The sequence below is a fragment of the Pleuronectes platessa genome, chromosome 14 (genome assembly GCF_947347685.1).
Source record: "Pleuronectes platessa chromosome 14, fPlePla1.1, whole genome shotgun sequence".
Taxonomy (NCBI): Eukaryota; Metazoa; Chordata; class Actinopteri; order Pleuronectiformes; family Pleuronectidae; genus Pleuronectes; species Pleuronectes platessa.
Genome location: NC_070639.1, coordinates 8,968,060 through 9,079,646, shown reverse-complemented (window position 1 = coordinate 9,079,646; position 111,587 = coordinate 8,968,060). Strand labels below are relative to the sequence as shown.

Below are 111,587 nucleotides of genomic sequence, written 5' to 3'. Positions count from 1 at the left end.
TAAAAAATATATATATATACACTACCAATCAAAAGTTTGGACACACCTTCCCATTCAATGGTTTTTCTTTATTTTTCTTCCTATCTACATTGCAGATTAATATTAAGACATGACTATGAAAGAACACATGGAAGTATGTGGTAAACAAAAAAGTGTTAAACAAACCAGAATATGTATTATATTTAGATTCTTCAAAGCAGCCACCTTTTGCTTTGATGACAGCTTTGCACACTCTTGGCCTTCTTTCAATCAGTTTCATGAGGTAGTCACCTGGAATGGTTTTCAATTAATAGGTTTGCCTAGTGAAGAGTTAATTTGTGGAATTCCTTGCCTTCTTAATGTGTTTGAGACCATCAGTTGTGTTGTGCAGAGGCAGGGCTGGTGTACAGCTCCATACAGTGAATAGGCCTATTCGACTACAGTTCTTATCTATGGCAAGAACCACTCAACTAAGTAAAGAGAAACGACAGTCCATCCTTACTTTAATACAGGAAGGGTAGTTAATCCAGAAAATGTTGCGAAAACCATCTAACGCTTTGATGAAATAGGCTCTCATGAGGACCGCCCCAGGACAGGAAGACCAAGAGATACTTCTGCTGCCGAGGATAAGTTCATGATTTTTGGTTCCAACCGCCATTTCTTAGTAAGACGCACAAAAGGTGAGCGGATGGTCTCTACATGTGTGGTTCCCACCGTGAAGCATGGATGAGGAGGTGTGATGGTCTGTGGGTGCTTTGCTGGTGATACTGTTGGTGATTTATTCAAAATTCAAGGCATACTTAACCAGCATGCCTACCACAGCATTCTGCAGCGACATGCCGTCCCATCTGGTTTGCGCTTAGTGGAAACACTATTAGTATTTCAACAGGACAATGACCCCAAACCCACCTCCAGGCTATGTAAGGGCTATTTGACCAAGAAGCAGAGTCATGGATTGCTGCGTCAGATGACCTGGCCTCCACAACCACCCGACCTAAACCCAAATGACATGGTCTGGGAGGAGTGGGACCGCAGAGCGAAGGCAAAGCAGCCAACAAGTGCTCAGCACCTCTGGGAACACTTCAAGACTGTTGGAAATCCATTCCAGGTGACTACCTCATGAAGCTGATTGAAAGAAGGCCAAGAGTGTGCAAAGCTGTCATCGAAGCAAAAGGTGGCTACTTTGAAGAATCTAAAATATAAAACATATTCTAGTTTGTTGAGCATTTTTACAAGTTTACCACATGATTCTATATGTGTTCCTTCATAGTTTGAATGAGAAGGTGTGTTCAAACTTTTGACTGGTACTGTAGAGAGAGAGAGAGAGAGAGAGAGAGAGAGAGAGAGAGAGAGAGAGAGAGAGAGAGAGAGAGAGAGAGAGAGAGAGAGAGAGAGAGAGAGAGAGAGAGAGAGAGAGAGAGAGAGAGAGAGAGAGAGAGGGGAAATAAACTTTTACGGCAGTACATAGTGCAAACAAGGTGGCGAACACGTGGAAGTATGAATAGTATGAATGGTGAAATGATAGGATAAAAATACACATGAATATGTCCATAATATACACCTTTCACTAAAGACCGAAAACATTTGTAGAGAAACTTAGAGTTGCACAGAATGATTGCACAAGGACGTATATTGTGATTGTGCATTATGTAGAGGACATATTGAAATAAACATATACATGCATATCTGTATATTGCTTTTTATCGGTACATAGACAGGTGTGGTTTAAAATATATATGTTTAAAATGGTAGTGTTATATATGGTGTGTTCACCATAAGAGGCGTACATTTGGGATAATACAATTGGAACGTGTTTTACAAATTGCGCCACAGCCCGTGTGAGCTAGTTAGCTGCGGAGCTAGCGTGAAGTTGAAAACGCCGGGGTCCGTCCCTCAACCTGCCCGTTACCAAAACAAAAGCAGCCGTGGGGAGGAAGCGGGGATTGTCGTTGCTGGTCCCCGAAGGATGATTCTACATTTCGAGCTCTTCCGCTTCGGTCGACACGCGTCACAACATGACTTAGTACCAAGAAACTGCGTTGAAACGTCCACATTTACGTTTTCACTAAATTAACTGAATAGCGGCTTTCACCTTCCAGGAGCTATGAGCATGGTTTCCGGTAAGAACTTTCAAAATAAAACAGTTACATCTGGATTAACTGCACAGAACCAGGATCCAAAACTGCAAATGTAGTTTTACATCATTTAACTCGTGTCTATATCCGTCAGACATTTGAACCAGTGAGGTACAATATCAGCTACAACAGGAATCTCCACAAGAATATAGAGTAGCAAGCGAAAAAGTATGGATCGTCAATCCATCAAAGCCAAAACCTGGATTTAAACTGTATATATTTGCACATATCGTTAGTGTCATATATATGGCATAAATATATATTAAAAAATATATATATATATATACACTACCAATCAAAAGTTTGGACACACCTTCCCATTCAATGGTTTTTCTTTATTTTTCTTCCTATCTACATTGCAGATTAATATTAAGACATGACTATGAAAGAACACATGGAAGTATGTGGTAAACAAAAAAGTGTTAAACAAACCAGAATATGTATTATATTTAGATTCTTCAAAGCAGCCACCTTTTGCTTTGATGACAGCTTTGCACACTCTTGGCCTTCTTTCAATCAGTTTCATGAGGTAGTCACCTGGAATGGTTTTCAATTAATAGGTTTACCTAGTGAAGAGTTAATTTGTGGAATTCCTTGCCTTCTTAATGTGTTTGAGACCATCAGTTGTGTTGTGCAGAGGCAGGGCTGGTGTACAGCTCTATACAGTGAATAGGCCTATTCGACTACAGTTCTTATCTATGGCAAGAACCACTCAACTAAGTAAAGAGAAACGACAGTCCATCCTTACTTTAATACAGGAAGGGTAGTTAATCCAGAAAATGTTGCGAAAACCATCTAACGCTTTGATGAAATAGGCTCTCATGAGGACCGCCCCAGGACAGGAAGACCAAGAGATACTTCTGCTGCCGAGGATCAGTTCATGATTTTTGGTTCCAACCGCCATTTCTTAGTAAGACGCACAAAAGGTGAGCGGATGGTCTCTACATGTGTGGTTCCCACCGTGAAGCATGGATGAGGAGGTGTGATGGTCTGGGGGTGCTTTGCTGGTGATACTGTTGGTGATTTATTCAAAATTCAAGGCATACTTAACCAGCATGCCTACCACAGCATTCTGCAGCGACATGCCGTCCCATCTGGTTTGCGCTTAGTGGAAACACTATTAGTATTTCAACAGGACAATGACCCCAAACCCACCTCCAGGCTATGTAAGGGCTATTTGACCAAGAAGCAGAGTCATGGATTGCTGCGTCAGATGACCTGGCCTCCACAACCACCCGACCTAAACCCAAATGACATGGTCTGGGAGGAGTGGGACCGCAGAGCGAAGGCAAAGCAGCCAACAAGTGCTCAGCACCTCTGGGAACACTTCAAGACTGTTGGAAATCCATTCCAGGTGACTACCTCATGAAGCTGATTGAAAGAAGGCCAAGAGTGTGCAAAGCTGTCATCAAAGCAAAAGGTGGCTACTTTGAAGAATCTAAAATATAAAACATATTCTAGTTTGTTGAGCATTTTTACATGTTTACCACATGATTCTATATGTGTTCCTTCATAGTTTGAATGAGAAGGTGTGTTCAAACTTTTGACTGGTACTGTATATATATATAGAGAGAGAGAGAGAGAGAGAGAGAGGGGAAATAAACTTTTACGGCAGTACATAGTGCAAACAAGGTGGCGAACACGTGGAAGTATGAATAGTATGAATGGTGAAATGATAGGATAAAAATACACATGAATATGTCCATAATATACACCTTTCACTAAAAATGGTAGTGTTATATATGGTGTGTTCACCATAAGAGGCGTACATTTGGGATAATACAATTGGAACGTGTTTTACAAATTGCTTGATTATTTTTGTTCTTTATTTCAAGTAACACAGATAAAACTTGAGGGTAGACTTTATACCCTAAACTGCTCTTACTTTAAACACACCCGACAATTATTTTTTTAATAACTGATAGAATGTTCAGTTTATTACAGAAATTAAATGCTCATCATTATTCCCCGAAGACCAAGTTAACATATTGAAAGCTACTTATTTTATCTTATCATATACCTGCTGAGAAAAACTGTCCCATGGTTGAAACCTGTCTGGTTCTTTTCTTCTGCCCAGGGGCTGCAGCCGCTCCTCCTTCAACAAGTAGAAAGCACGTCATCTAGTGGCCTTATCTTCAGCTGCATTCACCTAGATGTTATCTGTATGCACCATCATGGGTAACCACCTATCCAACTACTCCATGAAATAATTAGATTAACCTACTCAAACCAAGAATCAACTTCACATTCAATGTTAATATTTCTTGAGTTTAAAGGTGAGTCGTAGAGGTCACTTCGGATAATGAATGAGGAGGGGTAATGGTATAGTAAAAAAAAAAAAAGGAAATTCTTATCCTGCTCGCACCCAATTACGTATTTGAATCAAACAACTCTGATGATTCATACTAGCAGCTGTGTGGGAACAGTATCATCAAGCTAAATAATGGTCCGTGGTTCAGTCAGGACCTTGAAAACAGCAGCTGACCAAACTTAACTCAGCGTCCATACAGAGACAGCTTTTGAGCTTTTGATCATATCACATCAATCTCACAATCCCATGAAGTGTCTCTAAACACAACTTCTTCAACCAACTTAATCCTTGGCAATACAAATTTTAGTTGTAAAGCTTAACAAATACATGAACACAACAAATCAGTTTTCTTAAAAAAATTAATAAATATGCAAAAAAGTTGTGTTGTCACAATTTATTTCTCGAACAGCAAATATAGTTTGATGCAATGCCATACAATAGTAGTCATTCATTGTTTAAAAATAATTTATTAATGACACAGGCCTGTTTATAGCAGCAGTGATTACCGTGATATTTAAGTTTAATAAGCTCACTGATTTAAAATACAATCACACAGGAACCTGGTGCAGCCAGATGACTGATCTGTTTCTGTAGGCTGACATGAGGCAGAGGGAGGGATATTCTCAGAAAGGTGTTGCTTTAAAGTAGTCCTCGATTGGAATGAGTTTAACGCCCCCGACCCAGTTCTGCAGCCACACCTGGATCATTTCCAGCTTCATGAAGAACCACTTGTGTTCCACTGGCCACTTTGCCATGTCTGGATGTCTATAATAAAACAAACAGCATTACATGATCACACTGCACAATGCTCATGTATACAGGACTGTCTCAGAAAATTAGAATATTGTGATAAAGTTCTTTATTTTCTGTAATGCAATTAAAAAAACAAAAATGTCATGCATTCTGGATTCATTACAAATCAACTGAAATATTGCAAGCCTTTTATTCTTTTAATATTGCTGATTATGGCTTACAGCTTAAGAAAACTCAAAAATCCTATCTCAAAAAATTAGAATATTTCCTCAGACCAAGTAAAAAAAAGATTTATGACAGCAAAACAAAATCAAACATTTGAAAATGTCCATTAATGCACTCAGTACTTGGTTGGGTATCCTTTTGCACGGATTACTGCATCAATGCGGCGTGGCATGGAGGCAATCAGCCTGTGGCATTGCTTAGGGTTTATGGATGCCCAGGATGCTTCAACAGCGGCCTTTAGCTCATTTGCATTGTTGGGTCTGGTGTCTTTCAGCTTATTCTTCATAATACCCCACAAATTCTCTATGGGGTTCAGGTCAGGGGAATTGGCAGGCCAATCGAGGACAGTAATGCCATTGTCAGTACACCAGTTACTGGTGGTTTTGGCACTGTGGGCAGGTGCCAGATCATGCTGGAAAATGAAATCCTCATCTCCATAGAGCTTTTCAGCAGACGGAAGCATGTAGTGCTCGAAAATCTCTTGGTACACAGCTGCATTTACTCTGGACTTGATGAAACACAGTGGACCAACACCAGCAGCTGACATGGCTCCCCAAACCATCACTGACTGTGGGAACTTCACACTGGATTTCAAGCAACTTGGATTTTGCTCCTCTCCAGCCTTTCTCCAGACTCTGGCGCCTTGACTTCCAAATGAAATACAACACTTGCTTTCGTCTGAAAAGAGGACTTTGGACCACTCTGCAACTGTCCAGTGCTTCTTTTCCATAGCCCAAGTCAGACGCTTCTTCCGTTGTCTTGAGTTCAGAAGTGGCTTGACCATGGGAATACGCCTATTGTAGCCCATTTCCCGGACACGTCTGTGAACAGTGGCTTTTGATACCTGGACTCCAGCTTCAGTCCACTGTCTTTGAAGCTCCCCCAAATTCTGGAAGCGACCCTTCTTCACAATGCTGTTAAGGCTGCGGTCATCTCTCTTGGTTGTGCAGCGTTTCCTGCCACATTTCCCCCTTCCAACAGACTTTTTGTGGATGTGCTTTGAAACTGCACTCTGTGAACAGCTTGCTCTTTGAGAAATTTCTTTTTGTGTCTTACCCTCCTGATGGAGGGTGTCAATGATGGTCCTCTGGACAGCAGTCAGATCAGCAGTCTTCCCCATACTTGTGATTTAGTTTACTGAACCAAGCTGAGTGTTTTTCAAGGCTCAGGAAACCCTTGCAGGTGTTTCGAGTTAATTAGACGATTCAAGTGATTAGTTGAATACCCTACTAGTATACTTTTTCATGATATTCTAATATTTAGAGATAGGATATTTGAGTTTTCTTAAGCTGTAAGCCATAATCAGCAATATTAAAAGAATAAAAGGCTTGCAATATTTCAGTTGATTTGTAATGAATCCAGAATGCATGACATTTTTGTTTTTTTTAAATTGCATTACAGAAAATAAAGAACTTTATCACAATATTCTAATTTTCTGAGACAGTCCTGTATATAGCTGCTTTTAGTCATGCACCGAACTCCAAACATTTTCCTGAACTTTTCCAGAGGGGCTGTATGAGAGAACGCAAATGTCCAAGTCAGTTGATCTGGACATTTTCCAAAAGTTTTCGAGTTTTCGAGCAGGTAGATTTGTCGATGATATTTCTAGCAAGTGACGGAAGCAAAACTGAAAAAAAACACAAGAACACAAATATCTCAGGATGAAAAAGAGGTGCCTTACACATTCAAGACTTTGACGAAGATGTCCACTCAGACAGACAATGAGACTCCAGAGCTTTGGGTGATAAGGGCTGACGCCGGTGCCAATGTGATGTAATCAAGAAGACGTGCTTTCCGCAGCTGAAATTTTACATCCACGTCCTGCCTACAGCTGCTCTACTCCACCCCTCGGCTAAATGTTGCAGATCATCAGGACACACTCGGTAAATGTCCACTGCTATGCGGATGACACCCAGTTATATTTGTCAATAAAACCTGAACAAAGTAATCAATTAACTAAACTTCGAACATGTCTCAAGGACATAAAAACCTGGATGACCCGCAATTTTCTCTTATTAAACTCAGACAAAACAGGTGTTATAATACTTGGCCCCAAACACCTTAGAGATGCATTATCTAATGATATAGCTGCGCTAGACGACATTGCCCTTGCTTCCAATGAAACAGTCAGGAACTTGGGAGTGATCTTCGATCCTGATTTATCCTTTAATAGTCACTTAAAACAAATTTCTAGGACCGCTTTTTTCCACTTGCGTAATATTTCAAAAATTAGACATGTCCTTTCCCAAAAAGATGCAGAAAAAATAGTCCACGCCTTTGTTACATCGAGACTGGACTATTGTAATTCATTATTATCTGGCTCCAGCAGTAAGTCGTTAAAGACTCTACAGCTTGTCCAAAATGCCGCAGCACGTGTCCTGACGAGAACAAAGAGAAGAGAGCACATTTCTCCAATATGAGCATCGCTACACTGGCTTCCAGTTAAATCTAGAATAGAATTTAAAATTCTCCTCCTCACCTTCAAGGCCCTTAATAATATAGCGCCTTTTTACCTTAAAGAGCTGTTAGTACCTTATAAACCCGCTAGAGCACTCCGCTCCCAGAATTTAAGCCTACTTGTCGTCCCTAAATTCTCTAAAAGTAGAGTAGGAGCCAGAGCTTTTAGCCATCAAGCCCCTCGGCTGTGGAATAATCTACCACTTTCAGTTCGGGAGGCAGTCACCATCTTTTCATTTAAAAGTAGGCTCAAAACCTTCCTTTTTGATAAAGCTTATAGTTAGAGCTAATTAGTGCGCCAGAACGTTACTTGTTCTATTTTATGACACATGACACACGGAGCTTCTCTTTCCAGCTTCTCCTTCCTCTTTCCATCCCTATCCCCCTTCCCCAGAATCCCTTTGCTTTATCACCCGCAGATCCAGGGCCTCTGTGGCCGCACCATGGATTGCGGTTTGTGGATCGCGCACCGGGGGTCGCGGTGTTGGATCCAGTGTGGCGGATTCTGAGTCATGTGGGCTGATTGTGGTGCTGGTGGCGGACCCTGTGTCGCGTTGGCATTGGGCACGGGCGGTGGACCAGGACCGCGGTGGTGGCTTGTGATGGGTCCTGGTGGGCGGCGGTGGACGGTGACTGAGGACTGGAGTGGCGTCTGGTCTGGATGGTGGATCGTGGTCTAGATGGTTGCTGAGCATGGACTGTGCTTGCAGCGGGACTGCTTGGCATGTCATGTTGGGGTTGTCCTTCGGGATGTCTACCCTCATCAAATGCTGTTAGAGACTTTGATTATTGATGATGTTCTCCTGCACGTGGCATCTATTGCACTTCTGTCCGTCCTGGGAGAGGGATCCCTCACATGTGGCTCTCTCTGAGGTTTCTACATATTTTTACCCTGTTAAAAGGGTTTTTAGTAGTTTTTCCTTACTCTTGCTGAGGGTTAAGGACAGAGGATGTCACACCCTGTTAAAGCCCTATGAGATGAATTGTAATTTGTGAATATGGGCTATACAAATAAAATTTGATTGATTGATTGATTGATTGATTGATTGATTTTCCTGTTGTTGAGAATGTATCTGACCCACACAATCTCCTGCTGCGTTCTTCATATGTGAAAGATAAACTCTGGAAAATGCCATGAAAATTAGGACTTTGTCATGTATGCCTGAAAAGGGCTTCTGTTTTTATATTACCTTGAGAACATTGCCTCCTTTGCAACCGCAAGCTCCTCTGGCAGCACATCCACCATCTTGCCTGTCAGTGTGAGTCGAGCACATCTTGGATCCTCTGGGTCATACACCATTTGCCTTTAGGTATAAAAGACGTTACTGTTACCGTTGTAACAACCCCCACACACATACACAGTGTTTTCCAGTAATAACTCAACAAATGACAAGACCAACCAGGGAAAGTGTGAAACTGTCCTGGGGGCCCCACAAGCCTTAATGCACAATCGTGAGGCTGTGTGTGAAGATGAAAACTATTTTAAGTTAGTGTGGTTTGTGCTCCATTACACATTCCGCAAATCATACGTGTATTATCATTACCACACAACAAAGCTTGCACCAAATTAGTTCAGCAAAGAAAAACTGAACATGCTTCATGCAGTGTTGGAATAGCTGCTGACAGGTTAACTAGGGCCCAGCAGTTAATTTGTCCTTCCTCTTATGAAATGAATATTTTCATGAGCTCAATGAAGCACATTAAATGTCGAGGTTTACCTGCAGAACTCCCCCTCTGCCTCTGAGAAGGTGAGAGAAGCATACGGGTTACTTCTCAGGTCTATCACAGTGTTGTCCATTGGAGTCATGTAGAAGTAGATAACTCCTGAGCTGTTGTCCCCTGGTCCATCGCTAACTGAGAAGATGTTCCCAAAGGGGAGACCTTTAATCTGTGCAAAACACAAGAACAGGTTGTTAACAAAAACTTTTTTTTCAGAGCAAAGTCGGCAATGAAGTTGTTGAGAGGATCCCTGTAGTGTTTCTATGTTAATAACTAAACATAAGCAGGGGAGTATGCAGGGATTCTTTGCTGAAGTCAAATTAGAAATACTATCATGTAAAAACCCATTGCTAAAAGTAAAAGTCCTGCCTTCCAGATTTTATTTCAGCAAAAGTATCATCAGCAAAATGCTCTTAATATAGCAAATGTACAAAGTACTAATTTGGCACAGAGTCCCAAATCATATTCACAAGATATTAATGTGTGAAAACAAGTCATATCATGAGCATACATTTTATAACTTATATTACAGTATCAACCCCAGAGGACCTCTACATGATCGTTATCACCCTTGTTATTGCAGTACAGAACAGTACAGAGTACATCATAGTTCTGCAAAGTAATCAATTTCCTAAACTTCCAGCATGTCTCAAGGACATAAAAAACTGGATGATCCGCAATTTTCTCTTTTTAAACTCAGATAAAACAGAGTTATACTACTTGGCCCTAAACACCTTAGAGATACATTATCTAAGGATATAGCTGCGCTAGACGACATTGCCCTTACTTCCAATGAAACAGTCAGGAACTTGGGAGTGATCTTCGATCCTGATTTGTTCTTTGATTCACACTCAAGACAAATTTCTAGGACGACCTTTTTCCACTTGCGTAATATCTCAAAAATCAGACATGTCCTTTCGCGAACAGATGCAGAAAAACTAGTCCTCGCGTTTGTTACATCCAGACTGGATTATTGTTATTCCTTATTATCAGGCTCCAGCAGTAAGTCGTTAAAGATTCTACAGCTTGTCCAAAATGCTGCAGCACGTGTCCTGACGAGAACCGGGAACATAGACCACATTTCTCCAGCATTAGCATCGCTACACTGGCTTCCGGTTAAATCTAGAATAGAATTTAAAATTCTCCTCTTCACTTTCAAGGCCCTTAATAATATGGCATCATTTTACCTTAAAGACCCTTTAGTACCTTATCAACCAACTAGAGCACTCCGCTCTCAGAATTCATGCTTACTTGTTGTCCCTAAAGTCGCTAAAAGTAGAGTAGGAGCCAGAGCTTTCAGCCATCAAGCCCCTCTCCTGTGGAATAATCTCTCACTTTCAGTTCGGGAAGCAGACACCATCTGTACGTTTAAGAGTTTTTGATAAAGCTTATAGTTAGAGCTGGTCCAGGCTTGTCTTAGACTTGCTCTTAGTTATGCCGTTATAGGTCTAGAAGGTCGGGGGACACATGACACACGGAGCTTCTCTTTCCAGCTTCTCCTTCCTCTTCTCAAATCAGTAACACATCAAAGTAATTCATATCTCATCAATACATGTTACTGACTTGACCCCTTCCCCGGAGTCCCTTTGCCTTATCGCCGCAGATCCAGGGCCGTAGCTGTGGCCACATCATAGCAAATTCTGTATTGTGCTGGCTGATCGTAATAATAATGGCAGATCCTTTATCGTATTGATAATGGTGATGGACAACGACCGAGGTGACAGCTGATGATGGATCCTAATTGGCAGAAGTGGGGATGACTGTGGACTACGGTGGCATCCGATCTTGATGGTGGATCATGATCTTGCTGGCTGCTGACCATAGACTATGATTGCAGCAGGACTGCTTGGTACACTTGACATCTATTGCGTTTCTGTCCGTCCTGGGAGAGGGATCCCTCACACGTGGCTCTCTCGGAGGTTTCTACGTTCTTTTTACCCTGTTAAAAAGGGTTTTTAGTAGTTTTTCCTTACTCTTGTTGAGGGTTAAGGACAGAGGATGTCACACCATCTTAAAGCCCTATGAGACAAATTGGGATTTGTGAATATGGGCTATACAAATACAATTTGATTGATTGATTGATTGATTGATTGATTGATTGATTGATCATGCCTGGGGGGGGTGGGGGGCTATTGTGTGTACTTGTACTTATGTAATTGTGAGGACCATATTGGTCTTTTTTTCAAAGGCTTGTTTGAGGGTTACGACTTGGTTGTAAGGATCGGATTAGGGCTAAGCATTCAGTAGTGACGGTTCAGGTTAGGGCAGGGGTCTGCAACCCGATGAGTGGGTGTGTTTGTGGGTGGGTGTGTGTTCTCAGATAGCGGACACACAGGCCCCGCCCCCTTGTCCCCACTCGCTCGCTCAGAAACACCCCGTGAGATTAGAGCTCGTTCACGTGAAGCTGCTTCTTATCAGTGGGAACAGTGAAAACACTCAGTTTATCTAGATCAGAGCAGAAGCTGCAGTTGGTTTGTACTGAGATTCAGTTTCTCTGTCCGCCTCCAGTCTGACCTGCTCTCACTTTTTTTTAAATATATTTCGTCAACTAAAATATGAGTCACAGGTTGATCACTGTACGTGGCTGAGGGAAAAAACAGAAGAAATGACAGCACACTGAAACGGACTTAAGTAATAATTTAATACAAACTGGCCTTTTTTTATGTTTACTCTGTTTAAACTAATAGGCTGCAGCTGTAGTTTTATTTATTTCAGAGGGCTACTTCTTATTTTATACATTTCCCACAAATATGTGGAGGACTCATACAGGCCTGCTTAGTTCTGTGTTTAATTTATTTCAAAGTATTTTTTTGTATTTTCTTCTCCTCTTCATAAAAGTTTGGTGTTCTCCGTTGTTGTAACAGGTAAAATAGCAATAAAATGTCAACAGTTTTCTTTATTGTCGTTCTGTAATTTCATAAACGTAACAAACACACATATATAATAATATATATATAGATATATAGATATATAGATATATATAAAACGTTATAAGCTATGTTATCAAATATGTTAGGCGGCTCCAGACAAATTTTATTTAGGGGGGAAAATTGCTCTTTTGATTGTAAAGGTTGCCGACCCCTGGGTTAGGGTAAGGGGTGAGGGAAAGAATTATGCCAATTAGTGTCCTCACTAAGAGAAAAGTACGACTGTGTGTGATTGTTGTTACCTTGTCCTGTGTAGAGATGGTGGACACATGTCCCCAGTCACTGTAGTGTGCTATGTATCGGGCGGTCCGGGCGGTCTCCTGGTGCGGTGGCGGCGGAGGAGCAGCGCCGCTGGCGGAACTCTTCACCTTCTCCAGCCGGTATGAAAACAGGCGGGAGGACAGCTGCGCCACTTCGTCCCCCTCGGGCGTCACCAGCTCCCCGGGGCTCTCGACGCCGTCTCGGAGGACAGTGGAGGTCGGGTACGCCTGCTTCCATAGCCCCGCTCCGTCCACCAGCAGCGCCGGGGCCACCTCCTCCGACAGGTCCGCGTCCTCCGGCACATCGTTAGAGGAGAAGACCCAGGACACGGCGCTCCTCAGGGTGTAGCTCTGACCCGGACTCAGCGCAGTGGCGAGGAGCGCCAGGAGAAAGAAAGGGGCCATAGTCTTCATAGCATAGAGCTCGGGGGGAATGGCAGCGCGACCCCCGCTCACGCTTATGTTTACAAAACTCACGTGGACGCGCTTGCGCAACACGAGGACATATCAGGACAGAGAGGCTGCCTACAGTGACCCTTACCGGCCAACCAGGGAAATGCATCATAACAACAACATAGACCAGGGGTCGGCAACCTTTACTATCAGAAGAGCCATTTTGCCCCCTCCTCCCCTAAATAAAATTTGTCTGAAGCCGCCAAACATATTTGATAACATAACGTTTTATATATATAGATATATATAGATATATATTATTATATATGTGTGTTTGTCGCATTTATGAAATTACAGAACGACAATAAAGAAAACTGTTGACATTTTATTGCTATTATTACCTGTTACAACAATGGAGAACACCAAACTCTTATGATGAGAAGAAAATACACTGGTATAGGCCTACTTTGAAATAAATTAAACACAGAACTATGCAGGCCTGTATGAGTCCTCCCCATATTTGTGGGAAATGTATAAAATAAGAAGTAGCCCTCTGAAATAAATAAAGCTACAGCTGCAGCCTAATAGCTTAAAAAGGGTAAACATAAAAAAGGCCAGTTTGTATTAAATTATTACTAAAGTCCGTTTCAGTGTGCTGTCATTTCTTCAGTTTTTTCCCTCAGCCACGTACAGTGATCAACCTGTGACTCATATTTTAGTTGACGAAATATAAAACAAAAAGTGAGAGCAGGTCAGACTGGAGGCGGACACAGAAACTGAATCTCAGTACAAACCAACTGCAGCTTCTGCTCTGATCTAGATAAACTGAGTGTTTTCACTGTTTCCACTGATAAGAAGCGGCTTGACGTGAACGAGCTCAAATCTCACGGGGTGTTTCTGAGCGAGCTAATGGGGACAAGGGGGCGGGGCTTGTGTGTCCGCTATCTGATCACACACACAAACCAACAAACACACACACTCGCCCGCTCCTGGTATTTCATGACGGCCTGATATGATGATGATTTAAAAAATGAACATGAACTTGAACGTGACGTTCACTCACGTTCATCATATGAAAGCTGATACGTTAATTTAACCGTTGACACATATGCGCGACGTGCACAACACTGTACTGGGATCCACTGCATAGGGGCTGAAGGGCTGCATGTGGCTCCGGAGCCGCGGGTTGCCGACCCCTGACATAGACACAAGGAAGTCAGGTTTAACATTGACAGCACACGTAAAGCATTATAAGTGCACATATAGATTATACAAAACAGAAATGTGCATGGTACATTAAATATGATGTATGATGAATATATATTAAATAATAGAGAGAGAGAGAGAGAGAGAGAGAGAGAGCGAGAGAGAGAGAGAAAGAGAGAGAATAACGAAACAAGTAGTGATATTTTTACAATTTTTTCTTTATGAAAAAACATGTACAAAGGAATCAGGTATAGCATTGAAAGCACATGTTAAGCACAGTAAGTGTGCAAATGTATCCACATTTGAACTCACTGTATCTGGGGTTTTATGAAGATTACTCAAAACCCATCCTCGATGATCGGGGTGCAGCAAGGCACAGAGTGAAAATATGGCCTGCAGGTGATGCTGTACAGCAAATATGTGTGCAAATGGATTTCCTTTTATATATCTGTTCATAACTGCGTAATTTATCACACATGGACAAGCTGGGACAACAGTTATTAACAAAACAGAGATTGTTGTGGTTGGTTATCAGCAGGTGGGGAAACACACTGCCCTCTACTGGCTCTCTGTTGGAGCATTTCAGTCCTGTTGCAAGGAATCATGGCGTCTGGTTTGACAGCAATATAAGTTTTGAGCAGCACATCGATTTAGAAATGTATCAGATTTTAATGTTTAAATACACAGAGATCATTTAATTGCTTTTGTCTCATCCCAACTGGATTATTGCTTCCGCCATCTTTACTTCGGTGAGACAAACATCTATTGAGCAATACAGACTGCTGCTGCCAGGCTCTGCACGGCCCTAGTTCCCAGCTTTATCTGATCTTTTAGTTTGCACTAGAATGAAATATGCAAACCTCAGGCAGAGGTGTTTTGTCTATTTTATATCACTGATACCTCATCTGTTTTATTATGCTGCCTTTGAAAATTACTTTGTAATGTGGATTTAGAAAAGGATACTATAACCAAATTATTATTATTACCATCAGCCGTTATTCCACTCACTGACATTGTCCAAAACCTTTTTACTGCCTCATCTCAACCAGCTAAAAGGTCATTTCTGATCATTTACTAAAGCAGTATATGATGTGCATATTGTACTGGGCTACTGTGACTATGTCGTTGTACATAAAGGGACTCCACAAGTGACATTAAATGTGTTGTTTATTTAACATACAGTGTCAACAGCTGTATGATGAATCAGCTAAAACAGGATTCGGAAATACCCCTCATTTTAAAGTGGTTGTGGTGCAGAGGGATCATAGTGAACTTTTCAACATGGACTCTATCTTTCAACATCAACAATTAACAATTAAATACAATTCAAACACAACAGCCTCACAACATAAATTATCACAGTTTCCGCATCATTCTAACAGTCACACCAAACATTCAGCTCATTAACCTTAATAAAGGTGGTATTTGTCTGCAGGGCAGCTCAACTTCATGTTGTCATATTCTCTATATTTGTCTCTTTTCCTTCTTAGTCCATGGTCTTGTCACTCCAGGCCATTGACTTTCTCTTGGCCAGTTCCATCCAGGACGGCTTTCCACTGTCCGACATGGACTGCAACTCTGACGACTGTGTGGGGGACGATGAAGGCGAAGAAGATGCAGGGTTTTTCCGGAGCCATTTGTCCTCACTGGGCCTGTCCGGGACTTTGGTGGGGATCGACTCTACACAACAAACAAACATAACTTGTGTCACATTGCTGTAATGCGAGATACTGACTTTCTATAGGTATCATTATGATGATTATACTGTATGTTAAAGCACCTGTAGGTTTTACCCCTGGTCTTCCTTCTGGTTTTGTGTCTGTGCTCAGAGGCGTTGCATTGGCAGAGACAGGGGATTCATCGGATGACTGCACTTCCGATTGAGCTTTCTTCAATTCCACCTGAGAAGAGCTGAGAGTTAGAACATCTACTCAGGATAAAATATTGGTCCAGGATCCAGGTAGTTAAAGGATGAATCTCTGAATCTGAATAATATTCACTTCTGCCAAGGAGGATTGGTTTTCCTTTGTTGTTTGTTTATTTGCACAATTGTGGAGAGGTGAGACATAACATAACAAAGACCCCATTCATTTTTGGCCCAGGAATTATTTTTCTTAGACTTAACATGATAGGTTTTTTTTTTTTCAAATTTGTGATGATTTCCCAGAGAATTAGTCATAGATCTTAATGAATTAAATCTGTCACGTTTAGGGAACTGAGTGTCTGCAATTCGATGATGATCAAATAATAATCAGGTTCTAGTGAATTTAAATGTGGTTTCATGAGGGGACTGTTTGTCCTTGGCGGAGGCGAGTGCCAATCTTTTTATATTTACATTATATATCACATACCTGTTCAGCAGTTATGAATATGGGCATATTTAATATATTTAATTCAATCCCACATTTACCTCCCTGCAGCTGTAAATACTCATCTGTGTTGTCACAAACAAAAACACCTTTATACTCTTGTTTGAGAAATGTTTGCTAAAAACAACTGTTTTCTGAAGTTTTAAGAAAACCTCCTTGACATATTCACCAATTTGCCAGAGAATAATAAATGGATCTTGATTTTAAAAAAATCAGGCATGTTTAGGGGACTGATGAGTGTTTGCAATTTGGTGAAGCTTGATTGAATTTCAGGGGACTGTTAGGCCTCGGCATTGGTGCGTGCTCTACTGACTGTCATTCTCGTTGTGATCAGTTTTTAAAGATTTACAGGTTCAGCAGGAGGGAAGGCTTGAGACTGAGACAGGGCAAGGAAAAGGTGAGGATTTGTTACAAAGAAAGAAAAATGTAGTGTATTACTAGAATTGTACTTTATGTCGTTTTCACAGTTTCAAAGTTACCCACCTCCTTCGCTCCAGCTGGTGTGACCCACTCTGACGTTTTTTCCAGAAAAGCAGCCCTCTTGCTCACTGACCCGCCCAGAACTGCTCGTCTTCCTATGGGAGAGGGACCCTCTTTTTCCTGCACGTTGGCGTCTCGCTCCCCTTTTCCCAGGGCAGACACTGGGGGAAGAGGGGCTGTGATCGATGTGGTGGTGGAAACTGAAGCTGTGGGTTTGAGCGGGTTGGTGGGCTGGACACCTCGATTAGTCCAAGCAGGTGGCTGGGAGGTGGCTGGCTGGCTTGAGGAAGATTGTGCAAGAGAGTGGGTGGCGCTCCCCTTCAGTGCAAACTGAGACGAGGTGTCTGCTTGTGTAGAAGAACGTAGTGGAAACTGTGGGGTCCATGGCTTGGTCTGTACAGGTGGATGAGACAAACACTGAGAGGCAGACTGAGTTATACTTGGGTGTGACTGGGATTCATTGGTTTGTTTGGATGTTTGTGCTTCTTTAGGAGTTTCTGACAGACCAGTAGCTACCGTTGTGGGGTTCTGTTGCACTGACACAAGTGATGGTTTGACAGCTTGTGCTTGACTTGTACTTTGCACCGTTGCTGTTTTCACTGTATAACTGGATGGCAGATTTGCAGCCTGCGATGGTGTTGAACCCTGCTGCACTTCAGCAATCTGTGTCTCCGTTTGAGTCGTCGGCTGCACTTGTGCTTGCGGTCGAGCCACAGTCTGCGCGCCTGTAAAGTCTCTGGGAAACCTGCTCGTGAAGAGATGCTGCAGTGTTCTGGTCTTTTCCATTGCGAGGCTCATCCAGGACAATTCAGATGATGCTGGTGCGGGGGCAAACTGGGGCTCCTGAGGCACAGAGGGGGCAGTCCCTACTTCCCCGGCGTCGGAGGAGGTTGCTCGGACCTCTGCAGACGTGATGGAAGAATTGCCCGTTGATGGTATGGTATTCTTGAGTGGAAGGGTGGAGCCAGAGGCGGTTGGACCTGTGGAGGTGATGCAAATCTGTTAGACACTCTTGACAGCACTGTTAAAGCTAGCCTGGGTGGCGCGTTAATGAGTGCAAAGGTCTTTTGTGATCAGTTAGAATCGCATCTCTCTGGAGAGATAATTTACGCTGTGGGACCTATCTCCTTTCAAAGGTGCAGCACTGCAGAGTGAATCAATAATTAACTGTACACGAGACTGAAAAAAATGGCTAGCGGTTGTGAATTTAAACCATGGCTTGTTGCACAATATGGAGTAAACAAATATACGTTTTTTGTTGTTGTCATTACCTGAAGCTCTCAAGCCAAAGCCAGAACCCCAAAGTCCCCTATTAAAATGCATTTAAATTCACTAGATCTGGATTTTCATTTGGATCTGCACCAAATGTCACACACTCTGGATCCGTCACCCTGTTCTGGATTGATACCAAAATTGTATGGATTCTTTCCTGAACCACATGGCATCCTTCCACTCAGTTTCTTTTAAATAAATGACATAGTTTGGATGAAAACCTAGTCTACGTCCAAAGGTAGCAGTTTAACAACTTCTCAAAAAGCTCACCTGACACTCTGATGTCTCCAGAGGTGGATGGGGTACAGGGGATGAGCGGCTTTTTAGACACGTAGCCGGCATTATCACTCGTCTCCTGTCTGTTTTGTTTGTCACACTGGTCCTCACTGACTGGCGGCTTAGAGAAATGGTTAGGGGTCGGATCAGCTCGAACTCTCATCGACTGAGACGTTGAGCGTAGTTTCACACCAAATGCTGTCTTCCCTTCTTCCTCCTGGACCTCCTCCTGTGCTTCCATTGCTTCCTCCACCACCTCCTGGCTGCTCTCCACCTCCTCCTTTGCTGAAGTGTCTGCGGCTGCATTTTTAGACGCAGATGCCACTGGTTCTGTCTTTTTGAGGCTGTCCATCTTATCCCATGTAATCCCTGAGCCTTTGCGTAGAGATCCCTCTTGCTTTAGGCGTCCCACAACTCTGTCTTTAAGTTCCTCCTTTTCCCTTAAGCCTGCGACACGTTTCTCCTCTGTCCCCCCTTTGCTCTTGTGCCTGGCTTCGGCTTGAATCAGCACTCCCACAAAACTATTCGACCGGGGTCTCTCCCTATCTTGTTTCTTGGCAGAGGTGATGGAGAAATGAAAGGAGCCAGATCCTGGGGCAGATCTCTTTATTCCTCTTATGCTCTCTGTCTCATCTTTAACCTGCTGTTGAATGGTGGATCCCCTGGAGGCCAGTGCTGAGCTGGAGGTAGAGGACATCTGGCCCGAGGTCTCTTCAGTCACTCCAATCTTTTTAAGAGTATTCTTCTTGTCGTGGAAAATTACATGTTTCTCAGAATCCCCCTGTCCTTTGGTTTTGAGTTCTGACTCTATAAAGGATGAATGTGGACGTTCAGCGGACGCAACCTCCACTGATCTTTGAGGCTTAGGTCGAAGAACCTGTGAGGAGATAGAGGGTAGACTCATATGAGGAGCATGATCCATTTGGGAAGAAGACAAACCGGATGTTTTGGGGGCTTCTTCTAAAGTTATTGGTGCAACCTCTGGGGATTTGGTGGGAAGGTGCTGAGCTATGGTCGTAGTGTCTGTTTCTCTTTGTTCTGTTTCTAGCGACACCTTGTCTGGAGCACAAAGCCGCTGCTCCTCTTCTTCCACATACTCAGGGTGGTCAATGTTGTTCAGGGCCTGTGACGGAAGCCTAAAATCAGTCTGCTTAAAAAAAAACAAAGACAGAGAGGTCATGAAAGTGAATGAGGTGTGCTGTGTGTTGTTTGACGAACAGTACGAATCACTCACTGTTGCGAGTCTCTGCTTGGTGCTGGCCCGTTGGTTTCTGGGCTTGACGGACATCCGGTGGCGCGCAGCAGAGGTATCCAGGCAGGGGGTGAACTGAGCAGGAGAACTGAAGTCCAACGGACTGTCAATGATGGGGGAAATGGATGGGACAGCAGGAGGTAGAGGATGGGATGGAAACTGGGGCGCAAAGTTGGTCAGTGCAGGTTTGGAGATAGGTGAGAGAGGACGAAGGGATGGCTTGGATATGGTCTGAGAAGAAATTAATAAAATATTATTCATCATATTCATTTCCTTATACACCTAAACGTAGCTCAGGGGTCCGCAACCTTTACTCTCAAAAGAGCCATTTTGCCCCCTCTTCCCCTAAATAAAATTTGTCTGGAGCTGCCAAACATATTTGATAACATAGCTTATACAGTTTTATATATATAGATATATATAGATATAGATTATTATATATGTGTGTTTGTTGCATTTATGACAATAAGGAAAACTGTTGACATTTTATTGCTATTTTTACCTGTTACAACAATGGAGAACAAACTCTTATGATGAGGAGAAGAAAATACACTGGCATAGGCCTACTTTGAAATAAATTAAACACAGAACTATGCAGGCCTGTATAAGTCCTCCCCATTTTTGTGGGAAATGTATAACATAAGAAGTAGCCCTCTGAAATAAATAAAGCTACAGCTGCAGCCTAATAGCTTAAACAGAGTAAACATAAAAAAGGCCAGTTTGTATTAAACTATTACTTAAATCCGTTTCAGTGTGCTGTCATTTCTTCTGTTTTTCCCTCACCCACGTACAGTGATCAACCTGTGACTCATATTTTAGTTAACGAATATATAAAAAAAAAAAAGTGAGAGCAGGTCAGACTGGAGGCGGACAGAGAAACTGAAGCTCAGTACAAACCAACTGCAGCTTCTGATCTGATCTAGAAGCTGCAGCGCTGATCTCTGAGCAGCTGTGACCAGATAAACTGGGTGTTTTCACTGTTTCCACTGATAAGAAGCAGCTTCAAGTGAACAAGCTCTAATCTCACGGGGTGTTTCTGAGCGAGCGAGTGGGGACAATGGGGTGAGGCCTCTGATAGCACACACAAACCCATAAACACACACACTCGCCCGCTCCTGGTATTTCATGACGGCCTGATATGATGATGATTTAAAAATTGAACATGAACTTGAACGTGACGTTCATTCACGTTCATCATATGAAAGCTGATTCGTTAAGTTCACCGTTGAAACATATGCGCGACGTGCACAACACTGTACTGGGATCCACTGCATAGGGGCTGAAGGGCCGCATGTGGCTCCGGAGCCGCGGGTTGACGACCCCTGACATAGCCTGACTCTGTCCTACCTGCTCATTCTATAGTTTTCAATTCGTCAAGTAATCCCATGAAAAGAAACGAAAAAAGGATGAGCTATCTCTGTGGCTCAGACCACCACTGTTTCCACATATTCCTGAGCTAGAATATACATATGAGCACACACAAACATGAAGAAGTCCTGAAGTTCAAATGCACTGCCTCTAAACTGATGAGCACATATTGTTGGTGCTAACTTTTCTGATCTTCTCCTCTTGTTCCTGCTCAACTTAAAGCTGTGGCTCCAGAGGACAGTGTGAAAGAGTTTAATAAATGTACTGAGACTATATAATGAGTATGACTCACAGAGCTTCATTTAAACATAAACTCTTATACTTGTACTGATTAACCACATAGATAACTAGAGAGATGAATTATTACCTTGGAGACCCCTCCCTGTGATGTAACATCCCGTCCTGAAACGTCACATGAGCTGTCATCCTCTGAGCGGTCCTCTGGACGTCTGACTGGCACAACCAAGGGGGGTGGCCCCAAATGCATCTTCTGCTGCTGAAGCTTGATCTATGATACCAGAGAACCTAGTGTTTAAACAAATACAACTACATTTGTAAAGGCCCAAGTGAGAGTTTATACCTGCAGAGCTTTTATCTTGCTGTGAACGTTCTCCTGGGATAAGACCCTGGCTGGTTCAGTGTCTGTCAGAACCTCCTCAGCCAGAAAGATGCTGTCATGGGAGAACGCCCGGGATCCCATCATTCCCTGGGAGCATCTGAGGTAGCAAAACAGAAATAGTTTAAAAGATTAGATGAGAAATTTGGACAGGACATTGGCCTATAGGGGACATTTATTCAAGGATTTACTATCATATAGGCACTCACACCAAATCCTCCTCTGATCCTAGTCCCTGTTCTGCAGCGATGTCACTGGACGACTGACTGAGTTTGGTGTTTCCCTCTCCATCTGTTCTCTTGTTCCTGCCGAAGAGACGAGTTCTCAGGGACTTGAGTTTAGACTTTTTCCGTCCTGTCAGAGATTGAGATGAAGGAGATCCAGGTCACAGCAGCTCTCTCTCTCTCTCTTTCACTCATACACACACGCACACAGTCGTGTCTCCATGACTACATTGACTATTATTGATTTCCTGGAGACTTACTCTAACCTTAACCATAGCTATTACTTCCTTAACCCTTACCCTGACCTTAACCTTAACCCAAACCTAAACTTAACTTAAACCTAACCTTACGTTATGGGGACTTGATTTTTGTCCCCATAATAAAGAAATGTCCCCACAACATGAGTAACACCTATACCACACACACACTAGCATAATTTACATACTGTTGTCTAAATGATCTTTTCTAATTGTAACATCAGGCGTACATCAGCTTGTGCTGAAGATTATTATCTATCACTGACGATAGCCGTGGCGTGTGCGAGTCACATGTTTCCGTGTTATGCTGACAAAGTCCTTTACTTTGATAGCTTGCTTTTGTCATCGAGTTGCTTCTCTCCCCACCATAATTCTCTCATGCAAAACGTCACGACAGATAATCTCACCTGGAATGTCTTCAGTGCCTTCTTCTAAATCTCCAGAGGAAGCCTCCATTGGTCTGAGCTCTGAAGAAAAGTTCACAGGAAAGTGTAAAAAGAAAGGTACTGATAAGAAGCAACTATAGGTATAGAGTTTTTAAAGGTTGGGCCTCCAATGTGGCGTGAGCTCTGTTCTCTATGGAGCTTGCATATGCACTTGATGCAGTCGTGTGATTGCCAGAGGATGTGACAATGGACTTTAGGTTCAAAGGTTTATTGGTGTTATCAGGAACAGAACAAACCTTCACTGTAGCTCAGTGGGGTGTGGTAAAGAAACTCTCTCCCCGAGCAACAAAATACAAACAAAGACACTTTAACAAGAGCATAGTACATGGTAGAAAAGTGCAGCCTCATGAAGTAAACCCACTATGCAGGTTCCAAGCAGGAGGATTTCTGGTACGGCAAAGCTGAGTGCAGCCTGGATAGCTCTGAAAAAAGCTAAAGCTCAAATTTTTCATCTCAGCCAGCTTCACTCTTGCCTGACAAACATCCGGATTGGGTAGTAATGTTAATGGATGCAAGGATCATTGCAGAGAGTGTGTTTGCTCTGTTTTACAGACTTGCCTTCCCCCGGTGATACTGTTCTGTTAGAGATTTGCACACACCAGGTTCTATGTTTCATGCACTTCTCCCTGTGTATCCTAGAAACTGCATGGTGTCAACAAAGCTTTATCCTTTACAGCACGGCTGCGTGATAAGACCAGATGTGTCTGCACTTCACTGCACTTCTCATATCACTCAACAGGCTCAGGTACAACCTCTAAGGATATAGGCACATAAACGCAGCTCGACAATCTGAAAGTTGCCTGTGGTGTCTTACATAAGGTTTGAACCTCTCGCCCTACAAATGAATTTCTACTCGTCAGTGGAATTACCACCACAGGGAATGAAAAAGTGTTCATGCATCAGGCCAGAGTTTTTGCCATCCGGTGAGCCAAGCTATAGCCCAAGCCGAAATGAGGATAATCTCATGGATTATTGACATTGCAGAGAGATCCTTGTAAGATTTCACAGCACCATAATCTACAACAGCTTAATCACAAACTTCTCTTGCCGCGTATTCCACTGCACAACATTCACCGGACATGCACAGGAAAAGTAGCTCTGATTCACAATGTGAAAACCTTTATAACACACACACACACACACACACACACACACACACACACACACACACACACACACACACACACACACACACACACACACACACACACACACACACACACACACACACACACACACACACACACACACACACACACACACCTTGCAGTACAACAATGCATTAATTTACCCAGCGTTCAGCAGCAGCAGCTCTGCTCCCCTTCCTCCCGTTTGTCCTCCACTCTGCTTTGAGTTGTCCCGTGTCGGCTGTGTCCCTGTCCTAATGTTTAAACCTCAGGCTTGCGTCATGCACATCTGCGGATGGAGGGAGATGCAGAGGGAAGGGAGCGAGGGAAGTGGAAGAAGAAAGAAAGAACAGGCAGGGAGGGGAGAGAGAGCAACAGAGAGAGAGAACGAGAGAGAAGGTCACTTTATGACAGGGTGAGCAAATGCACAAAGAGAAAAGAGGACAGGAGAGAAAGAGTGAGTGAGTGAGCAAGAGAGAGAGAGAGAGAGAGAGAGAGAGAGAGAGAGAGAGAGAGAGAGAGATACTCTATTACATTAGTGGCACACTGTGGCCCTTTGCGCTAAGCTCCTTATGAAACACTAACCTGATTTTAGGCCCAGAAATGAGAGTAGAGGGAAAAAATAAAGCTCCGGTTGGAAAGAGGACGAGGATACAGGAATTACAGCCCATAGAACTGTTTACACATTGAACCCCTCTAGGATCGTGTGTGGTGTATACACTTGCATTTATATCTTTATGAGGACCATTAAGAGCATTGATCTCACCAGGGGAAGATATTTTGTCCGGTCCTTGATTTTTCAGAGAGCTTAAAAGGGTGAAGACTTGGATTATGGATTAGGGCTAAAATTATGTTTAGGATAGCGTTAGGGTCAGGGTAAGGCATTTAGTTGTGATGGCCAAGGTTAGGTTATGGGTTAGGCATTTAGTTGTGATGGTCAAAGTTAGGTTATGGGTTAGGCATTTAGTTGTGATGGTCAAGGTTAAGTTAAGGGTTAGGCATTTAGTTGTGATGGTTAAGGTTAGAGTAAGGGTTAGGGTTAAGCATTTAGCTGTGATGGTTAGGGTTAGGATTAGGGTTAACAGTTATCTTGATTCCTCCCCCTGCCTCGTCCAATCAGCAGTTGAACTGGCAGCCAAAGACGAAGGAATGGCCAACACACATCAGTCAATAGCTCTCCATCCCCATACAGATGTCCCCTACTATCACACTGGATAGTATTTAGAGATGAGAGTATAGAGGCCACTGGGCTACCGTCAGTGAGAGCGAGGGAGAGCAGCAGAAAAAATAAACCAGCAGAACATAAACCCAGCCACTGACATCTGGATTACATGCAACAAACCACAAGCAGCATGTCAACAGTGACATAAGAGTCTGGGATGTGCTGTATTTTTAATTCCAATTCCATTCATGGATTTGTTGTCGATAATCTACACATACAGGACAATATGCATATCTTATTTAAAATGGGTTTACAGTGTGCAAATACTGACATAGCACTGACTGCCACTTGTAATGCAGTCTTTGTCCCTTTCCCTCAAGTAAAACAGAAACAGTTGTGATGGTCTCTGATTCATATGACGGGATTATATTTTTTTCCCTCTCAGAGGCCAGATGGGGCCTGTGCATATCGAGATTAAGGCCGGTGGATAATCCGATCGCAGCACTGTTTGAACTCAGGAGCGTACCCATTCATACCAACAATTGATTCCCATGAATATTAAAGGAGGGTATTTTCACTATGTTTATTTTAGTTCAATTCTCGTTAAATTCATATTAAGAGACACAAAAATCTCTGCTACCACAGCATACTGATGGTTCACATACATTTATTTATATTACATTGCATTATAGATAGTATATTCTGGCATTAACAAAATGGTGTTCATTGTTTGGGCCTTTCATGAACACCAGATGATATGTAAACTGAGGACTGCGTATTTTAAAGTTGTGTGTCTATAGCCAGCAGAAACTATCTGTGTAAAGGTGGAACGGAATAAAAACTACCAAATGCATTTCCTGCTGAAAATGCAATGTGAATACTGAGTTGATTTGCTGAATCAAGCTGAGAGTGCTGAATGTGCAGGAAAGCAAAGCAGAAGACAGCTGAATGAGTTTAGTTTACTATGTAAACTTCCTTGAGATAATGTATGCTGTGATTTGTCACACAAATCAAATTCAATTTAATTGAATTAGTTGAATTTCTTTGCTGAAAAAAACCAACAAGATGAAGTGGAATAGTGGTACAGTAAAAACTGTTGATTGCACCTAAAGAAGACTTCAACTGAAGATCTGTTGAAATGCAAAATCGACAATTGGAAGACAAAGTCTGAATGGAATTCTAGAAGCATATGTGTGTTTGTGTGTATGCGGTAGAAGCTGTATCATATCAATGGGTTGTCCCCACAGAAATAGTGAAAAAGAAGGGTGTTTAATCAACTGATCAGATGTACTTGTGTGTGTCTGACAGAGGAGAATCCCTGCAGAAATAATCAAGACTAAATTCTGTTTAATGAGACAGTTTCCCATTGTTTTTAATAAAAAAATATGAAGTTCTTCAATACATTGCTCTGAATTTATTTGTTTTTAATCATTAGCTGAAGAAACTGAGAAACAAGAAACATGTTGATGAAAAATCTGAAAGGCAATGTGTGTGTGTTCCTGTACTTACATCTTTGTGAAGACTATTTAATCATAGACTTACAGAGTGAAGACATTTTTGGAAAGTGAGGACATTTTGACCAGCATTCACTTTTCAATGGACTGTTTAATAGTTAAGACTTGGTTTTAGGGTTAGAATTAGGTTTGAGTTGGGGTTTGGTTAGGGTTAGGCATTTAGCTTGGACAGTCAGGTAAGGGCACAAAGTATGAAGAGGATTAGTTGAAATTATTTTTTAATTAAAGTGGAAATAATCGTTTCTCACACAAAAATAAGTACAAACTCAATATCTACTAACTACTAAAATAACCAATTAGAAGTAGAAACGTGAGACTATACTAGCTAAGTTACTACTTCTGCAGGACTTATTTTATCGTCACATGTACTTTAAAATAACTGAATATGTAAGTCTCAGGAAAAGTTCAAAGATTTTGAAAAACACAGAGACGTTACGATGTCATACAAGCACTTTTAATAAATTAAAAAAAAAACTATTTAGAAACATTTCCACCAGGTGGCGGTATGACACCCTCAAAAAGACGCCTCAAAAGTGATGAAGACGAATCCAGAGAAGATATATAAAATACTCCATCACATAGTTGATCGATAGTTAATACGTATCAGCGCCGAGATGCGCAATGTAAGATGATCCTGATCACTATAGTTTACATGAAGGCAAAAATCCAGCAGTAGAGCAGATGAGTATGTGTGTGCATTAAAGGCAGGAAAGTGGATGAAGTCCCTTGAGATAGAATAACAGTAAGTCCAGCTTGAGGAATATCATAGTGTTTTAGTGTGTTGGGTGTGAAAAATGTCGACAGTGGTCTCATGGCACTGTCTGAGGTCATAGTCACAATATCCAATAGAGAAGCGGCCCTGTGGGACGTAATGCAAGAACATAGTTTACCACCAGATGACAATGTTCCATGACAATTAAAGGATTGATTACTAGGAAGTGTGGAAACTCACCTTAGGTCTCTTGAAGTAATCCAATCCTCTTCCTATCTTTATGATCCAACCATTGTCAAACCTGTAAAAACTAAATTATATCTAGATTCCGGTCCACGAAATACATTCACAGTGAGGCAAAATACACTCCTGATCAAAATCTTAAGACCAGTTAAAAAATTGCATGAATTTGCATTTTGCACTGTTGGATCTTAGGAAGGTTCTAAGTAGAGCTTCAAAATGCAAAAAGAAGAAATGGGAACAAGAGCCCAAAAGTTGTGAGCAGGCAATTTATTGAAAACAACAATTTAACTCAAATAGGCTGTTCATCAGCTGATCAAAGGTTTAAGACCACAGCCTTTAAACGGCTAAATCTGTGCAAAAATTTGGATTCCATGTCATTTCCTGTCAAGTAATCACACTGTGAAGATCTCTTGATGGCAAAGGCAAAAAAGCTCACCGTCTTTGAACGTGGTAGGATTGTTGAACTGCATAAACAAGGCCTCTCACAACGTGCCATCGCTGCTGAGGTTGGACGTAGTAAGACAGCCATTTTGCATTTCTTAAAAGATCCTCAGGGTTATGGAACAAAAAAATCAAGTGGTAGACCCAAAAAAATCTCACTGGCGCTGAGCCGGAGGATCCGAATGGCTGTCCGTCAAGACACGGGACGATCCTCATCCCAAATTAAGGCCATTACTGGTGCTGACTGCAGCCCAATAACCATCAGACGGCATCTGCGAAGGAAGGGCTTCAAAAACAAGAAACGTCTTCAAAGGCCACGTCTCCTTCAACGCCACAAAATTGCCCGTTTAGACTTTGCAAGGGAGCACCAAACATGGGACATTCAAAGGTGGAAGAAAGTTTTATTCTCTGACGAGAAAAAATTTAACCTTGATAGTCCTGATGGCTTCCAACGTTACTGGCATGACAAGGAGATGCCACCTGAGATGTTTTCTACGCGGCACAGTGGAGGGGGCGCCATCATGATCTGGGGTGCTTTTTCCTTCAATGGAACAATGGAGCTCCAGGTTGTGCAGGGGCGTCAAACAGCAGCTGGCTATGTGGAGATGTTGCAGCGGGCATCCCTCATGACTGAGGGCCCTCGTCTGTGTGGTAACGACTGGGTTTTTCAGCAGGACAACGCTCCAATTCACAATGCCCGTCTGACCAAGACTTTTTTCCAGGAGAATAACATCACTCTTTTGGACCATCCTGCGTGTTCCCCTGATCTTAATCCAATTGAGGACATTTGGGGATGGATGGCAAGGGAAGTTTACAAAAATAGACTTCAGTTCCAGACAGTGGCGCAACATTCGCACTAGCCTTTTGGAAACACTTGCATCAAGCATGCCAAAACGAATTTTTGAAGTGATCAACAATAATGGTGGAGCTACTCATTAATGAGTCAGTTTTTGACACTTTAATTTCTGTTTTAGGAGGTTTTGGTTTTTTTTTTAGCTGTGGTCTTAAACTTTTGATCAGCTGATGAACAGCCTACTTCAGTTAAATTGTTGTTTTCAATAAATTGCCTGCTCACAACTTTTGGGCTCTTGTTCCCATTTCTTCTTTTTGCATTTTAAAACTCTACTTAGAACCTTCCTAAGATTCAACAGTGCAAAATGCAAATTCATGCAATTTTTTAACTGGTCTTAAGATTTTGATCAGGAGTGTAGGAAGGCTGATGTGTGATATGCTGTACCTGATCTCCCTGTCGTGGATGGTGGAGGAGTACTGCACATCCAGATCCATCCCGTGAGTGCTGAGACTCTCTTTGAGCTCAGCCAAAGCTCTTGTCTGTTGGCTGCTGTCCTGCTGCAGGAGCAAGCGAAGACAACAAACATCATATTACGACCAGCAGAGAATGCAAAGGATGCTGTGGGCTAGTATATATATAAATAACCTACTTCATCCTGTGAGGTGAGGAGATGGATCCTCTTCACCTTGCACGGCGCTTTGAGCAGCATCTCGCAGAACCGAACAAAGTTGTAGAGCTGTGGTGAAGAGAGGGGATGAAAGGCATTTTGGATATGAGATACTGTACAAGGGTAAGTTCATGTCTGAACACAGCTTGAATACCATGACTGTTTGCAGCTGATTGTCTTTAACAGAACTTTCTCACTTTGAAAAAATTATGAGAACTGGCTTCAGGTTATGAATTAGCTGGTCTGATTGATGCTTTTCTTAAAAGTGGTTAACTCATATTAATGAGTCATAACTACTTACGTACCTGGTGGGTGTGTCTTATGTATGGGTCCTCCACCCAGACCTCCGTCAGTGAACTGCTGATGTACGGCTTGAACAGAACCTCGTAGCTATGACCTGTAGCATCCTCCAGTATTTTATTCTGCTCATGGTACTTCCCGTCTGACAGGACAGAGGGAAACAAAATCAAAGTTAGAGCCATGTGTTTGTATATTCATATATGTGTGTATGTATAGGTATATGTTTGAATGTAAGTTTGAATGTATGTATAGATGGATTAGTGAACAGATGAATGGATTGATTAATGGATGGATGGATGGATGAGTGGATGGACAAGTAGATAGATGAATGGACGAATAGACGGATAGATGAGTTCATGAATACATGGATGGATGAATAGACGAATAGATGAGTGGATGACATCTACCTTCTTTCATCTGGCTGACCAGAGCTTTGATCTGCTCGGCTCGGGCCATGTAGCCTTGTGTCTTCTCTCTGTAGTGTCCTCTCTTGGAATCATCCTTCACAGCTGCTGACAGAGGAAACAAGAAGAAACAGTGATGGCCCCTGTCTCCGGGTTCTCACTAATGTACCTGTGGGATCCAGACAACAGACAGAGACCTTTCAACACGTCGATCAGCAGCTGGATTCCCTCCTGGTAGCAGACCAGGGACTCCGGGAGGCGGCCGCTGTGGTCCAGCTCCACCGCCCGTTTCAGGACGGACACGGCGGCGTTCTCCATCCCTGTCACGTGGTTCTGTGTCATGGTTGAGTCGCCTGTTGTTCTTCGACTTGATTTTATAAAACGGACAATGTCGTCATGATTAAAAGTTGTTGAGAAACTCGCTCAGAGAAGCGCGACTGCTTCCTGATGGCTGAGAGGGAGCACCGCCAAAATAGGTCCGGGTGAAACATAACACTGCAAGGTTGTATGAGCAATATAAGTCAATCAAACTTTATTTATATTTCACCTTTCAAATAAATCGATTCATAGTCTTTACAGGAGATTTTGAAAACATGGGTTGTTGTCAACTGAAAATGATTCACACCTTTGGATTAAGTGGATAGCAAATATTAAAAATAAAATAACCTGGTTCAACAGACATTGTTTTAGATACAAATAAATTCAATAAGAAGTGAAATATATTTTTCCCAAAAAGATTTTAATAGTTTATTGTTTCTCGGTTTAAAATATCATATAAAGTGGGCTGGGAACCTTGTTCAAGTAACCCTTGTAACGTCGGCGGATTTACACAGTAGCTCTTCGACACTTCCGGTTGTGCCGGTCATGGAGGATAAATCCAACGTGAACAAATTGAATCACTGCTATTTTCCAGCTCTTGGATAAATACTTAGAGAGTAGTTCATATATGTGATGTGAATATAGTCACAGTTGTGTGTTCGTTCATTTAGTGTTGAGTTTAGTTGGGTGTTTTTGTGTTTGTGGCGTCGGGGGGGCTGTAACCTTGATGCAGCTGGAGAAGAAGTAACCGTCCTGAAGAAAACATGGCAGGTGTTTGTCGTGGTTTGAGCTCCTTGTCAACACAGGTGAGAACCTCACTGCTACCACAGCCACATACTGGCCCAATCAAATCACGTTTTCGCTGGGTTTTATAAACCAGTACAGACATACCTCACACAAGATCAGGATCGTCTCATTACAGTATTATTCACAGAAACCATTAAAGGTCCAGTGTGTTAGATTTAGGTGAAAGGGATCTAATGGTGAACATTTAATCAAAAGACAAGAACAAACTATTCCTGGGGTATGTCTATTCTCTGCAGAATTAATCAAACTTAGTCCTATGTAATGATTTTTAAATGAACCCAGCAATACTGTCCTGCAGTTTTTATTATCATATTGTTAAGTGGTCCAAATGAACAAGTCATTGTATTTGTGTTCTTTACTATTAGTGAGCAAAGCTGCCTTCAGCCTCTGTGATTAACTGTGTGTTTTTGACCTGTCACTGTTTTTGTGTGTTTACAGATCCTGACACAAGCTGCACTTTCACCCCGCCCCTGGTTTGTGTCTACACGCAGCAAGTTTTACAAATCAAGGATCCCAAAAGAGGTAATAATCATTTTATATCCAAACGACAAAAAATGGGGCTCGATAACCTGCTTATTCTGCCAACCACACTCAGCTTTCCCTCCACACTCTGTGAGGAAGACACACACAAACCCATCGACTGTCTCTCACTGTCAGATTGACCATCAGCATGCAAGGCCGGATTCGGCAAGAACTCTGTAGATACCAATTAGCTGTGTGCGTTCACAAAACAATCATACAGTTCTCGACTGCAGGTGTGTTATCTCTCACCCCATCCCTGACCAATCAGCTCCAAAAGTTAAACATCTGGAGATTCACTCCCAAATACTCCACATTTAGTCAAAATCCATCCCTTCTTTGTTTAGTTATTTTATTTGCGCACACATACACATGAACACACACTGCAGCGTAGCACAGCATTTATGAGAACCATAGTGACTGCTTCTTTCTTCACTTCTAAACAATGAAATGACTTATTCTGTGATTATTCTATGTCGTCAGTATTCAGCTTCTCTGTGTTTGTTTGCAGCTCTTTGCAGAGAGGTCGAAAGAACATGAGAAATATGGAGGAGATCCAGAGCAACCTCATAAACTGCACATAGTGACTCGAATCAAAAGTGTGATGCGGAGACCATACTGGGAGAAAGAGATGGTGAAAGATCTGGGGCTTGAAAAGGTAAGTTAGACTTTTATCCAATTTCAGTTTGCCTCCTCTGCTTTAATGTTGAGTGACAACTAAAGCCCATCCTGTTATGATCCCACCAGTAGCGATGCCATGAGCACTTTGTAGTTTTTGCAATTTAATCAAAACCACCTCTAGCGAGCCATGCTCAAGACAGGTAATTGAGATTAGAAAACTGATCCACTATAGAGGCACCAAGTATTGTGTATGTATATAATTCTATTGAAAATGTAATCCTTTGATTTATTTACTTGTTCACACCTTGTTCTCTCTTTGCTTTGCGTTTAGGCACACGTCCCAGTGATACACAAAAATACTCCTGCAGTTAACAACCGACTTAAATTTGTAAAGCACCTGGTGAGGTAAGGTTATTGTGCCAAAAGGGGGTGAAACAGTTGTTTTGAATTAGGAATTTTAAAGCTGTTTTCAGACGTGCACCTAACTCTGGACATTTCCCGGAGTTTTTCCTGCCCCCGAGTAAAATTGTATGATAAATGTTCAAGTGAGCAAATGTGTGTCTTTAGTCTCTGAACATCATCAAGGATTGCAGTAAAAAAAAATTCGGATAACTTGAGTTTCACATGAAGATTTATTTATCCATTTGAGGTACTTGTTTGGTCGTTGAAGGAACACAGGAATTGCGACTGTTTGGATAATTTCCTTCCTTTCTGTCATTTGTTTCCTGGTTCATTCAGAGTCCAGCCTCTGAAGACGCCCTATGGACTCCCTGCTGAACAGGACATGGCCGAGACTTTCATTAACAGCAAGGGAGAGCTGATTGTCCGTCGCCTCCTCCAACCTGTAGAACCCAAGGCCATTGAATCCTAGCCTTACTCTCACTAAGTGAATAATTCAGTTGTACATAAATATCATGTAAAGATGTGTCTCCATGTGTACCAGTTCAGATTCTACTTCAGGAAGGTAGCTGACTATGGGTCTGCATAATGAAGCAGGAACAACAGGATTATAAAATGGACTGATCAATTTTGCTGTGTAAAATCTGTCTGTGTTGCAGGTTTGAACGGGTTCCTGATTTACTCAGTAAAGTTATTGGTTTGTTTAATCTACTCATCAGTCTATGTCAGTTTGAATAGCACCATATTAATCACACATTTCCATGACAGTTTAGAAACAGAGGGTTGCTCATTTTCTATATAAAACACACTTTATACGAGCTAGAATTAAAGACCTTTAAAAAGGAAATACATGTATCTTTTTGACTTTGGTGTTTTTCTGTGTCACCTTCTCCACAATGGTTCTATTAACTTTCTTACCAGTTTAAGCTGTTTCACTTGTAAAGGTGTTCGCACATATTTCATATTACAAGATACAATATCACACAATCCATGTAATCGCTGTAGTTTCTAATCCTCCAGAGGAGTGCGAGAGGCTGGAGCTGCTCCCAGCTGACATTGGATAGGAAGCAGGGTGCACCCTGGGTAATCACAGCTGATGTGTGGAGACTGTTCCCTCAACATGACTTTCCAGAAAATAAATAGTCTGTTAGGCCCATAGTACCACTGGAACATTCTAATGCCACTGTTCATTATATGTATGACTCGTCTCAATTGTTGTATATTTTAATGTGGAGGAACATTGATCATGTGTTACCGCAGGCAGCTCCATTGCATCATGTTTACTAACAAACTAAACATTTATTGACCGTGTTTAACTTCTTAACACTAAGAATTATTCACCTCTGCCAAGAAGGTGTGGGAAATAAGGTGCAGCTTGGATTTGAGGTGACTGTTTGGCTTTGTTGGAAGTAGAGACACTACTGACTAGTGTCTTTTTTTCTCGATGTGAGAAGCTCCTCCATTTTACTTGAGCATTGCAGTGTAGCACAGTGTCCTGCCACTCAATATACAGTACGAGCTAAAAACCAGGGATCAGGATTCAAGACCCGCCTGAAGCTGACATCTCCAGGCTGTTTTTGACAGATCACCTGCTGCCCTGCTCTACCTGATGAGGCAGGACAACTTATATATCTATGTCGTTCTCATTAGTGTCCTCACAGTTTAATTAACTACAATCCAAACAGGTCTGAATGTGCAAGGTCATTGGTATCATCCACACCACTTGAGCTCTTTATATTTGTCTCAAGGCTTGTTTCAAGGTGTATGAGAAGCAAACCTCAATTAGTTAAGGACACTCCTCTGATTTCACACAAGCATTTGTGACGAGCATTTCGGTCGTCTCCAGAATCAGAGTCGTTACTTCAGCCTCTGATGGTTTTCTTCTCCACTTTCGTTATCTTTGAGCCTACAGGCTTGCGTAGGTCAGTCACCTGTGAAGACCAGCATCATTTACCCCTGAACCAGCGTGGAGAAATGCGCTCCCTCGGCCACAGGGATGAGCTAGCCCCACGCCACTACGCTGCCATGGGTGGAATCAGGACACCAGCGGACACATGAGCTGGATCAGGCTGTCGTGTTGGCACAATATCTAATACTATGTAAATTTAAAAACAAAAATGAACCATAACCATTTAAAATTAAATATATATTTTTTTAATTTTAGTATTTAATTAATTTAAATGGACATAGTGTAACATATTTTGCAATTAATAGGTGAATTCCTGCCTATTTTAAGACTTCAGTATATTGCCGGCAAGAGGATGAGGAAAAGTGGGATTCAAACCCACAACCTTCTTGTTGGAGAACGATCACTCTAACAACTAGGCCATACCACCTTCTGATTTCTGTGAGGAACTAAGCGTTATAAGATGAAAACCAAATTATCGTGCGCGTGTGTGTCCGTGTCATTCTATGCTGCTTTTGATTTGCAGTTTTGTACTAACAGGAGAAAACGTCCTTCAAAGTCGTACACAACACAATATGGATGATGGGTACACAGTTGTAGTGATGGTGGATACTTGTGTATTCCAAACACATGAGCTGTTAAAAGACCTACCTCGTACATAACTAACCATCAAGTAGATAAACTACAGGTCTATGAGAAGAATTTAGATAAACCATTACTATTCGAAGAAGAGAATTTCCTTCTCAATCAGAGAAACTGTCTCTGTTTACACCTTAATCATAATGTAGCTTAAAAACCCAAAGCAAAGAATTAAATCATTTCAACATGCATCAGTAGAGATTCAATTATCTGAAATAGTTTTTAATAAAACATGCACTTGTCAAAGTGTAGGTGTGCTATGTCTTGAATAACAGCTTCGGATTCCTATCACTTGTCTGTGCATATGTACTAACTTTCTGGAGGCCAAGTGTGAATTATGAAATGTGAGAATGGATTTACAAAAAAGAACTGAACGGGATGCATGACAGTTTGCGTGTGTATGTTGGGGGGCGCCAATTTGAAATCTCACGTAGGCCGCCAACATTGCCAGCCCTGCTTGGGTGACATGTGCTGTACCTTCATTCCTAATAACACTGACCCTGATGGTTCTTTCACTAACGCTCTGTCGTAATTGCTTGCAACTTCTGTCATATGAACTAAAAGGTTACGCCAGTGTAGGTGATATTGGATCCTGCTGGGATTCCATGTTTGGTAAGTGGAAGTCCTTGTTTATCACCACGGCCATCGGGTTACTTCTTATCACCATGTTAATGTTCTACATTGCATCTTTGTGAATTTCTTGGCCTGATGTTTATTGTTTATTTATTTATATATGTATGTACACTGTTGTGATCATTTTATGATCAAAGAGAGGAATAACAAATCTTACCAATATACCACGCTATATATTATCTCTGCTTATGCATACTCTTTCTGCTTGTGAAAATGTTAAGATGACATTAGAGCCACGAATCTGTCTCCCACCACCAAGAGGCCTTCAGCATGTCTGTCTTATCTCCTGGGATCTAATATTCAGACACATATAGATATCAACACACATATTAGTTCTCACAAAAGTCAATGCATAGTTCTCACACAAACTCCCAACCAGGGTTCAGCTCTTCATACGCACACATTTTTTCAGTGTATCTGCATAGAAAGCATACGTCTTCAACTGTTACTTTGTCATTCCCTCTGCAGAATGCTCATCGCACACTGTAGGATTGTCTGATCTTTCTTGCAAGGAATAAAATCCTCTTAAAAGACTATTACATCTCTTTATCTCAGAAGTCTCACCAGGTCAAATATCCATCGCAGTACCTAACACGGCCAAGGACCAATACAAATTCACAGGCGCAGAGAATTCCTTTTACACTTTATTAACTCTGGATTGGTTGAGACTCTTGCTACAAGGAAGTGTCAGGTGTGAAAATGTAATCTGCTGCTGGAAGATAATCTTGGCACTCACATGACTAACTCATTAATGGTTTCTGTTCTAACATGAGACACACAGAGCCAAGAAAACACATGAAATAAACAGGAGAAAAACTAAATGAGCACACTTGTTATTCAAGAGAAAACTTTCTGAATTTTAAAGTAAAGACAAAATCAACAGCAACACAGTGAGAGACATGTGATAGATGACTAGAGCCATGGCTCAGTGAAACATCTATAATCTAATGTGTGCTGTTTTTCGTGAAATGCATGTTCATTGGAGTCCAAATGTTTCACTTGTCTTGTGTTAATTCATCCTGGCAAAGCACGGTAGAAATGGCTGTTTACATTAAGTTTATCATGACAATAAGCAGGTCAAATTTCAGCACATTATAGGCATTAAACCACACAAGCTCAAGGAGGGATCCAAGTTTAAATGGTTGGAATTGAAAGCAGGCTGTTTGCTTGACATTTCTTTTTTAAGATGTAGCCCCGAGAGGAAACCAGATGAGCATCAGCGTATTTCAGTCGTCTCCAGAATCAGAATCAGAGTCGTTACTTCGGCCTCTGATGGTTTTCTTCTCCACTTTCGTTATCTTTGAGCCCGATTTCTTCCCTGCTGTGGGGGCATCCATCAGGTTACCACTGGGAGGGGAGAAAGAAACATTAGAGCAGAGTCACATTGTAAGCTATGAAGGCCTAAATAGACAAAGGAGGGAGTCTGTGTCTCACCTGTAGTTAATAACACCTGAGCAGCCAAGCCTCCACTCAAGCATCTCTGTGGAAAACTCATCTGTGTTTCCCAGGTCAGTGAATCCAACCACGTAGTCCTTTGTTTTTCCATCTATCACCAAAGCCAGAGTGGGAATGACCTTGATGCGCAGCCTCTCCGTCAGAAATGGGGCCTTTTCTACATTCAGTTTGATAAATTTGGTCTCAACGTGCTTCTTTGCCAAGATGGCCAGATGTTTGTCGAAGATCTTACATCTACATGTGACGGAGAGAAACCACAGACAGGTTCAGCAGCTTGATGACAACAACATACTGCCGCTACTGACATTCAAAACCAAAACTAAAGTTGTAGGAGAAGATCTAACATGTCATTATGTTAACATTTACTGATAATATTACTACGGTTTAATAACTTACCTGAAGGTGGAACTTTTGTAGAAGTGGCAGACGGCATTCTTGCTTTCCTTCACCTCGCCGAAAAAGTCCTTCTCACTTGAGATTTCTCTGTACTCCCCATGGCCTTTAGACAACCACTCCTTAAAAAAACAATAACTAAGGTCAGTAACAGAGCAAGAGATCTCAAATAGCAGTTCAAATAATACATGAGAATTGAGCTCTAATCTTTTCAGATACAAGATTATCCAACCACTCTTACAGATAACAATGATACAATTCACTGTATCAGAGTTAAGTGACAACATCCACATACCTGCTTCTGTTTCTGGGCTTTTTTGAGTGCCTCCAATCGCCGTTCCTTCAGTTTGTCCAATTCATCTTCATCCATTTCACTCAGTTTGTTCAACTGGGCATCCACCTGCTCCTCCATCAGTTTGGCCGACTGCTCCAACACCGCTGATAAGATATCCATCTGTTGGTTGGCCATGGTTGCCTGCTCAGTATAAAACCTTCACTGAAACTGCATGAATAAAGAGCAGATATTAGCTTATCTGTGTCTGTGGTTCTACTCTACTACCGACAACTGCCCCCAAACAGTGTGACCACGCAGGCAGCCTTTGAACTGTTTCGCATCACTGCATTTTGATAATTGATTTATTGTTTCAGCCAAACATAAAAAATGTAATTTCCTAGGTTAAGCTTTCTGTCATATTTTGTGACTCTCAAAGTGAGGTTGTTCTCATTGATTTAAATCTATTTTCCAGCTCCACAGTAAGCTTTTCCCCAATATACCAAATAAAAGCATCCAAGGTCATTATAACACTTCAAAGTCTGTTTCATTGTTGTTGTTGACATTGCTACTATCATATGCGGGAGTTCCTTGTTGAAATATCATTTTAAGAGTGGATTTACTAGCCACTGCTAAAGAACGTTCTCCACCAACAAGCGATTCTAGATGAGGCTCTTGACTTGCGATAAGATAATCTTTTATTAGTCCCACAATTGGGAAATTTGCAATATTACAGCAGCGAGAGTCAAAAATAGTTATCAGTAAGAAATAAGTAACATGCAATATTTAAGTGCAAGACAAAAATGAATGGAATAAAGACTAGTATACAGAATATGCGCAGTGTGGGGGAAATGTACAGTGAATGGATTGCACAGGAACCATTGCTTTGCTCCGACAGAATGAATATTGTACAGTTTAAAAGTGTAGCCTCTGTGAATTATGCAGCTACTTTTCATTGTTGTCAAGAGGCTACTTGACAACAATAGCAAGTAGCCTCTTTGTGCAGCGCACACGCACACACACGAACGCACGCACGTCAGGACGCCTATGCTGTACAGTCAAAGGATCGGGGGCCGAAATGACCCTCAGCAGAGAGAAACCCTGAAAGATGAAGCCCGAGCAGCGTCTGTCAGGTGGAGACAAAACCCCGGTAACGGGACACGCCTCGTTTCTGCCCCGGTTGTTCGCTGCGTTTCCCCGGGTACTTGTTACAGCTGTTTCTTTACTGAATAATTCTCACTTGACTTGACTTCCCGTGTAGCTCGTAAACACACGTCCCCAGACTGATATGCGTTGCCGGGTAAAAAGACTGGCAAGTAGAAAACAGCATGAACATAACACGCTGCGTATTCTTCTATTAGCATGCTACGCTAGTTAGCCACTGTCATCGCCGCAAGTCTAGAAGTGGCCGCAGGCGCGATGGGAAACTGCTCTCACTCGGTGTGTGAGACAGTGAGTCGGTGACAATCTGTGGCGTCATGGTGGATACAAATGTTAACCATGGTCAAGTTGTCTTCGAACGATAATTACCTGGAGATATGATGGATGGGATGGGAGGTTGGTGCGCGAGGTGCAAACAATCCTACCGGAAGTGACGTCGCGGGAGGCCCGGTTTGTGGGTAATAAGTCTTACCTACATCCGGGTACGACGTATTGGTAAGTGCACGATCTATGTTTTGTTATTACTGAAGATATTTATGAAAATGTTGTTTTACTTTGGAGGAATGTGTCTCATGGAAAATAAAGTATGATAAATTATGAATCTTATTATAATGGAGAGATTCCATATATATGGAATTTGTACATTTATAATAAATGTCCATTTACAGGTAAGAAATCATGCTTCCCTGCCTTTCACAGTTAATTCAGACAATACATTTTTTCAATTCAGCACTCTCGAAATTTATCCCCCTAGCGATAATGTTTTTTTTAAAGCACTTCTTTCTACTCCAACTTTTTTGTCACAAATATGTAAATTTTCTGTGAATATAAGTTGTTTAATCATGTGAAAAATAAAGTTAAAATATTAAAAGTAAACTCGTAAGTTCAGGAGTGTATCGAGGGATTTGGGGGGCCCCAGAAAAAAAGGGACCTGGGGGGCCCTACATCGGATCAAATCTCCCAAGAAACACACAATATTAAACCAGATGATTCCAATATTGAAATAATTATCTTATCTAAATTATGAACAAAGTGAGTACATTCTGTGCATTCACATATATAATAGTAAAGTCGTTAAGGTTAAAGTGCAAACCCCCACAACAATTCAGTACAAAAGGTCCATTGTGTAAGATGTAGGTGAAATGGATCTATTGACAGAAATTTAATATAAAATGTTTGGAAGGGGAGAATGAGGTGGGGGGTATTCAGCTGCACCATGCAACCTTACCACTTTGTCACTACTTTAAACATCTAGTTGGTTTTCTGAAACCCTTTTTTTATTTGTTTAAATCCTCTACACGTCCCGATAGACATCAATAAATACTCTTGTAAATTATATTAAAAGTTTTAAAAGAGCGCAATCTAAATACTGCCTTTGTATTTGGCTTTATAAGATTAGATTAGATGCATTTATTAGTCCCAAACACATGCACAGACATTCACAGGCACACTCATGCAGGTACGGAAATGTAACCTCTGCTTTTGACCCATCTGGTGCAGGACACACAGAGCAGTGAGCAGCCATGTACGGCGCACAGGGAGCAGATGTTGGGGGAGTAAGGTGCCTTGCTCAGGGGCACTAGACAGGGTAGGGAGAATCCTCTTGGATTTTTGGACAGATCAATCCAGTTTCGTCCTTTTGTTGTTTCTCCGTGGAGTCGAACCAGAGACCTTTTCTGCCCATAGTCCAAGTTTCTGCCACTAGTTTTTACCAATTTCTTTAATGTGTCCAGGTTACCTGGGAGGTGATTTAAACTTGTGGAAACTTAAACTTAAGTATGGTAAATCTGATTTTGTAGAATAGGGATACCTGCAGCCATCACTGACTTTTTTCTTTGTTGTATGTCTTGTATGTGTAAATGGAAAAAACTGAATAAACACTAGTTTAAAAAAAAACTTAAGTATGGACAGTTCTTGTCTTGTAGTTTTCGTTGCTTCTGTCCGACAAGTCTGGCTAGGTGCTTTTGTAAACCTTCTGAACACTTTCTACTTAAACACATAATAAGCTCTTGGACATCCTAGTTTGTTGAATGCTTCAAAAACTGACCAGGACAAATTCTTTATTACAGAGTTTACAGTTTATTAGCAAGATTTAGAAAAACTTACAAACAGGTTCACAGCTTAAGGTCGTCAGGCACAATCCAGTTCGGAGAAGACAAGACTGGCCGAGTTGAACTCCTGGCCATTCCCTTCTGGAAAGATATGACAGGTGAAGAGAAGCAACTTCTTGAAAATGAGCGAGTGGACACTTGCACATTATGAATTACATTCATTTCAACTAGTTAAAAAAAAAGAAACATGACAGCTTGATTTGGTTTGCATATAGGGAGACGGCTTTAAACGAACTTATGCAACCATACACATGGTGTCTTCTGTGGTGAGATCACAAGGCCAGCCGACCACATCCGCTGATTACCTCTGATCACCATCATCGCCGTGATAACAGTTCAATTTAAAGAAATACAATGATGTAGCCACACATTTTCTCCAGCAATGTGACGTTACAGAAGATCCCACCTCCAGCTCCCATGCAATTCCAGCATTATTTTGATATTCAGATTTATGAAACTAGTGAAAACAGATTGAAAAAACTAGATTTACTCCCAAGTACAAAGCGAATATGAAACTTTACATTATCTCGAAGGGACATCTTACTAGTTAGTGAAAAAAAGAGATGCATAGGCTACTTATTGATTGCCATAACCCTAGTCCTCCGGAATCAGAGTGCTACTGAGAATCAACAGTTAACCTCACGTGAAGTGCTTTGGCCAGCTTCTGATTTCCAGGTTGGAACACGTACAAACGAATAAAGAGTGAGAAGATTTACAATTTAAAGACAGTTACTAAGAATTCACTACATGTAAACAATACAAGAGGTAAGCCCTCTACATACATCTTTTCTTTTAAAACTTTAAACAAAGATCTTTCAAAAAAACATTATTTACATTTTATAATAAACAGGTTTTGGCACTTTTTGCAACAAACAAGAAAGAGAAAAACATACTACTGCTTGTACCAGAGTCTATTTTTAGTTTTTTAAAACACAGCAGTCGTGGATATTTCACAGTTCGGTGTTGATCGCATCGAACACCAAAGAAACATAAATGAAATATAGGAAAATGTTGATATCTGAGCAGTGCTACAAGTAAAAAATTGCTAAACATGATGATAATGTCAGTATTTTAAACCTGGACTCAAAATGATTCTGAGGGACACAATTTATTCCTTTAGAGAAATAGGGGAATTCGACTGCTGTATCAGATGGAAACGACTTACATCGGAAATAGGAATTTAAAATGTTACCAGCTCTCGTTTGAACTGAGTGTGTAGGAAATATTGAAGAACTGCCAGCAGAAATCTTACCATAAAATGTCTCATGCCTATGGAACTGATTGTTGGGGATAGAGAGCTTTCATCGGAAAACAAGGAATTTTCAAAAACTGCTACAATTAGCACTGTTCTGGGTTTTCATTTCTTCAATAAGAACATTACCAGTCCTTCAGATTGTGTAACATGTCTCTTTTAGAGCAACAAAACAATGTACTGTACATACGTTCATTAAATACTGTCATGGGTCTCATACTTTGTGTTTGTGAGGCCATTACATGGCAGATGTGGCAGTGGCGTCACAATTGAGGAGGTGTCAAAATCTGTGCTGCAGATGTCTTCGTCAAATGTCTTCGTCAAAGTAGCGAGACCAGATGTGGTGAAGGTAACACAGTGAAATCAGATTCCCCTCGTTCTTCATGCCATCTTCAGGGTGCTACCGTAGGCCTGTTGCACAACCACCTGCACGTTGTCCAGGATAAAGTCAAAAGCCATACACCAGACGGACTCCACCGACTGCTGCATGAGTCTGCAAAGAACAGATCAACATGCAACATTAAGAATCAGAATCAGAGCTCTGTTTGTCTCTCTAAATGTGGGTTGCTCATGTTGTTCGCTTCATACTTGACACGTGTGGTAAGGGCCCAAAGAAGTGCAGTGTGGAATTCTGTGCGATTTCGAGTGATAAAGAATGGAGGACGAGCAGCGGGTGTAGGAATGGAGAATGTTAGCTCACCTTTTCATATATTTCATAACCAAATCCAGCATCTCCAGATCTTTGTCCTCGATCAGATCAGTGCAGTATTTCACCACCTGCAGGATGTCCTCCTCCATGGGTTCTAAGAAACAAGAAGTAGCGATTAGTTCTGCAACACCACAACCAACATGTGTTGGCACTGCTACAGAGGTGCCCTCGTCCGTCTACCTGTTATGGAGGTGACCCATTCCCGTAGGAGGGTTTTAATATCCGTCAGGTCACAGGCTCCAGCCAATGCAGGAGAAGGACGAGGGATGAATTTGGTCAGAGACTCTGGGATGTCTGGTTTTGAGGGGGATGCCGAGGGAACATTTTCAGTCTGGGAGGAGAAAACCGATGTGAGCGGGAGAGATAAGTTAAGTTACGAGCTAGAGGAAACAAGACCTTAATCTTCATGTGTGAAACCATATATAGACTCACCTTTACCATGTTTGATCCCCGTGATGTGGTAAGAGGTGGCAGGGTTTTAGCAGGGCTGTTTGTTGTGTGACGCCTCTTCGTAGGAGAAGGTCCTTTTTTAACCGGACTCGCTGCATTCTTTCTCTTGTAGCGTCGCTTCATGCGACCGACGCCGGTCCCTGCTCCGGACTGTTTGAGCTGCATCAGTGGGTTCTTCTGCTCTACTACAGAGAAACAAAGAGGACGAAAATGAGGTGTATATGCATTATGATGAAGTAGAAGACATTCCTGGACCCCTAAATCACCTGGGCACTTACACATTTTTGTCTGAGGTTGGACAGTTATGCGGTTATAGGCAGACTTCAGTTCATCCTGAAGCTCTTTGGGAAGGGCAGCGAAAACATCTGGATCAACCTGCAGCCAGAGATTCAAGAGATTACTTGAAGCAGAGAGTGGAGGTTGGCTACATCAGTGAGTAAAGCACTCAGTAATGTGGAGGTGGGAGGCCTTTTGTTTGGTTCCCATATAGCGAAAACACGACAGCCCCCCTCACAGCGGCCATGCTCCAGACTCTTGTGACAACTGCCTTCCTACCTGTGAGAAGTGTGGTAGTTCCAGTACAATTCCCGGAGTGTCGGGCTGGTTTGGAATCTGCAGAACCAAGGTTCCGAAGGGTGGAGCGTTCAGTGCAGGTCCAGAGGCAGGAGGACGAGGAGGTGAGGTCGGACATGTCTTCAGAGAGGCTGACTGAGGAGGAGGAGGAGGAGGAGCAGGCATCTGTGGACTCGGTGAACGATGATTGTTTGGTCTCCTGTCCCGATGACCCCACGACTGCTCCACTTGCTCCCTCAGGTCTGCAGGCAGGGCCTCCAACACAGAACGGTCCACCTTGGAAGTCATAAAGACACAGACTGCTGAAACTGTATCACTGATAAACTGAGTCAGATATATGCGCCAAGCCCTTACCTGTGAAGGGGAGGGGATTTCGATACTGAAGTTGAGACGTGCTCGAGGATTCTTCGGAGTTCGTGCCTGCTGGTCTTTGCTTGTCCCTGGGACCGGCTCAGGAGGAGACAAAGGATGTGTAGTGGGGTCAGATGATGAGGCTGCTGTCTGAGTCTTTTCCTGATGCGTGCCGTTCTCTGCAGCACCTACAACCCGAGACGAACCTCTGTTGTGGGTTTTGGCACTTCCTTGACCGAGCAACAGCTCTTTGATGGAGCGTGTCCCCTGGCATGTGGAGTCCTGAGGGCCAGAGTGATGTCCCTCAAGGAGCTGGACCTGGATGCCGACTCCTCTCAGGTCCTGAACCTGCAGCTTCATGGCGTGGAACAGCTTCATGACTGCAGTGGCGATCAGCTGACCACTGTCGGTGCATTGAGGGAGCATCACAGTCCTGGCAGCAGGAAACAGATCAAAATCAACAGGATAATAGAATAAACAATAAAAGGAGGATGTTATCAATCCTTTATAACATACAGGGTTTGACCGCCTCTTACCTGGCCAGGTTATCACAGATGCCATGACCCCCATATTTAGCCGACTCCAGCGGAGCTCCAACCTTGCGAACCATGACCTTGAGCGTAACTCTGCGACCCCGCAGCCCTGCTTCTTGTAAACGTCTTTGAACCTCCATGGACAAGTTATTCAGGAAACTCTCCGCCTCATCAATCTGGTGAGAGGGAAGAACCAGAGAGTTACAGAGAGACAGGTAGGAAAGGAAGGATAATAAAAATAGAAGAAGAGAAGGCTCAGGAGGGAACTTGAAGGTCTAACCCTTGTAAAGCGAATGTTGTAGTTCATCTCCGCCGAGACAGACTTTCTTTCCTTTTCATAGCGGACGGGCCGATCATCCAGGCCTCTGCTGAAACGGAACAGAGTCTGTCCGGTCCGGGGTCCAAACTTCTTCTGCAGCTGAGACAGAGACAGCTGCTGGAGGTCCCCACATGACCTCACAGACATAGCAGCCAACTTCCTGCCCATAACAGGCCCAACACCTGGAGAGACGAAGCTACATTAACCCTGTGGTCACATGTTTAACAGACAAAAGCAAATAGGCTGTAGATTGATGGATATGACCAGCAGGTGGTGCTGTTATACCTGGTAAGCTGGTTACTGGCAGGTCCCTGATAAAATCATCCACTTCTTCAGACTTTAAGAAGTACTGCCCGTCCGGCTTGGCCCTTCGCGTCGCCAGCCGAGCCAACAGGATGTTGGAGCCTGAACAGATGAGAGTTCAGTTTAGAATTTTTTAAATCACACTGTTTTGGTCTTTTTTTTACCAGTATAAAGATGAACTCACCCATGCCCACTGAGGCGCAGCACCCTGACTTCTCCTTGATGTCTGCTCGAATAGCTTCAGCAAGATCATCCGCGTTGATGCCCAACTCAGTCAGCAGAGCAGAGCCGTCTATCAACACCTCATCGCAGCTCAGAGCCTCAATGTCATGGGTGTAACTGCCAAGAACAAACGAGTGAGGAGGGTAGCGCTGAGAGAAGTGAGCGACAAACAGATGAGGGAGTTGCTCTTACCTAGCCAGAGTCTCATACATGCTGAGAGCCACCTCTTTATAAGCCTCAAAATCATACGGGACGGACTGGAGCGAGGGGCACAACTTTTTTGCTTTGCCGAAAAACATCCCGTTCTTCACGCCCGCCTGTCTGTGAGAGGAAACAGATTTACATTTAGCTCAGTCAGGGATTGAAGCAAAACAAATTAACTCATGTTGATTATTAGTAATTTCTTCATTAAACATATGTGTAGCATATCAAATGGAAATATGCCTTCAGTGTATTTTGAATCAATCAACAAATGGAGATCTTCCTGCTTAGTCGTAAACCTGTATCTGTGCTATGAGGCACATGCGAGTGTGAGTTGAAATCTTACCTAGCCTCATAACTACAAGATGCAATCTCTGCCATTGACATAACAGCAGGGTCCAGGTCCACTCCGTTGACATGTGACTCAGGACTCTGTTGTGATGGAGTGCTCGGTAGATCCTCATCACTTCTCTCTGTGAGAGATACATTTTATCCAGCAGGTTATAATACAGTATAACATGTGCAGGAAAATGCAGGAAATACACTGAGCCAGGGCTGTGATAATCAAAGTGGTGTTTCTTCAGGACAAACAGGTGGAGCGTGACAGTCTCACCTGTTGGAGGAAGAGTGTGTTTCCTCTGGTAGTACTGCTGCTCCAGCTGAGGGTTGGCCCCTGGTCTAAGGGGCACTCTGGCCTGTCCACGGTTACTGGTCACAGCGACAGGCTTTCCTGCAAGAAAGACACCAAATCAACCAGGGGAGCTCACTTTATCTGTGACACTGTTCTTTGTAGCATGAGCCTATGTTATTTATAAACAGGTCAACCTTTAACCAGAGAGAGGTACCTTTGAGGTCCGGTCGATGTCGGATCCCCACAGACACAAAGAAACAATCCATGTCCACGTGAAGGATACAAGATTTAACATTTGTGGCTGCTGATGTACCTGAAACACACACATACCAGATCATCATTGGACTTTTCCAAATCATAAAAAAACTTTTCCAGCATCTAGAGGTGCCAAATGTATCCCAAATAATCCGGATGGACAGAAATAAGGCATCAAGAGTCATGAGTGGTTATCTTATTGATTAACACTATAAACATTACAAATATTTGAGATGGTGAAGTGCAAGTGTAAAGAGTACTGGTCTCTGTATATGTGATAATGAGAGACAACAGGTCTACATAGTCGTCCTCAACAGGAAAAATCTGCCTGCTTTTTACATCGAGGAAAATAAGTGACCCTTCCTTTCTCACCTTGACTGTCTGAAGAGCGCAGTGCCACACATTTCCTTAGTCGCTCTTTCCCTGGAAAGGAGGCGCCCCCTGCTGCTTTCCGTTTGCTGTGCAGGTCATTGACATACTCAGAGAAGCCGGTCCTCCACGTGGAGATCTGGTGTAAACGTGAGTGAGAGTAGAACTCGGAGATCAAATCATTCGTCTTTGTCTGCAGCTGAGCTGAAGACTTGCCCGCCGACGAGGATGATGATGGCGGCTTGTCAGTGATGGTTGTATTGAACGATGTAGGATCTGATGAAAAGGCAGTGTGGTGACTTCCGTTCAGTCGAACATGGGAATGTGAAAGAGATTGCGATGCGGAGGATAGATGAGTCTTTTCAGGGGGTGAATCCACCTGGAGGGATGGCTGAAGCTGTTTTGGGATTAGGTGGCTTTCGGTGGCTTTGATAGCCTCCTGGTAGGAGGGTGGCGGTGGTTTATGTCTCTGCTCGTTGGCTGCTTGAGAGCCGGACTCCTCCAAACAGACAGGCCACTGGTCAGATTGCTTCGGAGGACTGTGGGGAAACTCATACGGGTCGGGTATGGCCTGACACTGCACCGGACGATTCTGAGGTTTAATATCCGGACTCTGGACTCTGTAGTCAGGCAGTTCCTCGTCGACAGAGGGGTCGTCTGAAACAGGAGACAGGTCCTCTGGTTTTAAGGCACCATTAACATGATGAACGTGTCCATTGGTCAGGGGCACTTGCTTTACCGCCTGTGGGTAAAGATCTTTGCCACACTGTTGCATTTTGTTCATTTTGGAATGGCTCATTATCACGTCAGCTGAGGTCTGCAAGGATCCATTTCTGTGAGACAAAGAGGTGATGAGTCGATGTTAACATTTAATGTGGAAACCATTTCCTTTCAAATGAACAAAATACTCACACTTTTAATTCCACTTCCTTGCAGCCGCTCTGGCAGGTGTTGCTCTGAGGTTGCTGTTGGCCGGCTCTCTGATTGCTGAGACGACGGTGAGGTGTCTGAAGAGGAGACTGTGGGGGCTTTGTGCTGCTTGGGTTTAACATTGAGTGGGCGGGTAAAGGGTCTCTGTGACTGGGGTCTATATTGAGGTGACTGGAAGCTAAGTGACTTGGCTGGGGGCTCATGACGAAAGCTGCAGAGCTGCGCTGGAGGGACTGAGGTTGGCTGTGGCTGGGTGTTGGGTTGGCTTCATTCTGGTGGCTGGATGACGGGTGGTCATGTTTGGGCGCAGAGTGTTGTACGCTGTGCTGCTGCAGGTGGAGCTTCGGTTTGACGCTGGGCTGCAGCGGCCCGTTGCTCGGTCCTGCGATCTCGGAGATCTGGCGCAGCGGCATGCCAGGGAAGAGCGGCCCTTTGTGTTTGGTGTACAGCTGGTACTGCAGGTATGGCAGGAGATGCCCAGCCTTCACACTGTTTTAAACAAAAGATTAAATAAATACAGAGATTTTTAATCATCCATCTGATATTCAATATTGATAAACAGGCAAACAGCACATTGAAGTCAGTGGTTGAACATGTCTTCTTCTACATACTCAGTTAATCTACAGCCGTGATCGGCAACTGCAGTTTGTCTCTCTGTCTCTCAGATCAACTTGATAAATCGATTTTTTTATTTCAAAAGGTCACTTTTGCCATTTCAGAGAGACAGCTTCCACCAGAACCACAGACCAACCCAATAGCCCCTTCAAAACAGGTTTAGAACAGCCAGTGCACTTGTGTTGTAAAATATAAGTAATCATATGTGAAGCCATGAAATAAATACATATAATAAATACCTGTCTGTGATCCACTGCGGTCTGATGATCTTCTCCCCTTTGAGCTCCTGGATTTTACTGTTGGGCAAGTTGGTGGCGATGATGTGTGTGATCTTGGAGCGCGAGTAGTAGACGTGGAACTGGCCTCCGTGCAGCATCATCAGTCTCCGCAGCTCATCCGCACTTGGATCTGCTCGCAAAATAACAAGAAACAAAACAGTAAGAGGAGAAGAGAAGCGAGAAAAAGATAATGCAGCTCACAAATACAGCCATTAGCTTAGAATTTAGGCCCACACACCTGAAGCATCTCAAACCCCATTTTCTTGTCAGGCTTTGCCACTTTCTCATTTCAAAGTGTCATGGTGCATCAACAACCAAGAAAAACAGCAATTTCATCACGGTCACTCCTCAGATCAGCTCGTCCCGGCTCCTGAGTCTTGACGTCTTCCATTTGTATAATTAGTCCGGTGTGTGCTGCGCATGTCAACTGACGCACCTCAAAAGGACGTGCGCTTGTGTATTCCATATTCTGATATCAGACACTCCTCCGGGACAGTCATGGCAAACATGAAGACACACAAACTTGAGTCATGTAAAGTTATGTATGTAGCAAAGGGTTACCTGTGTAGCCATTGACATAAATGGCCACTCCGCTGAAGATGTTGGAGCATATGCCTTGCTTCTGTTTTTCCCTGGGGGCGTCAAGCTTAAACTGCTCTTCCAGCTTGGAGACCTTGGCCGCCATGTAGCCGCCCTGCACACGAGAAGGAGAGCGGTGAGAGAAGGTCAATCTCAGTCATATTATTCGCACCTGCCTGTGCAGAGGCCCAGCGCTCTAACCGTCACATATGGAATTTAAGCACATCCAACCTTTGAATAAGGTATTGATGATTGTTGCTGGGGTGAGAAGACATGATTGACAGCTGAGAACGACAGGACCTCTCCACTACCCCGCGATCAATGTCGTGCAGACTCCGGCTCCAAATGCGCATATCCTTCATTTCTCAATACGTTGCCCATCTTGTACATAAAGCTAATGGTTGGATGTGTGTGTGTGGATTCAAAATAACAGAGGCAGGTTGAGTAATAAAGTAAGGTGATTAAAATCCAGGTGCAGTAAGCTCTAATATAAATACCGTTTATACTCACTGCATATCTCTTTTATCTCATACAGAGGTCATTTTCTGTCCATTGCTGGTGATGATGAACTGAGGGACACTCACCATTTCAGCCCAACCACTGTCATCACTGGCTTTGGCTTTCTTCTTAATCCATACATCTCGACTCATACTGAGTTACCTGAACACACAGGAGGAGCCAAGTGAGCAAAACTGAATCATACAAGACAGATCATCAGAATACACCCAGTGCTTCATTAACTAAGCAGGTTATTATGAATGTTATGATAAAAACAAAGAACTGAACATTCATCCTAACATGATCCTGGAGTCAGTCAGTAGTTAGAGACTGCAGGACCAAAACCTTCTGTGATCTCATTAGCCTGGCTTTAGATCAGGTATGGTTTATTAACATTAACTGTCTGTTAATATGATTATGATTTCATCCCCTTCTATTTAATGTTGGTTCTATTTAATGAATCTATATTTTAATATTCTTATTACAGCTTTTCAAATCTCGTGAATGGCATTTAATTGTCAGCATATTTAATTGTTTTACCTTATTCTTGGCTGATCAGTCAATATTAAAAAATGGCCCTTTGAACTGTATGTAAAGGACACTTGGATGACACCACAGGAGCAGTATGGAGGTATTTTATGTTTACTACCCATAGGTATTTTACGTGTGAAGAATCGCTCACCATTTACTTATATTCTTTTTGATTTGGCTGCAACATAGGTTTACCCCGGAAACTCCCAAAGTGTTTTGTGGACTCAAACACTTCACCCACCCCTCCAACTGCATAGTGGTGAGTAGATAATGAGTGAATTGTATGATAGGGCTGAGTGATAAAACAATAACAATAATTAAAATATCGCAATACATACTAAGCAACTTCGTCTATATCAATAAAGCAGAAGTTGTTCTTTGTTTGCCACAACCTTCCCTCATGTGCATCAACTTCAATAAAATCATTGGTTTGACATGTATCGTGATAATTATCGATATCGAACACTCTTGGACATATTGTCAGACAACATGAAGCTTGTGATGTTGCCTTGCAGGGAGGGGGGGGGGGGGGGTGTTAAGTGTCCAAGGGCATGTACGGGCAGCTCCTCCGCCACTGACAGCTCTGCACTGTTACACCACAGCCCCATGTGGCACTTTTTGTCTCCTCACATCTCACCGTGCTAACATTAGCTCGGCTGGTTAACCATGCGCGGCTGTGCGCCACGATACGACGGTAACATCGACACTGTTTCATATCTGCAGGAAAAAGAAAAAAGGAAAAACACACGAGTCCCAGTGTGTTTGACGCTGCAGCCAAACGAGCCGCACAACAATGGACCGGGCGGAGAGACATTGGAACTTCGGCGCCTCCTTGTTCCTTCCCATTTGTAAACAAACAAACTGTCCGTTGGTAAACACTTGTTGTTTATGTATCTACCTTTGTTCCTGTCACAGCGGGTTGTTGTCCACACTTCTCTCTGCAGATACGAGTCCACACAGCCGTCGTGCGCGCTCCGATCAGACGAGGAAAGAGCCACGAGCGAAGCCGAAAGGAAACAAAAAGAAGAAGGAGCGGGATCCTCCGGCCGCTTCGCTCCGCTGCTCCGCTGCTCCGGCTCGACCTGCTCCACCGATCCGCCTCAGACGACCTGAAATCCCCTCACTCTGTCACGCTGCCTCGCCATGTCTGCTCCTCAACATTTTCTCTCCCCCTCCCTGTCCTCTCCATTTCCACCGCCTCATCTGTTCCCCCCACAGCTCCCACACGTCAAGCACAGGGAGGAGGAGACGGCGGGCTTCCGGAGGAGATTTTCAAAATAAAACGTTAAACGCATATGCCGTTTATGAATAGGACATAAATATAGTCAAAAATTTAAACAAATCTATAATAATAATATGTTCAACAGTGAAAGATGTATTTCATGTACTATCTTATAGTTTATTTTATTGCCTTCTTGTGTAGGCAATCATTTCCTCTATTTCTAGGAGTTCTATTATTGCTGTGAATTTCCCCGGCGTGGGATTAAAAACATTATTTTATGTTGTCTAATCTAATTTCATACATGCTGATGGGCACTGTTATAATTTTAAGTAAAACTCAATCATACTTAAGTTAAGCTGCCACATATATGTAATTTTGTTCTTGTTAGCATTTTTTGTTTAATATGGTGATCAATCAAAAAGATTAATATTTGTGTTATGCATCGATTTCATCACACATCTGTTTAATTTCAGTCGCATTTTATTTTCAAAATCCCCCCGCTTCCTTCCAGTTTTCTCAGATCTCTGAACCGTGAGCTTGACGTGTCCCCGGCTTGTGGTTTTGAACTCGTGTTGTAATTCCTGCACTGTGCAGGTGACTAAGTCCATCGTGTCCTGGAGGCTCCGCACACTTTCTATAAAGCCCCCCAGCCTGTGACACCTCGCAGCGGGTCAGTGGCGCACAGGTGAGTCGCTGGTGTGGAGCAGGCTTGGTTAACATCACTCTCTGTGCACCTGTCAGAACAACGTGGGGTCTAAAAGATCAGCCACTGTGTCTGTGTTCAGACAGCGGATCAGAAAAAGGCTCCGTCCTTTATTTATTTATTTACGTGTGTCTGGCTCCGAGCTGCTTGTCCTCACACGGCCCCGGCGCACAGGCAGCTAAAGGCCGTGACGCAGAGACACGTGCCGGATGAACGAGCCAGCGACGCAGGCTGTGAACTGATGACGCTCCAGGACGATCCGACTCTTTCTGATAGGTCCAACCCGAAAGCTCTCATTCTTATACAAAGATCCTGCTCTTCAGACAGACTGGGACTGAGGAGGACTTTTGACTATAGACTGTACATAAAGATGGAGGCCATGACAGCTCCTCAAAAGTGAAGCCAAAATAACATGACTGGGAAGCCGACTGGTGGCTGGCTGCAGTATTGGTCATAAAACCCACCTCCTCAAGTCTTCCCCATCTGCATGCTGAAGTGTCCTGAGGCAAGATGCTGAACCCGAATGGCCTCTCATAAGAAAAAAGGAAAAAGTGCTGCCCAAAGATGTATGAATGTGTGTGAAAGGCATAATTGTACTGTAAAGTGCTTTGAGTGATCATCAAGATAAGAAAACTGTTATATAAACACAGACCATTTACCATTAGTGCTGTTGAAGATTTGAAGAGTTGTTGGTGTTCCACCTATAGGTGATATAATATGACAGCTCCCTAAAAGTGAAGCCAAATTGTCTCCATTGCCTCTTGGTGGCTGACTGCAGTATAGTTCAGAAGTCCCATCTCCTCCAGGTAAGTGGATGGGACATGGATCCAACTGGGAAAATGAAGTAATGCAGCTGAATATTTAAAGTGTGTAAAATAGATCAAGGACACCCTGTAGACGTAGGTGATATTTCACCGATAGGTGTCACTACAGAAACAAAATGTGTATTTATTCCATAAACTGGATATAAAAATTGATAACATGACAGTGACAGTCAAAGTGTTTTGATCCCCTCCTGGGGATTTAAAAAAGCTTATTTATAATAAGTTATTCATGCCTATTAAAGCGGGTTAAGATGTCATAATTGACAGCTGAGACCGAATTGAATTGACCCAGTGGGTGTATCGGTGGGACCTTGATGAAGGGGCTCTATTCCCTGATAGCTACTGTGCAGACTCCTGCTCCAACTACCAAGAGTTTGCAGCGTATCCGAGATATTTTGGCTTCATTTCTGGATAGTGGGAGAAACTGGAGACTTGTTGTCCATCTTTATATACAGTCTATGACACCGACTAGGTTAACTGGGAGCTTGTGATCATCCCTCTTTTAAAAGGCACTTTAAAAATAACCTGAGCCATAAGGTGCGGCTCCCTTCACCGATCCATACATCCCATCCCCACTGTGGACACGGTGGTCCCCTCCAACAGCCTCACACTGTGACGATAATTCTCCTGTAGCCTGCAGTCTGAAAAAAAACCACATTAAAATCCACAGTCACGACTGCTGAGCATTTCCATGTTAGGCAGCTGCTCGATGAATGGATTCGATTATAATGCAGTGAAATAAGGTCACTGAGCCAGCAGCAGAAAATCACAGAGAAATGGCACAACCTCAGTTCAGAGTGTCCTTATCTGTGTAGTGGGGTTTGTCTGATTTGACACAAGATCTACTATCTGCTTTATGGAACCAATCAAGTCAGCAAGGGATGGATTTATTAATTTAAATTAATCAACTAATTAAGTCAAGTTAAGGACAACAGAGCAAATAAATAATTATCCAGGGAAATAAAAACGAATTTAATCTGGTTCTGGATTAGTATGAAAAATGAATTTCATAAAATCAAAGAAAACCACGACGCTATTGACCCGAAGCTTGTTTTGTCCTTAACTGCCTCCTCATTGGTGGTTCACTGTTGCTATGGTACCAGACATCAGATGCTGAAGCTGCATGTGCGACTTCTGTGGTGGTGCAGGAGGAAGTAGAATTACAGAGATGGTGTGTGTGTGTGTGTGTGTGTGTGTGTGTGTGTATATGTGTGTGTGTGTGTGTGTGTGTGTGTGTGTGTGTGTGAGAACTCTGCACAACTGGACCGCTTAATTAGTCTGAATCACACACTCGCACCTATTAAGTGCGTATGTGAGAGAGCGAGATGGAGAAAGAGAGAAAACCTATATCCTATAGACTTCTCTTCCTTTCCGAGACAAAAGGATCCTAATATAAATGCATGAATGCCAGTAGTTATGATCACTATCGGGACATTTTACAATAATGACAGAGTGAGAAAAATAAGCTTCTTAAAAAACATGTATGAGTTTCTTGTTTCAAACCTCGGGGAGAAAAGCTGTGCTCGCTGGAGGACACAGGATTATTTAGTTTTTATGGGCATTCCTGTTTCTTTAGTTTTTATTGGAAATTATGCCAACATCACAAAAAAAAGTATCTGTACTTGATCTGGGTTGCCAGTTTATTAGGTACTCCTTTAAACCAATGGAGCCCAAAAGCAGACTCCATTGGTTTTAGCTAGGATTTTCTTTTATCAAAGCAATAACGGTGCCTTGATCGCCACCTGGTGGTTGGCTTCATTTCTGGCTAGTGGGAGGAAGTTGCGTCATCCATGTTAATGTGCAGCCTATGGTTGAGACTGGAAAGCTGATAACTCTACGGTGACCCTCAGGGTTAAAACACTTTTCTTGAATGGTTCAAAGGATTTTAAACAATGAATGAAATGAATGCCTATCACACTAAGTTAAACTTGTTCCAGTTGCTTCTGATGATTTTGAATATTTTGACCCACAGATGACCTGGTAATCATCACTTTGTTATTGACGCTGTTTCCTGTTTCCTTCATGCGAAAATTCACTTTTTCTCAAAATCATAGGTCTGTGCTGCTTCAAATGAGATGCACTATCATAGAAGATGGAATAATACTCCTTCACTAGACCAACAAATTAAACTTGAAGCCTGGAAGAACTCGACAGCTTCGTTTTTCATTCAAATACACAACCACGCACTCAGGAAAGAGACAAATAAGATTTGTAACTTTTAAAAGTCTGTAACTTAACTCACCAACATTTTATTCTCATGTATTTTCTCTTCTTTTTCTAAAAACTGACATCCATCAAATATTGCACAGTAAAAACACGTTAAAGTGAAAAAGTTTTTTACAATTAAGAGTCTTTTACACCTTCATTAGTAAAAAAGATGCCGACAAGTGTTTTTCTTGGAAAAAGTGGTGAATGATTGATCGTTTTTTAAACGTATTTTCCTGTCTTGGCCCCAGAGAAACAAACGACTCATTCCAAAGGTTGAGAAAAGGCTTCGAATGTGAGTTCTTAAAGATCCGAGAAGAGTTTGGCAAATGAATAGAGACTTTAAATCCACAGCGCAGGCACCTCGTCAGAATAATCCAGTGATTTTGCACCTCAAGCAGGCTTTTTCACACAATAAGGCCCAGACGGTGAGCGTCACAACATCCTATGAGGATGACAAATGTCAGGCTCCATGAGATTTTAATCCAACTCCATTTCACACGGTGCAGCAGGCGTGTCAGTGTTGTCCTGTCAGCTGCACAGCGGAGATCCATAGAGTTGTGTCTTCTGCGGTAAATGAAGCCTGGAGATCCAGCGAGCAGGTGAAAGTAAAATCCCTCTTCTTTTAGTTAAGTTTGGCACTGATGCGAATCCACTGAAGAGCCTGTCTGGTGAACTGGACCGTGTGAGCAATGCTACTGTGAAGAGTCAACGGCCCCGATAAAGTATTCAAGTAATTGAAGAACTCTGTAATGAGAAAAGGAAAACAAAATCTTAAATCAGTGGCTTAATTCAATAAATATCCATATTACTGTTATTGTGTTTTGTTTGTAAATGTGTGAGACAACGATATATCTCAAGGGGTTGATTCCATTAAAATGCATTTCTAACAATTATATGAAAAAAATTTTTTTTACCCAGGGTTATGTATCTCTGAAAATGTACCTTTATTCTCCTTTGCGAGGTTGTCGGCCACCTCCCAGTACTCGTAGCTGTACAGCACACTGTTGGTGATGGTAAGATGGTTTGCTGCCATCTGGTGGATACGCTGGGGAATGCTTATGAAGGAGGAGGGGGAGGTGCTGCCCCCATGTGAACTTCGTGCAAGGTGTTTGGCGTTGGGTGAGAGTGGCGGAGGGGCTCCTTCTGCACCCCTGGGGAGTGGAGACACAGGAGCAAGAGAGTGATGGTGATCAATGAGGGTTCAGTGGCTTGGAATGGAAATAAATGGATTCAACAGAGAGGCTGTGATAAAAATGTATTATCCACCTACTTCCCAGAGTCATTCCAGCAGGGTGGCGTAGAAGGCACTTTGGGAGAACTCTGTAACGGCACCATAAACGTTATACAGATGCTTACACTCCGTGTAAAATTGTAAATCAGGCTTTTTTTCCGATATACCTTGAAATAGTCGAGCAGCACTTTGGAGTATTTCAGAGCGTGGTCCTTCTTTAACCGAAACATCTGCCAGTACAGTAGGGCAAGGCATCGGAAACTGTGGACACACAAGCGAAGGTCAAACAAACTCAAATCTGACGCTAAACTGCGGGCTCTTCAGCGTGATGATGGATGTGGCATAAACACAGGCGATGACACACGCACCACAGAACCGCCAGCTGTTTGTCTTCCTGTCTCGCCCCAGGGCCAGAGTGGCTCTTCAGCCTCATTGCGTACCTTAAAAAACAGCCAACAGAGAATGTTAACTACGCTGCTGCCGGTCATGGAAACGGATGTGTCTGTTTTCTTGTTGAATTGACGTTGGACTCACCTGATGAGCTCCACTGTCTCCGAGTACATGGTATATGGAGATTTAGCCTCCAGCGGTCCTTCCTCCATGGCTTTCCCACACTCCATGAAGGAGAGGGCAGCGTCCACGTAGTTCACAGCTTTCCCCAGCTTGTCCACCTGAAACCGAAAGAAAAATGATGTAAAGCTGGAGTTAATATTAAAGAGGAAATTTAGGCGTAGCAAATTTTAAATGTGATTTTTTGCCTAGGTTTTGTGTACGACTGTGTCACTGAGTAACATACAGAGTGCTTATTTTACAAAAGGTTCAAGTCCCCATCAATAATCTACTTTTGCGATTATTTTTTCTAGGCTATATAAGAAAAAACAAGGCATCTTGAACGTGCATATTTTTACTCTTTAGCTGTTTCCCCGCTGCTTCCGCTTTTGTGCTAAGATAGGCTCAAGGTATACACGTCCTGGACTGATCTCTCTACTGATCTCTCTGACCCCTCTCTGACTTAGGTTAGGGTTAGGTCGAAATGATGTTGTTATCGAACCGTTATGACAATGAAACGACTTTAAGATTAAGAGTTCCACCACAAATTTTATCATAAAAAACTAGAAATAAAATAAAATATTTGGTTTTCTTTTCTCAGCAAATAGTTGTATTCCCAATATATTTTTCTATGCTGTCGATAATGTAGAAGGTGAAGTTCTCACCATTGCGTCGGCTCGATGCTTCATCCTTTTCGCTTCGTGTAAGTAGTACTCAGCGTGGTGTGGACTAGGAAGATGAAGAACACAGAAAGTAAGATACAGTCAGAGTGTTTTATGTTTTCAGTAAATCTATTAGTCTGCTGGGTCTTGATCAGACAAACCACAGACGAGGTGAGCTGTGCAGTTCTGCACTACGCGGAGTGCATGTCATTGCTCACCTTTCATATTTATTCACGGCCCCCTGGTGTCCTGCAGGGCCCCAGCACTCAGACGGGGGCTGGGTCTGTCTGGAAACTTTAACACATTCCACCTCCATCTTGGGCTGAGGACAAATGTGTAGTGTAAATTAGGTTATGCATCAATAGAGCTGGGGCGATGTCAATAAGCAGCTGATTTGTTTTTACCTTCACCGCAGAATCTCTGGTCTTGTCTCTGTTCTTGTGGCTGTGATGCTGCTCTGAAGTCCTGGCTTTGGGAGGAGGTTTGCTGGACTCTGGGCTGTTGGACAGTGGAGACAGGGGAGACAGCGGCCTCTTGCTGTCTAAGTACTCCTCGCAGAACCTTTGAGTACACACACACGCAAGCATATTTGCATTGACTGCTGACAGGACAGGGGCACTTCAGGGACCAATCTGATTTCAGCTGGAGCCAGTGCACCCATGGGTAGAATGCAAAGGTGTGTGTGGTGTTTTCTTACCCATTGTGTGTGGTCTCGGTCACAATGTTGCGCCCAGCTGTGTGAGCCGAGGGCTTGGTGCGATCCGATAGGTCTCCTCCGGCGTGGGGAAGACTCCTCTTGCCTTCTCTGTGTGACACACCGTTCTCCAGCTGGACGCACACAAACGCACAAAGAAAAAAACATTTCTATAATCATCGCTTTCTGTTACAATTTTAAAAAGAAAAAAAACTATTCCTGAGGCCGGCCTGATCCAGATCCGCACCAAAATGTAACAAGTGCTTCCTTGGGTCATGCCCCACCTCCACACAAAATGTCATTGAAATTGGTTGAGTCGGTTTTGCGTAATCCTACTAACAAACAATTAGAGTAACCCAGACAGAAAAAAAAAAATTCCTAATTGGCGGAGGTTAGCATAAAATGCACGTTGTCTACCTTGCGTTTCCTTTTGCTGTCTTTTGTCACAGTCTCAGGTGTGTACAGGTGTTTCATGGTGTCTCTATGTTTGTCCTTGGCTGACGAGAAGGAGGAGGGAGAGGAAGAGGGTTTTTTAACGGCTGGGCCACTCGTGCTGTCCGGGACCCGTTTGAGAAGACAGAGGTCGATCTGCACCACCAGGTTTCTGAGCCCTCGCTGGGAAGAACCCACAGACTTGTCTCCTCGCCCAAACGGGACTAGGGTGTAGAGTTTTTGTCTGGCCTCGCCCTGCTGCCCTTCGCTTGGGTGAGCAGTGGCGCCTCTGGGGGGCGCTGCTTTGGGCCTGTTGGCGTCGGGTCTGCCCGCGCCTGGTTGCCCTCTCTTGGCGAGTCTCTTGTGGGAGGTGGAGTCAGCTTGAACTTTGGTGATCGGATGTTCGGATTCAGAATCTGAACGCGAGGAAGACGATGAGGAGGACCGTCGATGGGGAGTCGGGCAACGTGACGGAGGAGGTGAAAGGTCCTCTTGTAACTCTCTCTCCTCCTCAGCTCTCACACCCTTTTTCGTCGCCCCTTGGCGGTTCGAGTTGTCCTTCAGTCGGCATTGCTTTGCATCAGTAGGCGGTTTCTGTCTGACCTGCGGTGTTTGCCATTCACGTCGATGTTGCTGCTCCTTCCTCCTGTTTTCCCCTTTTGCTGTCTCCTCTCTCCTCCTCTGCCTTTCTATCACTCCCTCCTCCTCTTCCTCCTCCTCTTCTTCTGCTGAACTCTGGATCCAGGGACGTCTCAGCAGCTGCTCCTCCGCCAGCCTCCTGTCTTCCTTTCTCTCCCCTCTTCCTTTCTGTTTTTCCCGATGTCTGTCCTCTGTCCTCTCGTGTTTTCTCCCCTCTGTTTGTGTTGGATGATCTCGCCTGTGATCCACCTCCTGTTCTTTGGCCTGGTATATTTTCCTTGACGCTTTTGTGTGATTCACTTGCACAGGTGTCGGCACTGTGGCCTCCCACGGCTTGGCCCTTGGTTTCAGGCTCGGACCAGCCCTCGAGTTCGACCCACTGGCAGAATTAGCAGCAGCTTTAGAGGTAGATTGCGACTGAGAGCAGTGGCCAGCCTTGGTTTCACGACTAGCAGGAGCTAAGTGCTTTGCTCTGGTGGGGTTAAGTTGTGAGGCACGTTGAAACGGAGGCCTGGGCTTGTGGCTGGACCCGCTGCCCTGGATTTGCTCAAAATGTGAAGTGTGTTTGGCTTTGGGAGTCTCTGAGATCGGTGTAGAATCAGGATGAACCTTAGACTTGGGTCTAGATTTCTGGCTGTGATTCAGGTCAGAGTTTAAAACTGTGACAGAGGCCTTCAATTTGCTCGGCTCTTGGTCGTGCGTTGGTCGGGTCCTGGGCCTGTGCTGGTGAGTCGCCTGAGGGTGAGAACCGTTCGTGGGCTTGTTCTTGGTGTTAGGCAACGGGGGGATCCACGACCTAACTTTTGTCCTGGTGGGATTGGTCGTTTGGACAGTTTGTGTCTGAATCTCAGGGAGGTGACGGAGCCTTGAAGGAGACGGTAAGCTGGGACTTGGGCTCCTTGGAGGATGTGTAGGAAGGGGGCTCGGGCTGCGGCTGCCCCTCAGGCTCCCACACGGACTGGGGCATACACTTAAAGCTGGACTGGGGATGGAGCTGAGCCTCGGGCTGGGGCTGGGGCAAGTGCTGGTGAAGGGGCTGGGGCTCGGACCGTAGCTGTAACCAGGGCTGGGAAGAGGGGTGTTGTTGTGGCTGTAATTGAACTGTGGGCTGGGAATAGGACTTTGACTGGGGCTGTATTCCTGATTGCTGTCCCAGGACCTGGCTGGGGATGGGGCACGCTGGGTGTGGGGAGAGGGCAAGCGTCTCCTAGCGCTCTGGGACGGATCCTGTTCAGTGCTGTCAGATTTTTTGTGGGACTTCTTCAGCCATTTGTCCAACTGCCACTGGGCCGCAGCGGGGTGATCAGTCTAAAGAAAGCACAGAAACAGGGAGAGAGATTAAAAATATAAATCATGAACTACATACATTTCAAATGAAATCTATAGTGATACAACAATATGGAAATAAATACCACATTAAAATGTTCTATTTCTTATTATATTACTTTATTATTAAAGATTATGGCATGGATCTGGATCAGGGGGAAAGATCCAGGAATAATTTGTCTTTAACATTTGGAGATCGGGCGTTAAAGAAAAAACGTAAGATTTTCTTACGTTTCTCAACAAAAATCTGGATGTAGTGGATTTAAATGTGGTTCAAATGATTTCTAGTAAAAAAGAAAAAAGCAAGTAATTATACGACTTTATTCTCAAAATAGTTTTATCGCCTTTAATAGGCCCTAATACTCTGTTGTACTGTCATAAAGATCTGACTGCATTTTAAATACAAGAAAGTACAATGTGCGTCTCTGTACCAGGTAATAGGTGGTTAGCACTCAGTGATAGTAACTTTGTAACTTAAGCCCTTAAATATGCATTGAGGTATGTCTGTCTTTTACTTTGGGAGTAAATGTACTTTGTTATTTCGCCCCTGCACACGTCTTTCTGTGCACTAATGTAGAGATGAAGTGCGAGCAGAGAAAAGCGTTGTGTTTAACCACATGAGGACTGACACATATTTCAAACAAGTGTGCACACACTCCAAAGTTTGCACATTCCAACGGAGCCATGAATCAAACATGTACCACATTTACTGCACCTCACAGACTCAGCTGCTGTTAAAACCAACCAAACTCCAAATAACAAATTGGTATGAGGTAATGAGGTAATTATTTAATAAAATAAGTCGAACTGATGTTAAAACCTCAGCGTGTGACAGTCTGCAGTAGCTCCACATTCCCCCGTTCAATAATGTAAAATGACTCACCTCATGTTTGCTTAACAACTGGCTTGGTGGCCGCAACAATGAGACGAACACGAGAGAAAGCAGGAGTCAGAGACTCAAATACATAAATAAAAAAACAAAGGGGTTACTCACGACTTCAGAGCAAACTTCTTCCTCCCTCTCTCCTTTCCCTCTCCCTCTCTCTCTCCCTCCTCTCTCTCTCTCTCTCTCTCCCTCCTCTCTCTCTCCCTTCTCTCTCTTTCTCTCTCTCTCTCTCTCTCTTGGCTGACCAAGAGCTAAATTAAACCTTTACTCCTCAAGTCAAACAGTTACCCCCCCACCCCCACCCTCCTCTTCGGCCCACCTCCACATCCCTCGCCCTCTTTCCAGGGAAGACACTGCATCTCTTGTGCCGTCTCGCTTTCCCTTCCTCCCTCCCTCTTTTTTTTTTCTGTCCCTCCCTCTTTCTCTCACTACCTGGAAGTCTGGATTTGCTGCTTCCACTTCTCCAACCCCCAATCTCTTCTCCGGGAGACACTCAAATGCTCCATGTAAATTAAAAACACATGGCGTGCACCCACCCACCCCCACCACAGACACACACCCACACCCTCCCTCAAAAACACACACACACTCAACTGCCCCGCTCTCTCTGGATCGGCCCAATGTCGAGCAGGTTTGGTCATACAGTCTGCTATGTCGTGTACAGGGCCTTCCATTCATAAAAGAGAATAAGGTTTGCCCCCTTCATTCCAACGCAGAGTGCAGGTCTCACACCAACCCCCACAATGCCCCTCACCTCCACAAGCCCTTCATACCCAGCCTGCTCTACACCTCTAAATCGCACGTTCAATATTTGTCTGAGATAGTGAAATGCAAGTCGCACACATTCCCTCGCGAGTTGTTGCTCTGTGAGGGAGGTTTTCGGTGGCGGCATGAACCCGAGTCCTGACGACTTCCACCTCCCGAGGGGCTCAGCCTGTTGACATGACACCCAGGCACTAATTTCCAAAGCTACCCCTGCCACTCGACCCCACATCCTCGTCCTCCCCCCCTCCTGTCCAACTCGCACGCATTCCTCAGTCCTCCGTCCCTCCCCACACCTGCAGTCAACTGCCTTGTGGCCACCGCTCCCTGCGGAGAATTCCCCTCGGAGGCACACAAACACAGACGAGAGAGGCACGGACGGAGGAGATGAGAGAGCAGAAGTCCAGACCCAGGCTCGGTTACCTCCTTGCTGTTGCACGGCGGCTGCACGTCGGCCGGCGAGGCAGGATCTGGCTGAACGTCCGGGCTCGGGCTGCGGGAACGAGGGCTGCTGCTGCCCGACCCGACGGTGGAGTCTGAGCCCGAGGAGTCCGAGCTGGAATGTCTCACCCGCCTGCCATGTGTGTGCGCTCGCTGTGCTGACAGGCTGTCAGTCAACACACACACAAACATCAAGAAGGGGGTCAGCATAGGTACACAGATGAGAGCAGCAACACACCCAAAGGGCGGAGAAATTGTGTTATTTTTTAATGGCACGCACGGTTCAACTTGTGTTAACAGACAGACACTCAAAAATGAACCTGCACATGAAATTTGGTAATCGAGTACCTGTGTCTGTCCCAGGGTGCTGACTCGTGAGTGGCCTTTAGAGGGAAAAAACAAGAAGCAGAAACGTCAACATCCACAGCAGCAGCAGCCCGGTGAAAAGCTTAGTACACTCGCCATACTTGTTACCTGTTGCGCTTTATTTCTTTATGTAATTAGCGGCAAAAAAGGACAACTATCAAAGTGCCGCCTTATGGGCGTGTGAGACCAGAAAAACAGGAGCTGCCAAACACTCCAGTATTTGTTTGGTTGCACAACACAATGCAGATCAGCTGATGTCACAACTACCAATACAGGTTTATCATTTGAAAATTAATTTGAAGTAACTCACCCTCTGAGTGTCATCATCGTCACTGCTCAGCTTAAGGTCATCAGCGAGCATGCTGTAAACAAACATTGCAATTGTAATTTTTTGGGAAACTATTTTTAATGTGGATCGATCATAGAAATAATAGAATAGAAGAAGTGATAGAGCAATATAAACTAAATTAAATAATCAAATCAAGTAAGCCATTGTCTAAAAATCTAAGATTAATGCTTCTGTGGGGTTTTGAAAATGTGATGGGTCAAATCTATTCACGTGATCCACTGTTTAATATGTGGGACATGATTTATCTGTACCTCTGATAAAGTTGAAATAAACTTTACACTTAAACTTTATATTTCAGAAAAAAAAAGTGTTTGCAAAACCATGAACAATTTTGTAGGTAATATGTTAAAGTAATAGTTTAAGTTCATGCAACAAAACCTTCTTGGATAATAATGAAATTTTAGTAAAACGTCTATATCTTGTATGAAATAAGATTATTAAATCTTTACAAGTATTGTTTTGTTTTTTGCTGTTTTATTATATATACTGTATATATCTATAGATTGTATATTTATATATATATATATTTATATAACTTGAAATATTTTAGAGCTCAAAATACTCACTTTGGAAAACAATACTTTTTCCAAAGGTTTTGTAAATGTTATCTGTCACTAAGCGTCTGCATTACATATCAGAGGCTGTGAGATCATTGGAGACATGCTTACACTACTGAACATGTGTTTCAAATTAAAAGGAGGACGTAAAGAGTTAACACACAGAAGCACATCGCTCTCCACTGACAGCTTCCAAGACTGTTAACTGGCCTTTGACCTGACTTATGTTACACAGGCTAAAACAAACACAAAGTTAGCCGACAAAGTTAGCCGTATGTTGACTTCCCTTCATTCTCCCTTTCTTTCATTCGTGCATTTCCTAAATTAATTTCAGAAAACTTGGTTAGAAGAATACAACTGGTTAAGCGAGTGATTCCAGTTATTGTCTGTGTGCGTTCCACAGTTGGGGTTCAGGTACGATGACCTTTTAGTGGATCGTGTTTCCTTGAGCATCACTTACGATTTGTGAGGTGCCACATGAGGGTGACGGGTCAATCGCTGCTGAACATCCCCCCGACCTGACAGAGAGAGAAATGTTAAACATTCAATAGAGAACCAGTTGTAAATCACTGCTGCTATCAGAGGTGAAAGTCTATCAATCAGTGGAGACTTACTTTGCCTTGGCTGTGTAGTCGATTGTTTCACGTCCTTGGAACAGAGAGAGAACAGAAAATGGTAAACATACAATATGTAACTTTGGCCACTAGGAGTCTCTCGACCAAAAATAAAACACAGAAGCTCTATTTCCATGACTTCCTGAAACACAGAGGGATCATGGGAGTTGTTGTTCACACCATTGCCAGATGAAAATCTACCTGGTGCCAATAATTTTCATGGATGAGATAATGTCAAAAAATCAAAATCAATGCAGCAAAGGAAAAAATATTTAATTCCACACCTTCTTCTCTTTTGTCAAAACCTGGCGCCTGCATTACCCACAGTGCAACTCACTGACAGTTTGATTGGAGATTCAGGCGCTTCATGCTAGTGGTAGCTAATGTAGCCTTTAGCCGGTAACAGACATGAGGAGGGGGCTACACAGGTCTGGTTACATTTATTATCTCTACCCCCCCCCCCCCCCCCCCCCACACACACACATTTGTTATCTTAAGACCCAACTGATGCTGACTCCCATGACATCACTTAAGGCAATTTATCATGGAGGCACAAAAGGATTCATTAAAACAAACACACACACACACATACCTTTGGGTTGTAGAGGATTTGTTGGGCCTGGTCACCCCCTAAGGCTTGCTGGGACGTCCACGACTGAGTCATGTCCTGCGCAATAGAAACGGGGTCAAAGGTGAATTGTGCGATGTCACTGTGAGTGATGATCTTCACATAAACAAACCCCAGGCTTCCTAAATCTGTCATCGGAGCTTTCTTTATTCCCCTTTGATTCTCTTCCATTTACACACACATACAGTGCAGAGAGTGCAAGGCATCTGAAAGCTGACTCTTGTTATCAGCACAGTTCCTCCCCACGGGGGGGGGTGTCTCGAGGGGAATGGGGGTCAGGCTCTGTACAGTAACAGTTCATGGTTGGAGTGGGAGTGTGTACCTAGCAGAGATGTTGGGATTCCTGTGTGGTTTTGCTTTGATTGATCACTATAGCTGTATCGTCCTCGAGGCATTTCAAGTATCTTCTTTATTTCTTATCTATTTGATCTGTTTAGGATTCACAGCTCTTCCTTTGTGGGCCTGTGATCCCTCTGTGTGCAATCTGGGTCTGTCTGTGCACATGTGTACACATCCACATGTCATTGCTCCCCCTGAGGGACTACGGACGGGTCTGTGATGATTACACATATACATCTGAACTGTCAGGAATATTTACACCACTTCTTATTTGTCCACTACACACCACAGGACAGGAAACCAGCCTAAGTGAGACCTCTCTGTTTCCACAGTACATGGTGTGATTATTATCTCTGTTGATTAGATTGCCCTGAGCCACACTCAGACAAACCCTGTGGTTGCTGTCTGATTTTGAACCAGTCGTTCAGTTCAGTATTTTAACCTGATCTGGCTCCTCAGCTACATCAGTGTGGAAGCATGGGGGCCCTGTGTAATGTAAAGTATATATGGTAATAATTCTACAGGGAGCACAGAGTGAAAGTCAAGGTTTTGATTTAGATTAAGATATAGATATAGATTTAGATTTAGGTTAAGGTTAAGGTTAAGGTTAAAGTTAATGTTTATTTTTATATTTAAGTTAAGGTTTAATTTAGGGTCGTTATTTAAGTTTGGGTTAAGGTTTAGTGTTAGGTTTAGGTTAAGGTTATGGCTAAGGTTATGGTTATAAGTGAGGAATAGTTATGGTTAGGTTTAGAGTCAATCCCTAGGAAATTAATGTAAGTCAATATAAGTCCTCTGACGTAATGGAGACGTTACCATGTATGTGTGTGTGAACAGCCACCAGCCAGTTAGCATAGCTTAGCATAAAGGCTGGAGTCTTGGGGGAGAAGTAGCGTGGCTGAAAGTAACAAAATCTGCCTAAAACCTTTGGCAGATGAAACAAGCTTTGCTCTTTCCAGTCTTTATGCTATGATGAGATAACTGGCTGCTGGTTGTAGTTTCATATTTAGACCACCATACAGAATGATCAATCTTTTGGCATTCAACAGACCAAAAGTTAATCTATTTATCTTGAATTAGAGTATAAGACATTCATGAGCGGACACATTTTGATCAACCTGGCAAGCGACTCTCAACCTTTTCTTCTCCTCTTCTCCTCCCTCTCTCTACATTGTGCCCCCGGGGAGACAAGTGTTTCCTCTCTCTGCTCATCCTTTCACTTCGTTAACTCCCCTCCCTCAATCAAAGAGGACGCAGCGGCAGCCCTCACCCGTCACCCCCCCCCCTCTCCTCCAACAACAACAAGGTTCCCAGGTGGAGCCCTATGTGTTGCTATCTGCCTCCTTCCCCTCACCCCATGTTCTGTATCCCTGTTCATCTGCTGCGCTCCTCTTCTCGGTCCCACACTGGGGACCGAACTTCCACTACACCGCATGACACCTGACACAACATGAAAACAAAGACCCCTGGGATGCTCCGGATGAGCTGACATTAGTCAATTAACTGATTAGTTGGTTGATAGAGAATGAATCTGGCACTATTATTCTAATCATTCAGTGCATCTGAACATTATCTATACCGCTTTGAGGGTCACACGGAACTGGATTCAACCAAGCTGGTATTTGGTGAGATGTAGTGTTCCCCCTGGACAGGTTGTCAGGGATAAACATTCACACTTACAGTCAGTTCAGTGTCTCCAATAACCTAACCCTGATCTGTATGATTTTGGACTGTGGGAGGAAGCTGGAACTCCCCCGAGAAATCCATGCTAACAAGCAAAGCTGGGATTCAAACCAGTACACTTCTTGCTACCAGTGCTAACTGGTTCACCATTTGATTGATTACTTTCATGGAACATTATTAAACATTCTCTCAATCCATCTTTTCATGTGTGAATATTTGCTGTTTTCCTAATTTAATTTAAGTTTGGGACTTCTGTCATGTTTACACTATATTCTGACCTCAAAGCAATGACGTGAATCTATAACGACAATAATGAGTCAAACCCTGCATAATAAATTACACAATTGATTTGTGACTAAAACACATTCGACTATAATGCATTTAAATGACATGAATGCATTAAGTAAGGGCTGAAGCTCATTATTGCAAAGGTCCAATGCCACTGGGATACCTGCAGATCATACTCGAGTAATTTCCTTACCTCCAGAATATCTTTGGCACAGCTGTTGTGTTGGCTTCCTGTTACCTGTGAAAAGCAGAAGAATGGAGGTGATGGTAAATGAAGACAAAGTCACAGGAAGTTAGGACTGACGGTTAATCAGAGGAGCTTTGTTACACCTCAGAGCAACAGATTAGTTCATTCATCAACTGGAGAAGCACCTGCAAAAAAAAAGATACCTGGCAGCACAAAGCAAGTTAGACGTCTACATTACAGCCAAGTGGGTACAGTGTCTTTCTCCTACACAGCAAATACAGTTAATATGCAAATTTACACTCACATGTATGGAAACACAAAATAATTATTTTCTTTCACGTTTGCATCGCAAGGACACACACACGTACACATTATGAAAATTACCTTCCGAACAGTGCTTCCCGCCTTTTTGCTGTACATTTCACACACACCCTTTACTGTAAACCCCCCCACACACACTCACACACACACAGACACACACAGTAATTGTGAAAGTTGAGAGGACATCGATGACTCATATCTTAGAAATCACAGCTGCAGATGATCAGATGGATGCTGATACTATTGCGAGCAACTTTTCTGTTTCCTGTCCACGTTAGGCAACCCCCCCCCCCCCCCCCCCCCCTCTCTCTCTCTCTCTCTCTCTCACTTTCTGTTGCCCTCCCCCGTGTTTCTCTCAGTTTCGCAACCCAGCTCACAATTCAAATTCACTATGTTGGCATGAAAGCCCAGACTCGTTGTGCTTGAGCATTAATTCAGGAGATAAGATTTAGCTTCTTATGCCCCTTTCTCGCCTTTTGCTGCCATCTGGGCAACATTGGAATGCACAGTAGAAAGATTATGTGTGGTGCATCGTCCATGCATGTGTTGTGTGTGTGTGTGTGTGTGTGTGTGTGTGTGTGTGTGTGTGTGTGTGTGTGTGTGTGAAAACGTCATTTCTTGCACACATGACTCACTAAGGTCAGTGTCTGAGTGGCTGGACTTTAAGCTTGCGGATGGAAAACACTGAGGGAAAAAAAGTAGCAGCCATGATGCCTGTAGGCGCTGAATGAAAAACATAAACACAGACGGACAGTATTTCAGCTCCCGGTGGTGCTAAACTCTGAAGCTACTTCACTCTTACAGGCCCATTAGTTAAGAGCATTATCATGTGAGATGTGTTTCATACCCACTAGCATCACGGCTCTGGTGCAATACCCAGATGAGGGAAATCCCCCAGGGCCAATCAAACCGCAACCCATCATAACAGCTACAACAAGCTGCATGCGAGCCAGCTCCACTATAACCACCTGTTGCATTCTTAAAGTACGTGCATTTACTGAAGTTATGCTCGTCTTTCAGGTTATATTTGGCACGTCCATATGCTTTTGGATATTTTCAACATTTATACAGTCATATAGGACAAACAAGACGACTGTTTTGGGTGCTTTCCCTCCTTCAGTCCATCCATTCTCTCAGTTTCCATTAAGTAAATCTGACAGTCTTTTGCATATTGTCCTTGAGGCTATTTTTGCCTCAGATTTACAATCATTTCACCCACTTTTCTTGTCTGATATTATTCCTTTCCAATCCCTATATGCACATTTCTTTGCAGCAAGGGTCCACCTCACCACCATCTGTGTTGGGGGCTTTAAATGAAAATCTGAAAAAGCTGCAAACTGCATCTTTGTGAAGGTAAGAGCAGAACATGCAGAGATATTTATTCCACGGGATGGTTACACCTGAAGCTACTTCTTGCACAAACTGTTGACTTCACACAGAAAAAATACGACTAAGAGATCAAACTACCGTCACTGATCACAGCTCCTTCCACTCCATGCTCCCTCTCACCTGAGAATACGCGCATCGGAGCAGAAAACAGACGATGGAAAGTTTCTCTCTGCCGCCGAGGACAGTCGGCATGGTTCCTGGATGGTCAGTGCTCTCCTCCGGCGTCCATGCCACTGAGGACCCGCGTCTTGAGGTGCAGTGGATGCGGACGTCTGGCCCTGACACTCCGGGCTCTTCACTCGTGGATCCTGCCCGCAGCTGCTGGAGAGTCTCCCCCCTCTGAGTGCGTGTGTCACCGGGGGGAGACAGAGAGTGATGTAGGCGGGTCTGTAACGTCAGGGATGATACACGCGCGCGCACACACACGGAGATCAGTCATGGAGATCACGACTCAGAGCGATGCTGTGACTGTGCGATGGTGTATTTTCAAATGCGCAGTTTGGATGTTAAATGTGGCGGAGACACCCCAGTCAGTAAAAGTCATGCTTTCCAACCGACAGGGGCGTAGCTGGGAATTATATGGACCTGGGTGAATTGTTTGCTTTTGCCATCAGGGCGCAACAAGCTGTAGAGACACATATTCTATTGATATTTAAAAGCCTGTTTATCCATCAAGAAGAAGAACAGGCTATGCCTCATGTGACCCGGGTTCGATTTTACGACACGCGGCCCCTTGCTGCATGTCTTCCCCCACTCCCTCTCTGGTCCCCTTAACAGCCAGCTCTCTACCCCATCCAAAATGAAGCCAGAAAAAGCCTCAAAAATATAAATAAATAAAAAAAGAGTCAACAACAGTGAACATTCATCAAAGCTGTTTTCAGACACGCCTTGAAATCCGTACATTTTCCTGAAAGTTTCTGGAGGAGCTTGAAATTGTCAAATGTACCGTCAAGATATTCTGTGTTGCCTAGACACCAGAGACCGAACGTCATCAGACTGCACATTGTATTATCAATCAATCACGTATTATCAATTGTTTTATCTCATCTTAATTTTCTGTAACCTTTCAGATCACATGCACCCATTTTTTATGTAAAAATATTTAACAGTTAAATTCATATTCACAAAATCATTAGAATAAAAAAGATAAAATAAAGGTCGTCAATACAATGAATCAATAATCCATTATTCTGTTCCCCCACAGCAGCTATACTTTGTTCAGCCAACAATTTAAACTTTAAAATTGTAAACAAAGGTTAACAAGCATTTTGTTCCTTTTAGGAAAGTTTTAAACTAATTATTGCTTTTATACGACACTGTTTGACATCAAATATGGAGGCAAGGGAAAAATATATGCCTGGAAAACATTTGGACATGTAGGTTCAGTTTTAAGTCAGCCAAGAAATCTCAATTTGCTCCTGAGGACAAAATAAAAGATTAAAAAGCTCCTGAACAAGCAGGTAAGCGGAGCCTGTTGATTTGATTTTATTGACACTAGATTTCTTAATTTATTGAAGTATTTACAGAGACTATACAGTTATAATGAAGCAATGTCTAAGATAACACATCTCAGTGACTGAATGTACTGTACATTGTATCTCAGAGACAAAATTACGTTTGATGGCTCCTAATACAAACAAAACCACTTGCTGTCGACACCCACTTCACTTACGGAAATGTAGCCTATATCTGATTATCTCTCCTCCCTCTATCTTGGCATTGAGTGCGTTTTCGAGTCCATCCATCATATTGCTTCTGCACTCTGGCCTGTGGAGTGACTCTGGGTTTCCTGGAGTTTGCCTGGTCAGAATAAAATATTCACTGTCTCAGAGAGCTTGAGAGGAAGAGATGGACACATGAAGTTTGGGCACCGATAAGTCAGGGGACTGTGAGGGGGGATGAAAGTCTATGGATTCTGAGATGTGTTTGTAGAAGCCATCTTTGTTTCATCCTCAGCTTATTTCTTTTTACAAAGGGTGCAAAGATTGCTTCCAGAAATTGCTTTTATTGTTTTGGATTAATGTTCCCCAACTACCTGTGAACAGTTGCCCTTGCCACTGGTGCGTCCACCCTAATGCTGAACATGATCGACATCATCCCTTTTATTTGAAGAGGTGATCTTTGACACATTTTTCTGCAAATGTTTTTTCCACAAACTTGCCTTTTGTTTAACGTTCCACAGCACTTATTTCTATCGGCTTGTTTCGATATTCCCTTGTAAACTTCTTACAAAAAATGTTGTGGTGATGACGCAGGCAAGTTTTTGCCTCTCCTCCATGAAGGTCATATTTGTGCAGTATAGTAAACCAGAGTGTGCCGATTTTTTTCCTGACAGTATTCTGCAGTCGAACAGAGGATTCGATTTACCTTTCTATTAATCCCACATGCAGTTCTCCTGAAAAGTTTGTTAGTTTTGCTCTTCCAGACCTCCACCATAACTGGTGACTCCCATCTATTAATGACATTACAACCTGCCTGAAATGCTTTGCTATCTAATCTTCTCCTGCTTAGTGAGCATCAGGTTTCTTAATTTGGAGAGTATCAGGCAGATGCATGGAGGAGAACATCGCTGACAAGGTTGGAGAAGTCAGAGTATTTAAGTTCTGAATTTAACACTACATGGCCTTTTCCTGACGATCATTGTGAACTAAGAGAAGAGAGAGCATGATTGTTCCTGTGGAAATGAAGGGATGGACTGGGAATGGAAGGATACATGGAGCCTGGGGCCAGCCAAACATTAGCACCCCTGGTTACGGACCCATGGCGACAAGACCTCCGAGGCACACCAGCATCCCTCGACGCTGCCTGTTGGGAACACGGATGGCCTTGAGAGTCAAGCTTCCTGACAACAGACCCACAAAAGCCGTGTCACCCTCACACACAAGAGAGGGAGATGGACAGGTGCTGTGAGAGAGCGAGCAGGCCTGAGCTGGGAGGTCTGTCCCTGCAGCTTTCTTTGGTTACCATGGAGATCCTATGGGTATCCGAGATTCCTGCAGGTAGAGATGGAAAAATAAAAAATGTATCAAACACATGTTTAAAAATGCTTTAAAATGTTTTGGTGGATTTAGAGACGGTTAATAGTACATCTGGTCAGAAAGCGTGTTTAATCAGCCTTTATTAATTGGTAACTCATCGATAAATACTCATGTCTGTGCTGATAAATATTGATAAATTCATAAATGATGGAGGCTTTTCACATTCTATTAACGCCACGGCAAACACTTGTGAGTTATCTGGATTCTAAAATTTGAATGAGTCATCAATAAATTATATTTACACCTTTTGAAATATTGGAGTTTGTTATAAGTGTATTTCCTTAACACAAAGTACAAGTGAGTATCTACTGTCGTGGTCACTCTGACAGACTTAAGACCAAAAAAGAAGAAGCTAGTGTGGTGGAAATCTGAGAATAAAGAGCAAACAAGGAAATTGTCTTTGTGTATTTATTAAAAAGAAACTCTTGCAAAAGGATCAACGCAGAGCTCAGCACAGCTCACTGTCAGAGAGGCGATAAGAAACAAAGTAATAATTACAGGCTCATGATGTGAGGAGCAACCTTGGATGAAGCAGGTGGTTTCACTACATGTCGTAGGGAGGGAAGGAACCAAAGATAAGAGGTTACTGGAATGAACAATTTACACCAAAGAGGTATTGGAGCCATGGCTGAAAGAGAAAGGTTACGCGAGGATGACATTTCCACGACAAAAGTATCCTGCTAGAGGAGGATAACACCAACCACAGCCTGGCAACACAATGACAGCCTAATAATGGCTGATTTGTAAAGCATTAATCAATTATTGATAGTCCATTAATATGTCCAGGGAACACATGCAGAGATTAGATGGATGCTAGCCACGCATAGACTGAATGTCACCATACATCACTAGAAATCGCCCATGAAACTTTGAAACTTGTCCTTTTTAGGGACACTTTATGGACGTTTCTTCATCAGTATGAGATCCTCTTAACTCTACAGCTAAAGCTAAAAAAAGCTAAAAGCTAACGCTAAAGCTACCTCTGATATGTAGATACCTAATTGGCCATCATTAACTTGTAGCCGACACAGGTTATAAATAGGAGATAACTTGTTGTGTAAAGCTATTAGCCACCTGAAGATATCAGCATACGAGCAACAAAGAAGTTTAAAGATAAGTAGATAGTTTGCAGAGAGCGCCATCCTGTGGCCAAAGTGATAAGTGCAAATTTGCTTTTAAGATTGAGATTAAGATGTATTTATTAGTCCCAAACACATGCACAGACACACTCATGCAGGTAGGGAAATTTAACCTCTGCTTTTGACCCATCTGGTGCAGGACACACAGAGCAGTGAGCGTACGGCACCCGGGGAGCAGATGTTGCGGGAGTAAGGTGCCTTGCTCAGGGGCACTAGACAGGGTTTTTGGATTTTTGGACAGATCAATCCAGGTTCGTCTTTTTGTTGTTTCTCCGTGGAGTCGAACCAGAGACGAACCAGAGACCTTTTCTGCCCATAGTCCAAGTTACTGCCACTAGTCCACCGCTCTTCCACCTCTTTCTCCATTTTTGTCATAACTATGTTAAATTCCAACTTTTCATTTTGCCTCAGGACAAACACAATGAGAGAGTGTTGAATAATGTTTCCTTCTAGGGCTTACAATATAAATCATAAAACTAAAATAATAATGCAGTGTCCTAGAACCCAAGATGGCATACAACCAACAGTTTATTTTATCATTATCTATTTATTAATTCTTGCTATTTTTATTGAATTATTCATTTACCCATTGACTTGTAGTTTCAGCTCTTTAACGTCTCGCTGGCTCAGTGGAGCCTTGTCCCAAGCCTCTCTGTGTCTGAATAATTTGCATGTTTCCCTGTTCATGTTGTTCCAGCAGGTGATCCAGTTTCCTCCCCTAGTCAAAAACAAAACACAGGTCAGCTCAGGTTGAACTGAACAGAGTCTCTGAGCGGCTTTTCATCTGAGAATCTCTTTGTTCAGGCAGTTTTCTCAGGTACAAGCCGAAACACTGCAGCAGGTACATGGATAAAATGAAACTGTGCTTTAAATGAAAATGTTATAGGAATGGATTTGACCACTTTAGCTTATGACCCCTTAAAATAGAGTTACATCCTTGTGACCCCGCAACAGAATATCAACATGCGTTAACATTTCTTCCTCTCAGATTGTTTGGATGTCGATTCATATCACATATTTCCCTTTTGAAATAAGCATTTGTTTTAAATATAATAATTTTACGAGGGTAAATGTGTGTTTGTGTGTGTGAGTGTGTGTGTGTTATGTGTGTGCCTACAAACTTTTGTTGCCTCTTTGAACCTTTTCCATTATAATTTCTTAGGTCCTGGTTGAGGGTTGATGTGAATTGTGGTCACGTTTAGATTAGGTCCATTTTCTGAACCCCTTTAAATGGGCTGTCTGAGGGTTAAGACTTGCTTTTCGGGTTGAGGTCAGGTTAGGTTGAGATAGGGGCTATAGGGAATGCATTTTGCCAATGAGTGCCTTTACTTAAATAGAAGTACTGTTAGGTTGTCCCTTCTTGTATTTATATTTGAAACTTTCTTGCTTCATTACTGCCCATCGTGATAAATTAAGGGACGAATAAAAACGAAAATAAAATGTGACCCCTTCAGAAATACCTGGTTGGGAACTTCCTCTTTGGGGATATAAGAAAGAATCATCACATCATTACAGCCATGGAGCATCACTGACATATTGTTTTTAGCACATCGTCATAGTGCTGAAGTCCAGCTGATCAGTTTTGTGTAAATAAAGCATCATCACTGTTGAAGCTGCTGCTCTGTCTGCTCATCCTCCTTCTGAATGGAGGCACAGAGATAACAACCGGCAGCAGCCATAATAAAACCGGGCCGGAAACGCACAGCCACACATGAGGGGGGGCCTGCTCGTGTCACACTGATGCGTCCTAACAACTGGTTGGACTCGCCTGTCCCTCTGCTGTGATGTCATCCAATGGACGAGTGGCTGGCGGCTGCGATGCGCATACATGCAGCCCGCTGCCTCAACGCATCACAGAGGAGCGCACTTGACAGCTTGCCAGGTTAGAGAGAGAAAACACACACACACACATACACACGCACACACACAAGGGAGGAAACCAGACCTGCCGAGCCTCCACCAGTCAGCCGTCACCATCCTCCGCATCCAGGTTTCCTCATCGACATCATCCTTTTCTACGGATCCAGGATGTTCCTCCTCTAACGCACGGATGGTGACGGTGGTGATGCTGGCAGTGTAAACTGGTGGACGCCGTTAGAGAGACCCGCACACAGCCGCTTCGTCGAGGAGGGGAGAAAGACAAACAACATCGGGGGTGGAGAGGGGGGATCTGTTGTGACTGGACATGAATTCGGCGGAACAGACGGTGACATGGTTGATCACGCTCGGGGTGCTGGAGTCGCCGAAGAAGACCATCTCGGATCCCGAAGCGTTCCTGCAGAGCTCCCTGAAGGATGGGGTGGTGCTGTGCCGGCTGCTGGAGCGGCTCAGCCCCGGGTCCACGGAGAAAGTAAGAGCAATACACCCCCCCCACACACTCACCCCGTCTCCCCGTGTACTGCATAACCCTATACCCGCCCGACCCGTCGGCGGGGCGCGCTGCCCGGATCCGCGGTTTGTTGTCTGGCGTCTCCCTCTGCGCACTGGTCCGTGAGGCGATTTCTTTTGTAGGTCACGGCAGCCCGGGTTATTGTCTGCGAAAACAACGCCGGGACGTGGCGGCACATAACGTGTGTCAGCGTGGGGGCGATTCTAAAGCAATGAGAAGAAAAAGGATCAGAGAAAGGAGAGGAGGAAAGAAAGGAGGCCCCGGTGCGTATTGATCTGCTCCAAACAAGGCAGCATCACAACAACAGGAGAAATGATCGATCAGATGTATCAGAGGTGGTTAGATCCACTGTGGGTTCTTATAAATAAACTAATGCAGGCCTCATTTAGCAGATTCTGTTTCAGTGAAGGTTTTATTCAACAGCCTCGGTGTTAAATTCCTCTTTAATCCACGGCGATGTGGCCTGTATGTCAATGTGAGGGATGACTATACACACTCCTCGGCTATAAGAGTGGGCCGCCATTGACTGCAAAGGCGCACAGACACACAGACATGGACCCTCTCCCCATTTAAAGACACAGTGCACGTGTTTGTGTCCGTCAACCTACAGCTCCAACCGTGCAGCAGGCCCCGCGTCAAGGAGCCAATGTTTCCCTTGAAAGTGCACGTTCCGCCCGGAGGCCCCCTGCTGCAGCTCCGTGTGAGCGTTAAATGATAAAACAGCTTCCTCCAATTTGCACGTTGTCAGCGTTGTTTAATTCATGTGTGACATAATTTAATCAGGGTTTGTTTTTTTGCAGCGTTTTGTTCACATGAGCATTTCATGAGGGCTAGTGTATCTCTAGGCACAGTTTATAAAGGAGGACACATCTGGAGCATTGCACAGACACACTAATGGATGAAATCTATCAGATGAAGTCTGAGGCCCAATCAGCCTGTATGCTGCTGAGCTACTTTCTCACATCTGCTGCCATCTTATGTCAGGGAGGATTTGATGTGTCTCATTTGCAAGTAGCAGCAGAGAAGGTGTTCGAATTCCTCCGTCCTGCACTGCAAAAGCATTTTCATATTATCAAACTATTGCAGTAGTATGTATTTCACCACATCTTTTGTTTTACCATCATGGTCTGACAGGAGTGACCTGGCAATAGATTTAAAACGGGTCAGTGAATGGGACGCTGGTCACTGAAGACAGGTTCTAGTTTTTATAGTAGGAATACAGAAGAAAAGGGGAGGTAGATAACCTGAGGTATTGATTTTCATAAAACACAGCTAACCATTCAAACTAAAATATGCATCGTATGAAGATTTTCTTTTTGCTTTTGATGAGAAAATTAGAATCTAGGATTTCTGACCATACTATGGGAGAGCCATGCTGAGCGGGACATACACTCCTGATCAAAATCTTAAGACCAGTTAAAAAATTGCATGAATTTGCATTTGCACTGTTGGATCTTAGGAAGGTTCTAAGTAGAGCTTCAAAATGCAAAAAGAAGAAATGCGAACAAGAGACCAAAAGTTGTGAGCAGGCAATTTATCGAAAACAACAATATAACTCAAATAGGCTGTTCATCAGCTGATCAAAAGTTTAAGACCACAGCCTTTAAACGCCAAAATCTGTGCAAAAATTTGGATTCCATGTCATTTCCTGTCAAGTAATCACACTGTGAAGATCTCTTGATGGCAAAGGCAAAAAAGCTCACCGTCTTTGAACGTGGTAGGATTGTTGAACTGCATAAACAAGGCCTCTCACAACGTGCCATCGCTGCTGAGGTTGGACGCAGTAAGACAGTCATTTTGCATTTCTTAAAAGTTCCTCAGGGTTATGGAACAAAAAAATCAAGTGGTAGACCCAAAAAAATCTCACAGGCGCTGAGCCGGAGGATCCGAATGGCTGTCCGTCAAGACACGGGACGATCCTCGTCCCAAATGAAGGCCATTACTGGTGCTGACTGCAGCCCAATAACCATCAGACGGCATCTGCGAAGGAAGGGCTTCAAAAACAAGAAACTTCTTCAAAGGCCACGTCTCCTTCAACGCCACAAAATTGCCCGTTTAGACTTTGCAAGGGAGCACCAAACATGGGACATTCAAAGGTGGAAGAAAGTTTTATTCTCTGACGAGAAAAAATTTAACCTTGATGGTCCTGATGGCTTCCAGCGTTACTGGCATGACAAGGAGATGCCACCTGAGATGTTTTCTACGCGGCACAGTGGAGGGGGCGCCATCATGATCTGGGGTGCTTTTTCCTTCAATGGAACAATGGAGCTCCAGGTTGTGCAGGGGCGTCAAACAGCAGCTGGCTATGTGGAGATGTTGCAGCGGGCATCCCTCATGACTGAGGGCCCTCGTCTGTGTGGTAACGACTGGGTTTTTCAGCAGGACAACGCTCCAATTCACAATGCCCGTCTGACCAAGACTTTTTCCAGGAGAATAACATCACTCTTTTGGACCATCCTGCGTGTTCCCCTGATCTTAATCCAATTGAGAACATTTGGGGATGGATGGCAAGGGAAGTTTACAAAAATGGACTTCAGTTATAGACAGTGGATGCCCTTCGTGAAGCCATCTTCACCACTTGGCGCAACATTCGCACTAGCCTTTTGGAAACACTTGCATCAAGCATGCCAAAACGAATCTTTGAAGTGATCAACAATAATGGTGGAGCTACTCATTACTGAGTCAGTTTTTGACACTTTAATTTCTGTTTTAGGAGGGTTTTTTATTTTTTTTTAGCTGTGGTCTTAAACTTTTGATCAGCTGATGAACAGCCTACTTCAGTTAAATTGTTGTTTTCAATAAATTGCCTGCTCACAACTTTTGGGCTCTTGTTCCCATTTCTTCTTTTTGCATTTTGAAACTCTACTTAGAACCTTCCTAAGATTCAACCATGCAAAATGCAAATTCATGCAATTTTTTAACTGGTCTTAAGATTTTGATCAGGTGTGTATATAGTAAATGAAAATCTAACTTGTCATTGCCCCCTGGTGGACAAACTATGTAATGGAATCACTGATATCTCAAACAGATACTTGTCATGTCTACGCTGATAACTGTCTTGTTATCAGATGGACAACCCGTTTCTACTTCCCCTCACTATCCAGAAATTAAGTCAAAATAATCTGTATTCAATATGCTGTCATTTTGCGAGGATGACCTTTTGGATTCTAGCCTGGAGCCATTGCAGCAAAGTCGCACTAATGCACAAACTTGACCTATAAGTCTAAGCTGTCAATCATGACATTTCGACCCGTTACCACATCAAAACATCGAAATGTTTATTTGCAGTGTACACTGACTGTTCATATGCTCATGTCCCATCCACTAATATAAATGAGGCAATATTTATAACCTATACTGCAGCCAACCACCAGGGGACAATTGAGATGATTTGGCTTTACTTTTGGGGCGCCAACATGTCGTCCATCTTTATATATAGCCTCTAACTGTTACAGATATATATGTGATAATCTAACATTGACCAACATATCGACCTGGTCTGGCCGAGTTATCACTCTAAATGTTACACTTTTTTTTCTACTATAAATGCTAATAATGTTTTTCTTTTCCCCATGTATGCCTCCTTTTTTATCTAACATTTCATCTTCTCCTTCTTGCTTTTACAATAATGAGCAGGGTTTGAATCCCTTGGCATTTATCTGAGGTATCATTGGTCAGCACACCCAGATGCGACCTACAGCATCTCCAAGATGTTGTAGTCATCATTCTTCCCTGTTTCTGTTCTGTACCGAGTTCCCAGAGCTACAATCGGATTGAGTAATTGCCCTCAGACCTGCAGTAGTGGATGGGAATGTGGGCCAGAGGAAAGTATGAGATCAGGAGGGGGCACAAGTGGGCCACGTGTCAGTTACCATCAAGGTAGATGCCAGTAACCTTACCCCACAAACCTGATATGTAAACATGAGGTTGTATCATGAATTTTACAGCTAATTAGCTGTAAAATTCCCCTTTGTGCACGTCCTTCACGTTTCATCTTTGCTGCTCAGCTTCCCTCCAATTACAGCGCAAAGCAAGCGAGAGCTGCAAGGCCATGATGTGAGGATGTTTCAGTTTTATCTCCTCGAAAAGAGGTCTTCGTTTATCAATGACCCCCACGACATGATCGCTCTAGTGACTAATAATCAATGAGTAGCTACCAGCACGCTTCCTATACTTACCCCTAACCTGGGCACACTCAGACAACATGATCCTCTCCCCTTCTCATCATCATATTAGCACTTTATTACTTTATTACATTAGCACTGTAGCCTCACTGCACAAAGGTTCCTGTTTCAAATCCCAGCTTTGCATTTTTTCTGCTGAGTACTCTGGCTTCCTCCCACATTCTAAAGACATGCCGATTTGGCTTTAAGTTAATTGTCCATAGGTGTAAATGAGAGGGAGTCGTTTGTCTGTATATATTGACTCTGGATACGCCGTTGATGAGTCCAGGATGCGCATAATGTCGGCTGGGATTGGCTGCGATGGTATAGATAGAGGATGGATGGACAATGAGAGATATGAGAAAAACTATAACTGAAGAACTAATATACCAGCAATGGTCTTTATATTGACTGATAAATAACCAAGACAAATCAGTAACCTACTAAAGGTACAGAAAAAACAGTGGTCCCCTTGTGTCCACTAGAGAGAGCTGATAAGTGTAATTTTAAAATATAACATTTCTTGATATCATGGTCACAATTCTTCAAGATATCCTTCCAAGAAGACCTTGTTAGCTTGTTTTTAACATGTTTAATGGAAAAGAAAAGAATGAATAATAATGAGATTTCTCAAACGCACAATAATAACAATATGTTTATTTATACAGCACTTCTCAAAACAGTGTTTATAAAAATAACACAAAAACACAAGTAAACACAGTCAATATAGAATAAAAAACACTTATTGCAACAATTAAAACTAGAATTGGGTAGAATCAGGAAATACAGTACAATAATTAAATTCCAAGCTTAGATTTAAAGGAAGCTACGGACTCAACCTGCTGTATTTCCTCAAGAATATATGTTGTTCTTGTCTTAAAAATCCTTCATCACTCAAACTAACATACTGTGTATATATATCTTCACATACTCAGAAGTGACTTTAACAGGCAGACCTGTAAAATCTAATGCAGCTGTTATGTCTTAAGTCTATATACTTTCATGATGATAATGATATTCAGTTGTTTTTTAATGGGTTGTGTTAAGATGTTCAATGTCTTAGCACTGAGATTATAGTCAGTGATTGTTTTGCTTTGGAAATCATTATATTAAAGGTACGGTGTGTAGAATTTAGTGACATCTAGTTGTGAAGTTGCATGTTGCAGCTGAACACCCCTCACCTCACCCTTCCTAACATAAAAGAGAAGCTGTGGTAGCATTAATTGATGTAAATATAAAAAATTAAAATACAAAAATTGTGCCAATAGATCCCTTTCAACTAAACCTTACACACTGGACCTTTAAATGATGAGTGATGACAGAATTTAGGATTTTTTAAATGTGCTATTCTCTCCCATGTGGTAACAGGAAGTTATAATAAAACCAAGTGCTGCCATAGGCTGGGAGGACAGCAGTGGGGGATCCCTATTTGTCAACGTCATTTCCCTCCAGCAGCTCCGCCGCCTCCTCCACTTCGCCGCTGCGGGATTTGTGCTCAGCCTCCCCGGAGCGTCAGGCCCAGTGCAGCCGCTCCAACTGTAGAATGCGCGTCGGGGGAAAGAAGACGCATCTTCCGGGCTGATAAACTCACAGATACCCGCAGCGTGAGGAGCAGGACAACGGCAGCCGCAGGGAGCCAGGAGGCGTTTTATCCATTTGAATTTCTCTAACCAGCGTTTGCGTCTTTCCAGATTTACCAGGAACCGAAGAACGACGGCGAGTGTCTGAGCAACATAAAGGAGTTTCTGAAGGGCTGCTTGTCGTTCCGTGTCGAGGTGAGAGGCTTTCCCCCCTTTTCTTTCTTTTTACACATGTCTGCGCATATCTGGTCTTAAAACGTGACGCTGCTCTGCGCGTATCACCGAGTGCATCGCGAAGTTTGTGTGCAAGAGGGGGACTCGAACAATGGGGCCGGTGGAGCCGCTGACACAGGGAGGAGGAGTGGAAGTGTAGCAGCCGGGAACAGTCCCACATCGGCCGGGCACAACAGAACTGGGGCTGTGCAACGTTGTAGCAAACACCAGTGACGTTAATGGATCAAACTGGTCGACTGTGGCCTGTTTACGTTTCCTTCTTTTGTTTACGTTCGGGCTGGGTGATCAAACAATAACAATAATTATCGTAATATCGTGTTTATCAATAGAAATGTAAATGTGGATCCACCTCAGCCTAAAAGAAGGGTTTAAACCCTCAACCTTCACTCAGGACCAAACATTTTCAATCCTAAAAGATATACTAATGTGACGATTATCTTGTTGATTTTTCATCTTTGTCTGTTTTGGTCACATCACCCAGCCCATGTTAAAGCTTTTTAATTAATGCAAAGCTTTGTCCTTGGGTTCACATGTGTCTTTATTGTCACGACCACTTACGGGTGAGCGATGTGCCCACAAAATATATCAGGATTCAAATGTTCATATAAGTACATGACAATAATTATCACGATAAATGGCAAACCCTAAACCTAATCAGCTAAATTGTTTTCAAATCTGATGTTGATTAATTATTGATTTATTCCTCAATGTGCCTGTACAATGCATAACCATTGTGTTTATACACAGCTCTGGGAAATATTAGCAGTCCACTGCAAGATTATCAGATTATCTGCTTTTACAAGGTAAAATATGAAAAAAAGTAATAGTCTTTGAACTACTGAAAACATGTATCCCAATTGTAACAGACATTAATGCAATGGCTGCCGTACATGTAGAGATGCAGACTTAAAACAAATCTGGAGTGGTCCCAGTGTTGTATATGTCATATTTGTTACATAGATAACTATTTATACAAATAACATTGCAGTAATTATAGATATTGTTGTATTTCTCAGTCTCACCAACACAGATCAAGACCTCACGCGTGTTTGTCTTTATAGAAGTATTTAGGTGCATTATAGTTTTTGAGTAATGTTTATACCCGTTCATAATCTGTAGCAAATTGAAGGCAGCGTGCTGTTTAAGTCTGTGTGTTGGCCAGTGCACAGTGGGGTCATTGAACCGCCCCAGTGTGACAATGGAACTCACTGTTTCCCAGCGTTGCCGAGTGTCCAGCCACAGAACGAGAGGTGGAGACGGGCTGAGACAGAGCGCCGTCACACCGAGTGTGTGAAACATCATTTAGTGGTTACACACAGCTGAGATGCCGGTGAGGGAGAAGACTTATTAATAAAGAGCCTCAGTTTGTTTTGGTTCAGTTCAGGGAGGGACAGCTTCTGGCAAAGCTATTGAGCAATAATCAGTTTTTTTTAAGTAATCGTTCCCCTGTCATAACCACTCCTTTTTATATGTCGTGATGATTTGGGTCTCCAATCAACACTGCCACCAACTTCCTGTATGGGTCGTTCCATGTTGAATCATCACACTTAGTGGCTGCAGCGTCACAGATCGTAGCGAAATTTGAGAAAATTTCAAACGCTGATTTGGTCACGTGAGCGACATGTGAAATGCTTCTATAGCCCAAAACACGATTTGACATGCAATGACCCACATTTGTTAAGATTGTGTTGAGGTCCTGGCGGGCGAAAGTGTTTTTAAACATAAGTGACTTTTCATTTTTTTGGGGGACTGAAGTGGACAGCGCAGGATTATTGTGGTTTGGGGGTCATGGCAGTGCTCCCGCTCACCCTCTGCAGATGGATCTTCTCCAGAGCTCCGAGCACTGCTGGCTCCGGCCCCAGGTAGCTGCGGCTGCAGATTAGAGCAGTGGTTCGCTTTTATGTGAAAGATGTGACCGATAGAGGCTGTGCTATTCGCCGGCCTGACCTTCCTCGTTTTAATTGAGTTAAGCTTGATGTTTGGCAGAGCATCAATGCGCTGGTCTTGCCATATTTCAACCGGATTGATCCCATTTTCAATCAAATGTTGATACCGTTTCCCGATTAGTCACTCCAAGAGCGTGTCCGACACTTAGGCAGCTGCTGGTACTGACCCTTAACCTCTGATGGCTCTGACCACAGGAAGTGATCATTAGAATTCCCATGACCCCGCTAGTCCCCTCTGCAACAGTAACCTTACCCTGCATCTACCATGGCAGAAATTACAGATCCATGCGTCTGGACTAAAGTGAGAGTTAGAATCCATTATAATGAGATAAAAAAAACAACAGAAAAGTTTGTGGTATTGTGGAGCTAAAAGACTTTGTATGGAAAGCTATTGAAGATGTTTACAAAAACTCCAATTTCTGTGGTGTTAGCTCAAGGCTGCAGCGAAGACATTTTTTAATCATCAATTACTGTCAGTTATTTTTCTATTCATTTACTGAACATTCATTAGAAAGTCCTCCATTCGTTTGAGCTCAAGGTGAAAGCTTAAAATATCTTGTTTTATCAAACCAACAATGCCAAAATCTCAGATATTTAATTAAAAATTACAAAAATCAGGAGAAAATTATAGCATTGTGTTCGGTGGAACCAGAGAAAATTTGGCACTTTAGCTGAATTGATAGTTAATTATTTTACCTGCATAAATCCCATATATATTTTTGTGAATTTAAAGCTGTAAAATTTGAGATTTCTTTTGATTTCCTGTTTACCACATCATAGTAGATTAATATCTCTGGGTTCTTGTGAGTCCAACAAAGCAAGGGAATAGATGAAATCATTTTAGCCTCTAGCAAACTATTAACAGATAATAAAAAAAGAACTGCACATCTCATATTAACTCCACAGTTGATGGTTAGCGAAAGCTTGTGAAGCACAGACATCAGCAGTAGATCTTTGCTGCGGCCATATTCACCCGACTGAGAAAATGCTCAGGCCGATGCATCAAATCAAATTTAAAAACTCTCAGCTCCGACTGCAATCTTCAATTCTCTCTGGCCTCGGGGGATTTTTGTCTTCAATGTGGTCTTTCAGAATGGAGACGCATGATCAGTTGGATTGAGGTCAGGTTACTCCGTGAAGACTTTCCTACTGTTTAGCAATAAACTGACTGGCTGCCTTGTCTCTATGTTTAGGAATATTGACCATGAGTCCAGTGTTGTCCATCTTATAAGTATATATACAGTATTTGAACACCCTTAAAGTAAAAGTTGTTATTTAGGTTGATTGCCTGCAGTATTACTGTTTAAAGATATGCATGTGTCACTGTTGATATTGTATTATACTATATAAAACAGCAATGGGAGTCTCGGCATTGGAATTTAATCCTAATTTAGTATATTTAAAGGGGACATATTATGCCCATTTTACCACAAGTTGATATGGTTCCTTGGGGTCTTAATGAAATGTCTGTAACATATTTTGGTCAAAATACCACCAGGATAATTTAAAACGGCACCTTTTTACCATGTCTAAAACCGCCCTCCTCAGATTGACCTGTTTTGAGTGTCCCTCCCTCCTTCACGAGATACAAGCACCCAGACTTTAAGCTATCCATTACCTCTGTAGAAATATGGCTAGTGGAGACGAAGATACAATCTTGCAACCATTTCATTTTGAACCAGAGTCAGGTGGGTCGAAGCCTGGCTGCTCCAGCTCCAGCTCCCCAGCGCAGCCCCGCAGTGGGAGCAGTGGGAGCTTGAGCTGGCGCAGCAGCAGCATCCTTCAACACTGTTGAGTCAACGTTTAGAGGTGTCCCGGGGATCCCTTGTTTATGCGGCCACTTAAATGTCTGACGGGTAGCAGCAGCGAGCTAACGCTAGCTGATGCTAGCCGGGCTCCACCGGCCAAGTTAGCTCGCGAGCTAACGCTTTCTGGGGAGGCGGGCTCCCCTAGCCGGGGGAAGCCCCTAAGGAGCTAGGGGGAGCTAACGCGAGCCCAGCTAGCTGAATGACTCGGCTCCGTAACTCTGCTGTTAAATCGAATCTTAACGTAATTTGCTCTAAGTTGTTTTATAGATTTTTCAATTAAAAGGCTTGTGTGGAGCAGATATGTCGTGCGAGCAAAACTAAGCTGTTGGTTTTAATGTAATTGATGAATTGGATCAAGAATCAGCTTCAGTTCACCACCTCACGTCTGCGTCAGCACTTTCCCGTCTCCAAAAAGTTTGTACGCACGGGTCAGAGTTTGTGTAGAAATACGCTGATTTTCCCGTCAAGTTTGTTTTTATAAATCCCAACGTTTGCGTGAGAAGTGGCGTACGCACGTTTCAGGCCCGTTTTCTGCGTACGCAACGGTTATAAATGAGACCCCGGAGCTCTGAGTGTGTAGTCCCAGAAACACAGCTGAATGATGGATTTTACCCATGATTCCCGGCTTCCTGAACCAGAAGAGCTGCTGCAACAAATTCATCAATCTCTGTTTAGAATTGTTCATTTATTAAAAGTTTCCTCGCTGAAAGTTGGCGATAAAAGCTGTTTTTTAATGATTTAATGATGAATGAAGTCTTTTGAACTGATCTACAGTTCATCATTACTCTTGAACTGGCTGGACCTGATTTGGTCAATTTAAGCAGCGACTATCGGTCAAAGTAACGTAGAGCAAGAACAGAAGCTGCAGCATAGTCTCTATTCCAAGTGAGTGAACTATTAAACTAATTTAACAGCTGGTATTTTGAGCTAAAAAGAAAGTTGCATAGTGATGCTTTAAAGTAAAATATGATATTGTCACCATATTCCATTATCTGTAGTGGACCCGGTGTAGTGAGTTGTAATTCCCTGTGCAGTAACTACTGATTTCCTTGATGGTGGTGGGTGTGGGAAGTGTGGGAGCAGTTTACTGCGCTGCCATAGCTTGCTGAGTCACCGAGGGGTGTTGCACTATTGTCTGCTCTGAGGGGATCATTACCTGCCTGTGGTGCTGAGGCCCAGCAGACATGTTGTATCTTGTCGTGTTAGTCATGTTCATTATCTCCCTGCATGAATGTTTGATGTGCGCCACGCTTAACTTGTGAGAGATGTGTCACATTTGTAACGAGGAACCGATTTAACTCGCATCTACGTTCGGCAGGGAAATGTGAAGTTGAGCACAAATGCTGAACGTGGTTTGTAGTTTGAGTTCCAGTGAAAGTGTAGATGGGTAAGGAAGGGGGCACTCTCGCATGAATGCTCACCAGGGACAGTCTTTTAGTGTGCACACACACTCACACACTCACTCACTCTTGCATTCACAGTCTTTCACATATTCCCTGAGGACACATCTGCAATCAGAGCGGAAGACGAAAGAGAAGCATCTCACAGTCACTCAGACTCAATATAAGCGAAGCCGGGGCAGTTTATCATTTGAAGCCGATACACCCAAAGAGAGAAGACAACCACAGTCATCAACACAGATACAATCGCCGCCATTCATGCTAACCATGAGGAGAGTGAGCGTCACACTGACAGTGATGAAATCAGTGTTTACTCTTCTACTGCAGTTAAAGGACAAGGACTTATTCTCCATTTTTCTGTGAAACCCAAAGCCATAAATGCATCAGTCTACTACAGTTTATTAATCGTTCAGACCATAGATTGTATATGAAGATGGACGACATGGCAGCTCCCCAAAAGTCAAGCCAATGTGTCTCGGTTGCCGCCTGGTGGCTCGCTGCAGTACAGGTCATAAATCCTTTCACCTCCATTTTAGCAGACGGGACATGGGCCAAACCAAAAAGTCAAAACAAGTTCATTGATGGTAATCAGTTATTTGATGCTTTAATATACGTTAAAATGTCATGATTGACTCGCAATTGGGACTTCGATACTGTTGCTCCATCCCTCGATCGCTAATGACTTATTTTCTGGATAGTGAGAGAAAGTGACCTGTAATATACAAACTATGGTTCAGGCTTCCCTTCCCTCTCAGTGACACTCACTCGTTGTTATCGTAGTTTCAGGTTTCTGTTGACGTGTTCCGACGTGGCATTAACATGCATCTCGGGGGATCCGATCACTAGTGCACAGCTCTCAGTGCATCACTTCCCACCTGGCGAGGGAATGCGTCTCGAGTGACCACTCGTGATGGTGCCTCACTTCCCTGCTCTACATGAAAATAAGCATGCACACATTTGTCTTTCGAGATAGGGACAGAACAAGTGTGAAATGGGGAGAGGGAGATCGGGGAAGACAGGCAGCAAGGGGGAGAGTCTCCAGCCTCTGTTTGCGGCACCGCCACAATCCTCATATTTACCTCCACACATTCATCTTCTATTTAAGATAGATACTTTTTTTTTTTACTTGTAAAGCTACGTGCATTGTTTCACTCAGCCCCCCCCCCCCCCCCCCCCCCCCGGCTTTGAAGATGTACAATTTAACCCTTTTTTTAAATGTCCTATCTCACCATTTGATGCACTTCCTACTCATAAAGCAGGGCGAGGTCAAAGCTCAGTTACTGTCGTTAACTTTTATGATGCACAGTATTGTGTAAAGCTGTAGCTGCTGCAGATATGACCTACATGCATGCCTATGTTTCACTTCTGTTACTGAGTTATTGATCAACTGCTAGCCGCTTGTTCACAGTGTGGCCCAGTGATGACACAGCCCTGCTGCGCTGGAATTAGCGATTTAGCTTTAAAAGGAAAATCGACTTGCTGATGATTGTCACAGATCTGCCGTGTCTCACTCTGTCCTCTCTCACCCGCAGCCGTTTGAGGCCAGTGACCTGCTGCTGGGACTGAACTTCTCCAAGGTGCTGAGCAGTCTGGTCGCTCTGAATAAAGTGACTGCAGGTGAGTTAAAAATATGTGCAATATGAGTGAGTTTCATGCGGCATGTGGGGGTATTTTTATTTTTATGAAAGGCAGACGAGTAGTCATAGGTGTGTGGGCGCTGGCTGCCAGAGCCAGGTCTGGTGTATTTATATTTTGACCTTTCTGTGCAGATATCGGCGTGGGCAGCGATTCGGTGTGTGCCCGCCACTCTTCAGCCCACCGCATCAAGTCCTTCGAGTCGCTGTCTTCTCAGTCTTCACTGGGCCGATCCTCCAAGCTGCTGCAGAACCAGTTTCGCAGTCTGGTGAGCTCAACTCTCACTGCTGCTGACTAACAGCTGGGTTTAGGAACACAAAAGTCCAAGGTCACTGAAAACTGATAATGTGTTTTTGTAATTTTGGCACAGTCAAATATGACAAATTAAGAATCAATACATACTTAATTATACATCATACAAAGTAGTTAAGTGGGTGCTGAAATATGGACAATTAATGTTTCCAAGTTGTTAAATGCAACAATTATATAATGATAAATAGGTGGTTAAAGGTCCTGCAAACACATGGTGTTTTAAGCTATTGCAACTGATTAGACCTCTGCTCTGGTTGAGGGTTGTCACAAAAATAAATATATAGATATTTATATCTTTATATATATCGATATATATATCATTAGACTTTGCTTAAAAGCTTTCATTCAAACTTTACACTATATTCAGATCTATAAGCAACTGGACATGGCATAGGCAATTCACATTAGTTTGAATTACATGATATTAAACAAAGTGTGATACTTTGTTTCACAAAATCCATGTAACCTTTAATGTTTCACAACTAACTCTGTTGCTCATCGGCGTCTCACCTCACATTCCCTCTTTGGTAACATCCTCCCTTCGTTCTCGTCAGGACATGTCGGAGAACAGTGGACAGCAGGTGCTGGTGAAAGCGCGCTTCGACTTCCAGCAGACCAACGAGGATGAGCTCTCCTTCGCCAAGGGGGACATCATCGGCGTGACTCGCCAGGAGGATGGCGGCTGGTGGGAGGGGCTGCTCAACGGAAAGAGTGGCTGGTTTCCTAGCAACTATGTCCGCGAGGTCAAGGGCTCTGGTAGGTACCTCGGCTACTTGTGTTCACGCAGGGAGCTTATGATGGGTGACAGCTATGTGATGTTGATCCGTCTTGAATTTGAATGATTTAAGACAATTAGAACGTTTGGTTTTATAACTAAACCAGTTCATTAGCTTACTAAGATATTAATACAGTGGGGTTTTAGTTCTTTACATTATTGCATATGTGTTACAACCTCCAAAATTATCACTTGCATCCCTCAACCACATATTTCAGAACGGATCCTCTGCTCCTACCTTCCTCTGAATGAACAAAGCAGATGGAGAGATTACATATTATTCATCACAGATATTTTCTCATCCCTCAGATTCAAAATGGGCCAATTTATGGACAACATCACAGTTACCATTGTCACATTCTGGTCATACGATTGTTACACAGCCTCACATCTGCTGTGGTTCGTTATTTATTCACTGGCTAAAAAAATCTTGTGTCACGAGGCAGCACCTTGAATTCTGATCCTCTGTCTGAGTGACATTTTTAACTTGATCAATTTAACACTGATTCTAGGGACTGTAGATTGTAAAGACTAATTATATAATAATTTATACAGATAGTTCAGATCCTCCAGGAGGAAAATGTCTCGTTGCAAGGCACCAAAAAAAACACATAGGGATGTGTTTTGGGGTCTTGTTATTCTACTTAACTATCAATAAGTACACAAAAAAACTGATATTACTGTATATCAAGAGTAGTGAAAAGCTGTTAAACTCTGTACTACTTTCCTAAAGTGACCTTGTTGTTATTTAAAGTTGGTAACATTTCTTCATATATATTCTTAGATTTTTTTTTAAATTGGAAGTAAAATCATTGTTTAGTCTTTGATCTGTGTCAATGACCTATAAATGCATGTCACTAATACATGTTTATTTTTCACCTTTTCTCAGAGTAACAGGAATAATTTATACTTGTATTTAGATTTCCTATTTTCTCAGTGATTTATTATAGTTTGGGAATCACAAGCCCTGACACATCTGTAACTTAATCTATAGATCAGTCGCTGTTTGGCTCCCGGATGTTTTTTCTGATTGCAGGCATGTAAAATGAAGTAAATCGCCCAGCCAACGTGACTAAACACGATTTATGATTTCAAAATTTCTGTATGTCCGAATGCAGGCTTCAACAGGCTTGGGTATCTTCACTTAAGTATACTGTAGATGTAAGATTATTTGCATATACATCTTTGTAGGATATTTAATCTTTCAGGCATAAATTACTTTCGGCTCAGTGTTTCAGTTGATTGGCTCATCATGTACGATATAGTGTTTCATTTTGTTACTTTCTAATCACAGATAAACAAGTGTCTCCCAAGTCGGGGACCCTGAAGAGTCCCCCTAAAGGCTTTGACACTTCTGCAATCAGCAAGACCTACTATAACCTGGTAAGAACGCAACTCAACATTTAGTGAAATGTTGAAAGTGTTTGTGTTAGAGACTAATTTTATTTTAATCTCTGCCTGTATCTCTGCTCATTTTCTATTGAGAACTTTACAACCTAATTCCTGCATTCACAAAGCTGTGATCACAGTTGCATAATAAGCCCAGTGATGTTGTGTTTTTACAGACACACACACACACACACACACACACACACACACACACACACACACACACACACACACACACACACACACACACACACACACACACACACACAAGGATACATCTTGTAGTGTTTCATTGTTTCAGCTTCAAGACATGTGATTATCATGTCATAATAATTTGTTGGGTACAGCTGATTGTTAATAAATGATGGGACTGAATCAATATCAAACGCCGACTCAATAGTTATTTTAGCCAAGGAGGTTATACTTTTGTTAGCAGTTGTTTGTTAGCTAGTTATCAGGGTTATGCAAAACACACTCAACCTCAAAGGTGAGGTGTGACCCACGGAAGAACCCATACAATTTAGCTGTGAATCTGGATCAGATGAGCTGACCCAGGACTCTTTCCTCTTTTCTTTATCGTTTGACAGAGTTGATTTCTCATGGATGTTGATGAAACAACAGGCATGTTTAGGTGACTGGTATCTTTGAGTGTGTGAAATGTGGTGCAGAACCAATAAAAAAAAATCCAGATCTAGTGAATTCAAATGTGGTTTGATAAGGGGACTGTTGGGTCTTCGCTCAACCACCTCTGATTTGATAGATATGAATGCAGTTCATTACAATTTCATTATATACAGAAGGTGATCAATGCCTAACATCTTATTTTTTATTGTTTATATTCTTCTTTCCTCATATTTTGTTCTTATATTTTTTTTCATTTTGTAAAGCGTGTTATGTGCGTGAAACTTTGCTGTTCTAAAACAGGAATTTTCCAGTTTGGGATTGATAAAGTACATCTTTCCTATTCTATTTAATCTTGAGCTAATGTTTTGCTTGATCAATTTTAATGTAGTAAATTATTTGTTTAATGCTTCTATGGTTTATTAACTCCAAAAATGTAATTATTATCCTACTCCAGTTTTTGGGATATGAACATTTCCTAATGTAATTTCCTCTTTTCCTGTTGTAGGTGTTGCAAAACATTTTGGAAACAGAGACAGAATATTCCAAGGAACTTCAGAGCCTCCTGACGAACTACCTGCGGCCTCTTCAGAGCATTGACAAGTACGACTTATTCACACACAAAGCTCCATGACTCCAGAACCAGGATATTGTATAACAGGAAGCTGGATCAATCTGATTATGTGTCCTTCTTCTAACAACATACATGAGCTGCGCGCCTGTCTGAATGTGTAGTCACCATTTTTCTTTTCCTTTTTGCCTCCAGGCTGAGCAGCTCGGATGTGGCTCTAATTCTGGGAAACCTGGAGGAGATCAGCACCTTCCAGCAGATGCTCGTCCAATCGCTGGAGGAGTGCACCAAGTGAGTCCCTCATTACACACCCAGCCTCACTGCAGCAGCAGCATCATCACTGTTTCATAACAAGCAGAGGGACATCTAGTGTTGTGCTTAATGTACTGCAGGCATGTGGAATACACAGTATAGCACCAATCTGCAGTGGGTCACAGACCAAACACTCAATATACTGCTGCTGCTGTTTTTTTTCTTAACTGGTTCACAGGAATTTGTGCAGATATATTTTTAACAATGTGATTTTCTATCTTTTTCTTTTAGGCTTCCAGAGAGTCAGCAAAGGGTGGGGGGCTTCTTTCTCAACCTCATGCCACAGATGAAAGCTTTGTATATCGGTTACTGCTCCAACCACCCCTGTGCAGTCAATGTGCTCACCCAGTACAGGTGAGTTCCTTCATGCAGCACAAGTGGTCGTATTGAAAAAATAAGGTTTTGGACTTGGTGAAGTTTGTCTTTGTTTTACTGTTGTTGTTGTTGTAACCTGCTGTTTGCTGAGTGAGGCAGATCTAGAGGCTCAACCCTGTGCACACTAAGTACACACTTTGCAGTCTTCTATTACCAGCACAGCTGTAGCTGAGGCAGTACTTTTTCTTTACAAAGCAAAACAACTTGAATACAACTCAAGGAGAGGGACAAAGGACAGTTTCACACCTACCTGGTTTAGTCCAGACATTCACACGTTTCAGTTTAGTCAGAACCAAATTAACAGCTGTGAAAAGTACTAAATACTAAAATTTTGTCCAACCAGAAGGGGGGGGGGGGTGTCTCTCTGTCGGGATCAAACTGAGCCATGGTACAGTGTCAACGAAATTAACTAATTTAACTCATTCATTCAAAATGTAGTAATCGAATCCAATTCAAATGAACAGAAATTAACTGGCAATTATTAAGAAAACAAATTAATCGATTCAGTAATTTTTTCAAGCGTTCCTTATTTTCAACGTCTTTGGGCTTTTTGATTGGTCTATCAATTAAAACAAATTGGATTATTTGATGAAAAAACTATTTGTTAGTTTCAGCTGTAGCTGCTCAATTGTTAATCTCCCTGTTCAGTGATTTTCTTTTTTATGCACCACTCAATCAATCTTAATTATGAAGGCAATCACATTTTGAGATCTAAGAATCTGAATGCCAGGTAGATATGTTGGACCTGAATTATTTTTTTAAACCAGTGTAAAATAAATACCAGTAAAGAGTCCATTGAGTTGCTGTCTGAATAGTTTGTTGGTGGTGCTAAAAACCCAATGAAAAACTATCTGTGAGGTAGAGAACATATTTAAATCTTTGCATGTCATCCAGGTTGATTGATGCCTTGAGTGACCTCCATTCCCTCTCTCTCTCTTTCCTTCCTCTTGTAGTGACGTATTGGGGGAGTTCATGGAGGGGAGGGGGGCCGTCGTCCCTGGGATCCTCACCCTGACCACGGGCCTCAGTAAACCCTTCATGAGAATCGACAAGTACCCCAACTTACTCAAAGAGCTGGAGAGGCACATGGAGGTGTGTGTCTGTGCCTTTTCATTTGTCTCGGTGCAATCTTAGAAAAGGTCATGAATTGTGTTTTAATAACCAAATACATTTCTCTTCCTCCAGGAGACTTACCCCGACAGGCCAGACATCCAGAAGTGCATGGCGTCTTTCAAAAATCTGTCTGTAAGCTGAAAACACTTCCTGTCTCGTCAGACGCAGCATGTAGCCAGACTTTCACAACAGGACTTTAAGCAGTTTGTCTTTTCCCGTCATGCCAGGCTCAGTGTCAGGAGGTGCGGAAGCGCAAGGAGCTGGAGCTGCAGATTCTCACCGAGTCAATCCGCCTGTGGGAGGGGGATGACATCAAGACGCTGGGCTCTGTGCTTTACATGAGCCAGGTCTTAGTCCAGAGTCCTGGTGCCGAGGTACGAGCACCGCCCACCTCCTTGACCTGCACTTCACTCTGAACTGACAACATTTTGTATTAATTGATTGTACTATCACAGTTCATAGATGACAGTGTTTTATTGTCATTTAACCAGTAAATGCTACTTAGCAGTAACTTTGTTAATGCATTTGACTGCAGGAGGGTACATGTTTGTTGTGCAAGTGTTTGTTAATAGGTAGTTATCAGTCATTTTAAGGTCCAGTGTGTAGGATGAAGTTGATCTGTTGTCAGAAATTGAATGTAATATTGATAATCAGGTTTTTTTTTTGTGACTAAACACAAAAAAAGCCCTCTACATCCACTTTGAAGGCAGATCCTCTCCCTCAGAGTCTGCCATGTTTTTACAGTAGCAGTCCCACTCGTTTTCTTCCGGACATTTTCCTGCTCTCACATGCAGACCCTCCGGAAAATGTATATAAAATGTCTGGACCTCAGTGCATGTCTGAGATTAGTTTTGTTGTGAATCTTTGATTTGAACTTGGCTTCAGACATTATAGAGCCGTGTCATACCCGCGCGATTATTGCTTCCTTGTATTCACTCTCTGTATTTACCTCTCTGTTCTTGATCCTATTTTTCAGGAGAAGAGTGAGCGTTACCTCATGCTCTTCCATCACGTCCTCCTCATGTTGTCTGCCAGCCCCAGGATGAGCGGCTTCATATTCCAGGTCAATAATTTCTCTGATAGAACATTTCTTAAACTGCTCCCCAGTGTTAAGACTTATTGTCTGATATAATGATTTTCCTCTGCAGGGAAAATTGCCCCTGACCAGTATGACAGTGAACAAACTAGAAGACTGTGAAGCCCATAAAAATGCTTTTGAGCTCAATGGTAAGACCACACCAGATGAGCTGGATGCAGAGTTTAATCCATTTTCAATGCCCTCAGTCATTGTCTGTGTTCCTCCAGGAGCTTTGTTTGACCGTCTCCACGTGGCGTGCACCAACCAGCAGGACCTGCAGGACTGGGTGGAGCATCTGAGCCGACAGATCAAACGCACCTCAGCCACGGCGCCCAGCCACAAACCTCTCACTGTGCCCTGCCACACGGTCAGGAGCTGACGATTATTACATACTCATATACTGAGGCTTTTCTTTTTAGTCTGTTTACGTGTTACCCACTTTAGTGTAAAGAACTATTACAGAGTGAGCCCTAAAGTCAGGGCCTCAGATGGACAGTTTGTAATTCCAAAGTATGAACATTGTGCTTATTTACCCAAAAATTAAGAACTTATTCCAAATGTTATATTTTTTTAAATATTTATTTTAATGTAAATATGTTTGATGTATCTCAATAACTCTGCACACCATTAGTCTAATTCTCAAACAGTAAAAAGTGAATTATATGTATGGATTAAGAAGGCTGATGCTGATATTAGGAAGTAAGCCTTTTTGTTTTGTTCCTCAGCTCCCATCTCACCCCCTCACCCCATCCCGGCATGCTGAGGGCAGGGCCATGACAGTGGCCCCCACCTACCACACCCTGCCTCACCCCTCCTCCCATGGATCATCTCACAGCACTATGATGTGGGGTCCACTGGAGCCGCCCAACACCCCGAAACCCTGGAGCCTGAGTTGCTTGAGGCCTGCACCCCCTCTAAGGCCCTCTGCCGCTCTCTGCTACAAAGAGGTGGGGGACTCTGTCTTTTGGACGTGTGTGTGTAAAAAAAATTATAATTTCTCACAATAAATTTCTGATTTACAGGATCTTAGTAAAAGCCCTAAGAGTGTGAAGAAACTTCTTCCCAAGCGCAAGCCAGAGAGAAAACAGTCTGAGGAGGAATTTGCTTCGAGGAAAAGTATGTTCAAAATGTCAAGATCCTTTTTATGTTTACGGTTTGAGTTGAACCCAGATGTGATATCTTACTCATAAGTTATAGTTTGATTCAAAATTTTCCAGATGTGGTCGTTTTTTACACGTTTCTTTGTGTAAACAAACCACTACCTGATGTAAGCCTCAGAATGCTTACCTTTACTTGGTTGCACCAACAGCTGCCTCAGTCTCTCCTATTGGCTGTTTTGGTAACGTTAGGAATATACTGAAGCAATCATCCTGATTTTAAATCCTAAATATCAAACATGCAAGATAATTATCATGGGGTCCCGGTGATGCTGCAGGCAGTCCGGTAGGTTTAAGAATAGCTCTGTAACCCCTCACACTACCAGATAATCTGAGCCAAACATCTGTACCGACCAAGTTGCCAACCAGCTGCCTCATAGTAGGATTCATACTAAAGGGGCCACCTAAAGGACAGCTATTACCGTTCGGTTTATTTCACTTATACAATAATAAACCAGCAATTTTTCTAAAATGTAGGTAGTATTGCAGTGAGCAGTGTTGGGAGATCTGAGGCGAAGAGCTTGTGACCTATGTTTTCCCTTTTGCACACTCTCAGGTACAGCTGCTCTGGAGGAAGACGCCCAGATCCTGAAAGTTATTGAGGCTTACTGCACCAGCGCCAAAACCAGGCAGACTCTGAACTCCAGTAAGAAAGAAAACACAAATCTGACTCGTACATGTGAACGAAGAAGACAGGTTCATACTGTAGCTTGCTGTCTTAGTATTGACTATATATCTGTGACTCAGAGCCTTTCTTTAACACTGGTATTCAGAGCTGATCTTTCTAACAATATCTTCTCCTCTCTCTGTCTCTCCTCACCGCTTCACTCTTTGGCATTGCTGTGGTTGAATTCCTCCTTCCTCTTTTTTTTCTCCACCAATCTTTCTCCTCTGCATACTGCGCTTTGATTTTCTCCATGTATTCTGATTTGCGCCATCATCTCATCCTCCATCTCATTGGTTTTATGATTTGCCATTTGTTGCGTGTTGCGTATACTCCTTCCCCCCCCCCCCACCCGCACCGTCACTCCTCTCCCTTCGCCTACCATTTCTTCCCTCAACATTCGCAACGTCACCTCCACCTCGGCTCTGCCTCGTCCAGCCTGGCAGGGCACTGACCTGATGCACAACCACGTGCTGGCCGATGTGAACCGCTCCTGCGCGGACTCAACAGGCCGCCGCAGCAGCGTGTCACGGCCCGAATTGACCTCTGACCTGTCGGAGGACTCTGACTATGACTCCATCTGGACCAACCACAGTTACAGGATGGGTTCAGTGCCGCGCAAGAGCTGCATCTCTCACCAGAACTGAAGAATATACAGTACTGCCACGCTGTACTGTAATGTAACGTACAGCACGTTTACCTCTTTTACCTTCAATGTATGAAAGAAAAACGTTTTTTTTAATTGATCTATTTATTTTCTAATATATATTTGTTAATTTTTTTGTTAACTTATTTTGTTAATTTATTTCGACGGTCTGTTTTGAAGATGTTCAAAGCATCTCCCTGTTGCCTTTGACACTTTCCCTTTTATGTGCCTCCTCTCTTTCTGTAGTTGTCATGCAGTAAGTGTTAGGTAATTCTTGTTAATTTATCTTGAATGTGACCACTCCCCTTGTTTGACCATAAATGCGACGGACTCTCGTCGCAGAGAGTGGAGAGGGAAGTTGGACGGGAATATAGGGGAACCAGAGACGGGGGAGAGATGGGGACTGAGTTTTTCCTGTCTGATATTCAGATGTAATTCAGGAACGAGAGTATTCTATTTACCATGTACTACTTCTCTCAAGTATGTGACTTTAGAGTATGAATGCTCAAATATAGCACAGATACGACACATGCGCGTATACACACACACAGGTTGAGGGCACATATGCCCCTGCTGGCTGATAAAATAGCACCATGCAAATGTAATATCCAAATTCTTAACATTTTATAATATTATTTTCATAATTTTTAAAGTTCTATTCATGTTGCCAGCCGAAAGCAGAACAATATTCAACATAATAACCAGACCACTGCTGAATAATCTCTGTTCTTGCCAACATTAACAGTATGTGACCGTCAGTCCGTTCTTTGTTGTAGCTGCTACAGAAAGAGGAGATCATCACATACACTCTGGTCAAGCTTTCACTAACTAGATCCAAGCTAACAGGCTAAGAATGGTGCATTTCAAGGGGCTTACTCACATAAAAAAACAACTAATTTTCATTCTTATCTCTGGTACTATCCAAGCTGTGCACCACTAGAGTTAAGTGACAATGGTTTTTGGTGCACTGTTAAGTTAACATTTTAATAATTTGCTTTATTGTGAAGTCTCCTAAGCATAATCCTCTAAAGCCTGATCTTAAATTCAGTAATATTACTGCGTCAGTGGTTCTACAGGGTTATTTTTAGTCTTATCATATCTCAAGTTACTTTTTGAATGAAATATAAAGCTTCATAGTCCAGCACAGGGCAGTGCAACACTAATAACTGTAAACTACAACCTAATACAGCTACAGTTATACAAGTTGATATTTTTTGTTTAGAAGGGATGTTTCTCCAATTCATTGAAGGAAGGATCTGATATTTTCGGAACTGAGATTATGCTTAATTGCTTTTCTTGCTGAGAGTTCGAGATGAAGATTAATTCAACTCTCAGGTGCAGAGACGACACGCTTTAATATTCTAGTTATGAGAAGTTTGCTTAGCTTAAAATAAAGAGAAGACGAAGAGGAGCTGCTGGCTAATTTCAATTGAATCTATATATTATTTGTCATAACTAGAAGATTATGTTTTAGTTATGAGAACAGTTAACCTTCAATGGACGAGAACAGAAAACAAAGAATAAATTAGCCCCGCTAGCAGTTCCTCGTATTCAAGTCTTTATGCTAAGCAAAGTTTACAGGCCTCTGCTTATCCAAACCAACTTCTGGTTAGCTTAGTTTAACCAGAAGCCTTCTTGTTAAGCTAACCTGCATGCGGTTAACTTATCCAGAAGCCATCTTGCAAGGCTAACCTACATCTGGTTAGCTTACCTTAACCAGAAGATATATTGTTAGGCTAACCAGAATCTGGTTATCTTAACTTAACCAGTAACTATGTTGCTAGGCTAACCTGCATCTGGGAAGCTTACCTTGACCAGAGGCTAGCTTGCTAGGCTAACCTGTATCTTCATAGCTTACCTGTAGCAGAAGCTCGCTTGCTAGGCTAACCTGCATCTGGTTAGCTTACCTCAACCAGTAACTATCTTGCTAGGCTAACCTGCATCTGGGAAGCTTACCTTGACCAGAGGCTAGCTTGCTAGGCTAACCTGTATCTTCATAGCTTACCTGTAGCAGAAGCTCGCTTGCTAGGCTAACCTGCATCTGGTTAGCTTACCTCAACCAGAAGCTGTCTTGCTAAACCAACCTAAATCTTGTTAACTTACCTTAACCAGAAGCTATCCTGCTAAGCTGGGGTGCTCCTGGTTAGCTTATCCAACTTCTGGTTAACTTATCCTACGATACAACCATTATTACCACAGATATTAGAGTGGTATCAGTCTCTTTTTAACTAATCCACAGCACACAGGCCAATAATCCTACATACCAAAATATTAACTATTTCTTTAAAGTGTAGCTGTTGACGGCTCTGACAGTTCGACATAGTTAGCATAGCATCATAAACAAAGATCCCTTGTGTCACAACAAACTAACACCTATGCTACGGCCTCATAAGTCAGACACCCCTCTGTGGTGTCTGGTTTGCTTGGTTTTCCATACTAACCTGCATTAATAACTATTTTTATGAAGAAGTATTTTTCCAGTATTGGTATTAAAAGTACAGCTTGACATCCCCTTAGAGTCTATCTCCTCTTACAGTAAGCAATGCAGGTAACATGTGGAATATATTGGTCCATGTAACGGTACTATTTAATGAAAATGAAAATTCTTTATTCATTATTTTGTATGAAGGCATTTCTTTTTCTTTTTTATGTTATTCTTTATGTCAATGTTTACAAAATGATCCCTGGATGAATCATTTGCGTTCTTTTTTTTCTACATTTTATTGGTCTGATTTAAAGTTTACACTGAAATTATAACATGAAGTGTTTAAATTATTTTGCACAATCATGTAAATGGGAGTCGGGGGTGGGGGGGGGGGCGGGGGGTAGATCTGTATAATTCTGTACTTTTTGTCCTCTGCCTAGAGTGTGTATGATATAGTCGTAAAGGTAGACTTAAGTATTCAGTGTTACTGTAAAGTAAATGCTCATTCGTAGTGTAAAAGAAAAAAAAAACAAGAGATGACTATATGGGAATCTATGTGATCTATTCACTCAACCTCTGTATACTGTCAGTGTGGACTTGATAAACGAAGAGCACACAGTGTCCCTTTCTGTAAATACTAGTTGTCATGGAACAAGGGGAAACAAATCCATCGTACCTTCTATGAGTATTTGAGCTGAGAATATCACTGTCTTTACATCACGTGTTATACTTTGTGACGGGTGTATTCTGTGAAACTAACTGTGGGACCGGCAGGGTAAAGAGACTGTCTGTGACAAACATCGTCTCAGTGTGCTCTAGTGCTGTATCCAGTTCACACGTGTGACCACGTCTTATCTGCAAACAGCGTCTTCAGTGTATCTGTTTGACAATGCTCAAGTGTTCAAGTCCCAAACGCTGTATTATGAGTTTTGAATAAATCTGTCATTTGGTAGACACTGGCTTTCTGGTGATTTGTGAGGATGAAATATAATGATTATATCTGCTGCGTGTTTTCATTTTAGGATTCTTACTGACAGAGAAATGTATTGTGAATAAATGAAGGAATTTCTTTGTTTTTTTTCAGCTGATATTGTCACTGTCTCTCATTTCCTTTCTCTTTCCCCTGTCTCCTATCTGATTTCTTCTCTGTGCATGACTAACACACTACTACCAACAATTGTGGTATATCTCCTTCTCTTTGGTGCTGCTGGCCCTTCCAGAAGAAGCCCACACTGTGGAATGAAAACGTAATATACTGAAGATGTCATCTCACTGCAAGGTGAGAAAAAGCTGTGTATCAGGTGTTGAGTACTCCTCTGTTTTGAAACAGGACCGCAACGAGAGACAGGACTTCATGTGATCATCCCTGGTGAGGATAAGGTCCTAGATCTAAGTCGCAATGGACAAAATGCAGCGGAGGACAAGTAAGTTAACGTGCTTCTCCTTTATCCTGAATTAAAATTTTGTAAATCCAATTGAAGGACCGAAACCAAAATAGCCGTAGTCTACTATCAAACTGTAACTGTAGCACACAGCCCCAGCCAATCTGTTTCAACTGAAGACTTAAATCTTTAAGATCTTTAAAATGGGGTAATTTTCAATAACAGCTGTATATTCTTGCAATTATTACTCAGGAGAAAAAAGTACATTTGTTAGGGACGACTTCCACTTTAGACCAGCTCAATACGCCTCATGGCACAGAGGAATAAGATGTATCGAGTTGTAATGTTCTATTAGTGAGATAATTAAGTAGAGCTTGATTTATTAAGTACTTTACAAAAAGAGAGGTCAAAGAGACCCATTATTACAAAATAAATAAAGAGGATTGACCAGTTTATGGGCAATTCGACAAATGCACAATCTCCCTTTATATTAAAAGGAATTTTATGACTGAGATTATATATTTTTCAAGACTTGCACATTAAGTACGTAACGTTTCAACTGTAACTCTTATTATTATGCTCTTGGTCTGTGACACTGCATTGAGATTATATCTTGCTTCTTATCAAGTAGGTCTTGAAACAACAATCATGCCCATTTATTCAATTAAACCTATTCTGGTTAATACAGTTGTTGCTCCTGCAGATACTGATGATGAAGAGATTGGGGACAAAATCCAAAGACCTCTCTGCAAAAGCATTAAGCAGTCGCTGGCAATGAAATGCTTGGGTCACAGGCTCTCTTATAGCAATGCTCAGTATAATTACAAGCAAACAAAATATTGCATAAAATAATACAAAATAGAATCAAATTTTTTAAATAGAAAATAAAATATATATATATAAATATATATATATACACCAGAAGAAAAAATAGTAGTGCAATTATGTGCTATAGTGCAAATATGCTAAGGTGGTAGTGTATGAGTGTCATTTTAAAATGGACTTCAATCAGTGTGAACCTATCATTCGATGAGCAGACCTGTGGGTGTTACTGATGTGCTGACCTGTAAATCTTCCTGTCTGAAAGGACCCTGGTGGATGTGGTGTATGCTCTGAGGGATGAGGTTCAGGAACTAAAACAGGTAAATGTTCAATGATAGATTATGATTGTGTTTTTTATCAATTATATAGCTTTAAGTAAAATGTCACTGTTTTTGGATCTAATCTAAAAAAAAGTTGGTTGACATAGCTTTAACTAAGTGGAGTTAGATCTATTTGTATTGACCTGTTTTGTAATAAAGTTTAGGAATGTTGTTTTGAACACAGATGTTTGAAAGCTGAGATTTTGCACATTATTTGAGCTAACGATAATAGCCTTGGACCTTAGCCTTGGATTGAGACAGTCTCTCATGTCTTCTCTAAATCTGCTAATCAACAGCCTGTGTTATAATATTTTTTTCCACAACAGGACACTAAGAAGATGAAGAGGTCACTGGAGGAAGAGCAGAGGGCAAGGAAGGATCTAGAGAAGGTTGTGAGGAGGGTTTTAAAGAGCATGAACGACCCAACATGGGATGAGACCAACCTGTGAGGCCGTCGCACACAATCTCCATCTGAAACTTTGAAAAGAGAAAAAGAAATGCGTATATGTGGACTTGCTTCTGTTTTGCGCACACACGTTAAGGCTGGTTGTGTGAGTGAGAGCAAGAGTGAATCTGTAAACAGGTAATTGTGTACTTGTTTGACATGGGTGCATGTGTGTGTGCTTTAAGCAGGATGTCAATACAGCCCCTTTCAAGACCAGAACCACTCAACAGCATCGACCATCTATTCCACAATAACATTCCTTGAACAGCAAGCAAGAGGGCGAGGACATCACACACTTCAACATTCATCATCCACCGTCTATGGCCTTGATCAGTGTGGCCAAAGAGAAACCAGGGCGAGATCCTCTCCGTCTGTTTACAATCATTCATCAGGACGCTGTCCACTGGTACATAAATGGTACATTAATGGTTTTAATGGTCACAAAGCCCTTTGGACAACTCTGAACTTGAACCATGCCATTTCCGCATAACCACTCTTATGTTATTTAATTTTTTTTATGAATTTATTTTTGTTGGGTCTCTTTCCATGACACAAGCTTAACGAAAGTCTGTGCCAGGAAACAAATTTCTTGTCTTTTCATCGTTATTGTTTGACCACTTTGCGGTTTGACTTAATTTCTGGGCATCCTATGGGAAGTGTACAGATATTAACCCGGTACTGTATATTGTAAATACTGCTAAAAGATGAGCCTCTGTCCTTTAGGAGAAATAAATGTGTTTTTAGAAGATGACTTTGAGTTGCCTCTGAAATCTGTTTTTAAGACCACAAAGGAACTGTCTAACAAGGTCTGATTTAGTTTATATTGTACTCTCATTGAGTTTATACTTTAAGTTGTATTGAATCAAGTTGTCTTAAATTGATGCAAAGAAATCTATGACGTTGAATAGTTCACTTCTAGAGGAATAATAGTTGTCTTTCATGCTTGTTTGGATCAACCTGGAGCTGCCCCATAAAAGTTTAATTCAACCATAAATATCACCAACTACTGTACATGGCCTTGTTTAGTGTATTCATCTTTTTTCAGATTATGCAGCGTTTACTCGGCGCTCCTCACCACAGTCCATAGGCCTCTTGTGAACATGAAATATCAGCAGGTCTATCAACAAGTGACCTTTTCCAGAAGAGACCTTTTGCATCATTCACCATAACGGACACTCACCAAAACTTGAGGAAACCCCTGAGTCTGTCCCTTCTAGTACTAATCTTACTATATTTACTTTACTTGAGTAGTAGTCGTATTGGTGGCAAGTACTTTACTTTTCACTCCACTATATTTTATTAAATTATAAATAGAAAATATAATCAACTTATAAATGATGATGGAGCTACCAGCGGTAACTAACTGATACATTAAACTAAAGTGTAGTAAAGTTTATAGTATATGGTTTAAGTATAGTATAATGTTACATTTTTGTTCTGATTTAACATACTTTGTCCACCCTATTTATCTCAGTATAATGCAATAACCTTTTACCTGAACAGTGCAGGTGAGAATTTATATTAGTAACTTAGTGAGATATTGTTTTTTTCATTTCTTTCATCATTGTCTCCTTTTTTGAAAAGCAGCCTGCGAAGTAGTTCCGGACCGAACCACTCCATAGTGTATCACTCCGCCCACAGGTGATACGTTATAAACATATATACACATTTTTTTTTTTTCAAAGGGGTTTATTTGAAGTGTTTACGTCCGCCATGTTGCCTCTAATCCCCTTAAACACCCTCAGTGTGTTGTTTACCCTGTTCTTTTTAACATTTTAAAAAGAACAGGGTATTTTAGAGGACATTATCCTCTAAAATATTCGTTTATTGCACTGGAAGGTGTTCTCTTTTTCTACTGGTAAATACTTGGGACCGGGAATAACTGCTTCACCCCTGCAAGCTAAGTGCTGTTTGTGCTAACACGTAGCATCTGTCTTCTATGTTTGTGTTCTCCATTACTTCACTAAATTAGCCTATAGTTGCTGCTGAGCCTCTGTTTACATTGCGCTCTTAATAGTTCTGGTATTTTCCTGCTACTCGACTCCAGATAGCATTTCATAAGAAGAGCTCCTTACCACACTATCAAAATGTAGTATTGTAAAAACACAGCTGAACAGAGAGGGTTAATTCACAAGCAGGACCGCTTCTCTGCTTTTTAGCTGAGTCAGTTCGTGCATGTTTCCAACTTTCATTTAGTTTGTTAGCTTGTTTGGTTCTTTGTAAATCAGAGACACTGTTAATAACTGTATTTACATCTGTGCTTCTCCTACTTGGACAGAGGAAAATGTTTCTTCAAGTTCAAGCTGTTGTTGCATCAGATATCCATTGTGCAAGTGTTTTTCATTTCTACTATATATATCACTGCGTAGGATTCGCATCTGGTGCTTATAATAATCATGTGTTTTGAAGCTAAAATACAGCTTTTATAAGAGTTTGATGTTCAATTATTGTTTGCTTTTGCAAGAGGGGCATGATGTTTTGTTGTTGGTGTAAGGTTTTATATAGAAAATAACCCATAGTGTTTAAACAAGCAGATCAAAGTTTAAGCACTGTGGCATCTGTTTTGATCTGCAGATGCTGCTGTTGCTCTTAGTGTTGTCCATGAGTCCCAACTTGCAGTATTCATCCATTTCACTCTACTGACATTAACTGATGCTCACAGGGATTTTATGAATGTTAAATGGTTTTGTATTTATATAGCGCTTTGCTAGTCTTGATGACCACTCAAAGTGATTTACAGTACAGTTTAACACACACACATTCTTACTGTGCATCTATTCGCAGCACTTTGTTATTCTATGGGGGGCCATTCAGGGCTCAGCATCTTGCCCAAGGACACTTCGGCATGCCGATGGGTCAGACTGGGGATCGAACTGCCGACCTTTATGTTGGAGGACGACCACCCCTCAGCCACAGCCGCATTCACCTTAGAAATCATTCCTACACGAGCTGACCTAAGCTGAAACATAAAAATGACCCACAGTTGATATTTAAAGTTTCTAACTTTTAAATCACACTTATTATTCAGAGTCACTCTTTCAAAACAGGTCACAATTCTAAACCCAGATCCCATTTGTAACATCTCCATTGTTCAGGTAATGGTTATGGCATTCATATCGATTGCATCTTGTCTCTGAACCTAACAAAAAAACCATTCATGCTCATGAATGTGTATATGTTTGTATGTGTTTGTGCACCTCTTTTTGAAACGACTGGCATATTCTAATCTACGGTGTCCCCTGACCATTGTGGACAAGCTTTGTGGAGGGAGATGATCCCATTTTGCTTCTGTTGGATGAATAAGCACAGATGTCAACCTTTTCACTGTGACTCTGCACCTTGTCCACCCATTAGTAATGAAAACTGTTGCCTTTTGTTTCATGCTGAATATTTTTCTCTTAGAAACAAAGGCGAAATTGGCATTCATTGCGTGAAGCAGATCTCGGCAGATAAAGCCAGGGCCAGTGCTGTCATGCTCTGAACTTGCTGGCCAGTGTCTGATTGGCCGACAACTGCTCAGTCTCCCAATCACGAACAGGAGTATTAACAAGAGTTGTCTTGTTACATCAAAGTTTACCTGGACCTCTTAGTTGCCTGCTTTACCAGGTTGAGTCACATTGCTGTGACACATGAACTCCAGCATGGCTTTATTACTGCTCCCACTTACCGGGCCAAACTTATAAAGCCTCTGTCTTCATGTCAAGTGTCTGCTGGGTGAGAAACTCATGAACCAAGGAGGTAGACGTGCATTATCAAGGTTCTGACCTGCCCCAGCCCCTCTTCACTCCCTCTGCCTCTTTCTTCCCACCAGGATGGAGTGACAGCCTGTCACTGTGGCTGCTCAACAATACGGCTCAGACCCCGCGACCATTGTGGCGCTCAGAAAAAGCATCAAGGTCCTTTTCTCTTTTCGTTCGCTCCTTTCTCTCTCTTCTCAAAGCAGGGAATCAATCAGATGTACACACATGCACACACATGCATACACACGACTCACTTCTTCTCCCTTCCCTCTGTCTATTCAACAGCCAGTGATCATTTAGACTTGACATGTATTGTGAAAAACTGAGCTGCTCTGCCTCTTTCTTCTTCTCTTTCTTTCACTCCCTTTCTCTTTCAACTGTCTGTCATTAATGTCCAGGTCTTACAATATATGAACAGAGGAGAGGAAGAAAGCGAAGAGTGAGGGATGAATTGATGGATGGGAGGATAAGCACTCAGTGTCTTTTCTTTAAAGATTTGTTATTGTACAGTACTGTCTCCCAGTCATTTTTGGTTGGTGTTTCAGTCTGAAAGCCCGTCCACGTGCTCTTTTGTATGGGAAAGCAATAAGGCCCCATTGAATGAAGCTGAATGGACCTGCCATCCTTAGGGGCTGAGGCCTGAGGACTCCTATTCTTTAGCCCCCAATCTAATTGGAGCTGAAATGAAATGGAGGTTTCTTATGAAAATAGGCTTTGTTTGGCCGCAAGGCTGGTAATTCATAAACAATAAGCAGGGCCCCATTGTGTAGATAATAATATATTCATGCTGCTGGAGATGGGGAGAAGGCAAAGCGAAGGCTGAGGATATATAAGGAGGATAGGCAGAGACAGGGATGGAGAGTGGAGGGATAAGAGGAAGGGGAGGAGGAAGGCAAGGGGCTAATAACAAATAGTGGGTCAGAGAAAATTGGTAATGGTTGGGTACAGGCAGAGGACTTATTAGAGGAAGTCAAAAGACTAAAAGTGGGCAGGAGTGAGAAGTGAGTGGGAGTGAGGGAGGTGAAAATGACAGGAATCGGATGACAGACGAGATAAAGAAGGAGGCAAGGAGGGAAGGAGATTGGGAAATGGTTTCGAGTGCCCCCAAGCCTACAGGTGACCGGTGCGGCGACACCAGAGGGGGTAGAAGGCAAGTGTGTGAGACTATCATGAAAATGGTAGGTCGGACTGTGCAAAGCTGTGTGGACTTGAGAGTGGTGGGGCTGATAGTGGATCGGTCAAGTGCACCGAGAGCTGAGCAAAGCAGTCAACGTGTAACAGGCGAGCGTATGAGAGGAGAGACGAGAGGAGAGCAGCTCTCCTGCGCTGGTATAAAACTGAGAGGAGGGCTTTCACCGCCTGGAGACGTGATGGGTGGCTGAGAAACACAGGTGAGCCTTTCCTGCCTCCAGGACGCATCAGACTATCTGTGTCATTGTTATAATCTGTGATCGTGCAGATCAAAGCTGCCTCACCGCGATGATCTTCAGCTGAGTCTACACATTCTTGAAGAAGCCTCTGTGTTTGACAAGATGAAAAGTGCTGGACTTCTATGGACTTATGTGCTGACTGAGGGGACCCAGCTTCCTGTGTCTTCTCTGACCATCTGAACCAGTTCATGGAGAGTGATTATTGACCAACTGTTCGACTGGAGACACGATGCTTGTGCCATAATCTCGACCTGTCATGTCCTTTTTTCTGAATTTGACCAGAGTTATGTGACAGTGGAGGTGAAGGATGATGAGGACATGCATACAAACATGAACCTGAAACCTGATTTGTTTTTACTGCGTAATAGGGTGAGATGGCCCTTAACCAATGGTGAGTAAACTTCACCCTGTTCGGTTGGACTTAAACTCTCTGTGTGTTTCTGTGTATGTGTCTCTGTGTATCTGAGTGTGTTCAGGGCGTTGCATGCAAAGTAGTTGGTTAGCCTTGTCCACAGTCTCCAGCAGTTTTCTCTCTCATGAAATAAAACATTGAAGTTATTCCGTTAACCCTGTGCACAACTTCTTAATTGTCAAGGTGACACTATAATATGCAGAATATCATACAACAAGAGTGAGAAATGGTATTTGAAGGATTTCTTTATGATAATAGCAAACTTTTTTACAAATGTGTTTCTACTTTTACCTACCTGTGTTTACCTGGTTGAGTGTGTATGTGTATGTGTGTGTGCGTGTGTGCGTGTGTGCGCGTGTGCGCGTGTGTGCGTGTGTGCGTGTGTGCCTGTCCTTTTGGGTCATTATGAATGGATCATTAAATGTGGAGAACAACTTGTTGGAATTAGCAATTGTTTGACAGGGAAGTTAAAACCATCACTTTTATCTTAAGAATACGAAACACAATCTTAAGTGTATGGTTAAAATGAGATGATTTAAAGGTTACTTGAAGACATTTATGTCATATAATAATATAACAGAAATCAGGAAGTTGTTATTACCTTAAGAGTCTTCTACATGCTGGTTGTTGTTATGTAGGATTTGGCCAAGAGGTGGCGGTATTTACTTGGATCAGAACAGTCTATGATCCAAACGTCTGATCCCTGAACCGGGTCGGTTTTAGTTTTGAGCCACTAGATGTCAGTATTTATCAACATATAAAGCAGATTTGCTGCACCTCTTGCATTACACCAAATTGAGCATAAAACTTAAAAATAAAAAATGCGCGTATGTTTCTCTGCAAGGTGTTTGTGCAAATTATTATATACCTGTACAATATATCGATATATACTGAGCGTCAAGACATTATGCAACAGTAAATTAGAGCTGTCAGTTGATAATGCTTCATTGACGCTTTAGATATTTTAATTAACACTTCTTTGACTATCCAGTGGAGGAAGTCCCGTAAAGAGAAAGAGAGAGAATGCTTTTGGCTCACGTTTAGACTAGATTAGACTTTAAAATACAATATTTGATTGCATGTCACTGTAAAGATCATGTGTTTATTCTTAATTACATGGTCCCCTCACCACAAGATGGCAATCGCACATAGTAAAAGTATGTGTGTGTCTGCGTGTGTGTCAGGGGCATGGAAGACGCTGGGTGTGTATGCCCTCCACGTGTCTTTACAATCACATTCGATTTTTGTATGTGTGTTTAAGTGTCTTTTACATCTTAACCTGTATTTATTAAATCCCTGTGGAAATGGAGTTGGATGATTCATGGCTGCAGGTCCTTGTTTTTGTGTGTGTGTTTATTTGCATGCAGCAAAGTGGTTGCTGGCGGTGCTGGTCACTACAAGTGGCTGGCATTTGGAGCCTGGTAATCAGGTTGCGGGCAAACCGGGTGGCAGCGTTCCGAATGGTTTGCTGGAGATTATCCCAAAATTATCCATGAATTATCCCCCAGAATTGCGCCATTCCTGTCAGGCCTTGTCCATTGATGGGAGAGGGGAAGAGGGAGAATGTTGGACGAAGAAGTGTGAGTGTGTGTGTGTGTGTGTGTGTGTGTGTGTGTGTGAGCACGTTGTCGGGGAGATTTGGATGGAGCAGTGCTGGTGTCTGTCACGGAGCGTGTATTTCTGCCTGTGTGTGTGTGCTCTGTAATGATTCTGGCAGTGTTGATACATTGGGGTAATGGAGCATGTTAATCCACATCAAACAGCTATTAGCAGCAGATTTTACTCGTAAAAGTCACCAGTTACAGGAAGAGGAAGGACACAAAATTAACATACATCCAGCAACCTG

General features: G+C 42.6%; 8 protein-coding genes across 15 annotated transcripts; 2 read left to right on the top strand and 6 right to left on the bottom strand.

Moving 5' to 3' along the window:
- Positions 1 to 4,804: 4,804 nt before the first annotated feature.
- Positions 4,805 to 13,230, bottom strand: creg2 (cellular repressor of E1A-stimulated genes 2). Its single transcript, XM_053440619.1, has 4 exons — positions 12,749 to 13,230; positions 9,579 to 9,748; positions 9,051 to 9,164; positions 4,805 to 5,190 (listed from the first exon to the last, which is right to left on the bottom strand). The coding sequence occupies exons 1-4, from the start codon at positions 13,178 to 13,180 to the stop codon at positions 5,049 to 5,051; spliced, it is 858 nt and encodes a 285-aa protein (XP_053296594.1). The 5' UTR covers positions 13,181 to 13,230; the 3' UTR covers positions 4,805 to 5,048.
- Positions 13,231 to 15,535: 2,305 nt separating this feature from the next.
- On the bottom strand, positions 15,536 to 25,593 carry cracdla (cracd like a). 2 transcript variants are annotated; one of them, XM_053440594.1, is made up of 10 exons: positions 24,217 to 25,593; positions 22,887 to 22,946; positions 22,208 to 22,352; positions 21,963 to 22,098; positions 21,750 to 21,890; positions 19,997 to 20,245; positions 18,757 to 19,912; positions 17,218 to 18,194; positions 16,146 to 16,266; positions 15,536 to 16,045 (listed from the first exon to the last, which is right to left on the bottom strand). In XM_053440594.1, the coding sequence occupies exons 2-10, from the start codon at positions 22,933 to 22,935 to the stop codon at positions 15,852 to 15,854; spliced, it is 3,168 nt and encodes a 1,055-aa protein (XP_053296569.1). In that variant the 5' UTR covers positions 22,936 to 22,946; positions 24,217 to 25,593; the 3' UTR covers positions 15,536 to 15,851. The 2 variants fall into 2 exon arrangements, with proteins under 2 accessions (XP_053296569.1, XP_053296570.1); XM_053440595.1 differs by having other exon boundaries at positions 18,757 to 19,909.
- A 1,106-nt stretch (positions 25,594 to 26,699) lies between these two features.
- On the bottom strand, positions 26,700 to 30,749 carry mitd1 (MIT, microtubule interacting and transport, domain containing 1). Of its 2 annotated transcripts, none has more exons than XM_053440596.1 (7): positions 30,486 to 30,749; positions 30,292 to 30,396; positions 29,890 to 30,026; positions 29,567 to 29,653; positions 29,362 to 29,474; positions 27,681 to 27,741; positions 26,700 to 27,587 (listed from the first exon to the last, which is right to left on the bottom strand). In XM_053440596.1, the coding sequence occupies exons 1-7, from the start codon at positions 30,628 to 30,630 to the stop codon at positions 27,492 to 27,494; spliced, it is 744 nt and encodes a 247-aa protein (XP_053296571.1). In that variant the 5' UTR covers positions 30,631 to 30,749; the 3' UTR covers positions 26,700 to 27,491. The 2 variants fall into 2 exon arrangements, with proteins under 2 accessions (XP_053296571.1, XP_053296572.1); XM_053440597.1 differs by having other exon boundaries at positions 30,292 to 30,393.
- A 363-nt stretch (positions 30,750 to 31,112) lies between these two features.
- On the top strand, positions 31,113 to 33,807 carry mrpl30 (mitochondrial ribosomal protein L30). Its single transcript, XM_053439767.1, has 5 exons — positions 31,113 to 31,412; positions 31,852 to 31,935; positions 32,444 to 32,590; positions 32,885 to 32,958; positions 33,292 to 33,807. The coding sequence occupies exons 1-5, from the start codon at positions 31,371 to 31,373 to the stop codon at positions 33,422 to 33,424; spliced, it is 480 nt and encodes a 159-aa protein (XP_053295742.1). The 5' UTR covers positions 31,113 to 31,370; the 3' UTR covers positions 33,425 to 33,807.
- Positions 33,808 to 36,761: 2,954 nt separating this feature from the next.
- Positions 36,762 to 39,899, bottom strand: txndc9 (thioredoxin domain containing 9). The gene is made up of 5 exons (XM_053439550.1): positions 39,780 to 39,899; positions 38,274 to 38,480; positions 37,982 to 38,100; positions 37,565 to 37,819; positions 36,762 to 37,477 (listed from the first exon to the last, which is right to left on the bottom strand). Exons 2-5 carry the CDS (start codon positions 38,445 to 38,447, stop codon positions 37,357 to 37,359), a joined length of 669 nt encoding a protein of 222 aa, XP_053295525.1. The 5' UTR covers positions 38,448 to 38,480; positions 39,780 to 39,899; the 3' UTR covers positions 36,762 to 37,356.
- Positions 39,900 to 41,466: 1,567 nt separating this feature from the next.
- rev1 (REV1 DNA directed polymerase) lies at positions 41,467 to 52,358 on the bottom strand. 5 transcript variants are annotated; one of them, XM_053440007.1, is made up of 21 exons: positions 52,019 to 52,358; positions 50,676 to 50,751; positions 50,074 to 50,206; positions 49,474 to 49,642; positions 48,602 to 49,108; positions 47,693 to 48,522; positions 47,280 to 47,378; positions 47,048 to 47,164; positions 46,781 to 46,907; positions 46,426 to 46,554; positions 46,196 to 46,350; positions 45,994 to 46,113; positions 45,670 to 45,890; positions 45,393 to 45,565; positions 44,860 to 45,289; positions 44,488 to 44,781; positions 44,211 to 44,307; positions 43,921 to 44,117; positions 43,663 to 43,813; positions 43,474 to 43,576; positions 41,467 to 43,266 (listed from the first exon to the last, which is right to left on the bottom strand). In XM_053440007.1, the coding sequence occupies exons 2-21, from the start codon at positions 50,739 to 50,741 to the stop codon at positions 43,155 to 43,157; spliced, it is 4,230 nt and encodes a 1,409-aa protein (XP_053295982.1). In that variant the 5' UTR covers positions 50,742 to 50,751; positions 52,019 to 52,358; the 3' UTR covers positions 41,467 to 43,154. The 5 variants fall into 5 exon arrangements, with proteins under 5 accessions (XP_053295982.1, XP_053295980.1, XP_053295984.1 ...); XM_053440005.1 differs by having other exon boundaries at positions 43,915 to 44,117; positions 52,019 to 52,357; XM_053440009.1 differs by lacking the exon at positions 52,019 to 52,358 and adding an exon at positions 50,323 to 50,485 and having other exon boundaries at positions 43,915 to 44,117; positions 50,602 to 50,719.
- A 3,738-nt stretch (positions 52,359 to 56,096) lies between these two features.
- Positions 56,097 to 70,748, bottom strand: aff3 (AF4/FMR2 family, member 3). The gene is made up of 19 exons (XM_053440634.1): positions 70,541 to 70,748; positions 68,717 to 68,761; positions 66,178 to 66,252; positions 65,586 to 65,619; positions 65,432 to 65,489; positions 64,376 to 64,427; positions 64,048 to 64,082; positions 63,682 to 63,865; positions 59,631 to 61,592; positions 59,217 to 59,347; positions 58,924 to 59,080; positions 58,738 to 58,841; positions 58,523 to 58,586; positions 57,843 to 57,979; positions 57,677 to 57,748; positions 57,476 to 57,569; positions 57,348 to 57,397; positions 57,020 to 57,228; positions 56,097 to 56,821 (listed from the first exon to the last, which is right to left on the bottom strand). The coding sequence occupies exons 1-19, from the start codon at positions 70,610 to 70,612 to the stop codon at positions 56,700 to 56,702; spliced, it is 3,657 nt and encodes a 1,218-aa protein (XP_053296609.1). The 5' UTR covers positions 70,613 to 70,748; the 3' UTR covers positions 56,097 to 56,699.
- Positions 70,749 to 76,767: 6,019 nt separating this feature from the next.
- Positions 76,768 to 104,910, top strand: LOC128456323 (rho guanine nucleotide exchange factor 7). Of its 2 annotated transcripts, XM_053440431.1 has the most exons (21): positions 76,768 to 76,947; positions 82,841 to 82,924; positions 89,650 to 89,734; positions 89,887 to 90,020; positions 90,619 to 90,820; positions 92,134 to 92,222; positions 93,358 to 93,452; positions 93,616 to 93,711; positions 93,964 to 94,086; positions 95,061 to 95,199; positions 95,293 to 95,352; positions 95,448 to 95,594; positions 96,197 to 96,283; positions 96,369 to 96,447; positions 96,526 to 96,665; positions 97,024 to 97,245; positions 97,321 to 97,414; positions 98,012 to 98,101; positions 102,521 to 102,614; positions 103,660 to 103,714; positions 104,041 to 104,910. In XM_053440431.1, the coding sequence occupies exons 1-21, from the start codon at positions 76,783 to 76,785 to the stop codon at positions 104,161 to 104,163; spliced, it is 2,403 nt and encodes an 800-aa protein (XP_053296406.1). In that variant the 5' UTR covers positions 76,768 to 76,782; the 3' UTR covers positions 104,164 to 104,910. The 2 variants fall into 2 exon arrangements, with proteins under 2 accessions (XP_053296406.1, XP_053296407.1); XM_053440432.1 differs by lacking the exons at positions 102,521 to 102,614; positions 103,660 to 103,714; positions 104,041 to 104,910 and adding an exon at positions 98,558 to 100,379.
- The last annotated feature ends 6,677 nt before the right edge of the window (positions 104,911 to 111,587 follow it).

What these genes read in the sequence shown, in the direction of transcription:
- LOC128456323 (XM_053440431.1), top strand. Translation starts at nt 76,783, where the DNA reads ATGAATTCGGCGGAACAGACGGTGACATGGTTGATCACGCTCGGGGTG. An exon ending in TCCAGAGTCCTGGTGCCGAG is followed by an intron (nt 95,595 to 96,196) that starts GTACGAGCACCG and finishes CCTATTTTTCAG; the next exon opens with GAGAAGAGTGAGCGTTACCT. An exon ending in CAGGCAGACTCTGAACTCCA is followed by an intron (nt 98,102 to 102,520) that starts GTAAGAAAGAAA and finishes GTTTTGAAACAG; the next exon opens with GACCGCAACGAGAGACAGGA.
- creg2 (XM_053440619.1), bottom strand. Translation starts at nt 13,180, where the DNA reads ATGAAGACTATGGCCCCTTTCTTTCTCCTGGCGCTCCTCGCCACTGCG. An exon ending in GCAGAGGGGGAGTTCTGCAG is followed by an intron (nt 9,165 to 9,578) that starts GTAAACCTCGAC and finishes TTATACCTAAAG; the next exon opens with GCAAATGGTGTATGACCCAG. An exon ending in AAGGAGGCAATGTTCTCAAG is followed by an intron (nt 5,191 to 9,050) that starts GTAATATAAAAA and finishes GTTTTATTATAG; the next exon opens with ACATCCAGACATGGCAAAGT.
- cracdla (XM_053440594.1), bottom strand. Translation starts at nt 22,935, where the DNA reads ATGGAGGCTTCCTCTGGAGATTTAGAAGAAGGCACTGAAGACATTCCA. An exon ending in GGATCAGAGGAGGATTTGGT is followed by an intron (nt 22,099 to 22,207) that starts GTGAGTGCCTAT and finishes TTGCTACCTCAG; the next exon opens with ATGCTCCCAGGGAATGATGG. An exon ending in GCAAGATAAAAGCTCTGCAG is followed by an intron (nt 21,891 to 21,962) that starts GTATAAACTCTC and finishes CTGGTATCATAG; the next exon opens with ATCAAGCTTCAGCAGCAGAA.
- rev1 (XM_053440005.1), bottom strand. Translation starts at nt 50,741, where the DNA reads ATGAGTCGAGATGTATGGATTAAGAAGAAAGCCAAAGCCAGTGATGAC. An exon ending in AAGGAAGTGGAATTAAAAGT is followed by an intron (nt 48,523 to 48,601) that starts GTGAGTATTTTG and finishes TTTGTCTCACAG; the next exon opens with AAATGGATCCTTGCAGACCT. An exon ending in GTTATGAAATATATGAAAAG is followed by an intron (nt 43,267 to 43,473) that starts GTGAGCTAACAT and finishes TGTTCTTTGCAG; the next exon opens with ACTCATGCAGCAGTCGGTGG.
- mitd1 (XM_053440596.1), bottom strand. Translation starts at nt 30,630, where the DNA reads ATGACACAGAACCACGTGACAGGGATGGAGAACGCCGCCGTGTCCGTC. An exon ending in GCTGATCGACGTGTTGAAAG is followed by an intron (nt 30,397 to 30,485) that starts GTCTCTGTCTGT and finishes TTCCTCTGTCAG; the next exon opens with CAGCTGTGAAGGATGATTCC. An exon ending in ATTACTTCAAGAGACCTAAG is followed by an intron (nt 27,588 to 27,680) that starts GTGAGTTTCCAC and finishes TACGTCCCACAG; the next exon opens with GGCCGCTTCTCTATTGGATA.
- mrpl30 (XM_053439767.1), top strand. Translation starts at nt 31,371, where the DNA reads ATGGCAGGTGTTTGTCGTGGTTTGAGCTCCTTGTCAACACAG. An exon ending in TGAGCTCCTTGTCAACACAG is followed by an intron (nt 31,413 to 31,851) that starts GTGAGAACCTCA and finishes GTGTGTTTACAG; the next exon opens with ATCCTGACACAAGCTGCACT. An exon ending in AAGATCTGGGGCTTGAAAAG is followed by an intron (nt 32,591 to 32,884) that starts GTAAGTTAGACT and finishes CTTTGCGTTTAG; the next exon opens with GCACACGTCCCAGTGATACA.
- txndc9 (XM_053439550.1), bottom strand. Translation starts at nt 38,447, where the DNA reads ATGGCCAACCAACAGATGGATATCTTATCAGCGGTGTTGGAGCAGTCG. An exon ending in AAGCCCAGAAACAGAAGCAG is followed by an intron (nt 38,101 to 38,273) that starts GTATGTGGATGT and finishes TGTTTTTTTAAG; the next exon opens with GAGTGGTTGTCTAAAGGCCA. An exon ending in TACAAAAGTTCCACCTTCAG is followed by an intron (nt 37,820 to 37,981) that starts GTAAGTTATTAA and finishes CGTCACATGTAG; the next exon opens with ATGTAAGATCTTCGACAAAC.
- aff3 (XM_053440634.1), bottom strand. Translation starts at nt 70,612, where the DNA reads ATGCCGACTGTCCTCGGCGGCAGAGAGAAACTTTCCATCGTCTGTTTT. An exon ending in ACCGAGACCACACACAATGG is followed by an intron (nt 59,081 to 59,216) that starts GTAAGAAAACAC and finishes GTGTACTCAAAG; the next exon opens with GTTCTGCGAGGAGTACTTAG. An exon ending in GAGACAGTGGAGCTCATCAG is followed by an intron (nt 57,749 to 57,842) that starts GTGAGTCCAACG and finishes CTGTTTTTTAAG; the next exon opens with GTACGCAATGAGGCTGAAGA.